The sequence below is a fragment of the Symphalangus syndactylus genome, chromosome 6, assembly GCF_028878055.3.
Source record: "Symphalangus syndactylus isolate Jambi chromosome 6, NHGRI_mSymSyn1-v2.1_pri, whole genome shotgun sequence".
Classification (NCBI taxonomy): domain Eukaryota; kingdom Metazoa; phylum Chordata; class Mammalia; order Primates; family Hylobatidae; genus Symphalangus; species Symphalangus syndactylus.
Genome location: NC_072428.2, coordinates 72,080,560 through 72,224,738, shown reverse-complemented (window position 1 = coordinate 72,224,738; position 144,179 = coordinate 72,080,560). Strand labels below are relative to the sequence as shown.

Below are 144,179 nucleotides of genomic sequence, written 5' to 3'. Positions count from 1 at the left end.
GAAGTGTTTGAATCTGTTTCCAAAGAACAACATTTGTTGAAAAGTAGGCATACATATATCTATGATTACCTTTTCTTAACTTTATTGGATATATTTTTTGAAGCATAATGCTGATGAAATGACACTTCAGAAAACATACTAATTTGCAATGCCATGGACTGATTAAAAAGACAGCCACTTCATCTTTTTCTAGGATATGCTGACTTTTATGAATTTTATAATTTCGTAAATGTCTCTTAATATGTAAATTGTGACTTTTACATAGATTTCTACTTTTTCAACTTCTAGCAAGGTTTGTTAATTTTAAGTTTGTAGAAATGACCTAAATCCCCAAACATTAGTTAATTTATGAATACAACTACGTATAAACATTGGTGATTTATTAAATCATGGTAAAGGACAACAAAATCTGTTAGTATGGCCACCGTGTTACAAATAACTTTCATGCACTATTAAAGATAATTATGGACATAATTATTGTGTAAATAACAGCCAGGTGCCATGGCTCATGCCTGCAATCCCAGCACTTTGGGAGACCAAGATGGGCGGATCACCTGAGGTCAGGAGTACCAGACCAGCCTGGCCAACTTGGTGACACCTTATCTCTACTAAAAATACCAAAATTAGCCGGTCACGGTGGCAGACACCTGTAATCCCAGCTACTTGGGAGGCTGAGGCAGGAGAATCACTTGTACCTGGGAGGCAGAGGTTGCAGTAAGCCGAGATCATGCCATTGCACTCCAGCCTGGTTGACAGAGGGAGACAGCATGTCAAAAACAAAGTAATAATAATTATTATTATTGTGTAAATTAATTATTATATAATTTAAAAAATATGAATACATAACATTGTTATAGATAGTTATGTACATATATATGTAAAGTTTCAGTTTTAAAATTATTCCAAAAGGTGGATAAATAAAAGAGATTTTATTTTACAAATCCATCATTGGGAAATAGTCATAAAATAGTAAAAATAAGAAAAACAGCTAATTATATCAACCATTATATATACGATTTTGTGAAAAACAATTAAGTTCCTTGTCATACATTTTTAAACAAGAGAGTTACACAGCACAGATGTGTTGGTAATCCCAGTTAATGTTTTATCTTTGAACATATTCAGATAAATAACGGCAAGGCACTTAAGCAATTATAATTTTAAAACAGAGTGAGAAACAAAATTTTAAAATTAGCATGTGGCCCGGTGCAGTGGCTCACACTTGTAAACCCAGCACTTTGGGAGGCCAAGGTGGGCAGATTATCTGAGATCAGGAGTTTGAGACCAGCATGAGCAACATGGTGAAACTCCGTCTCTACTGAAACTACAAAAATTAGTTGAGCGTAGTGGTGGGTGACTGTAATCCCAGCTACTTGGGAGGCTGAGGCAGGACAATCACTTGAACTCGAGAGGCAGAGGTTGCAGTAAGCTGAGACCCAGCCATTGCACTCTGGCCTTGGAGAGAGAGCGAGATACTATCTCAAACAAACAAAAACAAAAACAAAATAAAAGAAAAATTAGCATGTGATAATATTTAGTGAAATAATTGTTATACTTAAAATATTTCTTTGACTACCCTGTATTAAGTCAACTTTCTTGCATCTCATTCCAAACTTGTCTGTTGACCTTTGAGCCCCCAAGTGTGGTTTTCAATACTTTATAAACCTAATCAGTCAAGGTTGGTATCAACCTTTTCAGACACTGTAGATGAGACAACATTTCCCTAAGATTGGGTATGAGGAAGGTGAAAGCAATAGAATAGTATATAGAGTATATAGAGTAAAAATATGGTAGAAGTAAAAAAAAACTGCATAATGCGGTGTATGGCTAAATGTTTTTTAACATGTAGGTGAATCAGAGATGGAAAAATCCTAAAAGAGAGATTAATAGAGGAAATAATTGACTCAGTAACAAATGTGAAGAAGCGTCACAGTGACAGAAACCAGGAGTCTTTATAAAGGTTTGATTTAAAAAGGGAGAGAGAATAGGAACATTGAAAAAGATGGACAGAAAAAGATAGCAAATATTCAAGACTCCTTGAAAGAGTGAGGCAGGAAGTTTATAAATTGCTTGATTACTCCCAGCATATAATTATTTGAAGATTTCTATTGAGAGTGAGAACATGTAATTCTTTTAACCAAACATCTCTGCAGCACTATGTGTCATTAAGGAAGAGGATAATCAGTATTCAATATCAAAAGATGCATATATTTCTAGAAGAGGAGGAGCAACTGCATCTGCAGGCACTGGAAAGACAAGCAAAAGAGCTTTTCCAACAAATACAAGTGAAGTGAGAATGACCCAACATTTAGAAGGGACGAAAGACACATACAGAGAGCTGTGGGAGACATGCCGCATGCCTGACGGGGAGCTGCTCCAGGTGAGGAGGGAGGGTCCATCCTCAGAGACAGGAAGCCTTTGCTGGACAGTGCTGCCAGGACATGCAAATATCACCTGCATATGTCACTGCTCTAAGCTAAGTGACACATGCTCTCTGACTTCCACCATTTCCTTTCTCCATTCACTTATTACTGCATACTTTGGTAATCTTTGGGAAATTTTTGCCATTTTAGCTGATAGCATATAACAAAGTTCTCTTCAATATAATTTGGAGTACTATCCACACAGAGAGATCATCCAAAATCATTAGAACTCCAGGCCAGGGGAAGGTTAGTAATAATCCATTTACATGCCCTAGTTCCTCCTCACTCTGATATCCCAGACAGCAGTGATTTGCTGAAGACATTGAGGGGTTTCCCCTTGCCTGGGCAAGATTTCTCAAAGCTGCTCATCAATGTCCATGTACTGTTACTCATATGTTTCTCTGTTTTGTTTTAATAGTTGTCACGTGTGGTCAGAGCTTTCCTTGGAAATAAGATTAGGAAATTAATGACACTGGAAACCTAGATATCCTTGCTTTACTCCACCATCTCTTGCTGAGCTCCTTTCTTCTTAATGCCCACTGATGAAGCTTTTTATTGTTTAGTTGAGGTTCTGTTATTAATGTAGCCTTGAATGATTCCTTAGCAGGAAATAAAAAGATATACATTATTAAAACACTAAAACAGAAAGAAACAAGAGTATGAGAAAAGATGCAGAAGGAAAAATCTCTCATAATTCACATTATCTTTTATATTTTTGCAGGATATGGGAAATGTAGGTTTCTAAAGGTTCTCTTATCTATGGTTTTCCTCCTTCCTCCTTCTCTTCCCCTCTGAGGCCTTTCTTTTGCTTTGGTTGTACATGAAAAGTTGGTTTCATGATGATTTATTGTGACCTCCCATATATGAGGCAAATAGTGTCCTAAGACCCTACGTGTGAGCGCCTGTGAGCTCATTGTAACTTCATGGAATGTAATTACTTTATGGTTATAAATGGGATAACCACCTTGAATGTGTACATTTGTTAATTAAGTTATTTTATTTAATAAATTATTGTGGAATCTTTACTAGAACATCAAGAATTTTTTTTGTACTAGTTTTGTTGAGATTCATTCACTTGACGTGAAAGTCATGTTCTAATGTATTTAATTCAGAGATTGTTAGTATATCACACTTGTGTAGGCATCAGAGCTGTCTACTGCCTGTGCACTTTTATCACTTCCAGAACTATCTCAATACACATTAACACTTATTCTCCGTTCACCCTTCCCCATTCCTTGACAGCACTTAATCTACTTTTTATGTTTTTGCATTCAGGTAAATAAAATCATACAATGTAAGTTCTTTTTTTAATCTGATTCCTTTTTCAGAGAGTATGTTTTCAGTTTGTACACACTGTAAATCATTTGTCTTAGTGGTATATTTGAACCAGGCTGGGGTAGAATAATGAAGTGGTGGATATCTTACCTTACAAAGAATAAAAAGAGTGCTTATTTTCTTTTTAAGTCTGAGCAAGTTAAGTTGACCTCACAGACTTTATTGTTTCTCAACATCCTCGTTATTAATCACATTTCAGCTCATACAACAGCTTTTCAGTGCCGAGTTGCTCTGCTATTACATCTTCTCTGAATATATTATATCAGATTATAATATTCAGAAAACTCATACTTATTACTTGCACATTGAAAATTCCAAGGGGGCAATGGCAGTATTTGCCTTCTTTGCTAATATATTACAATTATTCAATGCAACTTTTAGAATAGATCATACAATAAATAAGATGAGTAAATGGATAAGTAGAGGAGTTAATATGTATAAATACTATTCTAACATTAAGAAAGTTTTCCAAAATATAAGTAACAAAATAGGATAGAACATACTAATGAATATCTATCAAAAGATAAGAAATAAATTGATTTTCAGATTCATATCAAAGATAACACTATTATGTTAGGGTTTAAAATAATTGTGGCATAACTTTTACAGGGTTGATTTCAATTGTCTTAGGTTTTTTAATATAAACAATCAAAAGAGGAAGCTTCCTATATAAGATGATGGGGAACAGGAACAAGACTTAGAATAATGGAGGCTGTCCTTATTTAAACTGACATATAAATTTAATTACTTACTAAGCATAAAGTGGTATAAACCTTCTTATGCAGTAGAAAGAACAAACTTTGTTTACATTTTAAATAAGAATCCAGATGATAGAGAATGGAAAATTCTACAAAAGAATGTAATAGCTACGTCTCCTAGCACACCGGCTTATGTGATCTAACAAAGACCACGAATTTGAAATGATTCAGAAGGTGCATTTCTCTCACATGTTTGTACCAATATAGGAGTTGGTCAAGAAGAAGACTGACATCTTCAACAAGTGAATTTTACCTCTTTGGGCAGGAAACTTCCATTTATTACCATGTCCCATGCAGCAGGAAAGCCAGAAGCAAAGTAGGAGGGACAAGAGTATTTGGCTGTAAGGAAATCACCTGGTGTTTCTCACAATGCTTTTATTCCTGTCCTATAGGTTCAAAATTAGGCAGAGGGGACACTAAGTGGTAATGTATCTGGGAATGCTGTTTACACTCTAAACCATATTTATTCTTATCATTTGATTCAGAAAACAAATTAAATGACTGGCACAACTGAAAATAACCCAAGAGATTTGTTCAATGAAACAAAGTTGAACCTCAAACAAATAGATAAGCTGCTGCCTAAGGTTAGCACCAGTTATTATTCAAGAGTGAGTAAACCCTGCTTTTTTACCACTGTCGAGGTGTCCAGTGTCGTCCTTTTTAGAGCCTGGCGAGCTGAGGGTTATGTGGCAAGAAACATCTTATTTATATTTTAGTCCCTTAAATGAATGATTTTGATAGGAATGATTCTCCAAATTTTGAAGATACTTTTCAGAAATATTCTCTTATTCCTTCACTCTATATCACATAGACTATAATAAACTGTCTCTCTTCTGCCTCCACATATTTCATGCAGAACATTAGGAGTTAGCAGAGAGAAAGCCTATCACCAGCTTCTTTTGGACTCGCTGCCTTTTTCCAAGTGATCTGAGATGATAAAATTATTCACCTCAGGGCTCCAACCCAGCACTCCTTTTTGATTTTTACCTATGTTTTCTGAGCTTTTCTGTTGATGCTAAAACTCTATGCAACAGTCAAAACCTCATAATTTAATTACATTATTTGTTGCTAGATTTCAAGGGAAATATTTTCCTGACATTCTGCTAATTTAGCTCACATTCACTTTGGCAGGAAGACAGAATTAGCTACTTTACGATCACTTAGTATTTGACTCTGATTTTGGAAGATGAAAAAGTTTTTGAGTCTATTTACCATATTTTCTTAGCCATTTAACCAAGATAATCTTATTCTGTTGATTCTCCTAGAGATACTTATTTATTCTCTTCACCTGTCAGAATTTATGTTAGAATATCACGAAGACTTACTAACAATTGAAATAAGTCTAAGAGAGACCACTAAGAACATTGTCAATCATTAATACAGAAATCTTGAACTTCCTGAGATTTTTATCCCTGAAAGAAGTTATTTATCAATAGCCTGGTTATAGTTTCTTTTAATACAAGAATTTTCACTCTTCTATAGTACAAAAAGTAAAAACTGATAAAGAGGATCACTTGGAAAAAATTAATCTAACAAAACCGAGACACATTCTTGACGCACTTTCTTTCTGTACTAAATTTAGGAGACATGTAAATGGCAGGTTTCCTAAGTGAAATAAGACAGATACACAGACAAAAATACTTCATGGTCCCACTCATATTTGAAATCGTTTTTTCAAAGTTCAATACATTAAAAACGGTGGTTACATTCGTGGGAAGAAAATAGGTAAATGAAGGGTAAAAGTGGTAAAGGTGCAGTAATGTAGAATAAATGAATCTGATGTACAACCTGTAGGTATATTAGATAATCTTGTATTGTTTATGGGAAATATTCTGAGAGACTAGATTTTTGGCATTCTCACATAAAAAAGAAACACAGCTAAGTGATATGATCGATTTGTTAATTTTCTTCATTATAGTAATCATTTCCTTAGGCACATGTATCTCAAAACGACATATTGTGCACCTTGAAAATATAAAATAAAACAAATTAAAACATAAAGATAATTTTGTTCTTGCATCTAAGCTGAAAATAAGTGAAGACTGGGTCAGTAATAACAATGCTTGGCTGAATTAAGAGAATTCTAATAAAATGTTTTTAGTTGGGAAGCTGTCTGTATTAAATAAAACTGATCTAAAGCTGGTTACAGGGGCCATACATATAATCCCAGTACTTTGGGAGGCCAAGGCAGAAAAATCACTGGAGGCCAGGAGATTGAGATCAGCCAACTCCTGGGCTCAAGTGCTCCACCTGCCTTGGACTCCCAAAGTGGTGGGATTACAGTCACGAGCTACCGTGACTGGCCTTTGCTTTATTTCACTCACTGTAACATCCTGTGGAATCATTCATGTTGCAAATGATATGATTTCTTTCCTTTTTGAAGCTTCATAGTATTCTATAGGGTTTATATAACAGTTTTAGTGTTGTTTTATTGCTTTGTTTTGAGACAGCGTTTCGCTCTTGTCGCCCAGGTTGGGGTGCAGTGACTTGACATCGGCTCACTAGATCCCCTGTCTCCCAGGTTCAAGTGAGTCTCCTGCCTCAGCTGAGATCAGAAAGGCAGAACCTGCCTCACAGGTTCAAGTGATTCTCCTACCTCAGCTGAGATGAAGAGGCAGAATTACCATGCCCAGCTAACTTTGTGTCTCTAGTACAGATGGGGTTCCACCACGTTTGCCAGGCTGGTCTTCAACTCCTGACCTCAAATGATCAGCCATGCTTGGCCTCCCAGTGTACTGGCTTTACAGGTGTGAGCCACTGCGTGCTGGGCCTCACTGAGGTTTTAATTTGCAACACTGGTCTGTAGTGAGAGACTGGACGAATTAGTTGGGTTGTAGGCCTTAAAAGGCAATTAGGTAAACATCAGGAAAACAGCAATGTATTCAGAAGAGAATACTTTTACAGCACCCAAGAGAAGTCAAACCTCTGTAGTAGGCGTAGAAATGTAATTAAAATGTAAATGAGGCAGTATTTTAATCACTAGTTTTTTCAGAAACATTCTACCCAATTCTGACAAAATGTGGTATTTTGAGGCAGCGTTGAATTGATAAACTACGTATTTGAAGTAGGTATTGATATATGTCAATTGTCACAGAAACCTTCGTGTCCTTTGATTGAGGCATCTCAAGGTTGTATAATGTGGCTAAGTAAACTGCCCAAAAGAACCTCAATCAAATATACAGAGAAGTTATTTCCCTACTAGTATTTTTTATTATACCTTAAGCTGTAGGGTGCATGTGCCCTAAGATCACACATGTTCCATAGGTATCCATGTGCCAGGCTGACCTGCTGCACCCATCGTCTCATTATTTACCTTAGGTATTTCTCCCAATGCTATCCCTGCCCCCGCCCTCCACCCCGTGACAGGCCCCAGTGTGTGACGTTCCGCACCCTGTGTCCGTGTGTTCTCATTGTTCAATTCCCACCTATGAGTGAGAACACGGGGTGTTTGGTTTTCTGTCCTTGTGACAGTTTGCTCGGCATGATGGTTTCCAGCTCCACCCATGTCCCTGCAAGTGACACGAACTTATCCTTTTTGATGGCTGCATAGTAATCCAGGGTGTTTATGTGCCACATTTTCTTAACGCAGTCTATCATCGTCGATGGACAATTGGGTTGGGTTCCAAGTCTTTGCATTCTGAATAGTGCTGCCATAAATATACGTGTGCATGTGTCTTTACACTAGCATGATTTATAAACCTTCAGGTGTATACCCGGTAATGGGGTCGCTGGGTCAAATGATATGTCTAGTTCTAGATCCTTGAGGAATGGCCACACTGTCTTCCACCATGGTTGAACTACAAATACATTTGCAAATTTACGAAACTTTAAGGCAAGCGTGTCAGCTTTGTGATAACTTCTTTTCAGTCGATGAGATAGATTCTTCTATTGGCCCATTTAACTAGTGAGAAAAGTGAGACACAGGGGTTAACTTACCCATCTTTACCCAGCTAGTCAGGCAATGGCTACAAGAGAAGGTGGAGGGTCACAGTGAGACTCTGACTTCACTGGAATTGTCCAGATATCCATTAATATTAGAAATCCCTTTTTTGGAGTCTTGAAAATTTGTTCTCAGCTTTCTTCTTTCATTTTCCCTCTCATTTTTCTTAACTATTTTCTTTCTTTTAAAAATTAATTTATTGACAAGCCTGACCAACAGGGAGAAACCCCTTCCTATTAAAAACACAAAATTAGCCTGGTGTGGTGGCACATGCCTGTAATCCCAGCTACTCCGGAGGCTGAGGCAGGAGAATCGCTTGAACCCAGGGGGTGGAGGCTGCGGTGAGCCGAGATCACATCATTGCCCTCCAGCCTGGGCAACAAAAGCAAAACTAAGTCTCAAAAAATATATATATATATATATATATTTAGTTCTCTGTTTATTTTCCTTCCTTTATAGCTAAGATCTTCTGGTATTTAATTTAAAACTTGATTTTATAATGTGTTTACCAAAATAGGCAGTCCCCATTCTTCTACTTGAGGAAATAACTTTCAACTCTCTTTTTTATTTATTTTGTTGTTTATCTCCATATGACTAAATAATTTCCTTATATTGCTACTTACTCTTTTCAGTTTTGGGATTTTCTATTGGCCTCCCACTAGGAAGATAAGGATATACTTTTCTTTTATGCCTTCACCCTGTTCCACCGCTTTTGTGATAAAATGTTTGTCTTAATTTAATTAGATCAATATTAGTATTTAAATTATTACAAGTATTTTGTTACAAACACGCAAATGCTACTCACAATTGAGCCATCTACCATCTAGAATAATTTTTCTTTCCTCCACAAGTTTTAATTTTCACTGGAATTGTGTAGTTTATTCATTGCTTGGCATTTTGTGTAATTATCACAAATTTAACCACAACTGTGCGAGGGTCTATATCACCTCTCAAAATGACGGGAGGTGTCTGTTATAGTATCAGAAATATGACAGTTCCTACTCTTCTACATTACTGTCAACACTTGATATCGCCATTTAAAATTTGTAATCGTTCTGGAAGGCATTTCTATGGATATATCCTACAGTTGTTTTAATCTGCATTTTTGGATGACTAATGAAATTGTGCACTTTTCTATTTCTTTATTAGACATGTAGCTATCTTCTTTTATAATATAATTGTTTCATCCTTTTCCCTATTTTTAATTGGATTGTACTTTTTCTTAATGATTTGTAAAAACTCTATTCTGGATACTAGTCTTGAGGTTAGATGTATTATAAATTTATTCTCCCACTTTCTGTGTCTTTTTACTCTCTTAATAAGGTTGTTTGATGAACGTAAGTTCCTAATTTTAATGTAGGACAATTATCTATTCTTTACAGGACCAGCTACGTAATTTACCGGGCTTAGAACAAAATCAAAATGAAGGATCCTATATTCAAAAATTAGTAAATATTTCAAGATGAGGACACAGAATATTAAACCAAGCATGAAGCCCTTTTACTCTCAGGGCCCTGTGCAGCCATATGAGTCACAGAGCAATGAAACTGGCCCTGATTTCATTTTATGTGTAGTGTTTTTTGAGGCCTCATTTAGAGAATTTTTGGCTACTCCAAGGTCATTGAGACATTCTCTTATATTATTTCACAGAAGCTTTTATGCCTTGCCTTTTACTTTTTTTTTTCTTTTTTGAGATCAAGTGTATTTCTATACATTTTAGAGCCCACATGTCAATTACTACTAAAAAGGACATGCTGAGATTTGTTAATAAGATTGCATTGAGTTTACAGATTTATTTGAGAGGAATCAAACCTTCATAATATTGAGTCTTCTAATCCATGAATGTGGTATGTTTCTTTATTTATTCTGACTTCTTTAACTTCTTAATCATGTTTTATATTTTTTTGTAGAAGCTTCACACATCTTTAATGCACAGGTATTTATGGGATTTTATTTTTGCATTTGTAATTTTTAAATTTTTAATGTCTAATTGCTGTTATGTAAAAATACAGTTGCTTTTATAGAAAGAGCTTATATCCAGCAAACTTGCTGTATTCACTTCATCACTTTGTCTGCAGAAGAACAGAAGATCGACCAGGCAGAAATTGTGCACGTCAGACTCCTGACGTGACATTATGTAGATTTGGAGGCAGGAAAGTGTCTGCCTCATGCAATTACTAAGAATTCCCCTTAAACGTGTAGAAAAGACAATGTAAAGCTTTTCATGACTTGTTATCTGGGTGAGCAAACAACTTCATCCCACTGAGTTTGTTGTTTTCCATCGTTTAAGAAGAAGTTAATACATAATTTCCCTATCTTCCTAATCTTGTTGTAAAGCCGAAACTTTGTGTGTGTATAATATAGCACACATAAATATAATATAGCACGTATATAATATATATTATATATAAATGTGTTTTGGAAAAGGAGGAAGTATTATAAAAGTTTTGTTAATTTTAGATACCAAAGCAGAGTTTTAAAGTTTATACTATTATATGAAGAGGGAGGCAAGAGTTGTAAATTGTTCCTCAAACTTTCAGTATGTGTTTATTTAGAAAAATTATTTTGTTTTTCTTTACATGAAAAAATAATAATGACAGCTCCCATTTAATAGAGCCCCGGCAGTGCAAAGTATTCCACATGCATTACCTCATTTAATTCCCTCAATAACTGTTACTGATAAGCAACTCCAAGCTGGGACTAGGGTGAGGCAAAGGAGGCATTTATTTCAGGTACAAAATTTAACAGGGCACCAAAAACTCAGTTATTAAATAAATGACATTTGAATATTGTATTTAAAAAATCAAAAGTAATCCAAATAAATCTACAATAAAAAAATCCACATTTTAATTAAAGGCAGGGCAGTTATCTTGGGTAACCTTGAGTAAATAACTTCTTTGTGCCTCTGCTTTATTTAAAATGGGATAATAATAATAATAATAATAATAATAATGTCTGCTCCTTAGGGTTGTAATGAGGACTTAATGATTTAATGTAAGTGATTAGAACAATGCCTGGCATATTTTAAATGCTGAAACATGCTGGTTAAAATCATCTAGTATTATCTTTACTGGTTTTACAAAACTTTAAATATAAGAAAACTGAGACTCAAAGGGTTTAAAAGGCTTGACCAATGTTACAAAGTGAATCGCAGTATTCACACTCAGAAAGTTTTCCTCCAGAGCCCTTTTGTTAATCACTCCATCATACTGTTTCTCATGGGGATGTTATGAACCTTGTATGTTCACAGAGCACGTGGGTGTGCATGTGTGTGCACCTTATTGGTAGAAAGTGATCATACAGTGAAAGCTTTTAAAAATCTCTTGAGATGCTATCAAGTGTTAGCGTATTGACTAAGATGAGTTTTATTAAATTGGCATTGCTGAGCAAAGGAGCACAAAAGAAACGGAAGAAATACGCTACAGGCGGAGTGTGAGATTAAGAGAGCAGGGCCTTCACTTCACTCAAGAGGTTAAGACAGATTATATAACCAGTCTTTTACATAAGAGGGCAATCCATCTTCTTTAGGAGATATATCAATGGTTAGGACTCAGTTAGGATATATTAATGGTTAAAATTTAGTTTTAACTTGTTCAACTTGTTCATTTGAATTTAGCTATAGATTTGTTTTCTTAATGAGAATAAATTGAACTATCTGTTAACAGGATAAGTGGGAAACAACACATGAGGTTTCATACAACTGTATCCACAGTAGGCAGTGCATGGCACAGAACAAAAAAGCACTCTTATTTACAGAGCTTCTGACTTCAATTAAACCTCTTAGTAAAGCGAGCAAAGGATTATTTATACAGGTTTCTAGGTTGGTCACAATCACGCTTTCTAGGAATGATGCTGAGTTGTTTAAACTTGTGACTCAGTGCTCTCTAACCTTCCTGGATCTGTGTTATTGCTTCTTAACTGTTGTCTGTCATCCAGGTTTTGGAAGACAATTTAGTTTCCTTTGTGAATGAACAGGGGCAAATTAAAGGATGCATTTCTATGTGTTCCTTTTGAATATTTTTCCTCACTGAATACTGGGATGATATAAACTGCAAAGCCTGTAGTCTGAAGTGTAATCCTGTCTAGTGAAATTCTATAAGAGCGAGCATTTCCTCAGAGTCAAGCAATTCAGCAAGAGCCACACACACACACAGATGCACAACAATGATGAAACATGCATGAATAGATTTATATAATCGCCAACAAGAGGACATCTTTTTACAAAATGCTGAAATTTGCATGATGTCTTTTTCACAACTTGTGTGTATTTCGCAACTTCACAACATATTTATAAGCAATTGGTTCAACTAATAGAAATCATGCCATTTACTTCCCTTATCTTTGGGGTCTGACACTAACTCTGCACCTTACTGTTTCTGTACCCCATTTTCTTACCTAAAAGGAGGTTAATAATACGACTCATTTCACAAACTTGTTGTGAAGACTGAATAAGATAAAGCGTGCAAAGTCTTAAGAAGAAGACATGGCATTTAGTAACTAATCAAAAATATCACCTCTCTGAATACCATTATTACCTTAGATAAAGTCTGGAAAATTGCCAAAGTAATCACATCACCTTTAATAATGAGTGTGGAAATGTACCTTCTTGGTTCCAGAGACCCTTATTTCATCCAGGTTTCTAAGGCATCCATTACATCATAGTAAAATAGCTAACGTTCCCTTTTCTTTCCTCTTTGTCAATAGCTGCTATGACCTTCATTATCTGTAGAAGGCCTCTAGAATGAGATTTTTGACAATATGCATTATAAGTAAAATTATTCTATAATTATATTCTGTTGCAGTGATTATTGACCAGCATGTTTCTTGCCTTGTTGTAAAAAGATAAAATACGGATATCATTATCTATGTCCACTGAGATAGTGAAGGCTCTATTTCCCGTTTCCTGTTCCATTAGTGCCCAAATGACTTCCCTCTTTAGAGCTGCTCTGTAAGCTCCCTGACATACAACAGCACAACTGGGCCTTGCCTTCCTACAACATATAGGATAACATTAAACAGGTCAGCATGTGTAGAGGATGCATGGTGTATATTGAATTTGAAGAGCAAACAAATCTGGTGTACAATCATGACAGTCACAGTAACTTTTATCTCAAAAAATAAATTTTAGCCCAAGGATTTTTCTAATCAAATATGAAACTCTTGTCACATGGCACAATGACATGATGATTTTCATGAACAATTACCTGAGGAAAGGTTAACACTTTTGCCTATCCTGTTCTAATTAAATAGAACAAAATGGATGACTTTCAATGTGGGGAAAAATCAGATCTAAGTAAACTTTAAAAAAATGCCATCAATATTTCTCTTTTTTTGACAGTATTATATATCACTTAAACGGAAACCTATAGAGTTCTGTTGCATGATTGATTTTTGAAGGCTTTAAAATTGAGTAACTTGTCATATGTTGGTACTCTCTATGCAAACACGTGTATACTTTTCTTTTTTTTGTGAGACAGAGTCTTGCTCTGTCACCCAGGCTGGAGTACAGTGGCACCATCTCTGCTCACTGCAAGCTCTGACTCCCAGGTTCACACCATTCTCCTGCCTCAGCCTCCTGAGTAGCTGGGACTACAGGTGCCTGCCACCACGCCCGGCTAATTTTTTATATTTTTTTAGTAGAGACGGGGTTTCACCGTGTTAGCCAGGATGGTCTCTATCTCCTGACCTTGTGATCTGCCCTCCTCGGCCTCCCAAAGTGCTGGGATTACAGGCGTGAGCCACCGCGCCTGGCCTTACATATTTTTTCTGAAGAATTTTTTTTGAGATAGGGGCTTACTCTGATGCCCAGGCTTGGGCATAGTGGTGCAATCATAGCTCACTGCAGCCTCGAACTCCTGGGCTCAAGCAATCCTCTAACCTCAGCCTCCTGAGTAGCTGGGACTATAGGCATGCACCACCACGCCTGGCCAATTTTTAACAATTTTGTGTTAAGAGTCAAGGTCTCACTATGTTCCCCAATCCGGTTTTTTTGAATTTTTACAGCAGATAGAAACATCAGAAAATCTATTTCACCAGGAGAGAGAGAGCGATCTAACAGACATCCAAGAATGAGGAAAATGGTGAATGCTGTTAATTTTTTTTAGTTGAGAGCATTCACTATTAAAAAAAAAAAAAAAGTACGCCAGGTGCGGTGGTTCAGGCCTGTAATCCCAGCAATTTGGGAGGTCGAGACGGGCGGATCACGAGGTCAGGAGATGGAGACCATCCTGGTCAACATGGTGAAAATATCTCTACTAAAATACAAAAAAATAGCGGGGCGTGCTGGCGCATGCCTGCAGTCCCAGCTCCTCGGGAGGCTGAGGCAGGAGAATCACTTGACCCGGGAGGCCGAGGTTGCAGTGAGCTGAGATCGTGCCACTGCACTCCAGCCTGGCAACAGAGCAAGACTCCGTCCCCCCAAAAAAAAGTAAAAGAAGTGTTTACCTTCCAACTATTTAAGATAGAAAACTAAGTAACAAACACAGCACAGAATTATATCTGCAATTAAATGTAAAATTCTCAACATTTTATTTTTCATTTCTCTATGTTAACTTTGTTTCAAAATACAAATATATTTTAATATTGCTGGCTCCGAACAACACTAAATTGATTTTAGAACGTGAAAGATAAGAGCCTTAATCAACCATCTCCGCTTAGGAGATCTGAAAGTTCAGAGAGATATAAAGCACCATGGTTCCGGTGAAGGGGTTGTTCTCCATTGGCACCTGAAAGGCAGGATTGGGGTGTGGCTTCCTCATGCCTGAGCCAGTGTGCTTTGCTCTGTTCCTGGGACGCAGACAACGCACTTAAGCCTGTCACTCAGATCCTTTCTTCTAGATCTAGATGGAAACACAACAAATGTTTTTTTGATCAGCACAAATTCCCTCTAACTGCAAGAAAAAATATCTGATTCCACATGCCCTAGCAAGGCCTGGCCAATGGCTTTTTTTTTATTCTGTGAGAAGCACGGTGTTTGTCTTCAGTAGAGATTAAATAAAATCCTGCCGATTTTGCATTCTGTAAGTTTCTCAGACTCATCCACTTCCTCCTTCTCCATTACTATTTCTCCATTCCAAAGCACTATATTCTCCCACCTACCTGGGAATAGCTTCCTAGAATGGATGCTCCTTTCTCCATACTGTATTCCTCCCCCACAATTGTTTTTTCTGTAGCTAGCATTGACCTTGTAGAATGCACACCTGCTCTCATCCATGTCCATCAATGCTGCTGCCCTCCTGTCCACCACTACCACCTCAATGGCCTCCCATCTCTCTGATGAAAGAAAAACTTCAGCCGAATTAAACTTAAAGGAGCTTAACTGAGCAACGAACAGTTCACAAATTGGGCAGCCCGCAGAATCACAGCAGATTCAGAGACTCCAGTGCAGCCACATGGTGGAAGAATATTTATAGACAAAAAAGGTAAATAACGTATAGAAATTGGGAAGTGAGGTACAGAGCAGCTGAATTGGTTACAGGCTGGCGTTTGCCTTATTGGAACATGGTTTGAACACTCAGAAGTGTATGACTGGTTGAAGTACAGCGCTGGGATTGGCCAAGACCCAGCTATTGTCACAGGCTCATACTCCTCAGTTAGATTTTCAATCTTGTCTACCTATTAAGCTAGGTTGCAGTTTGTCCACAAGGACTCAAATATAGAAGTACAGAGTCCTTCTCAGGTCGTATTTAGTTCACTTTTAACACCTCCCAAGGTAAAATAGAATACTGTTAGCATGTTTACATGTAGATCTGAGCCGTCCTACTTTTCTGGCCTTATCTTGAAGCAACTTCCTTCTCGTTTTCTTTGTTCTATGCTCAAAAGCCTCTTTCAGTCCCTTTCATTTGCAATGCTCCCTCCCCTGACAGGGCGTGTTCCCCTGCTGCTTTCTGCATTCAGAAGGCATCTTACCGTCCTTTCCTCCTTCTCCCTAGGGCTTCATACCTCACACTTCCACAGCCTCAGGGTAGGCTTCTCTTAGTTTGGAGGGTAAGCCACTCATCACAGCACTACACTTTTTGTGTGATAATTTAATAAACGAAGCACTCTGAGGGTGACTACAATCTCTCACAGATGGGCTGTCTCAAACTTAATAAAGCGGGCTTAGCTTAACAGAAATAAAGACCTGATTCTGGGCTAAAATTAAACAAGAACCACAGCCCTTGTCAAAAAAACAGCAAGTGTCAAATATCAGCTAAATTTTTAAGTTGTTTAAATCCTTTTAAATTCTATTTGGAAAGACAATTGTTGAATTTAAATAGTCAGAGAAGCGATTTTATTAACTTTGATTTCTTACTTTTCTATATTGAACACAGTTGACTTACCTTAAAAATTATCGTGAGATTTTAAAGCTCTAATCAATCAGTCTTTTTTCTGCATTTCGGTATGGATCAACTTTATTTTCTTATTTTTATATGTTTTAATTGTATGTTCTTCATTTTCTGACCATAGTTATTTTGCCAATGTGATATGCAAAGATGTGTTGTAAGATGCGAGTTTTACAGGAATGAAGAGTTGATGGACAAAGGCAGCTGATAAAAGGGCTGGAGTTCAGCCAGTGGTGTGCTGGTAAATGTTTAATAACTTGCTTTCAGAAAAAAATGTACATGTCTATCTATATGTACATTATAAATGTTACTGATATAAAGGATGTATCAAACAAAATTTACAAATAATAATAAACTACAAAGTACTTTTACTGTAAATTACATGTAGCCGGTTGGCCCTCACCGGATGCTTTCACTGATATTTGCCAAAATACATCCATACATAGTAAATCCACATTTGAAGTTTACAAATAAGTGTAGTTTTTGCTACTTCTTTGCTAAACCAGGTAACAGTCTTTAAATACTGGAAGATTATTTCTGTGTGTGTGTGTGTGTGCACAGTATTCACAATGTAATGAGTAAAGGAAAAATATACTTTTAAGTTTAATCTGTATTGCTAACATTTTTCTCCATCATCACTTTTTAAAGTCTAGGCCACTGTCCAATAGAAATATAATGTGAGCCATATATGTATAAGTTTCTAGTAAGTACTTAAAAATAAACAGATTAAAATTGATCTTGATAATATATCTTATTCGAGCAAATATATTCAAAATAATATAATTTCAAGCTGTAGTAGATATACAAATTATTAGAGATATTTTACTGTCTTTCTCCATAGTGTCTTCAAAATCTGATGTGTATTTTATACTTCTAACACATCTTAATTTGTATTAGTCATATTTCAGGTGCTTGATAGCCACATGTGCCTAGGTGCTACCATCTAGGAAGGTACAAGTTTAGACAATCAACAAAACAATAAATCAAGCTGTGATCTGTGAAGTTTGCATTTTTTTTTTTTTTGTGGCATAAATACTCCCACCATGGTCAATTTCAAGTTATCAATGTTATGGAAAGAGATGTGCTGAGCACATTTTTTTATAGCATTTCTACAAATTACATGACATTTCTACCAAACAGCCACAATGGACGTAAAAAACCCTCAAGCACGTAGGGAAGAGTAAAATAATTAGGAATTGGTGAGTTTGAAGCACTTATTGTTTGTTTTTAGTATAACATTTAATTGTAGGTTTATATAGCTTAATTTTGAGTTAAGGCTGTGTTTATCAACTGGCTCAGAAAATTCCCGGAAATTTTATAACTGGTTCTCAGGAGCCAGGATGAGATTGCTCCAAAACACCACTGAATTGAGTCATAAATATGGATAAATGTCACAAAAGTGTGCGGGTGAAAGGAAAATCTGGCAAAGGAGATCACAAAGCATTGCAAATCTTATCTTCTTTCAAATCCAAATAGTGCATGCCAAATTGATCAGTTTGTGGGAATTCAGAAAGCTAAATGGCAGAAAAATATAACTGGCTGAAAATAAGTTTTCTGTAAGATTAGAAATGTTGAAGTAAAAATAACAGAGGAATTAAGAACATGGGCCTTGGGGTCAGACAGCTCAACATTTGATTCCTAACTGTGTTATTTCACCACTTGAACAACTGAACAAGGATCTTAATCATTTTGAAATTATCCGTATATCTATAAATGAGGATGCTGAGATCTACCTTCCTGGTTTCCTATAATAAAAAATGGACACAAGGTTGCCATTGCCAAAGTGTATTCCACAAAAAAACTGGTTTTGTGAAATGTCAATACATATTAATTTGGGGGAAATTCTGGTTAAGTAGTTTAGGAAATTGGAATTTTTCAGCATACTTAAGTGGCTAAGAAATGAATGTAATAAGAAAAACCCTTGAAACGTATTTGTACATTGATCTCAATTTGTAACAGATATCTTCATGGCCTATTTATTGTATTCCAAGGAAAACACAGATAAATATTTACAAAGTACTCGGCATAGGTCTGGCATGTGATTATATGCTCAGGAAAGGGGAACAACAATATTATAATTATTAATAATATGATAAAATATGACTTGTATGTAACCGAGGTATGGTGTGTAGTCCGATGGGGAAAATAAAGGCTTTATGCACAAGCAGATAGTCAATTCATGCACAAAGACATGTATTTTCTTTACACGGGTTCTCACTCTGTTGCCCTGGCTGGAGTGTAGTGGTGCAATCATGGCTCATTGTATCTTTGATCTCCTAGACTCAAAGGATCACCCTGCCTTGGCTTCCCAAAGTACTGGGATTATAGGTGGTGCGAGCCACTTCACCCTGTCCACAAGGAAATTAAAGTAAAATTACATGACTCCTTCAACCAATTTTTATAGTTTCAGACAGAATGAAATCAAAATGAGTTGAAAGGCTAGGACAATTAGCCAGAAAAACACTGGAAGCAGAAGCCAAAGCTAAAAGAAACCCAGGATGGATCAAGGGAAGATTCCTTTTAAAATACATTAAAAAGGAAAAGAGCCTTGATTTAAAATGAGGAACAAATGAAAGATTCCTGTCTTCTTAGGATGTCCCAGCCAAATTATTAAGAAAGACGCATGAAAAAAATGAATAGTTACCTGAGACTAAAAAGCATGCATCAAGCTAGGAAAAGCCCCAGAGTCCTAGGAAGTTTCAGTAGCATGATAAATAGCATTAGGGGGCTGGGATAAACCTCAAAAGACAGAGACAGAAAGCAGAGCAAAAGCAGCATGGAAAGAAGAAAACTTGCTTGAAGGAAACCAGTTTGGCATAAACTGATTTGCTCCCAGTGAGTTAACAAACAAACACATGAATGAATGGGATTATAATTAGAAGGGGAGAGACCTTGTGCGAAAACTGATCAAAAGAAGGTGACAATTTGAAGAGAGGCTTCTTTATGACCTTTGTGTGGGAGAAGCACTTCAATGTTCCAGTACACAGAGATCACAACTGGAGTCTGCAGCTTGGGCTCTCAAATGGAGGCCTATCAAAAAAGACTTGGCTTTTCCAGAACCAGGGGCAAGAAATAAACAATTGCCTGGTGTTTATGCAGTTTGGACGTGCACAATTTAAACTTCAGACTTATGTGTTAAGACCTGCCAGGTGATCTGAGGCCTATCTTTGGAGGTACATGCAATATAACCTGTTCCAGGACAATACTTACTGTAAAAGAGCATTGAAAATAATAATTTTTTTAAAAAGCTGATTAGGCATATATATGATATGGTGATGACCAATTCTGGAGAAGTCAGTGTACAAACTAGGAGTATGGGCAATAATTGAGTCTAACTTCCACCATCTGGAATTGCCCTTGGAACTTTATCAGCAGACCCTGGCCAATACTAAATCTAGGAAGGCTCTGTTTGAGGATATCAGATTACATCTTTCACCTTTCACCTAAATTCAAGAAACTATATAATAATCATCCCAATTCCTTAGCAAAACCTTAAGGAACAAACAAACAAGAAAACAAAAAGCAATGCTTTTTTAGAAGAATGTGTGACCATTAATTCACAGTTCTGGAAATGTGAATTAATGAATTCTGGAAATGATTCTAACCCAAGAATCAAAATTATTCTCTCTTATCCTTCTGAGGCATTCCTTTAATCTGTAGTTCAGGATTTCCTTCTGACCTTGTCACTTAAATTGAAATTTAAGACATTTTGATGCTTAGATAATCTTTCCAAATAAAGATCTAGTGAACACTGACCTTTGTGGAGTATGCACCATCAACACTATGGTGCCCAGGCTAAAATGCTTTGAAAGAAGGGCCGAGGCGGCCGATTGTTCTTATTTCAGTTGATCAAGGGCATTTGCGGTATCTCCTCAATTCAAAGACTTTTGACATTTAAGAATTCACAACACAATTGCTTCCAAAGTAAGAATTACTTCATTACACATCCTCTTAGTCCTTTAGGCATGGATTCTTTTTTAAACCTCTCTACCACATCGCCTTCCTCCTGCCAAGGACGCCATCTTGCCCCTGGCATTCAGCGCTGACCCAGTCTGACAGAAGCAGGGCAAGCCGAAAATAGCAGCAACAAAGGCAGCCAGGCTTGCCTGCTGCTCTAGAGATGCTTTTGCATGTTTTTTTCTTTTTTTTTAATGGTGCAATGAAGCTTTATTACAAGTCTAAAGAGTGAACTTCTGATACAGCTAAGCAGTTATACTATATATGAAATACACGCACACACAATTGTATATATGATTGATACTTAACAATATAAATGCATTTATTTTTCTAGTTCCATATCCTGAATTCTCAGCACATATTTTGCACTTAGGCAGGGAATAACTAGTTGCCCTTTTGCTCTGCTGCAATTGTTCTTTCCTTGGACCACTTTGCACCTCAAGTGTCTGGCGTATGGCAATAATTCAATACATGTTTACTAAATACCATAATTAGTGTACATTTTCAGGATAGCCAACTATACTGCTATAACAAGAGACTCCAGTGTTTATTTCTTGCTTGTGCTTTATGCCCTTCAGGGTCAGCTTCAGCTGTGGTTCTTTTCATGTCACTTCTTTCATTGGCCAGAGCAAGTCACATGTATGAGCCTGACTTCAATAAGTTGGGAAAGTAAAATCTGCCTCCAGGGAAGGATAGCACATATTACAAATACTTCTCTTCAGTGCCCACATACGGAACACACTTACCTACCCCCCATAGGAGATAACCCTATTATTCATGGCACCAAGCTCAGTGGAGAGTGGGGTTTTGTGATAGTCTTTACATTGGTCTAGAGACCTGCGAATAAGTTTTAGTGCTACACTGTTCTTGCATTGCCATTAAAAAATACCTGAGACTGGGTAATTTGTAAGAAAAGGTGTTTAGTTTGTTCCAGGTTCTGCAGGCTGTACAGGAAGCATAGTGTCATCTGCTTCAGGGAGGCCTCAGGAAGCTTCCAGTCATGGTGGAAGGCAAAGGGGGAGCAGTCACATCACATGGCAAAAGTGGGAGCAAGAAAGACAGGGAAGGTGCCACACATTTTTAAAGAGCCAGATCTCACAAGAACTCGCTCCCTGTGGTGAGAACAGCACCAAGGAGATGGTGTTAAGCCGTTCATGATAAGTCCACCCCCATGATCCAATCACCTCCCACCAGGCCCCACCTCTAACACTGAGGATTACAATTCAACATGAGATTTCAGTGGGGGCACATATCCAAACTGTATCAGTTATTGACCCCATGCACGTCCAATATACCGTGACTGAGCAGGCTCAGGATAAACGCAATAAGTATTTGCATTTGGAAGAGGGAAGACCAGGACATACAATAGTCATGGCCTGTAAAAGTTTGAAATCCCACTGGGAAGTTGTAAGGGGCCCCTATTTCCCTGAGGGTGGGGAAATTTTCCTTGATAATTCTCTGAACCTACCCCCAGGAATGCCTCTACAATTCATTGTTCTCCATAGGGCTTAGCTTTGCCCTCTAAGAAGGCTTCCTTTTCCATTATCCTCTTTGGCTACATCCGAAAAGAATGTTGGAGATCATGGTCTCATTGGGAGCCAAGGTGCAGTCCCAGCCTGCTTTTCACTCAGGAAAGTTTAGGGGCCCAAGCCTCAAGAAGCCACAGTCTCTTTTAGTCCCTGTTGTGTTTTATCAATATAATCACTCACTCAGAAACATACTTGGCTTCTTATCTATTTGATTCCATCAATTCTTTTTGCCAATAGATATGTCGTTCTCTTTGCAACTAATGATGGTCCATTAATCCTTACAACTAATGTATTAACTCAGAAAGTGTTTGAATATAACTGCTCCTTAACAAACAGAAAAATTGAAATAAAGAAAACAAAAGAAGTGCACAAAATATTTCAGGAAATCAATTGTAGGACCTTGTCTTCACTTGCACCCTTTAGAGCTCAATTTTACATTTAACCCACTCTTTTTCCATCATGCTTTTGCATGGGTACATTTACTACATAATAAACCTAGGGAGAGATGTTTCTGTTGCAATTGGAGTTATATTACAGAAGCAGAGTATACAATATATAGCAAGACCCTTAGTTCACTATGCACATCTAGAACCTGAATTTAATGGGCCACAGTTGGTGAACAATTAGAATTAGAACTGAAGATAATAGTATCCATAAAACAGTCCTCAGTGTTTATTTGAAACATCAGTTTGTTTTTGTGATCAACCGGTATTTTAATTCATTGATTTGATTTTTATTTTTTTTCTACTGGCAATCAAAATTTAAGAAATTACATACATACTGTATCGGTCAGGGTTCTCTAGAAGGACAGAACTAACAGGATAACTATATATATATAAAGGGGAGTTTATTAAGAAGCATTAACTCATGTGATCATAAGGTCCCACAATAGGCCGTCTGCAAGCAGAGGAGCAAGGAACCCAGTCAGAGTCCCAAAGCTGAAGAATTTGGAGTTTGATGTTCAAGGGCAGGAAGAAGCCAGCATGGGGGAAAGATGTAGGCTGGGAGACTAAGCCAGTCTAGTCTTTTCATGTTCTTCTGCCTGCTTTTTATTCTGGCTTCACTGGCAGCTGATTAGATTGTACCCACCCAGGTTAAGGGTGGGTCTGCCTTTCCCAGCCCGCTGACTGGAATGTTAATCTCTTCATAGACACACCCAGGGTCAATACTTTTCATCCTTCAGTCCAATCAAATTGACACTCAGTATTAACCATCACAAATATATATACTGAACATGGAGTTTAGAGAGATCCTATGAGTTTTGAGCACAAAGTTTACAAGGAAGCCACAATATAGATGAAATTGGTTCAAAAAATAACAACAGATGTGGCTCACCCACTTTCAATTTTGTGCTATCAGTTGTTAGAAGCTACTGGGATCAAATAGGAAAGAAGCCGTTTCTCCAGATAATTTGTCTTATGTAGGTTGACCCTGCCAATAATAAAAACATACAGTATAACAATAATTGGAGAGGGAGTTTTTTTATGTATGATATTTCAAAAATCTCATATTTCGGTTATTTTCAGATTCTATTTGGAGTGAAGAGTACAAAATATCTAAAGAGTAGTGAGTGTATTAATAAATGGCCAGGCACAGTGGCTCACACCTGTAATCCTTGCACTTTGGGAGACTGAGGCATGAAGATCACCCGAGGTCAGGAGTTCGAGACCAGACTGGCCAACATGGTGAAGCCTCATCTCTACTAAAAATACAAAAAAAAAAATTAGCTGGTAGTGGTGTTGGGTGCCAATAATCCCAGCTGCTTGGGAGGCTGAGGCAGGAGAATCACTTGAACCAGGGAGGCAGAGGTTGCAGTGAGCCTAGATTGCACCACTGCACTCCCGCCTAGGCAACAAGAGCAAAACTCTTATCTCAAAAAAAATAAAAATAAAATATATAAATAAATGACCACTGAAATTTAGAGTGTGTTTGAATAATTTTTCACAACATGTTTTTTCTCTAGAATGAAACTAAACTTTGACCTTTGCATACTAATCTTTTTCTGTTATTATTCTAATTTAGCTAATTTTAATATTCAAATTATCCCTGATTTATTCAGTCATCAAAATTCAGGAGTCACCCACTATGTGAAAGTCTCAATTAGACATTCTGTAAATATTTTAACAATAAGAAGATAATAATTTCTTTTTTTTTTTTTTTTTTTGAGACGGAGTCTCGCTCTGTCGCCCAGGCTGGAGTGCAGTGGCGCAATCTCGGCTCACTGCAAGCTCCGCCTCCCGGGTTCACGCCATTCTCCTGCCTCAGCCTCTCCGAGTAGCTGGGACTACAGACGCCCGCCACCACGCCCGGCTAATTTTTTGTATTTTTAGTAGAGACGGGGTTTCACCGTGGTCTCGATCTCCTGACCTCATGATCCGCCCGCCTCGGCCTCCCAAAGTGCTGGGATTACAAGCGTGAGCCACCGCGCCCGGCCGAAGATAATAATTTCTAAATAAAGATTCTCCCAAAATAGTCTTTCACTAGTGAAGACTTAAGACTTAATTTTTTTTTTCTGAAAACATGTCACATTCATAAGAAGATTGATTTTTAAGTGTAAAATTAGTTGTTTATTTAACGAACCAGGGAAATATTGATAACTTCAATACATATAAATATTTTTAGACAGACTCTTGTTCTGTTGTCCAGGCTGGAGTGCAGTGGAGCGATCTCAGCTCACTGCAACCTCTGCCTCCCAGGTTCAAGTGATTCTTCTGCCTCAGCCTCCTGAGTAGCTGAGATTACAGGCGCCCACCACTATGCCTAGATAATTTTTTGTATTATGAGTAGAGACTAGGTTTCACCATGTTTCCCAGGTTGGTCTCGAACTCCTGACCTTCGGTGATCCACCTGTCTGAGCCTCCCAAAGTGCTGGGATTACAGGTGTGACCCACTGCACGAGGCAAATTTGGTTAATCTTAAACTGACAAGGTAATGTTTAAACCTAACTTCAGGTAAAGTAGGCTTAAAATCTTATTAGAAGTATTTTATAATGTGTTTCCATGTAAGCCACCATGAATGTCTCAAAAATGCCAAATACTGCAAAAATTATAATTCAGGTGGCTGCTCTGTTCATGTTTTTATAGTCAAATTTTCTTGTGTAATTTGGTATTGAGTGCTGGCATGATTCTTGCCTGCCACCCCTCATTACCAAGAATAACTCCACGTTCTCTCATATTTGGCCTTCTACATCAAGACGTTCTTTTCTCAAATTTGATACAAAATATTGAAAATATTTTATCTTTACAAAAGCAAGATTTTTTAATGGATCTTCTTTTTCTTTCTGGAGTAAAGAACAGATATGTTTTGGCTGGGTGCAGTGGCTCATGCCTGTAATCCCAGCACTTTGGGAGGCCGAGGCCCATGGATCACGAGGTCAGGGGTTTGAGACCAGCCTGACGAACATGGTGAAACCCCCGCTCTACTAAAAATACAAAAATTAGCTGGACGTGGTGGCGGGTGCCTATAATCCCAGCTACTCAGGAGGCTGAGATAGGAGAATTGCTTGAACCCGGGAGGCGGAAGTTGCAGTGAGCCAAGATGGTGCCACTGTACTCCAGCCTGGGCGACAGAGCGAGACTCTGCCTCAAAAAAAAAAAAAAAAAAAAGAACAGGTATGTTTTAAACAAGCTTAGTTTTCTGCATTTATTTTCACGGAACTGATGTGTTGCATAATAATTCCAGATTTCTGTAGATACTTTTATCATGACTTATTCCTACTGGGTTCTATTTCTCAGTCTCCTTCAACAGGGCCTGTCTAAAATGGGGCTAATAAACCACACTAAATTTAGGATCTGAAAAACAGGAAATCATCTTCGGTCTTAAACACATTTGTTAAATATGCATCCATACTCTTAATTTATATAGCACTTGGTTTTAAGTTGTTATAGAAAATGTATTTCCTCTAGCCAACATAGTAAAACCTCGTCTCTACTAAAAATACAAAAATTAGCCATGCATGGTCGCACGTAGCTGTAATCCCAGCCACTCTGAGGCTGAGGCAGGAGAATTGCTTGAATCTGGGAGGCGGAGGTTGCAGTGAGCCAAAATCGTGCCACTGCATTCCAGCTCGGGTGACACAGCGAGACTCCATCTCACAAGAAAAAGAAAGAAAAAAGGAAAAGGCATTTGTGTAATTTTATTGTGTTTTATTGCTAAAATTGTACCTTGCAATAAAAAACAAGACCAAATCTATATATTGTATAAAAAAGTGAACATTGACTCTGTTCAATTTGTAATTTGAAATTACCTGTGTGTCTCACATTTGTATTTCTACTAGGTTTGCATTGTATTTCTACTAGACAGCACAGCTTTGGAATGTGGTGTAAGTTTCTTACTCAATATGTCTCATGTTACCTCTTATTTATTTTGCTTTTACTCGTATTTTTTTTTTTTTTTTTTTTTTTGAGACAGTCTTGCTCTGTCGTCCAGGCTGGAGTACAGATGTGATCTCAGCTCACTGCCATCTCCACCTCCTGGGTTCAAGTGATTGTCTCACTCAGCCTCCTGAGTAGCTGGGACTACAAAGTCCATTGACTTTGTATTAAATTTCACTCCTTTGTTTGAAAGATATTTTCAAATTCTGCTCAATTCCATGAGAATTCTTGATTGTTTTCTTTATACAAAAATCCTTCCATAGTCCATGTCACGAGAAACCAGGATTACGAAGCCATGCTCCCTGCTCTGACATTAATTTTCACAAGACTTACATATTGCCTAACACTTCTAGATTTGTGTGAACCTCTCTTCCAAATATTGTCTAATAGATATATTCATCATTAGCAAGTAAGACAATGTAGTAGTGGAGAAAGCCTCATATTATCTTGAAATACAAAGAAAGAACACATAAACAGAATCTACTAGAAAAGCAAATGTGAAACAAAGTCCTGGTTGTTTATCTTTAAAATCATATTTCAGAAGTTTGGTCGATTTTAAAGATCCCCTTCTACATTTGAATGCAAATCATAAAATTTCTGCCTTCAAAGGAAATCACCTGGCTAGGCACGATAGCCCGTGCCTGTATTCCCAGCACTTTCACAGGCCAAGGCAGCCGATCATGAGGTCAGGAGATCGACACCATCCTAGTTAACACGGTGAAACCCTGTCTCTACTAAAAATACAAAAAATTAGCCCGCCATGGTGGCACCTGCCTGTAGTCCCAGCTACTTGAAAGATTGTGGCAAGAGAATTGTTTGAACCCAGGAGGTGGAGGTTGCAGTGAGCCAAGATTGTGCCACCGCACTCCAGCCTGGGCAACAGGGTGAGACTCTGTCAGAAAGAGAGGAAGAAAGGAAGGAAGGAAGGAAGGAAGGAAGGAAGGAAGGAAGGAAGGAAGGAAGGGAAGAAGGAAAGAAATCACCTGTGCTTCATATATCAGAACATGATTAAATATAGCTACAGTTATTGAGAGCCAACTATATAGCTAATGCTTTGTGAATGTTATTTTTAACCTGCATGAAATTCTACAAAGGAAATATTATTATTATTTTATGGATATGAAAACTGAGACTCGGAGGATAAGTAATTTGACAACGTGAAGCAACACAGTGAAGCCAGTTATCTGTTCTCACATCTGCTTAACAGAAACCCAATGCCTTGTCCATTATTCCAGGCCCTGTATTTTCACCATGACGTGACAGCACTGCAGTGTCCAGCGGGGTAGTGACTAGCCACACGTGCCTATTGACTAGAAATGTGGCTAGGTCAAATCGAGACTAATACACACAGTGGATTTGGAAGACTTAATACCAAAAATAAGAAATATAAAATATCACAGAAATAATTTTTATGTTGACTATATGTTGAAATAGTTGAAAATATCTTGAATAAATATTTCAAATAATATTTTGAATATATTGGATTAAGTATGTTATTAAATGAATTTTCCTTATTTCTTTTTCCCTTTTTAAAGTGTGGCTACTAGAAAATTTGAAATTATCTATGTGTCTCACATTTGTGGGTTACACTGTATTTCTACTGGGCAGCACAGCTTTGGAAAGTGATGTAAATTTCTTACTCAGTATATCTCATGTTACCTTTTATTTATTTTGCTTTTACTCTTTTTTCTTTTTTTTAAGACAGACTTTTGCTCTGTCACCCTGGCTGGAGTACAGGTGTGATCTCAGCTCACTGTAACCTCCATTTCCTGGATTCGAGTGATTCTCCTAACTCAGCCTCCCAAGTAGCTAGGACTAGAGGACACACCACCACACTCAGCTGATTTTTGTATTTTTAGTAGCGATGGGGTTTTGCCTTTTTGTCCAGGCTGGTCTGGAACTCCTGGCCTCAAGTGATCTGCCTGCCTCAGCCTTCCAAAGTGCTGGGATTACAGGCGTGACCCACTGTGCCCGGCCTCATTTTTTTTTTTTCTTAAAGACAGTAAAGCTACAGGAATGTGGTCATTACCTCGCTGCAGAAAACTTTTATTGGATTCATTAGCAATGTCTTTCTCCCTGAAGACTCGGATCAGAGGATCTGCAACTTGCTGAGTGCTTGAAAGGCTTTTGGCTACTGCAGAATTTCATTGCTGCCTGAATAGAATTTAAGTGCTTTCAAACAAGGGCCAATTCTTGCTTTCTGTTTTAGATTATTTCCACAGTTGTCAAATGTATTGGAAGATAGTTAATGAGCATATTATTGCCTTTTAAAATCAGTTGGTACAGATGGGTTGAGTAGGACGGGAGCTGAAGTCTCAAAGCAAAACACTATCCCCTCTCCTTTTCAATGCCAAAAGAGACAATGCAAATAATTGTCATTAAATCTCAGATTCACCAAAATTGTTTTTATTCCAGAAAAATGTTTACTGATACTTCCCTCCTGCTTATTTCCAACACTCTCTCTATGTCTCTTGACTTCTGAGGGTGTCATTATCTCCACCCTGAAGAGACACAGGTATCTGGCCAAACTCATTCAAATCTCCCTGCCTTCCCCCTTAGTCCCAACCACTTAGGGAAACAATCTTATCAGAGTAACATTTTAAAAAGGGAAAAGAAAGGAGAAGCAAAACATATTCAGTCTAATTTAGCTTCTCTGATTTCTAGATTAGAATATACAGATGCCCCTAGACTATGATGGGGTTATATCCCAAAAAACCCATCATAAATTGAAAATATTTTAAGTCAAAAATGTATTTAATACACCTAACCTACTGAACACCATAGCTTAGCCCAACCTACCTTAATTATGCTCAGAACATTTACATTAACCTGCAGGTGGACAAAATCATCTAACACAAACCTATTTAATAGTAAAGTGCTGGCCAGGCACTGTGACTCACACCTGTAATCCCAGCACTTTAAAAGACTGAGGGAGGAGGATCACTTGAAATCAGGAATTCGAGGCCAGCCTAGGCAACAGAGTGAGCTCCCATCTCTACAAAAAACTAAAAAATTAGCCATGTGTGCTGGTGTACACCTATACAGGAATCTGAGGACAATTTCTTAATCCCAAGTGTTCTAGGCTGCAGAGAGCTATGATGGCACCACTGCATTCTAGCCTGGGTGACAGAGTGACACCCTGTCTCAAAAAAAATTAAAAAAAACCAGTACTCAATATCTTATGGAATTTATTGAATAGTGTACTGAAAGTGAAAAACAGAATGGTTATGTGGATACTTGAAGTATGATTTCTACTAAATGCATGTTGCTTTTGTACCATCATAAATTTGAAAAAATCATGTGGAACCATTGTAAGTCCAGATTGTCTGTAATCAACACATATTTCTATCAATGAAGACGCTTTCAGTTGAAAATGATAGAATATAAATTGAGTACATAACAACATCACAATAAATCTTTTTACCTTTTAGGATAATACATTGACTCTTTCCTGAGAAAATCCATTCCAGGCTATTTAATTAGGGCCAATCCTGCATCCAATCCCAAGTTACAGGGTCTGGATTTAACCAGACATGACCAGTCAAATTATCTCTTATTTCTGGTCACAGAAATTGGTTCTGCAATGACATCTGAAACAAGCTGAGCCAATTAGATCCTCCCTAGGATGTTTTATAAAAACTACTGGGAAAGACCATTTCTTTCTGTGAATAGGATATGCATCTAGGGATTCTGGTGGCTGTCTTTCCCACCACAGGAAGAGGGCTTATCTGGAAATACAGAGTTAGCAACCTGAAAATATCATTTGATTCCATGGATTTAACCATGCCCAAAACCACATATGCCCTATTACATATGTCTGTGTTCTCTTTTCTTTTTAAATAGGTATGAAGTGGATTTTGTTACTTTATCCCAAAAGAGTCCTGGTTAACACAAAATTGATATTCAGAGTGGAATGTCATAGGTGACAAACACCAAAACATGAAATAAACTCAACTGTGTTGCAATTGCAATGAAGCACAAAGAAGATCTTTTACCATCATTTTGGAAGATGGCAAGTCTTATTAGGGTGTGTTTATGTCAGTTGACTGTGAGCCAAAGTAGCAAATGTAAGAAACCATGTTTGCTTGTTTCTGCTTGCCAACGTAGTTTCATAAAGCCCCTGACTCTGACAACCTGCAGCTCTTCAGAGGGATGCTTTGAAGACAAAACAGGATAGAGCATATGGCCCCCACATCTCTTGCCTGAGTCACTATACACTTTAAAAGATAAATGACCCTAGTTCTTGCCTTTTCCTATACATAAGATAACATCTGACAGGCATAGTGACTATGCCTCCGTAACCAGATGTACTCTTATACCCAAACTTTGCTATGATTTTGAACATACTGAACCCCTACTACCTGTGTATAAGCTGTGAGCTAAAGCACCATTTTGGAGGAGTCTGACAAAACCTCTCTGAAGAATTCCTCCTGGGCTCTAGTCTTCAGTCAACAGTCCTCAGCAAGACTTCTGAATGAAACTAATTTTTTGAGAGCTTGATTTTTTAAAAATTTAGTCAACAAACTAATTTAACAGTCACTTGTATCTTGTAACATAGGTCATATTATCACTGAGGTTAGAGCATTAGGAGACAGGAAAAATATCAGGATGTTGGAGGGTGTTAATCATTTTTTGCAGCCATTAGTAAAGTTCTAAAAAAGGTAAATATCTAAAAACAGACACATCTGGAAATAGAACCAGCATGCAGCCATGCTAAGGAAGTCCTCGTTGCTTACAGGCCAGACTTCAAAATCTCTGAGAGCCAGATAATCATGGACGCCGGGGGATTTAAGAAGCTGAATTTTCTGGCCCACGTTGTTTAAAGTTAATATTAGCAAAGACAGGGAAGCAGGAAGAACAGAGGAAAATAAGTTTTGGACACAGGAAGGACCAAAGAACTAGCTGAATTCTATTTACTGAGGGCCGCCAAACACACTGCTGAATATTCTCGGCTCCCACAAAATAATAATTATCTCCAATATAAGGCACCATCCCATGGAATGAATCCTGGATACAGGATGTAGCAGAGCCCAGCCTCATTAGCGTAACCCATGGGTTTGTATTTGCCGGCCAAGGTGAATGTTAGGTTAAAGGTATGTATAGCGGCCAATTGAGAATTGACAGACACAAGGTAGAGTCCAGATTCAAGTGTCACATCCTGGCCTTGGTTTCTAACCCACACAGTCTCAAGAATTCAATTTAGTCATCAGTAAGATGAGACATTAAGGAAGTTGGGAGATCCAAGGAAACTCAAGGCTGGTAACCAGGCTGTTCAAACTTGAGGCCATCTCCAAGTTCCTGAACCTACAATGATAGGAATTGTTAAAGCAGAATGTTCCCCAGAAGAGGAAGCTCTCAAATGCACCTCACATAAGAAGCTGTGACAGGTCATAGGAAAAGGAAATCCTCTCAGGGAGTGAAACTGGAAGCAACCAGATTAGCTGGCCAAGAAACTCATTCCTTTGCCACGGCAGGAAGTCTCTGCTTTCCCCATCCAATGGGATACGGTACATACCACAGACGGAGACCTCTACATGTTGTTTAGCCTTCTCCTCTTTTCTAAATGGGAACTTTTGTTAGAATTTTCCTGGATGGGCTTATCAGTAAGCTAAAGTTGTTAAATATTCATTTGGACTAACCAAAATAAAATGTATGTCTTTCAGATATCTTGGAATTGGATGCAGTAACCAGATGAACTTTGGGTTGCTTCAACTTGCAGAATGAATGAATGCCCTTTCAATTTCATACTGATCAAATGCAGAAATTTCTGAAATTGTGTGCATTGAGAAAAAGATATATATATATATATATAATGCCATACAGCTAAGAGTTAGAATGTGTCAACATCTGTTATTTCTACCTGCTCAGTACCCATTCTCACTTCTGCTGATAATATAATCTCTTCCTTGAGGAACTGTAATTGAATTAGTGGGCTTTTACCACAGAATATTTGTCTAGATCATGACCTCTATAAAAAGAGTTGTTTAACACTACAGATAAATAAATTTAACTTGTAAATATGAACTATTTCTGACACAACTGAAAAAGGCATAAGCTCAGATGTGGCAGGAGTTTCTTAGTCTTCTTCAGGTAGTCTGATTTTACTATACCTCTATAGTGATGACTACAAAGGTTGGTAAATGACTTATATTAACAATTTATGAAGCAGATCTTCTGCTTGAAACTAACACCTGAACAATTACACATCCTTTACAGGTACCTAATTCAGATGTTTCAGGTGGAGATGGCCCACAGTTTCCCAGCCTCAGAGAGTATGTGACTTGACCTAGCCACTTAAAGTGTCCCATAATCCAGAGACATTCAGAGATTGGGTTTAACCAAAACTATGCTAAGTTGACCCTTCCTAGCCACTTTTCTGCCAAAACAATAAGAAAAGACATTCATTGTCTTTCCAGAACGTTAAGCTGTGAGAAATGCATCTGGGGCTGCTGGCAGCAATCTTTTCTGCTGTATGGAGAAAGCTTTGTTTATTGAGCACCTATTAGGTGTTAAATATTGTGCTACATCTATTCTATGGAAATAGAGTTGTAAAAAAATGAATCTAGTCTGTGCAATCAAAGAGCCAATAGTATGGAATATTGGTAATAAGCTCTGTATCAGCCAGATATAAATATTGAATGAATGTGTCTATCAGTGTTCAGTTGCAGAGAACTGAATTCACACTAGCTGGTTAAAGCAGAACAGAATATTGACAATGGATTTTATAATTACCAAAAGAAGAAACTGACCACAAGAAAGAGTCTTGTCTGGGCTGATAACCTGGCTCCAATGCCAAGGCCCTGGATGTCAGAGAAAAGGACTGGAAGGGCAGTGTAGCTGTGCTGGACTCAGCTTGCCTTGAATTAAATGACCCTGTTTGGAATTCAGGAGCTGAGCACTAAAAGCAATCCCACTTGGGAATATCAACCCACTTTGGCATAGACTATCACACTTCAAGTATTCCACTGGGGATAGAAGATCTCTGTGTACTCTGAAAAAGTATTGCAACATAAGAAGCAGACCTTGGCTAATGGACTGATCATATTTCCTTGTTTCTTGTCCTTTGAAACTTTTGGGTCCTTTGACCTAAGTAAGCACTTTGGAAAGAGAAATGTATTCCTCAAAAGAGATGCCTGAGTCATACTCTAGACCACTTAAGTCCAATCTTCAAAAGGCGTAGATGAAAACTCATTATCTTTTCAAAATGCTTCCAAGGTTAAAAACAACTGGGTTAAATAATCACAAATTAAATCCATATCATATGCTTTCTTTCCTTATCTTTCTCTACAAGCCTCAAATCCTTCTCAGGTACTAAAATGTGGATTTTGTCAATGAATTTGTACTAAGAATTTAGCTTCTTTCAATTATGCTTATATTCATTTATTCTTTTGTTCAACATTCTATAAACAATATGAATCCTAATCCTACTTCCTAACTAGATGCTACAAATAGAGTGGCAACCAAAATATAGTCTGTAGCTCTCCAGGAACCCAAGAGGTTTCTTCCACCTACCTCCATGCTAGATGGAACTGCATGCCCATTCGTGTCTCTCAAACAGACCTCATCAGCTCTATAAAAAATAAAATCCATTAACATAAAGTTTTTTCCTAAGTGCTTATTTCTTCAAGAAATACAACTAATTTCTCATGAGATTTCCATCATTTCCTGTGTCAGCTGAGTTTGGAATAACTTCAACTCGGATGACCCTTGTATCCCAATATATTCTTTTTGTCTGTCTAGTTCAGAATAATCAGAAAGACAAAAAATCATGCCTATTCACACTCGTTCCAAATCTTTAATATTTCTAAGGAAATATTAAGGCTAAATTTCTCTATTCAAAAGCAGCTCACTTTTCTTTGTTAGGGAACCGAAATATGTTTAGGATTCTAAAAATGAGAAAAACTAAAAACTATTTCTAGAGCCTTTGATTTGGAGGCTATTGTTTGCAGGTGATTTTAAAATGTATTTTTCAAAGCCCCATTATGTTTCACGAAGGACAGTTTCCCTGGTTTCCATAGTGATATTCAAAATGAGTGTAGGTGCAATCAAAGAGAATGATTGTATTAATTGGTGGTTTAGCATTTCTGTTGAACATGAAGTTTGCTCAATATTTTAAAATAATTGAGCTATTTTATAAGTCCTCATTCCATAATGGATACATTTGCCAGAAGTGCTAAACCACCTAATAATGCAATCAGATGTCTACTTTATGAAATGAGTAACAAAGCCCACTTTGCTTGAAACTTAAAAGAGTTGCAATGATACTGAAAGTTATTCTGGTTATATCTTGCATTTTTTAAAGATTCTATGAATAATTACTTCAGGCAATTGCTCAGAAAGCACTTTTTAAGTAACTGTGTCCAATGGCGTAATAAGAGGGGTAGGGATGAGATGTGTGAACAGATACAAACTGGGTACAGGGTTTACATCATTTTCAATCTATCAATGAAACCCAGCCAGTGGTTCTATTTGGAAGCTAATTTCCACTATGGTAACAACCGAAGTCCACATACGTAATATAGCGAGTAAAGAAATCATTGAAGTAGCTCACAAAACCCTCAGGATGCTCTTTTCCTCCATCTACGTACTATGTGGGATTGACTCAATTAGGGGCCAGACGCCTGTTGGGTCTAATCAATTATTAATGAGTCATTTTAGGAACAAATAGAATCCACAAGATGTCTTATGACACTTACTCAGTAAACAATGGTTTTCCCCAGCTGCTGTCCAAAAATTCTCATGAATTAAATTAACAATAGTCCTTAGGAGAAAATTTAAAAAAACAAAACAAACCGAGGTTTAAAAACCCCAACTGCACTAGCCAATTGAGAGAAAAATAAACAGTAGCAGATTAGCAGAGGAATCTAATTCAACTTTAGAGGTAAGCACCTTCAAACACCAGAGGGATAATGAAAATAGCCCTTTACTGTAGTCGAATGTATTTCTTTGAATTAATTATTATTTTGTGCAGTTACCCCTTTCTTTCAATGATCATCTTTATCAGAACAACTGAAAAATTTTTTTTAACATTTAATTTTTATTTTCAAAACATTGCCATAAACATACATACAACACTGAATTTGATCCCCTCCATTGGCTGGCTGTGTGCCATGAAGCACTTGTGACAGAAAACATATGTAAGCTTAGGGTAAAAGTTTATCAGGAATCAAAATATCTTCCAAAAAGAGGGGGTAGAGGCAAGAAGAATCAATAAGTTTAAAAATCATAACTTTCATTTTATAAAAAATAGTTTGAATAATTTTCTTATAAATCTTTAATGCTTACAAAAGCAGGACATACATTTAAAATAGTCTTTTTAACACAGATTCATTTGTACAATGTGGTCATAACAAAAATAATTGAAATGACATTTCAGTAGTCTATATTCTCTTTTCAGCAAATTTCACATAAAATTTAACTAATTTACTATTCAAAATAAGATTTTAACTGCCAACAATGTCAGACTAGTTGTGGTCAGTACCTGAATACCAAGCTCTTCTCCATTTTATATATTGTACCAAAATTTTAAATACAGCTCAGCAGTGATAGGTACTAATAACAATACTTGACTACATGGTTACCACCCATGACTACTGCATTGCAGCTTAAAACATGCTTTGGTCAGTAAATTTAAAAGATATAAATCAAATAACAAGGCCAGAAAAGTTGTTTTAGAATTTCTTGACCTTAAGTAAACTTTAAATACATCGACAAGGCAAAAAAATATATGATCAAATATACAGAAAAGTTTCTATTTTTTCAACCATTTGGCGTTTTATATTATTAATTTCACTGTTTAAAATAATATTTTATACTTCTGTGCACAGATTATCATTGCTCTCAGAATTAAAACTAAACTACAATTACTTTTCTAGAATGTCCAGTACTGTATATATTAATTGCTCCTTTTGTATTTCCATGAAGATGATCTTTTATCCTGTAACTTTTTAAATTTTGGACCAAGAAAGAACCACCAGCCAAATCCAATGAAAACACAGATAATGGACCCCACATAATAACCATTCAGGGCTGTAACACATGAGCCACCCAGTTTTTTGCAAAGCTGTAAAAATAAAACTATAATAAATAATCCACAATTTCAAAATGAAAGTATTTAGCAATTAACATGCTTCTACTTTATAATGAATTAATCAAAATATATTTTTCTTAAAACATTTCAGTATTCCACTGAATTCCAATGACAAAATATGTTAATGTATCTTAATCTCTCTAATGCTACTAACAGGATTAAAAACAATTTTCAGTTCTTGCTGTAAACAATACTCATTTTCTTTTTTGAGGCAGGGTCTCACTTGTGGCCCCAGCTGGAATGCAGTGGTGTGATAATGGCTCACTGCAATCTCTGGCTCCCGGGCTCAAGCAATCCTCCCACCTCAGCCTTCTAAGTAGCTAAGATCACAGGCATGCACCACCATGCCCCATTAATTTCTATATTTTTTGTAGAGATGGTGTTTCACCATGTGGTCCAGGGTGGTCTTGAACTCCTGGGCTCAAGCAATCTGCCTGCTTCAGCCTCTCAAAATGCTGGAATTACAGGTGTGAGCAACCACACCCAGCCAAATATCTTTCTTGTTTTTTATTTAATTATACTTAAAGTTTTAGGGTACATGTGCACAACATGCAGGTTCGTTACATGTGTATACATGTGCCATGTTGGTGTGCTGCACCCATTAAATCGTCATTTACATTAGATATATCTCCTAGTGCTATCCCTCCCCCCTCCACCCACCCCACAACAGGCCCTGGGGTGTGATGTTCCCCTTGCTGTGTCCAAGTGTTCTCATTCAGAACACCTGATATTTTAAAATAAGGTAGTCCAGTCTTCTATCTGTTATTTATCACATTTTTGTATTTATCTGTGGTGATGGGTTTGAGATAAGTACATTTAACACTCTGACACTTTTACATCAGCATAGGTCTTGCACACTGGTTGTCAAATAAATACATGCTATGGGCTGAGTTTGGAGAGAAGAACATTCAAAGTGTGTTGATTGTATGTTGATAACTTTTTCTAGTTGTTTAGATATTGATGACACTCTTTCAGTATTCTGGGTTGAGCATTTAGTTATAAAGGGTGCCCAAGGTGGATTAAGACTGGAGCATAACCATTGTTCTCAAATGGTTAAGAGGTCTCTGCGTCCTTTTAAAGACCCAGGATCAATCAATCAATGTATCATCTATGTATCTACCCATCTGTCCATCCAGTGGGATATTTATTGAGTATATGCTGTGTGCTTTCACTGTGCTTGGCATTATGAAGGGGAAAATAGACCTGGTCTCTACTTTCATTTATATAGCAATAGACCTAAATCAAACAGCCCTGATCATTGAAAAAGTGTTTTACAAAGGAGAAATAGGTACTAATAGTGGTAATGGGTCTGTGTAAGGGAGGAATTTAACTCAACAAGATGTCAGAGAAGACTCTCAGAAGAAGGGAAGCATGAGGTGAGAGCTGAAGGAGGAGGAGTTAATAGAAAGATGGCCAGATAAAGGTGAAGACAGAAGTAGAGGTAAAACCATGTAAGTTCTCGTAGTCCATATTAAGACATTCTATCAGTATCTCAATAGCCATCAGTATTAATGGCCGTTGAAAAATCTGCCAAGATGTGGGTTGACATTGCCAGATTTTTGTGTTATTGTTAGTAAATGTTTCCTTTCATCTCTGGCAATACTCCTAATCTTGAAGTCCAGTTTGTTAGATATTACAGCCACTCAGCCTTCTTTTAATTGGTGTTTACATAATATATACATTTGCTATTATTTTGCTTTTAAGCTGTCAATATATATCTTTTGTAAAGAGCATGGGTTGAGTCTTGGTTTTTAATGTAGTGTGACAATTTCTACCTTTTGATTAGAGAGTTTAGTATTATCGGCACAATTAGGGTTAAGGCTATGGTCTTGCCATTTGTTTTCTATTTGTTCCATCTGTTTTCATTTACTGTTTCTTTCCTTTTTGGGATTATTTTTTACACTTCTATTTTTGTATTATGGTCTATTATATATTGGTACTATATGATTTAATATTAAATGTAAGAACTTTACAACCATATATTTCCACTTACTGTTTCTCATGTTTTGTGATATTTGCTTCTGTTCTGTAATAAATCTCACAATACATTGTTATTATCTTCACTATAAACAATCAATTATATTTTAAAGAAATTAAGACATAGGAAAAAATCTATATTGCCTGCATATTTACCATTTCTTGCATTATTCATTCTGTTGTGTAGATCTGGGTGTGTAAATGGTTTCATTTTCTTTCAGACTGAAGATTTTTCTTAAACATATTTCAAAATGTATGAAGCAAAAGCTTACAAAATGGAAGAGAGAGATAGACAAATTCACAATTACAGTGGAAAAATTTACTTTTCAACCTTACTTTTTCAATAATTAATAGAAAATAGTGACCAAAAATGGGTAAGGGTATGAAAGATTTGAGCAACATTCATCGTCACTGGCCATCAGAGAAATGCAAATCAAAACGACAATGAGATACCATCTCACACCAGTTAGAATGGGGATCATTAAAAAGTCAGGAAACAACAGGTGCTGGAGAGGATGTGGAGAAACAGCAACACTGTTACACTGTTGGTGGGACTGTAAACTAGTTCAAACAGATTATAAAGTGATTCTCACAGAGTTTTTGCAAGGATTAAGAGAGATAATTATTTTCACTGCTGAGCAACCTTTTCTGAAGGGACAATAAGATGTCTTCATTAGGATCTTGTGTGGCCTGAAGTCAGACTACCTGAGCTCAAAGGCTAAGTATCAAGTCTGCTAATGACGTGACATTGGGCAAGTTATTTACGCTTTGCAAGGCCTGGTCTCTTCACCAGTTAAATGGTACAGTAATTCATTAGTGGTGCAATCTTTTGAGGATTAAGTGAAATAACATTTGTAAAGCTCTTCCTACAGAGCTTGATATAAGGGAGTACTTTATAAGTATTAAATATTGTTTTTTTATTGTTCTCAGGATCAGTTACAAAAAATGTTTACTAGGCTATTTTCATAATGGATATAACTATATAACCCTTTATAATTATATATAAAACCTCCTACTATATATAACTATATATAAAACCTCCTTACAATTTAGACTAAATACATCATATAGAACAGCAGTTACAAAGTGGAGTCTGGAATTCCTTGGGTTTTCTGAGACTCTTTCCAAAGCTCTGGTAGGTCTAAGCATTTTTGTAATGATACTAAGAAGTTGCATTCTTTTTTCACTCTCATTCTTTCATGAATTTACAGTGGAGTTTTCCAAAGGCTACATATGTGATGTTGCAACAGATCTATTCAGCTGGACATTAAAGAATTTGTCAAAATTTCCTTAACATTTTCTTACTAGATTGTATTTTATTTATAACATATATTTATTTTTCATAAAGATACATTATATATGTGATGGTTTGTTATTGTTTTTAAGCAAACAGGTAAATGTGTATTTTAAGTTTTTCTCAGAGTAATTTCTAGTAAGATAAATCTTGACAACTATAACCCACATAAATAAAAATTTATGGGATTCTTAGTAATTTTTTTAGTAAACAAGTTTCTAAAACCAAAAAATTTGAGAATTGATATAGAAGATTGTCTAGGAAGAAAATGGCAATATTTTTAGCCACTAAAATTAGCCACACAGTCTATTCTTTCAGCCTGAAGGTAGAGCCCAGCTGGGAGGCTGTGGTTAAGCTGGATGCATGAGCCTTCTCCAGGAGACGACTCTGTGATGCTGATGTGAAACACTGAGCATCCTACCTGGCAAAAAGTGGGGACTGTTGGCTGGGACTGGTTGTTTACCTATAATCCCAGCACTTTGGGAGGTGGAGGCAGGCAGATCACTTGAGCTCAGGAGTTTGAGACTAGCCTGGGCAATATAGTGTGACCCTGTCTCTACTTAAAATACAAAAAAATAGCCAGGCATGGTAGTTTGCACCTGTGGTCCCAGCTACTCCAGAGGCTCAAGTGGGAGGATCACTTGAGCCTGGTGGGTGGAGGTTGCAGTGGGCCAAGATGGTTCCACTGCAACCTGGGGTGACAGAGGACCCCGTCTCAAAAAAAAAAAAAAGCGGGGTTTGTAGCACAGGGTCATGGTGGTTGAAAAGGGACCCAGAAGTGTTGAATGTCTTTCCTAAGGTCACAGTCGGTTAGTGACAAAGCGGGAATACCTAAAGGAGTATTTATTCCTTCTCCAAATTTTTATCTGAAGGTGAACTTTTAAATATAAAGATTCCAGAGATTCTCACAATTATCTTTCTGCCTTGCAATCCCTTGGAAATATAGTAGAATAAAATAACAAAACATTGTGATCATTATGAAACATTCATTCATTAAATTGTAATTCCATCTGAATCTTCTTGTGACTCTCATCTTACCATTGTCCCTTTTAGCTAGACCTTATAAGATGTACAAATAGATACATGTTACTATTTTCTAGTTGTAAATAAAGTATACAACTTAAGGATATTTGTCGTCTCTTTAGAGAATTGTTCAACCTAGAATCTGCATTTTCTTCACAAAATGTCCTATACAAATGTCCCATTGCTCTATTCCTTCATTATCTAGTGCTATTTAGGTATTTCCTGTTTTTTTCTCCCTCCCTGCCCTTCCTCCCTCCCTCCCTCTTTCCCTCCCTCCCTCCTTCCCTCCGTTCCTTCCTTCCTTCCTGCCTCCTGTCTGCCTTCCTTCCTTCCTTTCTTCTTTCTTTCCTTCCTTCCACTTTAAAATACGTCCTATAGGGATAATGGCATATTTCTTCTCTTCTTCATCTTTCATTCTCACATAATAAAGGCCAACTGTAACCCATCAACTAGCAAAAAATTGTCCTTCTGGACAGAAAAGAAATCTCCATTCTGGTTGTACTCTCTAGATGCTTAAAAATGAAAGCGGAGAGCTAGTCAGTCAATTCTGTTTGAAATCAGCTTTTCAAGGTGACATGTGGCCTTTTTGTGCTTCAACATGGTAATAGGATAGAGTAATTTGCTTCTTTTGGTAGAATTTTCTTTAATGGTAATAGAAACCAAGTTTGAGCTTTCACTGTTCCCCTATCAAACTCTTGTATAAAGATATTTAAATGGTAACAGCTGCGAGACTGCCATGGGAAATTTTGAGGCAGCTTAATCTTTTGCCACAAACCGGCAGTTCCAAAGCAGTAATAATTCAATAATGTTGTTTTGTTTTGCAGCAATGATCTGTGGGCTTAATTTTCTTGCAGCCGCAAAGTTTACTGAATGCGTTTGCTTGCCCACTGTAGTTTTCTTCCAAGTTATAATTACAGTAAGGATTTATATAAAATATTTTTTAAGATGTAGGTTCTGTCTGCCATGCTTTATGCAGAAAGTCTCAGAGACAAAAGTAACTGTGAAGTCTGCAGTTTAGCATCATGGTTAGGAGTTGCTGTCAGGCACATCTGAGTTATCATTGTTTCGCCAGCCCCTGTTCAATCTTGGGCGGGTCACTTGACTGCCCTCAAACTGTGAACTATAAATTAGGCTTGTAAATAGTTCCTAAATGCTGTTGCTATGCAGACTAAATAAGGCTAGGTTAGTTAATGCCAAGTACAATTTCAACAGCTAATTAGCAATAGAGACATATTCGCCGTTTTTATTATGTCATAGGATATGGGAGCTAAAGGCAGAGGGAGAGAATGGAAAAGACTGAATAAACAGAAAAACAGAAAGTTTAGGACCAGGTGTGGTGGCTCATGCCTGTAATCTCAGCACTTTGGGAGGCTGAGGCGGGTGGATCACCTGAGGTCGAGTGTCGGAGACCAGCCTGATTAACATGGAGAAACCCCATCTCTACTAAAAATACAAAATTAGCCGGGCGTCGTGGCACATGCCTGTAATCCCAGCTACTCAGAAGGCTGAGGCAGGGGAATCGCTTGGACCAGGGAGGCAGAGGTTGCGATGAGCCGAGATCGCCCCATTGCACTCCAGTCAGGGCAACGAAAGTGAAACTATGTCCAAAAAAACAAAACAAAACAAAACAAAAAAAACTCCCGTGGGCACCTCCATGTTAATTAGCAATGGAAGTTAGAAAAATTCACAAGAATTTATGGCCAGGTGCGGTGACTCACGCCTGTAATCCTAGCACTTTGGAAGGCTGCGGCGGGAGAATCACCTGAGGTCAGGAGTTTGAGACCAGCCTGTGCAATGTGGCAAAACCCTGTCTCTACTAAAAATACAGAAAAATTAGCTCGGCGTGATGGTGCGTGCCTGTAATCTCAGATAGTCGGAAGGTTGAGGCAAGAGAATCACTTAAACCTGGGAGGCGGAGATTGCAGGGACTGGAGATCAAGCCACTGCACTCCAGCCTGGGGCGACAGAGCGAGACTCCGTCGCAAAAAAAAAAAAAAAAAAAAGTTTTATAAACATAGGAATAGAAAAAAGGGACATTTGGTTATGGAGACCGAGAAAAAAAACGGAATAAAAAAGGAAGATAAATCAATTGCTGAAACATATACTAGGTTTAGAACTCACGCCAGAGATTTATTTTTCAAACAGTACTATTTGAGCAGGTACAGATGAGATTATTTAGATCTAATTTTTTATAAGGTCTAGCATCATCACTTGCTTCTTGGGTTTCTCTGGAGGCTGGGAAGCAGGAGCAGCTTCTGCAATCAAGAGGCTTGGCCTCTGGGAAATTTGTCTATCTTGCTTTGTGACAATGTCCCAAATGCAGACTCTTTCAGAGACAGCAAAAGTCTTTTACCAGTATAGTAATGAAGTTGTAACCGATCAGTGACCCTGCCTACTGCCCAGAAAACAATATAATTTTCAAGAGCTTCAGTGAACTGTCTTGGCCTAAAATCATCTCCTTTGTGTCACCACCTCCCAAACATTTATCTTATATTTAAGATGTTTTTCAGAATCCTCATAAAAGCCAAAGCGAAGTTCCTTTGAAGGAAAGAAAAAGACAATTGTTCACATCTATTATTTTGTTTTTCAGTCTTGAATGGTTTGGGAGAATCAATGCAATACAGAAGTCTGGATTATTTGGATTAAACTCTTTGGGCTTTATATATTCTGCCAGTAAAATCTAAAAGAAAAACAAAAAAGGCCGGACGCAGTGGCTGATGCCTGTAATCCCAGCACTTTGGGAGGCCGAGGCGGGCAGATCAGCTGAGGTCAGGAGTTTGAGAGCAGCCTGGCCAACATGGTGAAACCCTGTCTCTATTAAAATTCAAAAATTAGCTGGACATGGTGGCAGGCACCTGTAGTCCCAGCTATTTGGGAGGCTGAGGCAGGAGAATTGCATGATCCCAGGAGATGGAGCTTGCAGTGAGCTGAGATCACACCATTGCACTCCAGCCTGGTTGACAGGAGTGACACTCCGTCTGAAAAGAAAAAAGAAAAACAAAAAATACCCAAAACCCGAAACAGACCTGTCTGACTGTCTTACCTTGGAATATTGGAAAAGTGAAAGGACTTGCTCTTACATTTTGAGGTTAATGTTAAATTCTAATTTAGCACATAAAGTGAGTCTTTCTGAAATAATTCTTACATATCGCTCCCTATTGATATTCCAGGTCAATGAGCAGTGGACCTTTTCCATATTTAAATTATTTATTATAAAATGGCTTTAGCCTTATTTTCTTTTCCCTCTATTAAATGATACATTCAGTTGGGAGTTTTACTGGCTGGCTGCTTACAGCAATGAGGTAAATTACCATTGAGAATGAGAGCTGTGTAAAATCAGATAAGAGGACTTCTCACAGTCTTAACAGATTAAACAAGGAAGGCTGTATGTGAGCTTAGAAAACCCTGCAGGAAAACGTGCTTTACCTGGAAAAGAATAGTAAAGGGTACCAAAACGTCAGCTGTGGAAATCTGAGGTAAATGAGCAGACAGACATTTTCCATTGATGTCTAAACAATGATTCCTTCATGTCACCGCAGCCATTTTCTAACAGGGATAGGTCAAAAAACACTCACCTCCTGCTCTTTCATGAACCATTGACTTATACTCCTTGGCTCAAACTCAAAAAGGGTAATTTAAGTTAAAAAAGTATGGTAAACATGACAACTCTAGCTACGGAGTCACCAGTAGCATATTCATACTTATAGTGTAACGTGTCTCTCCTCCCAGAGTCAACTATGCTACCAGTGGGCATTTACACGGGCTGACTCCCTTCTGATGTAGATTTAATAGGGCTTTTAAAATCCCTTCACATCTGATTACATAGCATCCACTCACTCATTCATCAGGTATTTAGCAAGTGCCTACTCTGTGCCCAATGCTGTTCTAGATATGTTTAATGCTGGTTCCTGAAATATTACTGACACAACCCGTGAATGAGACCAAGCTGAGTTTCTTGAGTTTATTGGAAAGGGACAATGCCAGCTCTACCAACTAGCAGTTATGTCTCTGATCACATAGGCAAGGTCAGATTTGTTGAGAATTAAAAGTTTGGTTGAAAGAGGGTCTTTCAATGTCAGGGAGAGGAGAAGACTAGATTAGAATTAGACTAGTATCATGATATAACAGTTTAGAATTGATGGCAAGAGCAAGGTGGGTATTTTTTAGGCAAAAGAGTCAAAGAATCCTCCTTAGTTAATAATCTCTCTGTTTTCTATTGAAGAGTTGATAGATCTTTCTGGATCTAATATAACGAATGATCAAGTTATGTGCCTGGGCAAGATTCTCCTGGAGTGAGAAAGTTATGCTAATGAAGACAGTGGACTAGTCAAGTCATGTTAATACTTCCAGTAAGCTGTGTGTGGCAGTGCAGATGGCGATAGTAGTTCCCATTCTCAGACACTTAGGATCCATCAGCAGACAAATGGGAGGAAAACCTTTGCATTTGTGGGCTTTACATTCTGGCAATTTCAATCAACCTCAAATCGTGAACAAAAATGACTCGTTTAAATTATGTGTCCGTCAATGTTTTTTTCTTTCACAGTTTGAATTTAGAATTAGCCAGACATTATTATTTATTCATTAGGCTATTCGATCAGGCTTTCTGGACTACTCCAAATGCCTGGCCACTGAGTTAGCTGTGATGGTGAGACTCTGTCCTAGAAATTTTGCTGTTTAGCATATGACACCCCCTTGCAAAGAGATGCCTCTTTATACAAGGTAGTAAGTGACTTCTAAGCAACAGTTGTTTATCTGATAAAATTAATATTTGTTGTATCACAGTGTTCTATTTAGAAAAGTACTTACTTTATAATCACAATACATGAAAAGGGAAAGTGAGTTAAGTGGAAGGGTGAATTTACAGACTTATATAACCTGATCTAAGATTGTTACATCTGTTTCAAAGCGACTGTGTGTTTGAATAAGACCCAAGGTCATTGCATTTACTTGTTCTTATGACTAAGCATGAAAAAACTGGCAATGTATCTCCTCCCCAAGGTGGAGATCCTGCTTTGTTACTGTTACTCTACACGTGGTTTTAACACTTACTAAGGAGTTACAAAATGCACAGGACCTCTGAAACCTGACAGACACAGTAACCTGTGAAGTGTTTAGCTGTAGGTGGGAACTGAGCTCAACCTGAGGGTACAGAGGAACAGAGTATGTGCTCTGCCTAAGGGTATTCACATTGCCCCAGGGGAAAAGAAGGTACAGACAAAAGCAAGACCTGTAAACGCGATTCAGCTTGCCTCTGGCCTTCTTATTAGCCCTGATTAAAACAAGGAAATTCCATAAACTAGGGCTTCACCTTCAGTGGACTGGATCTCCTGGTAGATCTAGAAGCTCATAGGTAAATAGAAAGAAAGGTGCTGTTCACTTCCCTGCTTCATCAGGGACTTGACCATTAACCTCCTTCCTTTATAGAAATTCCACTATACAACCTTCACCCATACAGGGAGAATCAAAATATAAGGCAAGTGGAGGTGGTATGGGCTTTGACTTTACTTATGTAAAATAGTAATAAAAAGGTAGCACAGTAATAATTTCAGCAGCAACAATGGCAATGTTAATTTGGAGAAAAAAGATAAATATAAATAAATCTCTTTGGCTCAAATTGTGGTCACTATGTTATAATGAAGACAGGTTTAATGCTCATGCATTTTGTTTAATATACGTATTCCAAATGTCATTCTAAATTCAAAATTGTGTTTGTATAGATCATAAAACATAAAAAAGACCTGTGTTCATAAATTGGGCATGTGTACCTAATGTGGGCCACATATGGACCTAATGCCCATATATATCAAATCTTTCATGCTTCAGATGGATGAACAAAGACAGAGAGATGGATCTATTTATTCCAAGTGATAAAACATGTTAGAGTTGGAGCCGAAGCCAAACCTTACGATCTCTGCCTATTTATACCCTTCTCCCTTTTCTAAGGAGTTTCTCTTCTAAGGTGTGACAGTAGATAGAAATATATTCTTTGCAAAATTGCTTTTAAAAACTGACAAGGTAATACATACAACTTGAATACAAACAATGCAGATATCTGTGAAGTAAATTTAAATTAAAAGTAAAATTATTCCCTTTGCTCACTCTTGGTCACACACCCTAGACCGTACCACTTTAACAACTTTGTGTGGATTCCTGCAGAGTTCTCATCTGCATACAAAACATATACAGGCTGGGCATGGTGGCTCAGGCCTGTAATCCCGCTACTTTGGGAGGCCGAGGCAGGTGGATCATTTGAGGTCAGGAGTTTGAGACCAGCCTGGCCAACATGGTGAAACCCCATCTCTACTAAAATTACAAAAATTATCTGGGCATGGTGGCAGGCACCTATAGTCCCAGCTACTCAGGAGGCTGAGACAGGAGAATCGTTTGAACTCAGGAGGTGGAGGTTGCAACGAGCCGAGATCACGCCACTGCACTAGAGCCTGAGTGACAGAGTGAGACTCTCTCTGAAGAAAAAAAAAAAAAAAAAAAAAATATATATATATATATATATATATATATATATATATATATATATACAATACGTGTATACTTATTTAATTCTAGCTTGTTGAAACCAATATTGGATTCTATGTTTGCAATTTGATTTTTTCCTCCAATAACATGTCATGCTCATCCTTCCAGTTGTAGACAGCTTATTATTTATGTGCAGAGCACCCCATGGTAGGTGAGCCATAAGTTATTTTCACCGTTTCTCTATTGATAGTTTGGTTGCCACTGATTTTTGGTAGTACAAAAATATGTCAGTGTACATCTTTCTTGTATGTCCTTTATCACGTGTGTTAATATTTCTATAGCGGAGGTTCCTAAATGTGGAATGTCTAGGCCAAAGTGTTTCTGCCTGTGTAAATTTTGGTTGTAAAATTTGGTATATTCCACCAAATTGCCATCAAAAAAGCAAAGAAAAGAATGTGTCAGTCTACAGCCCAGCAAAAGTGAATGCAAGAGCTCTCTCTAACACCGAGTGCCATCGAGGATGGCATTTGTACTACTCCTTTGTATTTACAGGAAGCAAGTTCCCAGATCTTAACAGGAACTAAAATAAACAGAAAGGGGAAACTGATTGAGCCAGTTTGAGAGGGAAAGGTGCAGCAGTGGCCTTAGAGATCTCTACCACCAGGAACTTCAAGGTCACCAGAGTGCAATCATGCTCCTTCTCCACACCTTTCTGCATGTCAGCTGCATTAGCTCAGTGGGCTTCTCCATGGGCCCCTCTTCCCAGTTTCAAAGAAATGAGACACACTTCTGAGTTCATGTACTACTAAGTTCCATTAGCAAATAGTAGAAGAGGCTTCTTCCTCCTACCATTAGTTTGAAAAGCCCTAGGGAAAATTCTGATTGGCCAGTTTGCATCACAGGCTCACCACTTAGAACCATTACGGTGTGTGTGTTTATGTGTGTGATCACACACACGAGTGTGAAGTACTGTGCTTGCATCAGTTGAACGTGTGTGCCCTGCCAACTCCTGTGCTTGATACTTACAAAAGGCAGAAAATAAATGTTGGATTGGCTGCTTTGTTGGATATTTTATATCTATGTTGGATATTTTACATATATGTCTGTGTGTGCATAACTAAAATAAACCGGTCATTTGAATGATTACATTACCATGAAGCTGGAAATTTACATGATTAATTTACCTTTAAACTGGTCGTTTAGACTACTGAATTATTAATTTATCCTTTGGAATTGTAGTTCAGCTTTTTACATGTAAAATAATTTTTGTTTGTTTTTGTTTTTTTGAGATGAAGTCTCACACTGTCAGTCAGGCTGGAGTGCAGTGGTGGGATCTCGGATGATCCTCTTGTCTCTGCCTCCCAAAATGCTGAGATTACAGGCCTCAGCCACCGTGCCCAGCCGTAAAATAATTTTAAAGTTATTCAGATGTTTAAACAACTGCCATGGACAGCATCTCTTAGCCTAAAACGTGTTCTCTAAAGGTTTGTTACAAGTTTAGATTGAAGAAATCACTGCAGACTCATAGTAGAAAGACTTTTGTGACCGACCTTCTGAAGCCTAATTCTGTCAGCTCATCATTCTCTGACCAACTTTCTTCCATTGAAGGCGAGAAGAAGATGTGATCCTTTGAAGGAGAAGGGGCACTCTGGTTTTCACAATTTTCACCTTTTCTGCTCTGGTTTCTCCCTATCATTGTGGTTTTATCTGCCTTTGGTCTTTGATGTTGGTGACCTACAGAAGGGGTTTTGGAGTGTATGCCCTTTTGTTGATGTTGATGGTATTTTTCTGTTTGTTAGTTTACCTTCTAACCGTCAGGTCCCACAGCTGTAGATCTGTTGGGGTTTGCTGGAGGTCCACTCCACACCTTGTTTCCCGAGGTTGGTGGGAGGGTAAACAAGTTCAACCATACTGGAAGACAGTATGGCGATTGCTCAAGGATCTAGAGCTAAAATACCTTTTGACTCAGCAAATCCTTTACTAGGTACATACCCAAAGGATTATAAATCATGCTTCTATAAAGAAACATGTACACGTATGTTTAATGTGGCACGATTCACAAAGCAAAGACTTGGAACCAACCCAAATGTCCATCAACGATAGACTGGATTAAGAAAATGTGGCACATATACACCATGGAATACTATGCAGCCATCAAAAAGGATAAGTTCATGTCCTTTGCAGGGACATGGATGAAGCTAGAAACCATCATTCAGAGCAAACTATCACAAGGACAAAAAACTAAACACTCCATGTTCTCACTCATAGGTGGGAATTGAACAATGAAAACACTTGGGCACAGGGTGGGGAACATCACACAATGGGGCCAGTCATGGGGTGGAGGGTGGTGGAAGGGATAGCATTGGGAGAAATAGCTAATGTAAGTGAAGAGATGATGGGTACAGGTGGCCAGCCTGGCACATGTATACCTAAGGAATAAGCCTTTTTTATTGTATGTTATTCCATTTAAGTTTTATAATGTATTTAAGTTTTGATTTTAAATAGAACAGTGAAAATTATGTATATTTATGGTTTACAATGTGAGGCTTCATACATGTATACATTGTGGAATGACCAAATCCAGCTAATTAACACACTCGTTTCCTCGCATCCTGATTTTATTGTGATGAGAATACGTTTAAAATCTACTCCCACAGCTCTTCTCAAGTAGACAAAACAGAGTTATTCACTGTAGTCTTCGTGCTGCTCAGTAGATCTCTAGAAATATTCCTGTCTGAAATTTGGTATCATTTGACTAACATCTCCCTGACCCCTCCCTGGCACCTGTTTCGGGTAACTACCGTTCTGCTATCTACAGCTATGAGTTCAATGAGGTTACGTTCCTCGTATCAGTCATGTCTCGCATTATTCGACTTTCTGTTCTCTGTTTTTAAAACTTTATTATGTATTTATTTACTTTTTGAGACAGGGTCTCAATCCGTCAGCCAGGCAGGAGTACAGTGACACCAAAAGGGCTCACAACGGCCTCCACCTACCGTGTTCAAGAGATCCTCCCAATTCAGTCTCCTGAGTAGCTAGGACTACAGGCGTCCAACACCACAACTGTCTAATGTTTGTATTTTTTTTTGTAGAGATGGGGTTTCAACACGTCGCCCAGTCTGTTCTCCAACTCCTGGGCTCAAGTGCTCCACATGCCTTGGACGGCCAAAGTGGTGGGATTACAGTCACGAGCCACCGTACCTGGCCTTTGATTTATTTCACTCACTGTAACATACTGTAGACTCATTCATGTTGCAAATGGTATGATTTCTTTAATTTGTGAGGCTTCATAGTATTCCATAGGGTATATAGAACTGTTTTAGTGTTGTTGTTTTGCTCTGTTTTGAGACAGCGTTTCGCTCTTGTCGCCCAGGTTGGGGTGCAGTGGCTTGATATCGGCTCGCTAGATCCCCTGTCTCCCAGGATCAAGTGAGTCTCCTGCCTCAGCTGAGATCAGAAAGGCAGAATCTGCCTTCCGGGTTCAAGTGATTCTCCTCCCTCGGCTGAGATGAAGAGGCAGAATTACCATGCCCAGCTCACCTTGTGTCTCTGGTAAAGATGGGGTCCCAACATGTTGGCCAGGTGGGTCTTGAACTCCTGAACTCAAATGATCAGCCGTGTTTCGCCTACCAGTGTACTGGCTTTACAGGTGTGAGCCACTGCGCCCTGGGCCTCATTGTGGTTTCAATTTGCCACACTGGTCTGTAATGGGAGAATGGACGAATTAGTTGGGTTGCAGGCATGAACAGGCAATAAGGTAAACATCAGGAAATCAGCAATGTACTCAGAAGAGAATAGTTTTACAGCACCCAAGAGAAGTCAAATATCTGTAGTAGTCATAGAAATGTAATGAAAATGTAAGTGAGGCACTATTTTAATCACTACTTTTTTCAGAAACACTCTTCCCAATTCTGACAAAAGTGTGGTATTTTGAGGCAGCATTGAATTGATAAAATACGTATTTAAAATAGGTATTGATATATGTCAATTGTCACGGAAACCTTCGTGTCCTTGTATTGAGGCATCGCAAGGATGCATAGTGTGTCTAAGTAAACTGCTCAAAAGAACCTGAATCAAATATACAAAGAAGTTATTTCCCCACTAGTATATTTTATTATATCTTAAGCTGTAGGGTGCGTGTGCCCAAAGACCTCGCTTCTTCCTTAGGTATCCATGTGCCATGCAGACCTGCTGCACCCAACATCTCATCATTTACCTTAGGTATTTCTCCCAAAGCTATCCCTGACCCCACCCTCGACCCCATGACAGGCCCCAGTGTGTAACGTTCCCCACCCTGTGTCCGACTGTTCTCACTGTTCAATTCTCACCTGCGAGTGAGAACATCGAGTGTTTGGTTTTCGGTCCTTGTGACAGTTTGCTCAGAATGAAGGTTTCCGGCTCCACCCATGTCCCTGCAAAGGACATGAACTTATCCTTTTTGGTGGCTGCATAGAAATCCTTGGTGTTTATGTGCCACATTTCCTTAATGCAGTCTATCAACGTCGATGGACAATTGGGTTGGGTTCCAAGTCATTGCATTCTGAATAGTGCTGCCATAAACGTACGTGTGCATGTGTCTTTACCCTAGCATGATTTCTAAACCTTCGGGAGTATACCCGGTAATGGGGTCGCTGGGTCAAATGGTATGTTTAGTTCTAGATCCTTGAGGAATGGCCACACTGTCTTCCACCATGTTTGAACTAGTTTACACTCCCACCAACCTAGGCAAACAGGGTCTGGAATGCACCTCCAGCAAACTCCAACGGATCTGCAGCTGAGGGACCTGACTCTTAGAAGGAAAACTCATAAACAGAAAGGAATAGCATCAGCATCAGCAAAAAGGACATACACTCCATAACCCCATCGGCAGGTCACCAGCATCAATGAGCAAAGGTAGGGAAAACCGCAAAGATGGGGAGGAGCCAGAGCAGAAAAGCGGAACACTCTCCAAACCAGAAGGCCTCTTCTGCTCCAGAGTCTCGCTCTGCCCCCCAGGCTGGAGTGCAGTGGCGCCATCTCGGCTCACTGCAACCTCTGACTCCTGGGTTCCATTCCCCTACCTCAGCATCCCGAGTTGCGGGGATTATCGGCACCCGCCATCATGCCCGGCTGATGTTCGCATTTTTCGTTGGCATTTTAGACAGGATCGGGATCCCTCCTGTTTAAAAGTTCCACTGAATCTCTGCTCGTGAGTACAGCTGATCTGTGCACAATGGTTTCCACAGCATTTGCTTTTCGTAGCCACTGCAGGATTCACCTTCCGTATCTTCTCATCTCCTCTGAAAACCAGCTATACATTGGTAAACGGCTGATTCCTTTGGGGCAGTGTCCTTACAAGCTTTTCCTAAAACCTCAGTGACTTCTTTGTTATTCCGCCCGAGTTCACCATACATTTGATGTTTGTTCCTGCTGCAATTTTAGCGGAATTCATGCTGCTCTGATAGGAGTCCTTTTCAACCGATGTCTCATCCTTCTTAGTGCCTCAGTCTAGATCTAGATCAGGAAGGTTCTAACAAGTTAGTGCAAGTTAATTTTAGTGCAAACAAATTGAAATCCATGCATAGACTTTCAGCATGTACATTTTCTATGAAGTTTTTGAAGACCCCGTGTGTTGAACGTTGCCCACGTCCTGGGAGAGAAGTGGTTGCGGTCCGCTTCCTGTCCTCAAGCTGCCCACGGTGGAGGAGTGCACAGAGCAGGGAAAGGCAAGCCCAGACAGATCCTGCCCACTAGCAGGCAGCAGCAGACGGCTGGCCCAGTCCCGGCTCCGTGGGGGTGCTGTGTGGGCCCGAGCAAGTTGAGCAACCTCCCTGTAACTCAATGTGCGGCTATGTGGCTCAGTTCCACTAGCCATTATGGTACTGCTGAGCAGGGACACTTAATCACCTCAGGAAAAGCAAGCTAGCTCCAAGGTTAGCAACCAGGAGTTCGGGTTGCTTCCATTAGCAGACCCTGAGCCCCCCCGCAAGCTGGAGTCTGGTGGAAGATGAGGTTCAGTGTGATTGGATGGAAGTAGCAACGTAATGAAGGACAAGTCCCACCCTCTCTCACAGAAGAGCCCTGTGCGTATATAAAGGCGGTGCGCCTCCGCGGCGGCACTCCTTGAAGCCGCCAGTTGGGAGAGGAGCAGAGCCACGCAGGTGCTCCCGAAGGCAGCGAGATGTTGCGAGCCACAGCTCCCTGCTGGTTCCCACCTGGCTATCCAGAAGCGAAGAAGGCGGCCGAGGATGCGGCCCTCGAGGCTCCAGAATTCCCACTGCCCTCTCATCAGCCTGCCCAGAGCTTCGGGCTCTGGGTGCCCCAGATGTACAAGCGGGCCTCAGCATCTGTGGGGATCCAGACGGAGCCCGAGAATACGGGTCCGGCTGTGCCCCCTGCGTGGCCCGAGATGGTGACGGAGGCTTGGTGCTTCCCCGCGCAGCGGGGATCGGCCTGCTGCCTGCCAGCCGCCCCAAAGCTGGCAGAGAGACCCTCCGCAGTCCGCAACTCAGCCCCCAGGGAGAGGAAGAGGATCGCCCACTTTCACAGCCCTTGCTTGGCCACCGGTGCCACAGATGCCAAGAGAACCCGGGTGGCCAGCGGAAGCCAACGCTCCAATGGCTCCAAGGTCGGCAGACAGCCACGGAAGACGCGCAACAGGTCGGGGATGGCAGACAAGACCTCCACCACCATCAGCTCTAAGCGGATCGTCCGTCGTCCATCCTTAGCGCGTTTGAAGAAACCCATTATCCTCCGAAGCTCGGGGTGTCAAGTCCCCACCGTCATCCGCCGAGGCTATCTCCAACTGTTCACCAAAGAGTGTCTCAAGTTCTGCGCCTCCAAGCAGGAGGCCGAGGAGAAGGCGCTGAACGAGGAGAAGGCGGCCTACGACTGCAGCCCCAACAAGAACTTGTACCTGAACGTGGTCCTGAACACCCTCAAGAGACTGAAGGGCCTGACACCCAGCTCCATGCCCGGCCTCAGCAGGGCCGCCCTGTACAGCCGCCTCCAGGAGTTCCTGCTCACCCAGGACCAGCTCAAGGAGAACGGCTACCCCTTCCCGCACCCCGAGCAGCCCGGAGGCGCCGTCCTCTTCACTGGCCAGGGGAAGGGGCCCGGCGACTCCTCCTGCAGGGTCTGCTGCCGTTGTGGCACCGAGTACCTGGTGTCCTCCTCGGGCCGCTGTGTACGCGACCAGTTGTGTTATTATCACTGGGGGCGGGTCCGCTCGAGCCAAGTGGCTGGAGGCCGGGTTAGCCAGTACACCTGCTGTGCAGCGGCTCCTGGCTCCGTGGGCTGCCAGGTGGCAAAGCAGCACGTGCGGGACGGCCGCAAGGACAGCCTCGATGGCTTCGTGAAGACCTTGGAGAAAGAGTGTTCCACAGACGCTTATCCAGGGATCTATGCCTTGGACTGTGAGATGTGCTACACCACGCACGGCCTGGAGCTGACCCGCGTCACCGTGGTGGACGCCGACATGCGAGTGGTGTACGACAGCTTCGTCAAGCCCGACAACGAGATCGTGGACTACAACACCAGGTTTTCCGGAGTGACCGAGGCCGACGTCGCCAACACGAGCATCACGTTGCCCAAAGTCCAAGCCATCCTGCTGAGCTTTTTCAGCGCCCAAACCATCCTCATCGGGCACAGCCTGGAGAGCGATCTGCTGGCCCTGAAGCTCATCCACAGCACCGTGGTGGACACGGCCGTGCTCTTCCCGCACTACCTGGGTTTCCCCTACAAGCGCTCCCTCAGGAATCTCGCGGCCGACTACCTGGGACACATCATCCAGGACAGCCAGGACGGGCACAACTCCAGCGAGGACGCAAACGCCTGCCTGCAGCTGGTGATGTGGAAGGTCCGACAGCGCGCCCAGATCCAGCGATGCCACCGGTCCGCCTCTCCCGCCGCCCTGGCCTGTCCTTAGCCCCAGGCCGCTTCCAAAACCGCCCTCAATCCCGAGAGCTAACCCTGTCCACCTCGCCGCAAAGCCAAAGAAACGGGAGCAGCCGGCGGCAGGACAGGGCCAAAAGCCGAGACTAACCCCGACCCCCGACTCCCAGCCCCCCGGAGTGCCTGCCGCGGGCCGTCGCTCCTGTCCCCATCCCTCTGCCCCTCCCGGACCTCCGTCCTTCCACCAATGGGCTCCCCGAGGCCCGAGCCCCCACTCCCAGTCCCCCGAGTCCCTGCCGCGGCCCCTCGCGCCTGGCCCCATCCCTCGGTCCCTCCCAGACCTCTGGCCTTCTACCACTCGCCTCCCCCAGCCCACCTGAACCTCCGCGGCTTCTGAGAACAAGGCGAACCCCCTGACCCAACAGCCTCCTGACAGTCTTCTGTCCTGGGCATCTTCCCCTTCTGTGGGGCTTTCTGAACCTCCCCACCCCCACCCGATTTTTCCCCCACCCCCCCTGGCAGGCGCCCAATCAATCTTGGTATGAATTTCAACATTGAAAAGAAAAATCCTTGAAAAGCAAAGCTGAAAGTCCTCAGCTTCTCAATGCGCGCTTAGCTGTTTTTCGGTAGAGCCACCACAGGGAGGTGGGTGAAGCACTTAGGCTCTAGAATTACACATCTGGGTTCACATTCAAATTCCACCACCTAGTAGCTTTGTAACACTGGACAAATAGCTTCTGCGCGCTTCTGGTTTTGGATCTCCAGCGTGTGATCAGGAGGTCATGGTGAGGAATGAACGAAGCAACACACGGGCAGCCTTAAAACGATGGCACACAGTAGGTGTTCAATAAAGGGTCCAAGTGGTTTCTTCCACCCAGACCAACCAACGACAATGTCCCAATCAGTCAGTCAACTTCCAACTGGGCTCCAAGAGAGGATGAACCATCACGCCTCTCTAAATTCACGTTTCTCTTTTGAATCTGCAGTGAGAGATGACACACTAAGTAGCTAGTTTTGGTGGAGTGCCTGATTTGATAAATGTGCGTCTGGGGGGCGGGGTGGGTGTGTCTGTCTACATAACTAAATTAAACTGAGAATCAGAATGCTTTCATTACCATTAATTTACTTTGTGTGTATAAGCCCACACAACCATACATACACACACACTAACTGTTCCAGAACAAGGAGTTAGTGAACAGCAGGATGTCCACTCTGTCAGACACGTTTCGGGAAGCAATGAAATGGGACGTTTCTGATTGATTTTACCACTCCTCGAAGTTTATTTTCCTTTATGACTTAGACTCCTTCTGTGGAGATTTAACAAATACAAGTCTTTTTTATTGTATGTTATATCATTTAAGTTTTATAATGTATTTAAGTTTTCATTTTAAATAGACCAGTGAAATTTATATATATTTATGGTGTACAACGTGAGGCTTCATATATGTATGCATTGTGGAATGACCAAATCAAGCTAATTAACACACTCGTTTCCTCGCATTCTGATTTTATGGTGATGAGAATACATTGAAAATATACTCCCACAGCTATTTTCAAGTAAGCAATACATAGTTATTCACTGTAGTCGCCGTGACGCTCAGTAGATCTCTAGAAATATTCCTGCCTGAAATTTGGTATCATTTGACTCACATCTCCCCACACGCTCCCCGGCACCTGCCTCGGGGAAACACCCTTCTGCTCTCTGCAGCTACGATTTCAACGATGTTACGTTCCTCGTATCAGTCAGGTCACGCATTATTCGAATTTTTGTGCTCGCTTTTTAAAAATTTATTATGTATTTATTTACTTTTGGAGACAGGGTCTCACTCTGTCAAGCAGGCTGGAGTACAGTGACACCAACACGGCTCACCACGGCCTCCACCTCCCGGGTTCAAGAGATCTTCCCACTTGAGTCTCCTGAGTAGCGAGGACTAAGGCGTCCAACACCACACCTGTCTAATGTTTGTTTTTTTTTGTAGAGATGGGATTTCACCACGTCGCCCAGTTTGATCTCCAACTCCTGGGCTGAAGTGCTCCACCTGCCTTGGACTCCCAAAGTGGTGGGATTACAGTCACGAGCCTCCGTGCCTGGCCTTTGCTTTATTTCACTCACTGTAACCTCCTGTAGACTCATTCATGTTGCAGATGATACGATTTCTTTAATTTGTGAGGCTTCATAGTATTCTATAGGGTATATAGAACTGTTTTAGTGTTGTTGTTTTGCTCTCTTTTGAGACAGCGTTTCGCTCTTGTCGCCCAGGTTGGGGTGCATTGGCTTGATATTGGCTCGCTAGATCCCCTGTCTCCCAGGTTCAAGTGAGTCTCCTACCTCAGCTGAGATCAGAAAGGCAGAATCTGCCTCCCGGGTTCAAGTGATTCTCCTCCCTCGGCTGAGATAAAGAGGCAGAATTACCATGCCCAGCTCACTTTGTGTCTCTGGTACAGACGGGGTCCCACCACGTTGGCCAGGCGGGTCTTGAACTCCTGACCTCAAATGATCAGCCATGCTTGGCCTCCCAGTGTACTGGCTTTACAGGTGTGAGCCACTGCGCCCTGGGCCTCATTGTGGTTTCAGTTTGCCACACTGCTGTGTAATGGGAGACTGGACAGACGAATTAGTTGGGCTGCGGGCCTCAACAGGCAATAAGGTAAACATCAGGAAATCAGCAATGTACTCAGAAGAGAATAGTTTTACAGCACCCAAGAGAAGTCAAACATCTGTAGTGGTCATAGAAATGTAATGAAAACGTAAGTGAGGCACTATTTAAATCACTACTTTTGTCAGAAACACTCTTCCCAATTCTGACAAAAGTGTGGTATTTTGAGGCAGCATTGAATTGATAAAATACGTATTTCAAATAGGTATTGATATATGTCAATTGTCACGGAAACCTTCGTGTCCTTGTATTGAGGCATCTCAAGCTTGCATAGTGTGTCTAAGTAAACTGCCCAAAAGAACCTGAATCAAATGCACAAAGAGGTTATTTCCCCACTAGAATATTTTATTATATCTTAAGCTGTAGGGTGCGTGTGCCCAAAGAGCTCGCTTCTTCCATAGGTATCCATGTGCCATGCTGACCTGCTGCACCCAACATCCCATCATTTACGTTCGGTATTTCTCCCAATGCTATCCCTGACCCCGCCCTCCACCCCGTGACAGGCCCCAGTGTGTAACGTTCCCCACCCTGTGACCGAGTGTTCTCATTGTTCAATTCTCAACTGCGAGTCAGAACGCGGGGTGTTTGGTTTTCTGTCCTTGTGACAGTTTGCTCAGAATGATGGTTTCCGGCTCCGCCCATGTCCCTGCAAAGGACATGAACCTATCCTTTTTGGTGGCTGCATAGAAATCCTTGGTGTTTATGGGCCACATTGCCTTAATGCAGTCTATCATCGTCGATGGACAATTGGGTAGGGTTCCAAGTCATTGCATTGTGAATAGTGCTGCCATAAACGTACGTGTGCATGTGTCTTTACACTAGCATGATTTCTAAACCTTCGGGTGTATACCCGGTAATGGGGTCGCTGGGTCAAATGGTATGTCTACTTCTAGATCCTTGAGGAATGGCCACACTGTCTTCCACCATGTTTGAACTAGTTTACACTCCCACCAACCTAGGCAAACAGGGTCTGGAATGCACCTCCAGCAAACTCCAACGGATCTGCACCTGAGGGACCTGACTCTTAGAAGGAAAACCGATAAACAGAAAGGAATAGCATCAGCCTCAGCAAAAAGGACATACACTCCATAACCCCATCGGCAGGTCACCAGCATCAATGAGCAAAGGTAGGGAAAACCGCAAAGATGGGGAGGAGCCAGAGCAGAAAAGCGGAACACTCTCCAAACCAGAAGGCCTCTTCTACTCCAGAGTCTCCCTCTGCCCCCCAGGCTGGAGTGCAGTGGCGCCATCTCGGCTCACTGCAACCTCTGACTCCTGGGTTCCATTCCCCTACCTCAGCATCCCGAGTTGCGGGGATTATCGGCACCCGCCATCATGCCCGGCTGATGTTCGCATTTTTCGTTTGCATTTTAGACAGGATCGGGATCCCTCCTGTTTAAAAGTTCCACTGAATCTCCGCTCGTGAGTACAGCTGATCTGTGCACAATGGTTTCCACAGCATTTGCTTTTCGTAGCCACTGCAGGATTCACCTTCCGTATCTTCTCATCTCCTCTGAAAACCAGCTATACATTGGTAAACGGCTGATTCCTTTGGGGCAGTGTCCTTACAAGCTTTTCCTAAAACCTCAGTGACTTCTTTGTTATTCCGCCCGAGTTCACCATACATTTGATGTTTGTTCCTGCTGCAATTTTAGCGGAATTCATGTTGCTCTGATAGGAGTCCTTTTCAACCGATGTCTCATCCTTCTTAGTGCCTCAGTCTAGATCTAGTTCAGGAAGGTTCTAACAGGTTAGTGCAAGTTAATTTTAGTGCAAACAAATTGAAATCCATGCATAGACTTTCAGCATGTACATTTTCTATGAAGTTTTTGAAGACCCCGTGTGTTGAACGTTGCCCACGTCCTGGGAGAGAAGTGGTTGCGGTCCGCTTCCTGTCCTCAAGCTGCCCACGGTGGAGGAGTGCACAGAGCAGGGAAAGGCAAGCCCAGACAGATCCTGCCCACTAGCAGGCAGCAGCAGACGGCTGGCCCAGTCCCGGCTCCGTGGGGGTGCTGTGTGGGCCCGAGCAAGTTGAGCAACCTCCCTGAAACTCAATGTGCGGCTATGTGGCTCAGTTCCACTAGCCATTATGGTACTGCTGAGCAGGGACACTTAATCACCTCAGGAAAAGCAAGCTAGCTCCAAGGTTAGCAACCAGGAGTTCGGGTTGCTTCCATTAGCAGACCCTGAGCCCCCCCGCAAGCTGGAGTCTGGTGGAAGATGAGGTTCAGTGTGATTGGATGGAAGTAGCAACGTAATGAAGGACAAGTCCCACCCTCTCTCACAGAAGAGCCCTGTGCGTATATAAAGGCGGTGCGCCTCCGCGGCGGCACTCCTTGAAGCCGCCAGTTGGGAGAGGAGCAGAGCCACGCAGGTGCTCCCGAAGGCAGCGAGATGTTGCGAGCCACAGCTCCCTGCTGGTTCCCACCTGGCTATCCAGAAGCGAAGAAGGCGGCCGAGGAGGCGGCCCTCGAGGCTCCAGAATTCCCACTGCCCTCTCATCAGCCTGCCCAGAGCTTCGGGCTCTGGGTGCCCCAGATGCACAAGCGGGCCTCAGCATCTGTGGGGATCCAGACGGAGCCCGAGAATACGGGTCCGGCTGTGCCCCCTGCGTGGCCCGAGATGGTGACGGAGGCTTGGTGCTTCCCCGCGCAGCGGGGATCGGCCTGCTGCCTGCCAGCCGCCCCAAAGCTGGCAGAGAGACCCTCCGCAGTCCGCATCTCAGCCCCCAGGGAGAGGAAGAGGATCGCCCACTTTCACAGCCCTTGCTTGGCCACCGGTGCCACAGATGCCAAGAGAACCCGGGTGGCCAGCGGAAGCCAATGCTCCAATGGCTCCAAGGTCGGCAGACAGCCACGGAAGACGCGCAACAGGTCGGGGATGGCAGACAAGACCTCCACCACCATCAGCTCTAAGCGGATCGTCCGTCGTCCATCCTTAGCGCGTTTGAAGGAACCCATTATCCTCCGAAGGTCGGGGTGCCAAGTCCCCACCGTCATCCGCCGAGGCTATCTCCAACTGTTCACCAAAGAGTGTCTCAAGTTCTGCGCCTCCAAGCAGGAGGCCGAGGAGAAGGCGCTGAACGAGGAGAAGGCGGCCTACGACTGCAGCCCCAACAAGAACGTGTACCTGAACGTGGTCCTGAACACCCTCAAGAGGCTGAAGGGCCTGACCCCCAGCTCCATGCCCGGCCTCAGCAGGGCCGCCCTGTACAGCCGCCTCCAGGAGTTCCTGCTCACCCAGGACCAGCTCAAGGAGAACGGCTACCCCTTCCCGCACCCCGAGCAGCCCGGAGGCGCCGTCCTCTTCACTGGCCAGGGGAAGGGGCCCGGCGACTCCTCCTGCAGGGTCTGCTGCCGTTGTGGCACCGAGTACCTGGTGTCCTCCTCGGGCCGCTGTGTACGCGACCAGTTGTGTTATTATCACTGGGGGCGGGTCCGCTCGAGCCAAGTGGCTGGAGGCCGGGTTAGCCAGTACACCTGCTGTGCAGCGGCTCCTGGCTCCGTGGGCTGCCAGGTGGCAAAGCAGCACGTGCGGGACGGCCGCAAGGACAGCCTCGATGGCTTCGTGAAGACCTTGGAGAAAGAGTGTTCCACAGACGCTTATCCAGGGATCTACGCCTTGGACTGTGAGATGTGCTACACCACGCACGGCCTGGAGCTGACCCGCGTCACCGTGGTGGACGCCGACATGCGAGTGGTGTACGACACCTTCGTCAAGCCCGACAACGAGATCGTGGACTACAACACCAGGTTCTCCGGAGTGACCGAGGCCGACGTCGCCAACACGAGCATCACGTTGCCCAAAGTCCAAGCCATCCTGCTGAGCTTTTTCAGCGCCCAAACCATCCTCATCGGGCACAGCCTGGAGAGCGATCTGCTGGCCCTGAAGCTCATCCACAGCACCGTGGTGGACACGGCCGTGCTCTTCCCGCACTACCTGGGTTTCCCCTACAAGCGCTCCCTCAGGAATCTCGCGGCCGACTACCTGGGACACATCATCCAGGACAGCCAGGACGGGCACAACTCCAGCGAGGACGCAAACGCCTGCCTGCAGCTGGTGATGTGGAAGGTCCGACAGCGCGCCCAGATCCAGCGATGCCAGCGGTCCGCCTCTCCCGCCGCCCTGGCCTGTCCTTAGCCCCAGGCCGCTTCCAAAACCGCCCTCAATCCCGAGAGCTAACCCTGTCCACCTCGCCGCAAAGCCAAAGAAACGGGAGCAGACGGCGGCAGGACAGGGCCAAAAGCCGAGACTAACCCCGACCCCCGACTCCCAGCCCCCCGGAGTGCCTGCCGCGGGCCGTCGCTCCTGTCCCCATCCCTCTGCCCCTCCCGGACCTCCGTCCTTCCACCAATGGGCTCCCCGAGGCCCGAGCCCCCACTCCCAGTCCCCCGAGTCCCTGCCGCGGCCCCTCGCGCCTGGCCCCATCCCTCGGTCCCTCCCAGACCTCTGGCCTTCTACCACTCGCCTCCCCCAGCCCACCTGAACCTCCGCGGCTTCTGAGAACAAGGCGAACCCCCTGACCCAACAGCCTCCTGACAGTCTTCTGTCCTGGGCATCTTCCCCTTCTGTGGGGCTTTCTGAACCTCCCCACCCCCACCCGATTTTTCCCCCACCCCCCCTGGCAGGCGCCCAATCAATCTTGGTATGAATTTCAACATTGAAAAGAAAAATCCTTGAAAAGCAAAGCTGAAAGTCCTCAGCTTCTCAATGCGCGCTTAGCTGTTTTTCGGTAGAGCCACCACAGGGAGGTGGGTGAAGCACTTAGGCTCTAGAATTACACATCTGGGTTCACATTCAAATTCCACCACCTAGTAGCTTTGTAACACTGGACAAATAGCTTCTGCACGCTTCTGGTTTTGGATCTCCAGCGTGTGATCAGGAGGTCATGGTGAGGAATGAACGAAGCAACACACGGGCAGCCTTAAAACGATGGCACACAGTAGGTGTTCAATAAAGGGTCCAAGTGGTTTCTTCCACCCAGACCAACCAACGACAATGTCCCAATCAGTCAGTCAACTTCCAACTGGGCTCCAAGAGAGGACGAACCATCACGCCTCTCTAAATTCACGTTTCTCTTTTGAATCTGCAGTGAGAGATGACACACTAAGTAGCTAGTTTTGGTGGAGTGCCTGATTTGATAAATGTGCGTCTGGGGGGCGGGGTGGGTGTGTCTGTCTACATAACTAAATTAAACTGAGAATCAGAATGCTTTCATTACCATTAATTTACTTTGTGTGTATAAGCCCACACAACCATACATACACACACACTAACTGTTCCAGAACAAGGAGTTAGTGAACAGCAGGATGTCCACTCTGTCAGACACGTTTCGGGAAGCAATGAAATGGGACGTTTCTGATTGATTTTACCACTCCTCGAAGTTTATTTTCCTTTATGACTTAGACTCCTTCTGTGGAGATTTAACAAATACAAGTCTTTTTTATTGTATGTTATATCATTTAAGTTTTATAATGTATTTAAGTTTTCATTTTAAATAGACCAGTGAAATTTATATATATTTATGGTGTACAACGTGAGGCTTCATATATGTATGCATTGTGGAATGACCAAATCAAGCTAATTAACACACTCGTTTCCTCGCATTCTGATTTTATGGTGATGAGAATACATTGAAAATATACTCCCACAGCTATTTTCAAGTAAGCAATACATAGTTATTCACTGTAGTCGCCGTGACGCTCAGTAGATCTCTAGAAATATTCCTGCCTGAAATTTGGTATCATTTGACTCACATCTCCCCACACGCTCCCCGGCACCTGCCTCGGGGAAACACCCTTCTGCTCTCTGCAGCTACGATTTCAACGATGTTACGTTCCTCGTATCAGTCAGGTCACGCATTATTCGAATTTTTGTGCTCGCTTTTTAAAAATTTATTATGTATTTATTTACTTTTGGAGACAGGGTCTCACTCTGTCAAGCAGGCTGGAGTACAGTGACACCAACACGGCTCACCACGGCCTCCACCTCCCGGGTTCAAGAGATCTTCCCACTTGAGTCTCCTGAGTAGCGAGGACTAAGGCGTCCAACACCACACCTGTCTAATGTTTGTTTTTTTTTGTAGAGATGGGATTTCACCACGTCGCCCAGTTTGATCTCCAACTCCTGGGCTGAAGTGCTCCACCTGCCTTGGACTCCCAAAGTGGTGGGATTACAGTCACGAGCCTCCGTGCCTGGCCTTTGCTTTATTTCACTCACTGTAACCTCCTGTAGACTCATTCATGTTGCAGATGATACGATTTCTTTAATTTGTGAGGCTTCATAGTATTCTATAGGGTATATAGAACTGTTTTAGTGTTGTTGTTTTGCTCTCTTTTGAGACAGCGTTTCGCTCTTGTCGCCCAGGTTGGGGTGCATTGGCTTGATATTGGCTCGCTAGATCCCCTGTCTCCCAGGTTCAAGTGAGTCTCCTACCTCAGCTGAGATCAGAAAGGCAGAATCTGCCTCCCGGGTTCAAGTGATTCTCCTCCCTCGGCTGAGATAAAGAGGCAGAATTACCATGCCCAGCTCACTTTGTGTCTCTGGTACAGACGGGGTCCCACCACGTTGGCCAGGCGGGTCTTGAACTCCTGACCTCAAATGATCAGCCATGCTTGGCCTCCCAGTGTACTGGCTTTACAGGTGTGAGCCACTGCGCCCTGGGCCTCATTGTGGTTTCAGTTTGCCACACTGCTGTGTAATGGGAGACTGGACAGACGAATTAGTTGGGCTGCGGGCCTCAACAGGCAATAAGGTAAACATCAGGAAATCAGCAATGTACTCAGAAGAGAATAGTTTTACAGCACCCAAGAGAAGTCAAACATCTGTAGTGGTCATAGAAATGTAATGAAAACGTAAGTGAGGCACTATTTAAATCACTACTTTTGTCAGAAACACTCTTCCCAATTCTGACAAAAGTGTGGTATTTTGAGGCAGCATTGAATTGATAAAATACGTATTTCAAATAGGTATTGATATATGTCAATTGTCACGGAAACCTTCGTGTCCTTGTATTGAGGCATCTCAAGCTTGCATAGTGTGTCTAAGTAAACTGCCCAAAAGAACCTGAATCAAATGCACAAAGAGGTTATTTCCCCACTAGAATATTTTATTATATCTTAAGCTGTAGGGTGCGTGTGCCCAAAGAGCTCGCTTCTTCCATAGGTATCCATGTGCCATGCTGACCTGCTGCACCCAACATCCCATCATTTACGTTCGGTATTTCTCCCAATGCTATCCCTGACCCCGCCCTCCACCCCGTGACAGGCCCCAGTGTGTAACGTTCCCCACCCTGTGACCGAGTGTTCTCATTGTTCAATTCTCAACTGCGAGTCAGAACGCGGGGTGTTTGGTTTTCTGTCCTTGTGACAGTTTGCTCAGAATGATGGTTTCCGGCTCCGCCCATGTCCCTGCAAAGGACATGAACCTATCCTTTTTGGTGGCTGCATAGAAATCCTTGGTGTTTATGGGCCACATTGCCTTAATGCAGTCTATCATCGTCGATGGACAATTGGGTAGGGTTCCAAGTCATTGCATTGTGAATAGTGCTGCCATAAACGTACGTGTGCATGTGTCTTTACACTAGCATGATTTCTAAACCTTCGGGTGTATACCCGGTAATGGGGTCGCTGGGTCAAATGGTATGTCTACTTCTAGATCCTTGAGGAATGGCCACACTGTCTTCCACCATGTTTGAACTAGTTTACACTCCCACCAACCTAGGCAAACAGGGTCTGGAATGCACCTCCAGCAAACTCCAACGGATCTGCACCTGAGGGACCTGACTCTTAGAAGGAAAACCGATAAACAGAAAGGAATAGCATCAGCCTCAGCAAAAAGGACATACACTCCATAACCCCATCGGCAGGTCACCAGCATCAATGAGCAAAGGTAGGGAAAACCGCAAAGATGGGGAGGAGCCAGAGCAGAAAAGCGGAACACTCTCCAAACCAGAAGGCCTCTTCTACTCCAGAGTCTCCCTCTGCCCCCCAGGCTGGAGTGCAGTGGCGCCATCTCGGCTCACTGCAACCTCTGACTCCTGGGTTCCATTCCCCTACCTCAGCATCCCGAGTTGCGGGGATTATCGGCACCCGCCATCATGCCCGGCTGATGTTCGCATTTTTCGTTTGCATTTTAGACAGGATCGGGATCCCTCCTGTTTAAAAGTTCCACTGAATCTCCGCTCGTGAGTACAGCTGATCTGTGCACAATGGTTTCCACAGCATTTGCTTTTCGTAGCCACTGCAGGATTCACCTTCCGTATCTTCTCATCTCCTCTGAAAACCAGCTATACATTGGTAAACGGCTGATTCCTTTGGGGCAGTGTCCTTACAAGCTTTTCCTAAAACCTCAGTGACTTCTTTGTTATTCCGCCCGAGTTCACCATACATTTGATGTTTGTTCCTGCTGCAATTTTAGCGGAATTCATGTTGCTCTGATAGGAGTCCTTTTCAACCGATGTCTCATCCTTCTTAGTGCCTCAGTCTAGATCTAGTTCAGGAAGGTTCTAACAGGTTAGTGCAAGTTAATTTTAGTGCAAACAAATTGAAATCCATGCATAGACTTTCAGCATGTACATTTTCTATGAAGTTTTTGAAGACCCCGTGTGTTGAACGTTGCCCACGTCCTGGGAGAGAAGTGGTTGCGGTCCGCTTCCTGTCCTCAAGCTGCCCACGGTGGAGGAGTGCACAGAGCAGGGAAAGGCAAGCCCAGACAGATCCTGCCCACTAGCAGGCAGCAGCAGACGGCTGGCCCAGTCCCGGCTCCGTGGGGGTGCTGTGTGGGCCCGAGCAAGTTGAGCAACCTCCCTGAAACTCAATGTGCGGCTATGTGGCTCAGTTCCACTAGCCATTATGGTACTGCTGAGCAGGGACACTTAATCACCTCAGGAAAAGCAAGCTAGCTCCAAGGTTAGCAACCAGGAGTTCGGGTTGCTTCCATTAGCAGACCCTGAGCCCCCCCGCAAGCTGGAGTCTGGTGGAAGATGAGGTTCAGTGTGATTGGATGGAAGTAGCAACGTAATGAAGGACAAGTCCCACCCTCTCTCACAGAAGAGCCCTGTGCGTATATAAAGGCGGTGCGCCTCCGCGGCGGCACTCCTTGAAGCCGCCAGTTGGGAGAGGAGCAGAGCCACGCAGGTGCTCCCGAAGGCAGCGAGATGTTGCGAGCCACAGCTCCCTGCTGGTTCCCACCTGGCTATCCAGAAGCGAAGAAGGCGGCCGAGGAGGCGGCCCTCGAGGCTCCAGAATTCCCACTGCCCTCTCATCAGCCTGCCCAGAGCTTCGGGCTCTGGGTGCCCCAGATGCACAAGCGGGCCTCAGCATCTGTGGGGATCCAGACGGAGCCCGAGAATACGGGTCCGGCTGTGCCCCCTGCGTGGCCCGAGATGGTGACGGAGGCTTGGTGCTTCCCCGCGCAGCGGGGATCGGCCTGCTGCCTGCCAGCCGCCCCAAAGCTGGCAGAGAGACCCTCCGCAGTCCGCATCTCAGCCCCCAGGGAGAGGAAGAGGATCGCCCACTTTCACAGCCCTTGCTTGGCCACCGGTGCCACAGATGCCAAGAGAACCCGGGTGGCCAGCGGAAGCCAATGCTCCAATGGCTCCAAGGTCGGCAGACAGCCACGGAAGACGCGCAACAGGTCGGGGATGGCAGACAAGACCTCCACCACCATCAGCTCTAAGCGGATCGTCCGTCGTCCATCCTTAGCGCGTTTGAAGGAACCCATTATCCTCCGAAGGTCGGGGTGCCAAGTCCCCACCGTCATCCGCCGAGGCTATCTCCAACTGTTCACCAAAGAGTGTCTCAAGTTCTGCGCCTCCAAGCAGGAGGCCGAGGAGAAGGCGCTGAACGAGGAGAAGGCGGCCTACGACTGCAGCCCCAACAAGAACGTGTACCTGAACGTGGTCCTGAACACCCTCAAGAGGCTGAAGGGCCTGACCCCCAGCTCCATGCCCGGCCTCAGCAGGGCCGCCCTGTACAGCCGCCTCCAGGAGTTCCTGCTCACCCAGGACCAGCTCAAGGAGAACGGCTACCCCTTCCCGCACCCCGAGCAGCCCGGAGGCGCCGTCCTCTTCACTGGCCAGGGGAAGGGGCCCGGCGACTCCTCCTGCAGGGTCTGCTGCCGTTGTGGCACCGAGTACCTGGTGTCCTCCTCGGGCCGCTGTGTACGCGACCAGTTGTGTTATTATCACTGGGGGCGGGTCCGCTCGAGCCAAGTGGCTGGAGGCCGGGTTAGCCAGTACACCTGCTGTGCAGCGGCTCCTGGCTCCGTGGGCTGCCAGGTGGCAAAGCAGCACGTGCGGGACGGCCGCAAGGACAGCCTCGATGGCTTCGTGAAGACCTTGGAGAAAGAGTGTTCCACAGACGCTTATCCAGGGATCTACGCCTTGGACTGTGAGATGTGCTACACCACGCACGGCCTGGAGCTGACCCGCGTCACCGTGGTGGACGCCGACATGCGAGTGGTGTACGACACCTTCGTCAAGCCCGACAACGAGATCGTGGACTACAACACCAGGTTCTCCGGAGTGACCGAGGCCGACGTCGCCAACACGAGCATCACGTTGCCCAAAGTCCAAGCCATCCTGCTGAGCTTTTTCAGCGCCCAAACCATCCTCATCGGGCACAGCCTGGAGAGCGATCTGCTGGCCCTGAAGCTCATCCACAGCACCGTGGTGGACACGGCCGTGCTCTTCCCGCACTACCTGGGTTTCCCCTACAAGCGCTCCCTCAGGAATCTCGCGGCCGACTACCTGGGACACATCATCCAGGACAGCCAGGACGGGCACAACTCCAGCGAGGACGCAAACGCCTGCCTGCAGCTGGTGATGTGGAAGGTCCGACAGCGCGCCCAGATCCAGCGATGCCAGCGGTCCGCCTCTCCCGCCGCCCTGGCCTGTCCTTAGCCCCAGGCCGCTTCCAAAACCGCCCTCAATCCCGAGAGCTAACCCTGTCCACCTCGCCGCAAAGCCAAAGAAACGGGAGCAGACGGCGGCAGGACAGGGCCAAAAGCCGAGACTAACCCCGACCCCCGACTCCCAGCCCCCCGGAGTGCCTGCCGCGGGCCGTCGCTCCTGTCCCCATCCCTCTGCCCCTCCCGGACCTCCGTCCTTCCACCAATGGGCTCCCCGAGGCCCGAGCCCCCACTCCCAGTCCCCCGAGTCCCTGCCGCGGCCCCTCGCGCCTGGCCCCATCCCTCGGTCCCTCCCAGACCTCTGGCCTTCTACCACTCGCCTCCCCCAGCCCACCTGAACCTCCGCGGCTTCTGAGAACAAGGCGAACCCCCTGACCCAACAGCCTCCTGACAGTCTTCTGTCCTGGGCATCTTCCCCTTCTGTGGGGCTTTCTGAACCTCCCCACCCCCACCCGATTTTTCCCCCACCCCCCCTGGCAGGCGCCCAATCAATCTTGGTATGAATTTCAACATTGAAAAGAAAAATCCTTGAAAAGCAAAGCTGAAAGTCCTCAGCTTCTCAATGCGCGCTTAGCTGTTTTTCGGTAGAGCCACCACAGGGAGGTGGGTGAAGCACTTAGGCTCTAGAATTACACATCTGGGTTCACATTCAAATTCCACCACCTAGTAGCTTTGTAACACTGGACAAATAGCTTCTGCGCGCTTCTGGTTTTGGATCTCCAGCGTGTGATCAGGAGGTCATGGTGAGGAATGAACGAAGCAACACACGGGCAGCCTTAAAACGATGGCACACAGTAGGTGTTCAATAAAGGGTCCAAGTGGTTTCTTCCACCCAGACCAACCAACGACAATGTCCCAATCAGTCAGTCAACTTCCAACTGGGCTCCAGGAGAGAAGGAACCATCACGCCTCTCTAAATTCACGTTTCTCTTTTGAATCTGCAGTGAGAGATGACACACTAAGTAGCTAGTTTTGGTGGAGTGCCTGATTTGATAAATGTGCGTCTGGGGGGCGGGGTGGGTGTGTCTGTCTACATAACTAAATTAAACTGAGAATCAGAATGCTTTCATTACCATTAATTTACTTTGTGTGTATAAGCCCACACACCCATACATACACACACACTAACTGTTCCAGAACAAGGAGTTAGTGAACAGCAGGATGTCCACTCTGTCAGACACGTTTCGGGAAGCAATGAAATGGGACGTTTCTGATCGATTTTACCACTCCTCGAAGTTTATTTTCCTTTATGACTTAGACTCCTTCTGTGGAGATTTAACAAATACAAGTCTTTTTTATTGTATGTTATATCATTTAAGTTTTATAATGTATTTAAGTTTTCATTTTAAATAGACCAGTGAAATTTATATATATTTATGGTGTACAACGTGAGGCTTCATATATGTATACATTGTGGAATGACCAAATCAAGCTAATTAACACACTCGTTTCCTCGCATCCTGATTTTATTGTGATGAGAATACTTTGAAAATCTACTCCCACAGCTATTTTCAAGTAAGCAATACATAGTTATTCACTGTAGTCGCCGTGACGCTCAGTAGATCTCTAGAAATATTCCTGCCTGAAATTTGGTATCATTTGACTCACATCTCCCCACACCCTCCCCGGCACCTGCCTCGGGGAAACACCCTTCTGCTCTCTGCAGCTACGATTTCAACGATGTTACGTTCCTCGTATCAGTCAGGTCACGCATTATTCGAATTTTTGTGCTCGCTTTTTAAAAATTTATTATGTATTTATTTACTTTTGGAGACAGGGTCTCACTCTGTCAAGCAGGCTGGAGTACAGTGACACCAACACGGCTCACCACGGCCTCCACCTCCCGGGTTCAAGAGATCTTCCCACTTGAGTCTCCTGAGTAGCGAGGACTAAGGCGTCCAACACCACACCTGTCTAATGTTTGTTTTTTTTTGGTAGAGATGGGATTTCGCCACGTCGCCCAGTTTGATCTGCAACTCCTGGGCTGAAGTGCTCCACCTGCCTTGGACTCCCAAAGTGGTGGGATTACAGTCACGAGCCTCCGTGCCTGGCCTTTGCTTTATTTCACTCACTGTAACCTCCTGTAGACTCATTCATGTTGCAGATGATACGATTTCTTTAATTTGTGAGGCTTCATAGTATTCTATAGGGTATATAGGACTGTTTTAGTGTTGTTGTTTTGCTCTCTTTTGAGACAGCGTTTCGCTCTTGTCGCCCAGGTTGGGGTGCATTGGCTTGATATCGGCTCGCTAGATCCCCTGTCTCCCAGGTTCAAGTGAGTCTCCTACCTCAGCTGAGATCAGAAAGGCAGAATCTGCCTCCCGGGTTCAAGTGATTCTCCTCCCTCGGCTGAGATAAAGAGGCAGAATTACCATGCCCAGCTCACTTTGTGTCTCTGGTACAGACGGGGTCCCACCACGTTGGCCAGGCGGGTCTTGAACTCCTGACCTCAAATGATCAGCCATGCTTGGCCTCCCAGTGTACTGGCTTTACAGGTGTGAGCCACTGCGCCCTGGGCCTCATTGTGGTTTCAGTTTGCCACACTGGTCTGTAATGGGAGACTGGACGGACGAATTAGTTGGGCTGCAGGCCTCAACAGGCAATAAGGTAAACATCAGGAAATCAGCAATGTACTCAGAAGAGAATAGTTTTACAGCACCCAAGAGAAGTCAAACATCTGTAGTGGTCATAGAAATGTAATGAAAATGTAAGTGAGGCACTATTTAAATCACTACTTTTGTCAGAAACACTCTTCCCAATTCTGACAAAAGTGTGGTATTTTGAGGCAGCATTGAATTGATAAAATACGTATCTGAAATAGGTATTGATATATGTCAATTGTCACGGAAACCTTCGTGTCCTTGTATTGAGGCATCTCAAGCTTGCATAGTGTGTCTAAGTAAACTGCCCAAAAGAACCTGAATCAAATACACAAAGAGGTTATTTCCCCACTAGAATATTTTATTATATCTTAAGCTGTAGGGTGCGTGTGCCCAAAGAGCTCGCTTCTTCCATAGGTATCCATGTGCCATGCTGACCTGCTGCACCCAACATCCCATCATTTACGTTCGGTATTTCTCCCAATGCTATCCCTGACCCCGCCCTCCACCCCGTGACAGGCCCCAGTGTGTAACGTTCCCCACCCTGTGACCGAGTGTTCTCATTGTTCAATTCTCAACTGCGAGTGAGAACGCGGGGTGTTTGGTTTTCTGTCCTTGTGACAGTTTGCTCAGAATGATGGTTTCCGGCCCCGCCCATGTCCCTGCAAAGGACATGAACCTATCCTTTTTGGTGGCTGCATAGAAATCCTTGGTGTTTATGGGCCACATTGCCTTAATGCAGTCTATCATCGTCGATGGACAATTGGGTAGGGTTCCAAGTCATTGCATTCTGAATAGTGCTGCCGTAAACGTACGTGTGCATGTGTCTTTACCCTAGCATGATTTCTAAACCTTCGGGTGTATACCCGGTAATGGGGTCGCTGGGTCAAATGGTATGTCTACTTCTAGATCCTTGAGGAATGGCCACACTGTCTTCCACCGTGTTTGAACTAGTTTACACTCCCACCAACCTAGGCAAACAGGGTCTGGAATGCACCTCCAGCAAACTCCAACGGATCTGCAGCTGAGGGACCTGACTCTTAGAAGGAAAACCGATAAACAGAAAGGAATAGCATCAGCATCAGCAAAAAGGACATACACTCCATAACCCCATCGGCAGGTCACCAGCATCAATTAGCAAAGGTAGGGAAAACCGCAAAGATGGGGAGGAGCCAGAGCAGAAAAGCGGAACACTCTCCAAACCAGAAGGCCTCTTCTGCTCCAGAGTCTCGCTCTGCCCCCCAGGCTGGAGTGCAGTGGCGCCATCTCGGCTCACTGCAACCTCTGACTCCTGGGTTCCATTCCCCTACCTCAGCATCCCGAGTTGCGGGGATTATCGGCACCCGCCATCATGCCCGGCTGATGTTCGCATTTTTCGTTTGCATTTTAGACAGGATCGGGATCCCTCCTGTTTAAAAGTTCCACTGAATCTCCGCTCGTGAGTACAGCTGATCTGTGCACAATGGTTTCCACAGCATTTGCTTTTCGTAGCCACTGCAGGATTCACCTTCCGTATCTTCTCATCTCCTCTGAAAACCAGCTATACATTGGTAAACGGCTGATTCCTTTGGGGCAGTGTCCTTACAAGCTTTTCCTAAAACCTCAGTGACTTCTTTGTTATTCCGCCCGAGTTCACCATACATTTGATGTTTGTTCCTGCTGCAATTTTAGCGGAATTCATGTTGCTCTGATAGGAGTCCTTTTCAACCGATGTCTCATCCTTCTTAGTGCCTCAGTCTAGATCTAGTTCAGGAAGGTTCTAACAGGTTAGTGCAAGTTAATTTTAGTGCAAACAAATTGAAATCCATGCATAGACTTTCAGCATGTACATTTTCTATGAAGTTTTTGAAGACCCCGTGTGTTGAACGTTGCCCACGTCCTGGGAGAGAAGTGGTTGCGGTCCGCTTCCTGTCCTCAAGCTGCCCACGGTGGAGGAGTGCACAGAGCAGGGAAAGGCAAGCCCAGACAGATCCTGCCCACTAGCAGGCAGCAGCAGACGGCTGGCCCAGTCCCGGCTCCGTGGGGGTGCTGTGTGGGCCCGAGCAAGTTGAGCAACCTCCCTGAAACTCAATGTGCGGCTATGTGGCTCAGTTCCACTAGCCATTATGGTACTGCTGAGCAGGGACACTTAATCACCTCAGGAAAAGCAAGCTAGCTCCAAGGTTAGCAACCAGGAGTTCGGGTTGCTTCCATTAGCAGACCCTGAGCCCCCCCGCAAGCTGGAGTCTGGTGGAAGATGAGGTTCAGTGTGATTGGATGGAAGTAGCAACGTAATGAAGGACAAGTCCCACCCTCTCTCACAGAAGAGCCCTGTGCGTATATAAAGGCGGTGCGCCTCCGCGGCGGCACTCCTTGAAGCCGCCAGTTGGGAGAGGAGCAGAGCCACGCAGGTGCTCCCGAAGGCAGCGAGATGTTGCGAGCCACAGCTCCCTGCTGGTTCCCACCTGGCTATCCAGAAGCGAAGAAGGCGGCCGAGGAGGCGGCCCTCGAGGCTCCAGAATTCCCACTGCCCTCTCATCAGCCTGCCCAGAGCTTCGGGCTCTGGGTGCCCCAGATGCACAAGCGGGCCTCAGCATCTGTGGGGATCCAGACGGAGCCCGAGAATACGGGTCCGGCTGTGCCCCCTGCGTGGCCCGAGATGGTGACGGAGGCTTGGTGCTTCCCCGCGCAGCGGGGATCGGCCTGCTGCCTGCCAGCCGCCCCAAAGCTGGCAGAGAGACCCTCCGCAGTCCGCATCTCAGCCCCCAGGGAGAGGAAGAGGATCGCCCACCTTCACAGCCCTTGCTTGGCCACCGGTGCCACAGATGCCAAGAGAACCCGGGTGGCCAGCGGAAGCCAATGCTCCAATGGCTCCAAGGTCGGCAGACAGCCACGGAAGACGCGCAACAGGTCGGGGATGGCAGACAAGACCTCCACCACCATCAGCTCTAAGCGGATCGTCCGTCGTCCATCCTTAGCGCGTTTGAAGGAACCCATTATCCTCCGAAGGTCGGGGTGCCAAGTCCCCACCGTCATCCGCCGAGGCTATCTCCAACTGTTCACCAAAGAGTGTCTCAAGTTCTGCGCCTCCAAGCAGGAGGCCGAGGAGAAGGCGCTGAACGAGGAGAAGGCGGCCTACGACTGCAGCCCCAACAAGAACGTGTACCTGAACGTGGTCCTGAACACCCTCAAGAGGCTGAAGGGCCTGACCCCCAGCTCCATGCCCGGCCTCAGCAGGGCCGCCCTGTACAGCCGCCTCCAGGAGTTCCTGCTCACCCAGGACCAGCTCAAGGAGAACGGCTACCCCTTCCCGCACCCCGAGCAGCCCGGAGGCGCCGTCCTCTTCACTGGCCAGGGGAAGGGGCCCGGCGACTCCTCCTGCAGGGTCTGCTGCCGTTGTGGCACCGAGTACCTGGTGTCCTCCTCGGGCCGCTGTGTACGCGACCAGTTGTGTTATTATCACTGGGGGCGGGTCCGCTCGAGCCAAGTGGCTGGAGGCCGGGTTAGCCAGTACACCTGCTGTGCAGCGGCTCCTGGCTCCGTGGGCTGCCAGGTGGCAAAGCAGCACGTGCGGGACGGCCGCAAGGACAGCCTCGATGGCTTCGTGAAGACCTTGGAGAAAGAGTGTTCCACAGACGCTTATCCAGGGATCTACGCCTTGGACTGTGAGATGTGCTACACCACGCACGGCCTGGAGCTGACCCGCGTCACCGTGGTGGACGCCGACATGCGAGTGGTGTACGACACCTTCGTCAAGCCCGACAACGAGATCGTGGACTACAACACCAGGTTCTCCGGAGTGACCGAGGCCGACGTCGCCAACACGAGCATCACGTTGCCCAAAGTCCAAGCCATCCTGCTGAGCTTTTTCAGCGCCCAAACCATCCTCATCGGGCACAGCCTGGAGAGCGATCTGCTGGCCCTGAAGCTCATCCACAGCACCGTGGTGGACACGGCCGTGCTCTTCCCGCACTACCTGGGTTTCCCCTACAAGCGCTCCCTCAGGAATCTCGCGGCCGACTACCTGGGACACATCATCCAGGACAGCCAGGACGGGCACAACTCCAGCGAGGACGCAAACGCCTGCCTGCAGCTGGTGATGTGGAAGGTCCGACAGCGCGCCCAGATCCAGCGATGCCACCGGTCCGCCTCTCCCGCCGCCCTGGCCTGTCCTTAGCCCCAGGCCGCTTCCAAAACCGCCCTCAATCCCGAGAGCTAACCCTGTCCACCTCGCCGCAAAGCCAAAGAAACGGGAGCAGCCGGCGGCAGGACAGGGCCAAAAGCCGAGACTAACCCCGACCCCCGACTCCCAGCCCCCCGGAGTGCCTGCCGCGGGCCGTCGCTCCTGTCCCCATCCCTCTGCCCCTCCCGGACCTCCGTCCTTCCACCAATGGGCTCCCCGAGGCCCGAGCCCCCACTCCCAGTCCCCCGAGTCCCTGCCGCGGCCCCTCGCGCCTGGCCCCATCCCTCGGTCCCTCCCAGACCTCTGGCCTTCTACCACTCGCCTCCCCCAGCCCACCTGAACCTCCGCGGCTTCTGAGAACAAGGCGAACCCCCTGACCCAACAGCCTCCTGACAGTCTTCTGTCCTGGGCATCTTCCCCTTCTGTGGGGCTTTCTGAACCTCCCCACCCCCACCCGATTTTTCCCCCACCCCCCCTGGCAGGCGCCCAATCAATCTTGGTATGAATTTCAACATTGAAAAGAAAAATCCTTGAAAAGCAAAGCTGAAAGTCCTCAGCTTCTCAATGCGCGCTTAGCTGTTTTTCGGTAGAGCCACCACAGGGAGGTGGGTGAAGCACTTAGGCTCTAGAATTACACATCTGGGTTCACATTCAAATTCCACCACCTAGTAGCTTTGTAACACTGGACAAATAGCTTCTGCGCGCTTCTGGTTTTGGATCTCCAGCGTGTGATCAGGAGGTCATGGTGAGGAATGAACGAAGCAACACACGGGCAGCCTTAAAACGATGGCACACAGTAGGTGTTCAATAAAGGGTCCAAGTGGTTTCTTCCACCCAGACCAACCAACGACAATGTCCCAATCAGTCAGTCAACTTCCAACTGGGCTCCAGGAGAGAAGGAACCATCACGCCTCTCTAAATTCACGTTTCTCTTTTGAATCTGCAGTGAGAGATGACACACTAAGTAGCTAGTTTTGGTGGAGTGCCTGATTTGATAAATGTGCGTCTGGGGGGCGGGGTGGGTGTGTCTGTCTACATAACTAAATTAAACTGAGAATCAGAATGCTTTCATTACCATTAATTTACTTTGTGTGTATAAGCCCACACACCCATACATACACACACACTAACTGTTCCAGAACAAGGAGTTAGTGAACAGCAGGATGTCCACTCTGTCAGACACGTTTCGGGAAGCAATGAAATGGGACGTTTCTGATCGATTTTACCACTCCTCGAAGTTTATTTTCCTTTATGACTTAGACTCCTTCTGTGGAGATTTAACAAATACAAGTCTTTTTTATTGTATGTTATATCATTTAAGTTTTATAATGTATTTAAGTTTTCATTTTAAATAGACCAGTGAAATTTATATATATTTATGGTGTACAACGTGAGGCTTCATATATGTATACATTGTGGAATGACCAAATCAAGCTAATTAACACACTCGTTTCCTCGCATCCTGATTTTATTGTGATGAGAATACTTTGAAAATCTACTCCCACAGCTATTTTCAAGTAAGCAATACATAGTTATTCACTGTAGTCGCCGTGACGCTCAGTAGATCTCTAGAAATATTCCTGCCTGAAATTTGGTATCATTTGACTCACATCTCCCCACACCCTCCCCGGCACCTGCCTCGGGGAAACACCCTTCTGCTCTCTGCAGCTACGATTTCAACGATGTTACGTTCCTCGTATCAGTCAGGTCACGCATTATTCGAATTTTTGTGCTCGCTTTTTAAAAATTTATTATGTATTTATTTACTTTTGGAGACAGGGTCTCACTCTGTCAAGCAGGCTGGAGTACAGTGACACCAACACGGCTCACCACGGCCTCCACCTCCCGGGTTCAAGAGATCTTCCCACTTGAGTCTCCTGAGTAGCGAGGACTAAGGCGTCCAACACCACACCTGTCTAATGTTTGTTTTTTTTTGGTAGAGATGGGATTTCGCCACGTCGCCCAGTTTGATCTGCAACTCCTGGGCTGAAGTGCTCCACCTGCCTTGGACTCCCAAAGTGGTGGGATTACAGTCACGAGCCTCCGTGCCTGGCCTTTGCTTTATTTCACTCACTGTAACCTCCTGTAGACTCATTCATGTTGCAGATGATACGATTTCTTTAATTTGTGAGGCTTCATAGTATTCTATAGGGTATATAGGACTGTTTTAGTGTTGTTGTTTTGCTCTCTTTTGAGACAGCGTTTCGCTCTTGTCGCCCAGGTTGGGGTGCATTGGCTTGATATCGGCTCGCTAGATCCCCTGTCTCCCAGGTTCAAGTGAGTCTCCTACCTCAGCTGAGATCAGAAAGGCAGAATCTGCCTCCCGGGTTCAAGTGATTCTCCTCCCTCGGCTGAGATAAAGAGGCAGAATTACCATGCCCAGCTCACTTTGTGTCTCTGGTACAGACGGGGTCCCACCACGTTGGCCAGGCGGGTCTTGAACTCCTGACCTCAAATGATCAGCCATGCTTGGCCTCCCAGTGTACTGGCTTTACAGGTGTGAGCCACTGCGCCCTGGGCCTCATTGTGGTTTCAGTTTGCCACACTGGTCTGTAATGGGAGACTGGACGGACGAATTAGTTGGGCTGCAGGCCTCAACAGGCAATAAGGTAAACATCAGGAAATCAGCAATGTACTCAGAAGAGAATAGTTTTACAGCACCCAAGAGAAGTCAAACATCTGTAGTGGTCATAGAAATGTAATGAAAATGTAAGTGAGGCACTATTTAAATCACTACTTTTGTCAGAAACACTCTTCCCAATTCTGACAAAAGTGTGGTATTTTGAGGCAGCATTGAATTGATAAAATACGTATCTGAAATAGGTATTGATATATGTCAATTGTCACGGAAACCTTCGTGTCCTTGTATTGAGGCATCTCAAGCTTGCATAGTGTGTCTAAGTAAACTGCCCAAAAGAACCTGAATCAAATACACAAAGAGGTTATTTCCCCACTAGAATATTTTATTATATCTTAAGCTGTAGGGTGCGTGTGCCCAAAGAGCTCGCTTCTTCCATAGGTATCCATGTGCCATGCTGACCTGCTGCACCCAACATCCCATCATTTACGTTCGGTATTTCTCCCAATGCTATCCCTGACCCCGCCCTCCACCCCGTGACAGGCCCCAGTGTGTAACGTTCCCCACCCTGTGACCGAGTGTTCTCATTGTTCAATTCTCAACTGCGAGTGAGAACGCGGGGTGTTTGGTTTTCTGTCCTTGTGACAGTTTGCTCAGAATGATGGTTTCCGGCCCCGCCCATGTCCCTGCAAAGGACATGAACCTATCCTTTTTGGTGGCTGCATAGAAATCCTTGGTGTTTATGGGCCACATTGCCTTAATGCAGTCTATCATCGTCGATGGACAATTGGGTAGGGTTCCAAGTCATTGCATTCTGAATAGTGCTGCCGTAAACGTACGTGTGCATGTGTCTTTACCCTAGCATGATTTCTAAACCTTCGGGTGTATACCCGGTAATGGGGTCGCTGGGTCAAATGGTATGTCTACTTCTAGATCCTTGAGGAATGGCCACACTGTCTTCCACCGTGTTTGAACTAGTTTACACTCCCACCAACCTAGGCAAACAGGGTCTGGAATGCACCTCCAGCAAACTCCAACGGATCTGCAGCTGAGGGACCTGACTCTTAGAAGGAAAACCGATAAACAGAAAGGAATAGCATCAGCATCAGCAAAAAGGACATACACTCCATAACCCCATCGGCAGGTCACCAGCATCAATTAGCAAAGGTAGGGAAAACCGCAAAGATGGGGAGGAGCCAGAGCAGAAAAGCGGAACACTCTCCAAACCAGAAGGCCTCTTCTGCTCCAGAGTCTCGCTCTGCCCCCCAGGCTGGAGTGCAGTGGCGCCATCTCGGCTCACTGCAACCTCTGACTCCTGGGTTCCATTCCCCTACCTCAGCATCCCGAGTTGCGGGGATTATCGGCACCCGCCATCATGCCCGGCTGATGTTCGCATTTTTCGTTTGCATTTTAGACAGGATCGGGATCCCTCCTGTTTAAAAGTTCCACTGAATCTCCGCTCGTGAGTACAGCTGATCTGTGCACAATGGTTTCCACAGCATTTGCTTTTCGTAGCCACTGCAGGATTCACCTTCCGTATCTTCTCATCTCCTCTGAAAACCAGCTATACATTGGTAAACGGCTGATTCCTTTGGGGCAGTGTCCTTACAAGCTTTTCCTAAAACCTCAGTGACTTCTTTGTTATTCCGCCCGAGTTCACCATACATTTGATGTTTGTTCCTGCTGCAATTTTAGCGGAATTCATGTTGCTCTGATAGGAGTCCTTTTCAACCGATGTCTCATCCTTCTTAGTGCCTCAGTCTAGATCTAGTTCAGGAAGGTTCTAACAGGTTAGTGCAAGTTAATTTTAGTGCAAACAAATTGAAATCCATGCATAGACTTTCAGCATGTACATTTTCTATGAAGTTTTTGAAGACCCCGTGTGTTGAACGTTGCCCACGTCCTGGGAGAGAAGTGGTTGCGGTCCGCTTCCTGTCCTCAAGCTGCCCACGGTGGAGGAGTGCACAGAGCAGGGAAAGGCAAGCCCAGACAGATCCTGCCCACTAGCAGGCAGCAGCAGACGGCTGGCCCAGTCCCGGCTCCGTGGGGGTGCTGTGTGGGCCCGAGCAAGTTGAGCAACCTCCCTGAAACTCAATGTGCGGCTATGTGGCTCAGTTCCACTAGCCATTATGGTACTGCTGAGCAGGGACACTTAATCACCTCAGGAAAAGCAAGCTAGCTCCAAGGTTAGCAACCAGGAGTTCGGGTTGCTTCCATTAGCAGACCCTGAGCCCCCCCGCAAGCTGGAGTCTGGTGGAAGATGAGGTTCAGTGTGATTGGATGGAAGTAGCAACGTAATGAAGGACAAGTCCCACCCTCTCTCACAGAAGAGCCCTGTGCGTATATAAAGGCGGTGCGCCTCCGCGGCGGCACTCCTTGAAGCCGCCAGTTGGGAGAGGAGCAGAGCCACGCAGGTGCTCCCGAAGGCAGCGAGATGTTGCGAGCCACAGCTCCCTGCTGGTTCCCACCTGGCTATCCAGAAGCGAAGAAGGCGGCCGAGGAGGCGGCCCTCGAGGCTCCAGAATTCCCACTGCCCTCTCATCAGCCTGCCCAGAGCTTCGGGCTCTGGGTGCCCCAGATGCACAAGCGGGCCTCAGCATCTGTGGGGATCCAGACGGAGCCCGAGAATACGGGTCCGGCTGTGCCCCCTGCGTGGCCCGAGATGGTGACGGAGGCTTGGTGCTTCCCCGCGCAGCGGGGATCGGCCTGCTGCCTGCCAGCCGCCCCAAAGCTGGCAGAGAGACCCTCCGCAGTCCGCATCTCAGCCCCCAGGGAGAGGAAGAGGATCGCCCACCTTCACAGCCCTTGCTTGGCCACCGGTGCCACAGATGCCAAGAGAACCCGGGTGGCCAGCGGAAGCCAATGCTCCAATGGCTCCAAGGTCGGCAGACAGCCACGGAAGACGCGCAACAGGTCGGGGATGGCAGACAAGACCTCCACCACCATCAGCTCTAAGCGGATCGTCCGTCGTCCATCCTTAGCGCGTTTGAAGGAACCCATTATCCTCCGAAGCTCGGGGTGCCAAGTCCCCACCGTCATCCGCCGAGGCTATCTCCAACTGTTCACCAAAGAGTGTCTCAAGTTCTGCGCCTCCAAGCAGGAGGCCGAGGAGAAGGCGCTGAACGAGGAGAAGGCGGCCTACGACTGCAGCCCCAACAAGAACGTGTACCTGAACGTGGTCCTGAACACCCTCAAGAGGCTGAAGGGCCTGACCCCCAGCTCCATGCCCGGCCTCAGCAGGGCCGCCCTGTACAGCCGCCTCCAGGAGTTCCTGCTCACCCAGGACCAGCTCAAGGAGAACGGCTACCCCTTCCCGCACCCCGAGCAGCCCGGAGGCGCCGTCCTCTTCACTGGCCAGGGGAAGGGGCCCGGCGACTCCTCCTGCAGGGTCTGCTGCCGTTGTGGCACCGAGTACCTGGTGTCCTCCTCGGGCCGCTGTGTACGCGACCAGTTGTGTTATTGTCACTGGGGGCGGGTCCGCTCGAGCCAAGTGGCTGGAGGCCGGGTTAGCCAGTACACCTGCTGTGCAGCGGCTCCTGGCTCCGTGGGCTGCCAGGTGGCAAAGCAGCACGTGCGGGACGGCCGCAAGGACAGCCTCGATGGCTTCGTGAAGACCTTGGAGAAAGAGTGTTCCACAGACGCTTATCCAGGGATCTACGCCTTGGACTGTGAGATGTGCTACACCACGCACGGCCTGGAGCTGACCCGCGTCACCGTGGTGGACGCCGACATGCGAGTGGTGTACGACACCTTCGTCAAGCCCGACAACGAGATCGTGGACTACAACACCAGGTTCTCCGGAGTGACCGAGGCCGACGTCGCCAACACGAGCATCACGTTGCCCAAAGTCCAAGCCATCCTGCTGAGCTTTTTCAGCGCCCAAACCATCCTCATCGGGCACAGCCTGGAGAGCGATCTGCTGGCCCTGAAGCTCATCCACAGCACCGTGGTGGACACCGCCGTGCTCTTCCCGCACTACCTGGGTTTCCCCTACAAGCGCTCCCTCAGGAATCTCGCGGCCGACTACCTGGGACACATCATCCAGGACAGCCAGGACGGGCACAACTCCAGCGAGGACGCAAACGCCTGCCTGCAGCTGGTGATGTGGAAGGTCCGACAGCGCGCCCAGATCCAGCGATGCCAGCGGTCCGCCTCTCCCGCCGCCCTGGCCTGTCCTTAGCCCCAGGCCGCTTCCAAAACCGCCCTCAATCCCGAGAGCTAACCCTGTCCACCTCGCCGCAAAGCCAAAGAAACGGGAGCAGCCGGCGGCAGGACAGGGCCAAAAGCCGAGACTAACCCCGACCCCCGACTCCCAGTCCCCCGGAGTGCCTGCCGCGGGCCGTCGCTCCTGTCCCCATCCCTCTGCCCCTCCCGGACCTCCGTCCTTCCACCAATGGGCTCCCCGAGGCCCGAGCCCCCACTCCCAGTCCCCCGAGTCCCTGCCGCGGCCCCTCGCGCCTGGCCCCATCCCTCGGTCCCTCCCAGACCTCTGGCCTTCTACCACTCGCCTCCCCCAGCCCACCTAAACCTCCGCGGCTTCTGAGAACAAGGCGAACCCCCTGACCCAACAGCCTCCTGACAGTCTTCTGTGCTGGGCATCTTCCCCTTCTGTGGGGCTTTCTGAACCTCCCCACCCCTACCCGATTTTTCCCCCGCCCCCCCTTGCAGGCGACCAATCAATCTTGGTATGAATTTCAACATTGAAAAGAAAAATCATTGAAAAGCAAAGCTGAAAGTCCTCAGCTTCTCAATGCGCGCTTAGCTGTTTTTCGGTAGAGCCACCACGGGGAGGTGGGTGAAGCACTTAGGCTCTAGAATTACACATCTGGGTTCACATTCAAATTCCACCACTTAGTAGCTTTGTAACACTGGACAAATAGCTTCTGCGCGCTTCTGGTTTTTGATCTCCAGCGTGTGATCAGGAGGTCATGGTGAGGAATGAACGAAGCAACACACGGGCAGCCTTAAAACGATGGCACACAGTAGGTGTTCAATAAAGGGTCCAAGTGGTTTCTTCCACCCAGACCAACCAACGACAATGTCCCAATCAGTCAGTCAACTTCCAACTGGGCTCCAAGAGAGAACGAACCATCACGCCTCCCTAAATTCACGTTTCGCTTTTGAATCTGCAGTGAGAGATGACACACTAAGTAGCTAGTTTTGGTGGAGTGCCAGATTTGATAAACGTGCGTCTGGGGGGCGGGGTGGGTGTGTCTGTCTACATAACTAAATTAAACTGAGAATCAGAATGCTTTCATTACCATTAATTTACTTTGTGTGTATAAGCCCACACACCCATACATACACGCACACTAACTGTTCCAGAACAAGGAGTTAGTGAACAGCAGGATGTCCACTCTGTCAGACACGTTTCGGGAAGCAATGAAATGGGACGTTTCTGATTGATTTTACCACTCCTCGAAGTTTATTTTCCTTTATGACTTAGACTCCTTCTGTGGAGATTTAACAAATACAAGTCTTTTTTATTGTATGTTATATCATTTAAGTTTTATAATGTATTTAAGTTTTCATTTTAAATAGACCAGTGAAAATTATATATATTTATGGTGTACAACGTGAGGCTTCATATATGTATACATTGTGGAATGACCAAATCAAGCTAATTAACACACTCGTTTCCTCACATCCTGATTTTATGGTGATGAGAATACTTTGAAAATCTACTCCCACAGCTATTTTCAAGTAAGCAATACATAGTTATTCACTGTAGTCGCCGTGACGCTCAGTAGATCTCTAGAAATATTCCTGCCTGAAATTTGGTATCATTTGACTCACATCTCCCCACACCCTCCCCGGCACCTGCCTCGGGGAAACACCCTTCTGCTCTCTGCAGCTACGATTTCAACGATGTTACGTTCCTCGTATCAGTCAGGTCACGCATTATTCGAATTTTTGTGCTCGCTTTTTAAAAATTTATTATGTATTTATTTACTTTTGGAGACAGGGTCTCACTCTGTCAAGCAGGCTGGAGTACAGTGACACCAACACGGCTCACCACGGCCTCCACCTCCCGGGTTCAAGAGATCTTCCCACTTGAGTCTCCTGAGTAGCGAGGACTAAGGCGTCCAACACCACACCTGTCTAATGTTTGTTTTTTTTGGTAGAGATGGGATTTCACCACGTCGCCCAGTTTGATCTCCAACTCCTGGGCTGAAGTGCTCCACCTGCCTTGGACTCCCAAAGTGGTGGGATTACAGTCACGAGCCTCCGTGCCTGGCCTTTGCTGTATTTCACTCACTGTAACCTCCTGTAGACTCATTCATGTTGCAGATGATACGATTTCTTTAATTTGTGAGGCTTCATAGTATTCTATAGGGTATATAGAACTGTTTTAGTGTTGTTGTTTTGCTCTCTTTTGAGACAGCGTTTCGCTCTTGTCGCCCAGGTTGGGGTGCATTGGCTTGATATCGGCTCGCTAGATCCCCTGTCTCCCAGGTTCAAGTGAGTCTCCTACCTCAGCTGAGATCAGAAAGGCAGAATCTGCCTCCCGGGTTCAAGTGATTCTCCTCCCTCGGCTGAGATAAAGAGGCAGAATTACCATGCCCAGCTCACTTTGTGTCTCTGGTACAGACGGGGTCCCACCACGTTGGCCAGGCGGGTCTTGAACTCCTGACCTCAAATGATCAGCCATGCTTGGCCTCCCAGTGTACTGGCTTTACAGGTGTGAGCCACTGCGCCCTGGGCCTCATTGTGGTTTCAGTTTGCCACACTGGTCTGTAATGGGAGACTGGACGAATTAATTGGGCTGCGGGCCTCAACAGGCAATAAGGTAAACATCAGGAAATCAGCAATGTACTCAGAAGAGAATAGTTTTACAGCACCCAAGAGAAGTCAAACATCTGTAGTGGTCATAGAAATGTAATGAAAATGTAAGTGAGGCACTATTTAAATCACTACTTCTGTCAGAAACACTCTTCCCAATTCTGACAAAAGTGTGGTATTTTGAGGCAGCATTGAATTGATAAAATACGTATCTGAAATAGGTATTGATATATGTCAATTGTCACGGAAACCTTCGTGTCCTTGTATTGAGGCATCTCAAGCTTGCATAGTGTGTCTAAGTAAACTGCCCAAAAGAACCTGAATCAAATACACAAAGAGGTTATTTCCCCACTAGAATATTTTATTATATCTTAAGCTGTAGGGTGCGTGTGCCCAAAGAGCTCGCTTCTTCCATAGGTATCCATGTGCCATGCTGACCTGCTGCACCCAACATCCCATCATTTACGTTCGGTATTTCTCCCAATGCTATCCCTGACCCCGCCCTCCACCCCGTGACAGGCCCCAGTGTGTAACGTTCCCCACCCTGTGACCGAGTGTTCTCATTGTTCAATTCTCAACTGCGAGTGAGAACGCGGGGTGTTTGGTTTTCTGTCCTTGTGACAGTTTGCTCAGAATGATGGTTTCCGGCCCCGCCCATGTCCCTGCAAAGGACATGAACCTATCCTTTTTGGTGGCTGCATAGAAATCCTTGGTGTTTATGGGCCACATTGCCTTAATGCAGTCTATCATCGTCGATGGACAATTGGGTAGGGTTCCAAGTCATTGCATTCTGAATAGTGCTGCCATAAACGTACGTGTGCATGTGTCTTTACCCTAGCATGATTTCTAAACCTTCGGGTGTATACCCGGTAATGGGGTCGCTGGGTCAAATGGTATGTCTACTTCTAGATCCTTGAGGAATGGCCACACTGTCTTCCACCGTGTTTGAACTAGTTTACACTCCCACCAACCTAGGCAAACAGGGTCTGGAATGCACCTCCAGCAAACTCCAACGGATCTGCAGCTGAGGGACCTGACTCTTAGAAGGAAAACCGATAAACAGAAAGGAATAGCATCAGCATCAGCAAAAAGGACATACACTCCATAACCCCATCGGCAGGTCACCAGCATCAATTAGCAAAGGTAGGGAAAACCGCAAAGATGGGGAGGAGCCAGAGCAGAAAAGCGGAACACTCTCCAAACCAGAAGGCCTCTTCTGCTCCAGAGTCTCGCTCTGCCCCCCAGGCTGGAGTGCAGTGGCGCCATCTCGGCTCACTGCAACCTCTGACTCCTGGGTTCCATTCCCCTACCTCAGCATCCCGAGTTGCGGGGATTATCGGCACCCGCCATCATGCCCGGCTGATGTTCGCATTTTTCGTTTGCATTTTAGACAGGATCGGGATCCCTCCTGTTTAAAAGTTCCACTGAATCTCTGCTCGTGAGTACAGCTGATCTGTGCACAATGGTTTCCACAGCATTTGCTTTTCGTAGCCACTGCAGGATTCACCTTCCGTATCTTCTCATCTCCTCTGAAAACCAGCTATACATTGGTAAACGGCTGATTCCTTGGGGGCAGTGTCCTTACAAGCTTTTCCTAAAACCTCAGTGACTTCTTTGTTACTCCGCCCGAGTTCACCATACATTTGATGTTTGTTCCTGCTGCAATTTTAGCGGAATTCATGTTGCTCTGATAGGAGTCCTTTTCAACCGATGTCTCATCCTTCTTAGTGCCTCAGTCTAGATCTAGTTCAGGAAGGTTCTAACAGGTTAGTGCAAGTTAATTTTAGTGCAAACAAATTGAAATCCATGCATAGACTTTCAGCATGTACATTTTCTATGAAGTTTTTGAAGACCCCCTGTGTTGAACGTTGCCCACGTCCTGGGAGAGAAGTGGTTGCGGTCCGCTTCCTGTCCTCAAGCTGCCCACGGTGGAGGAGTGCACAGAGCAGGGAAAGGCAAGCCCAGACAGATCCTGCCCACTAGCAGGCAGCAGCAGACGGCTGGCCCAGTCCCGGCTCCGTGGGGGTGCTGTGTGGGCCCGAGCAAGTTGAGCAACCTCCCTGAAACTCAATGTGCGGCTATGTGGCTCAGTTCCACTAGCCATTATGGTACTGCTGAGCAGGGACACTTAATCACCTCAGGAAAAGCAAGCTAGCTCCAAGGTTAGCAACCAGGAGTTCGGGTTGCTTCCATTAGCAGACCCTGAGCCCCCCCGCAAGCTGGAGTCTGGTGGAAGATGAGGTTCAGTGTGATTGGATGGAAGTAGCAACGTAATGAAGGACAAGTCCCACCCTCTCTCACAGAAGAGCCCTGTGCGTATATAAAGGCGGTGCGCCTCCGCGGCGGCACTCCTTGAAGCCGCCAGTTGGGAGAGGAGCAGAGCCACGCAGGTGCTCCCGAAGGCAGCGAGATGTTGCGAGCCACAGCTCCCTGCTGGTTCCCACCTGGCTATCCAGAAGCGAAGAAGGCGGCCGAGGAGGCGGCCCTCGAGGCTCCAGAATTCCCACTGCCCTCTCATCAGCCTGCCCAGAGCTTCGGGCTCCGGGTGCCCCAGATGTACAAGCGGGCCTCAGCATCTGTGGGGATCCAGACGGAGCCCGAGAATACGGGTCCGGCTGTGCCCCCTGCGTGGCCCGAGATGGTGACGGAGGCTTGGTGCTTCCCCGCGCAGCGGGGATCGGCCTGCTGCCTGCCAGCCGCCCCAAAGCTGGCAGAGAGACCCTCCGCAGTCCGCATCTCAGCCCCCAGGGAGAGGAAGAGGATCGCCCACTTTCACAGCCCTTGCTTGGCCACCGGTGCCACAGCTGCCAAGAGAACCCGGGTGGCCAGCGGAAGCCAACGCTCCAATGGCTCCAAGGTCGGCAGACAGCCACGGAAGACGCGCAACAGGTCGGGGATGGCAGACAAGACCTCCACCACCATCAGCTCTAAGCGGATCGTCCGTCGTCCATCCTTAGCGCGTTTGAAGGAACCCATTATCCTCCGAAGCTCGGGGTGCCAAGTCCCCACCGTCATCCGCCGAGGCTATCTCCAACTGTTCACCAAAGAGTGTCTCAAGTTCTGCGCCTCCAAGCAGGAGGCCGAGGAGAAGGCGCTGAACGAGGAGAAGGCGGCCTACGACTGCAGCCCCAACAAGAACGTGTACCTGAACGTGGTCCTGAACACCCTCAAGAGGCTGAAGGGCCTGACCCCCAGCTCCATGCCCGGCCTCAGCAGGGCCGCCCTGTACAGCCGCCTCCAGGAGTTCCTGCTCACCCAGGACCAGCTCAAGGAGAACGGCTACCCCTTCCCGCACCCCGAGCAGCCCGGAGGCGCCGTCCTCTTCACTGGCCAGGGGAAGGGGCCCGGCGACTCCTCCTGCAGGGTCTGCTGCCGTTGTGGCACCGAGTACCTGGTGTCCTCCTCGGGCCGCTGTGTACGCGACCAGTTGTGTTATTATCACTGGGGGCGGGTCCGCTCGAGCCAAGTGGCTGGAGGCCGGGTTAGCCAGTACACCTGCTGTGCAGCGGCTCCTGGCTCCGTGGGCTGCCAGGTGGCAAAGCAGCACGTGCGGGACGGCCGCAAGGACAGCCTCGATGGCTTCGTGAAGACCTCGGAGAAAGAGTGTTCCACAGACGCTTATCCAGGGATCTACGCCTTGGACTGTGAGATGTGCTACACCACGCACGGCCTGGAGCTGACCCGCGTCACCGTGGTGGACGCCGACATGCGAGTGGTGTACGACACCTTCGTCAAGCCCGACAACGAGATCGTGGACTACAACACCAGGTTCTCCGGAGTGACCGAGGCCGACGTCGCCAACACGAGCATCACGTTGCCCAAAGTCCAAGCCATCCTGCTGAGCTTTTTCAGCGCCCAAACCATCCTCATCGGGCACAGCCTGGAGAGCGATCTGCTGGCCCTGAAGCTCATCCACAGCACCGTGGTGGACACGGCCGTGCTCTTCCCGCACTACCTGGGTTTCCCCTACAAGCGCTCCCTCAGGAATCTCGCGGCCGACTACCTGGGACACATCATCCAGGACAGCCAGGACGGGCACAACTCCAGCGAGGACGCAAACGCCTGCCTGCAGCTGGTGATGTGGAAGGTCCGACAGCGCGCCCAGATCCAGCGATGCCAGCGGTCCGCCTCTCCCGCCGCCCTGGCCTGTCCTTAGCCCCAGGCCGCTTCCAAAACCGCCCTCAATCCCGAGAGCTAACCCTGTCCACCTCGCCGCAAAGCCAAAGAAACGGGAGCAGCCGGCGGCAGGACAGGGCCAAAAGCCGAGACTAACCCCGACCCCCGACTCCCAGTCCCCCGGAGTGCCTGCCGCGGGCCGTCGCTCCTGTCCCCATCCCTCTGCCCCTCCCGGACCTCCGTCCTTCCACCAATGGGCTCCCCGAGGCCCGAGCCCCCACTCCCAGTCCCCCGAGTCCCTGCCGCGGCCCCTCGCGCCTGGCCCCATCCCTCGGTCCCTCCCAGACCTCTGGCCTTCTACCACTCGCCTCCCCCAGCCCACCTAAACCTCCGCGGCTTCTGAGAACAAGGCGAACCCCCTGACCCAACAGCCTCCTGACAGTCTTCTGTGCTGGGCATCTTCCCCTTCTGTGGGGCTTTCTGAACCTCCCCACCCCCACCCGATTTTTCCCCCGCCCCCCCTTGCAGGCGACCAATCAATCTTGGTATGAATTTCAACATTGAAAAGAAAAATCATTGAAAAGCAAAGCTGAAAGTCCTCAGCTTCTCAATGCGCGCTTAGCTGTTTTTCGGTAGAGCCACCACGGGGAGGTGGGTGAAGCACTTAGGCTCTAGAATTACACATCTGGGTTCACATTCAAATTCCACCACTTAGTAGCTTTGTAACACTGGACAAATAGCTTCTGCGCGCTTCTGGTTTTTGATCTCCAGCGTGTGATCAGGAGGTCATGGTGAGGAATGAACGAAGCAACACACGGGCAGCCTTAAAACGATGGCACACAGTAGGTGTTCAATAAAGGGTCCAAGTGGTTTCTTCCACCCAGACCAACCAACGACAATGTCCCAATCAGTCAGTCAACTTCCAACTGGGCTCCAAGAGAGAACGAACCATCACGCCTCCCTAAATTCACGTTTCGCTTTTGAATCTGCAGTGAGAGATGACACACTAAGTAGCTAGTTTTGGTGGAGTGCCAGATTTGATAAACGTGCGTCTGGGGGGCGGGGTGGGTGTGTCTGTCTACATAACTAAATTAAACTGAGAATCAGAATGCTTTCATTACCATTAATTTACTTTGTGTGTATAAGCCCACACACCCATACATACACGCACACTAACTGTTCCAGAACAAGGAGTTAGTGAACAGCAGGATGTCCACTCTGTCAGACACGTTTCGGGAAGCAATGAAATGGGACGTTTCTGATTGATTTTACCACTCCTCGAAGTTTATTTTCCTTTATGACTTAGACTCCTTCTGTGGAGATTTAACAAATACAAGTCTTTTTTATTGTATGTTATATCATTTAAGTTTTATAATGTATTTAAGTTTTCATTTTAAATAGACCAGTGAAAATTATATATATTTATGGTGTACAACGTGAGGCTTCATATATGTATACATTGTGGAATGACCAAATCAAGCTAATTAACACACTCGTTTCCTCACATCCTGATTTTATGGTGATGAGAATACTTTGAAAATCTACTCCCACAGCTATTTTCAAGTAAGCAATACATAGTTATTCACTGTAGTCGCCGTGACGCTCAGTAGATCTCTAGAAATATTCCTGCCTGAAATTTGGTATCATTTGACTCACATCTCCCCACACCCTCCCCGGCACCTGCCTCGGGGAAACACCCTTCTGCTCTCTGCAGCTACGATTTCAACGATGTTACGTTCCTCGTATCAGTCAGGTCACGCATTATTCGAATTTTTGTGCTCGCTTTTTAAAAATTTATTATGTATTTATTTACTTTTGGAGACAGGGTCTCACTCTGTCAAGCAGGCTGGAGTACAGTGACACCAACACGGCTCACCACGGCCTCCACCTCCCGGGTTCAAGAGATCTTCCCACTTGAGTCTCCTGAGTAGCGAGGACTAAGGCGTCCAACACCACACCTGTCTAATGTTTGTTTTTTTTGGTAGAGATGGGATTTCACCACGTCGCCCAGTTTGATCTCCAACTCCTGGGCTGAAGTGCTCCACCTGCCTTGGACTCCCAAAGTGGTGGGATTACAGTCACGAGCCTCCGTGCCTGGCCTTTGCTGTATTTCACTCACTGTAACCTCCTGTAGACTCATTCATGTTGCAGATGATACGATTTCTTTAATTTGTGAGGCTTCATAGTATTCTATAGGGTATATAGAACTGTTTTAGTGTTGTTGTTTTGCTCTCTTTTGAGACAGCGTTTCGCTCTTGTCGCCCAGGTTGGGGTGCATTGGCTTGATATCGGCTCGCTAGATCCCCTGTCTCCCAGGTTCAAGTGAGTCTCCTACCTCAGCTGAGATCAGAAAGGCAGAATCTGCCTCCCGGGTTCAAGTGATTCTCCTCCCTCGGCTGAGATAAAGAGGCAGAATTACCATGCCCAGCTCACTTTGTGTCTCTGGTACAGACGGGGTCCCACCACGTTGGCCAGGCGGGTCTTGAACTCCTGACCTCAAATGATCAGCCATGCTTGGCCTCCCAGTGTACTGGCTTTACAGGTGTGAGCCACTGCGCCCTGGGCCTCATTGTGGTTTCAGTTTGCCACACTGGTCTGTAATGGGAGACTGGACGAATTAATTGGGCTGCGGGCCTCAACAGGCAATAAGGTAAACATCAGGAAATCAGCAATGTACTCAGAAGAGAATAGTTTTACAGCACCCAAGAGAAGTCAAACATCTGTAGTGGTCATAGAAATGTAATGAAAATGTAAGTGAGGCACTATTTAAATCACTACTTCTGTCAGAAACACTCTTCCCAATTCTGACAAAAGTGTGGTATTTTGAGGCAGCATTGAATTGATAAAATACGTATCTGAAATAGGTATTGATATATGTCAATTGTCACGGAAACCTTCGTGTCCTTGTATTGAGGCATCTCAAGCTTGCATAGTGTGTCTAAGTAAACTGCCCAAAAGAACCTGAATCAAATACACAAAGAGGTTATTTCCCCACTAGAATATTTTATTATATCTTAAGCTGTAGGGTGCGTGTGCCCAAAGAGCTCGCTTCTTCCATAGGTATCCATGTGCCATGCTGACCTGCTGCACCCAACATCCCATCATTTACGTTCGGTATTTCTCCCAATGCTATCCCTGACCCCGCCCTCCACCCCGTGACAGGCCCCAGTGTGTAACGTTCCCCACCCTGTGACCGAGTGTTCTCATTGTTCAATTCTCAACTGCGAGTGAGAACGCGGGGTGTTTGGTTTTCTGTCCTTGTGACAGTTTGCTCAGAATGATGGTTTCCGGCCCCGCCCATGTCCCTGCAAAGGACATGAACCTATCCTTTTTGGTGGCTGCATAGAAATCCTTGGTGTTTATGGGCCACATTGCCTTAATGCAGTCTATCATCGTCGATGGACAATTGGGTAGGGTTCCAAGTCATTGCATTCTGAATAGTGCTGCCATAAACGTACGTGTGCATGTGTCTTTACCCTAGCATGATTTCTAAACCTTCGGGTGTATACCCGGTAATGGGGTCGCTGGGTCAAATGGTATGTCTACTTCTAGATCCTTGAGGAATGGCCACACTGTCTTCCACCGTGTTTGAACTAGTTTACACTCCCACCAACCTAGGCAAACAGGGTCTGGAATGCACCTCCAGCAAACTCCAACGGATCTGCAGCTGAGGGACCTGACTCTTAGAAGGAAAACCGATAAACAGAAAGGAATAGCATCAGCATCAGCAAAAAGGACATACACTCCATAACCCCATCGGCAGGTCACCAGCATCAATGAGCAAAGGTAGGGAAAACCGCAAAGATGGGGAGGAGCCAGAGCAGAAAAGCGGAACACTCTCCAAACCAGAAGGCCTCTTCTGCTCCAGAGTCTCGCTCTGCCCCCCAGGCTGGAGTGCAGTGGCGCCATCTCGGCTCACTGCAACCTCTGACTCCTGGGTTCCATTCCCCTACCTCAGCATCCCGAGTTGCGGGGATTATCGGCACCCGCCATCATGCCCGGCTGATGTTCGCATTTTTCGTTTGCATTTTAGACAGGATCGGGATCCCTCCTGTTTAAAAGTTCCACTGAATCTCTGCTCGTGAGTACAGCTGATCTGTGCACAATGGTTTCCACAGCATTTGCTTTTCGTAGCCACTGCAGGATTCACCTTCCGTATCTTCTCATCTCCTCTGAAAACCAGCTATACATTGGTAAACGGCTGATTCCTTGGGGGCAGTGTCCTTACAAGCTTTTCCTAAAACCTCAGTGACTTCTTTGTTACTCCGCCCGAGTTCACCATACATTTGATGTTTGTTCCTGCTGCAATTTTAGCGGAATTCATGTTGCTCTGATAGGAGTCCTTTTCAACCGATGTCTCATCCTTCTTAGTGCCTCAGTCTAGATCTAGTTCAGGAAGGTTCTAACAGGTTAGTGCAAGTTAATTTTAGTGCAAACAAATTGAAATCCATGCATAGACTTTCAGCATGTACATTTTCTATGAAGTTTTTGAAGACCCCCTGTGTTGAACGTTGCCCACGTCCTGGGAGAGAAGTGGTTGCGGTCCGCTTCCTGTCCTCAAGCTGCCCACGGTGGAGGAGTGCACAGAGCAGGGAAAGGCAAGCCCAGACAGATCCTGCCCACTAGCAGGCAGCAGCAGACGGCTGGCCCAGTCCCGGCTCCGTGGGGGTGCTGTGTGGGCCCGAGCAAGTTGAGCAACCTCCCTGAAACTCAATGTGCGGCTATGTGGCTCAGTTCCACTAGCCATTATGGTACTGCTGAGCAGGGACACTTAATCACCTCAGGAAAAGCAAGCTAGCTCCAAGGTTAGCAACCAGGAGTTCGGGTTGCTTCCATTAGCAGACCCTGAGCCCCCCCGCAAGCTGGAGTCTGGTGGAAGATGAGGTTCAGTGTGATTGGATGGAAGTAGCAACGTAATGAAGGACAAGTCCCACCCTCTCTCACAGAAGAGCCCTGTGCGTATATAAAGGCGGTGCGCCTCCGCGGCGGCACTCCTTGAAGCCGCCAGTTGGGAGAGGAGCAGAGCCACGCAGGTGCTCCCGAAGGCAGCGAGATGTTGCGAGCCACAGCTCCCTGCTGGTTCCCACCTGGCTATCCAGAAGCGAAGAAGGCGGCCGAGGAGGCGGCCCTCGAGGCTCCAGAATTCCCACTGCCCTCTCATCAGCCTGCCCAGAGCTTCGGGCTCCGGGTGCCCCAGATGTACAAGCGGGCCTCAGCATCTGTGGGGATCCAGACGGAGCCCGAGAATACGGGTCCGGCTGTGCCCCCTGCGTGGCCCGAGATGGTGACGGAGGCTTGGTGCTTCCCCGCGCAGCGGGGATCGGCCTGCTGCCTGCCAGCCGCCCCAAAGCTGGCAGAGAGACCCTCCGCAGTCCGCATCTCAGCCCCCAGGGAGAGGAAGAGGATCGCCCACTTTCACAGCCCTTGCTTGGCCACCGGTGCCACAGCTGCCAAGAGAACCCGGGTGGCCAGCGGAAGCCAACGCTCCAATGGCTCCAAGGTCGGCAGACAGCCACGGAAGACGCGCAACAGGTCGGGGATGGCAGACAAGACCTCCACCACCATCAGCTCTAAGCGGATCGTCCGTCGTCCATCCTTAGCGCCTTTGAAGAAACCCATTATCCTACGAAGCTCGGGGTGCCAAGTCCCCACCGTCATCCGCCGAGGCTATCTCCAACTGTTCACCAAAGAGTGTCTCAAGTTCTGCGCCTCCAAGCAGGAGGCCGAGGAGAAGGCGCTGAACGAGGAGAAGGCGGCCTACGACTGCAGCCCCAACAAGAACGTGTACCTGAACGTGGTCCTGAACACCCTCAAGAGGCTGAAGGGCCTGACCCCCAGCTCCATGCCCGGCCTCAGCAGGGCCGCCCTGTACAGCCGCCTCCAGGAGTTCCTGCTCACCCAGGACCAGCTCAAGGAGAACGGCTACCCCTTCCCGCACCCCGAGCAGCCCGGAGGCGCCGTCCTCTTCACTGGCCAGGGGAAGGGGCCCGGCGACTCCTCCTGCAGGGTCTGCTGCCGTTGTGGCACCGAGTACCTGGTGTCCTCCTCGGGCCGCTGTGTACGCGACCAGTTGTGTTATTATCACTGGGGGCGGGTCCGCTCGAGCCAAGTGGCTGGAGGCCGGGTTAGCCAGTACACCTGCTGTGCAGCGGCTCCTGGCTCCGTGGGCTGCCAGGTGGCAAAGCAGCACGTGCGGGACGGCCGCAAGGACAGCCTCGATGGCTTCGTGAAGACCTTGGAGAAAGAGTGTTCCACAGACGCTTATCCAGGGATCTACGCCTTGGACTGTGAGATGTGCTACACCACGCACGGCCTGGAGCTGACCCGCGTCACCGTGGTGGACGCCGACATGCGAGTGGTGTACGACACCTTCGTCAAGCCCGACAACGAGATCGTGGACTACAACACCAGGTTCTCCGGAGTGACCGAGGCCGACGTCGCCAACACGAGCATCACGTTGCCCAAAGTCCAAGCCATCCTGCTGAGCTTTTTCAGCGCCCAAACCATCCTCATCGGGCACAGCCTGGAGAGCGATCTGCTGGCCCTGAAGCTCATCCACAGCACCGTGGTGGACACGGCCGTGCTCTTCCCGCACTACCTGGGTTTCCCCTACAAGCGCTCCCTCAGGAATCTCGCGGCCGACTACCTGGGACACATCATCCAGGACAGCCAGGACGGGCACAACTCCAGCGAGGACGCAAACGCCTGCCTGCAGCTGGTGATGTGGAAGGTCCGACAGCGCGCCCAGATCCAGCGATGCCAGCGGTCCGCCTCTCCCGCCGCCCTGGCCTGTCCTTAGCCCCAGGCCGCTTCCAAAACCGCCCTCAATCCCGAGAGCTAACCCTGTCCACCTCGCCGCAAAGCCAAAGAAACGGGAGCAGCCGGCGGCAGGACAGGGCCAAAAGCCGAGACTAACCCCGACCCCCGACTCCCAGTCCCCCGGAGTGCCTGCCGCGGGCCGTCGCTCCTGTCCCCATCCCTCTGCCCCTCCCGGACCTCCGTCCTTCCACCAATGGGCTCCCCGAGGCCCGAGCCCCCACTCCCAGTCCCCCGAGTCCCTGCCGCGGCCCCTCGCGCCTGGCCCCATCCCTCGGTCCCTCCCAGACCTCTGGCCTTCTACCACTCGCCTCCCCCAGCCCACCTGAACCTCCGCGGCTTCTGAGAACAAGGCGAACCCCCTGACCCAACAGCCTCCTGACAGTCTTCTGTCCTGGGCATCTTCCCCTTCTGTGGGGCTTTCTGAACCTCCCCACCCCCACCCGATTTTTCCCCCACCCCCCCTGGCAGGCGCCCAATCAATCTTGGTATGAATTTCAACATTGAAAAGAAAAATCCTTGAAAAGCAAAGCTGAAAGTCCTCAGCTTCTCAATGCGCGCTTAGCTGTTTTTCGGTAGAGCCACCACAGGGAGGTGGGTGAAGCACTTAGGCTCTAGAATTACACATCTGGGTTCACATTCAAATTCCACCACCTAGTAGCTTTGTAACACTGGACAAATAGCTTCTGCGCGCTTCTGGTTTTGGATCTCCAGCGTGTGATCAGGAGGTCATGGTGAGGAATGAACGAAGCAACACACGGGCAGCCTTAAAACGATGGCACACAGTAGGTGTTCAATAAAGGGTCCAAGTGGTTTCTTCCACCCAGACCAACCAACGACAATGTCCCAATCAGTCAGTCAACTTCCAACTGGGCTCCAGGAGAGAAGGAACCATCACGCCTCTCTAAATTCACGTTTCTCTTTTGAATCTGCAGTGAGAGATGACACACTAAGTAGCTAGTTTTGGTGGAGTGCCTGATTTGATAAATGTGCGTCTGGGGGGCGGGGTGGGTGTGTCTGTCTACATAACTAAATTAAACTGAGAATCAGAATGCTTTCATTACCATTAATTTACTTTGTGTGTATAAGCCCACACACCCATACATACACACACACTAACTGTTCCAGAACAAGGAGTTAGTGAACAGCAGGATGTCCACTCTGTCAGACACGTTTCGGGAAGCAATGAAATGGGACGTTTCTGATCGATTTTACCACTCCTCGAAGTTTATTTTCCTTTATGACTTAGACTCCTTCTGTGGAGATTTAACAAATACAAGTCTTTTTTATTGTATGTTATATCATTTAAGTTTTATAATGTATTTAAGTTTTCATTTTAAATAGACCAGTGAAATTTATATATATTTATGGTGTACAACGTGAGGCTTCATATATGTATACATTGTGGAATGACCAAATCAAGCTAATTAACACACTCGTTTCCTCGCATCCTGATTTTATTGTGATGAGAATACTTTGAAAATCTACTCCCACAGCTATTTTCAAGTAAGCAATACATAGTTATTCACTGTAGTCGCCGTGACGCTCAGTAGATCTCTAGAAATATTCCTGCCTGAAATTTGGTATCATTTGACTCACATCTCCCCACACCCTCCCCGGCACCTGCCTCGGGGAAACACCCTTCTGCTCTCTGCAGCTACGATTTCAACGATGTTACGTTCCTCGTATCAGTCAGGTCACGCATTATTCGAATTTTTGTGCTCGCTTTTTAAAAATTTATTATGTATTTATTTACTTTTGGAGACAGGGTCTCACTCTGTCAAGCAGGCTGGAGTACAGTGACACCAACACGGCTCACCACGGCCTCCACCTCCCGGGTTCAAGAGATCTTCCCACTTGAGTCTCCTGAGTAGCGAGGACTAAGGCGTCCAACACCACACCTGTCTAATGTTTGTTTTTTTTTGGTAGAGATGGGATTTCGCCACGTCGCCCAGTTTGATCTGCAACTCCTGGGCTGAAGTGCTCCACCTGCCTTGGACTCCCAAAGTGGTGGGATTACAGTCACGAGCCTCCGTGCCTGGCCTTTGCTTTATTTCACTCACTGTAACCTCCTGTAGACTCATTCATGTTGCAGATGATACGATTTCTTTAATTTGTGAGGCTTCATAGTATTCTATAGGGTATATAGGACTGTTTTAGTGTTGTTGTTTTGCTCTCTTTTGAGACAGCGTTTCGCTCTTGTCGCCCAGGTTGGGGTGCATTGGCTTGATATCGGCTCGCTAGATCCCCTGTCTCCCAGGTTCAAGTGAGTCTCCTACCTCAGCTGAGATCAGAAAGGCAGAATCTGCCTCCCGGGTTCAAGTGATTCTCCTCCCTCGGCTGAGATAAAGAGGCAGAATTACCATGCCCAGCTCACTTTGTGTCTCTGGTACAGACGGGGTCCCACCACGTTGGCCAGGCGGGTCTTGAACTCCTGACCTCAAATGATCAGCCATGCTTGGCCTCCCAGTGTACTGGCTTTACAGGTGTGAGCCACTGCGCCCTGGGCCTCATTGTGGTTTCAGTTTGCCACACTGGTCTGTAATGGGAGACTGGACGGACGAAATAGTTGGGCTGCAGGCCTCAACAGGCAATAAGGTAAACATCAGGAAATCAGCAATGTACTCAGAAGAGAATAGTTTTACAGCACCCAAGAGAAGTCAAACATCTGTAGTGGTCATAGAAATGTAATGAAAATGTAAGTGAGGCACTATTTAAATCACTACTTTTGTCAGAAACACTCTTCCCAATTCTGACAAAAGTGTGGTATTTTGAGGCAGCATTGAATTGATAAAATACGTATTTGAAATAGGTATTGATATATGTCAATTGTCACGGAAACCTTCGTGTCCTTGTATTGAGGCATCTCAAGCTTGCATAGTGTGTCTAAGTAAACTGCCCAAAAGAACCTGAATCAAATGCACAAAGAGGTTATTTCCCCACTAGAATATTTTATTATATCTTAAGCTGTAGGGTGCGTGTGCCCAAAGAGCTCGCTTCTTCCATAGGTATCCATGTGCCATGCTGACCTGCTGCACCCAACATCCCATCATTTACGTTCGGTATTTCTCCCAATGCTATCCCTGACCCCGCCCTCCACCCCGTGACAGGCCCCAGTGTGTAACGTTCCCCACCCTGTTACCGAGTGTTCTCATTGTTCAATTCTCAACTGCGAGTGAGAACGCGGGGTGTTTGGTTTTCTGTCCTTGTGACAGTTTGCTCAGAATGATGGTTTCCGGCTCCGCCCATGTCCCTGCAAAGGACATGAACCTATCCTTTTTGGTGGCTGCATAGAAATCCTTGGTGTTTATGGGCCACATTGCCTTAATGCAGTCTATCATCGTCGATGGACAATTGGGTAGGGTTCCAAGTCATTGCATTCTGAATAGTGCTGCCATAAACGTACGTGTGCATGTGTCTTTACACTAGCATGATTTCTAAACCTTCGGGTGCATACCCGGTAATGGGGTCGCTGGGTCAAATGGTATGTCTACTTCTAGATCCTTGAGGAATGGCCACACTGTCTTCCACCATGTTTGAACTAGTTTACACTCCCACCAACCTAGGCAAACAGGGTCTGGAATGCACCTCCAGCAAACTCCAACGGATCTGCAGCTGAGGGACCTGACTCTTAGAAGGAAAACCGATAAACAGAAAGGAATAGCATCAGCATCAGCAAAAAGGACATACACTCCATAACCCCATCGGCAGGTCACCAGCATCAATGAGCAAAGGTAGGGAAAACCGCAAAGATGGGGAGGAGCCAGAGCAGAAAAGCGGAACACTCTCCAAACCAGAAGGCCTCTTCTGCTCCAGAGTCTCGCTCTGCCCCCCAGGCTGGAGTGCAGTGGCGCCATCTCGGCTCACTGCAACCTCTGACTCCTGGGTTCCATTCCCCTACCTCAGCATCCCGAGTTGCGGGGATTATCGGCACCCGCCATCATGCCCGGCTGATGTTCGCATTTTTCGTTGGCATTTTAGACAGGATCGGGATCCCTCCTGTTTAAAAGTTCCACTGAATCTCTGCTCGTGAGTACAGCTGATCTGTGCCCAATGGTTTCCACAGCATTTGCTTTTCGTAGCCACTGCAGGATTCACCTTCCGTATCTTCTCATCTCCTCTGAAAACCAGCTATACATTGGTAAACGGCTGATTCCTTTGGGGCAGTGTCCTTACAAGCTTTTCCTAAAACCTCAGTGACTTCTTTGTTATTCCGCCCGAGTTCACCATACATTTGATGTTTGTTCCTGCTGCAATTTTAGCGGAATTCATGTGGCTCTGATGGGAGTCCTTTTCAACCGATGTCTCATCCTTCTTAGTGCCTCAGTCTAGATCTAGTTCAGGAAGGTTCTAACAAGTTAGTGCAAGTTAATTTTAGTGCAAACAAATTGAAATCCATGCATAGACTTTCAGCATGTACATTTTCTATGAAGTTTTTGAAGACCCCCTGTGTTGAACGTTGCCCACGTCCTGGGAGAGAAGTGGTTGCGGTCCGCTTCCTGTCCTCAAGCTGCCCACGGTGGAGGAGTGCACAGAGCAGGGAAAGGCAAGCCCAGACAGATCCTGCCCACTAGCAGGCAGCAGCAGACGGCTGGCCCCGTCCCGGCTCCGTGGGGGTGCTGTGTGGGCCCGAGCAAGTTGAGCAACCTCCCTGAAACTCAATGTGCGGCTATGTGGCTCAGTTCCACTAGCCATTATGGTACTGCTGAGCAGGGACACTTAATCACCTCAGGAAAAGCAAGCTAGCTCCAAGGTTAGCAACCAGGAGTTCGGGTTGCTTCCATTAGCAGACCCTGAGCCCCCCCGCAAGCTGGAGTCTGGTGGAAGATGAGGTTCAGTGTGATTGGATGGAAGTAGCAACGTAATGAAGGACAAGTCCCACCCTCTCTCACAGAAGAGCCCTGTGCGTATATAAAGGCGGTGCGCCTCCGCGGCGGCACTCCTTGAAGCCGCCAGTTGGGAGAGGAGCAGAGCCACGCAGGTGCTCCCGAAGGCAGCGAGATGTTGCGAGCCACAGCTCCCTGCTGGTTCCCACCTGGCTATCCAGAAGCGAAGAAGGCGGCCGAGGAGGCGGCCCTCGAGGCTCCAGAATTCCCACTGCCCTCTCATCAGCCTGCCCAGAGCTTCGGGCTCTGGGTGCCCCAGATGTACAAGCGGGCCTCAGCATCTGTGGGGATCCAGACGGAGCCCGAGAATACGGGTCCGGCTGTGCCCCCTGCGTGGCCCGAGATGGTGACGGAGGCTTGGTGCTTCCCCGCGCAGCGGGGATCGGCCTGCTGCCTGCCAGCCGCCCCAAAGCTGGCAGAGAGACCCTCCGCAGTCCGCATCTCAGCCCCCAGGGAGAGGAAGAGGATCGCCCACTTTCACAGCCCTTGCTTGGCCACCGGTGCCACAGATGCCAAGAGAACCCGGGTGGCCAGCGGAAGCCAACGCTCCAATGGCTCCAAGGTCGGCAGACAGCCACGGAAGACGCGCAACAGGTCGGGGATGGCAGACAAGACCTCCACCACCATCAGCTCTAAGCGGATCGTCCGTCGTCCATCCTTAGCGCCTTTGAAGAAACCCATTATCCTCCGAAGCTCGGGGTGCCAAGTCCCCACCGTCATCCGCCGAGGCTATCTCCAACTGTTCACCAAAGAGTGTCTCAAGTTCTGCGCCTCCAAGCAGGAGGCCGAGGAGAAGGCGCTGAACGAGGAGAAGGCGGCCTACGACTGCAGCCCCAACAAGAACGTGTACCTGAACGTGGTCCTGAACACCCTCAAGAGGCTGAAGGGCCTGACCCCCAGCTCCATGCCCGGCCTCAGCAGGGCCGCCCTGTACAGCCGCCTCCAGGAGTTCCTGCTCACCCAGGACCAGCTCAAGGAGAACGGCTACCCCTTCCCGCACCCCGAGCAGCCCGGAGGCGCCGTCCTCTTCACTGGCCAGGGGAAGGGGCCCGGCGACTCCTCCTGCAGGGTCTGCTGCCGTTGTGGCACCGAGTACCTGGTGTCCTCCTCGGGCCGCTGTGTACGCGACCAGTTGTGTTATTATCACTGGGGGCGGGTCCGCTCGAGCCAAGTGGCTGGAGGCCGGGTTAGCCAGTACACCTGCTGTGCAGCGGCTCCTGGCTCCGTGGGCTGCCAGGTGGCAAAGCAGCACGTGCGGGACGGCCGCAAGGACAGCCTCGATGGCTTCGTGAAGACCTTGGAGAAAGAGTGTTCCACAGACGCTTATCCAGGGATCTACGCCTTGGACTGTGAGATGTGCTACACCACGCACGGCCTGGAGCTGACCCGCGTCACCGTGGTGGACGCCGACATGCGAGTGGTGTACGACACCTTCGTCAAGCCCGACAACGAGATCGTGGACTACAACACCAGGTTCTCCGGAGTGACCGAGGCCGACGTCGCCAACACGAGCATCACGTTGCCCAAAGTCCAAGCCATCCTGCTGAGCTTTTTCAGCGCCCAAACCATCCTCATCGGGCACAGCCTGGAGAGCGATCTGCTGGCCCTGAAGCTCATCCACAGCACCGTGGTGGACACGGCCGTGCTCTTCCCGCACTACCTGGGTTTCCCCTACAAGCGCTCCCTCAGGAATCTCGCGGCCGACTACCTGGGACACATCATCCAGGACAGCCAGGACGGGCACAACTCCAGCGAGGACGCAAACGCCTGCCTGCAGCTGGTGATGTGGAAGGTCCGACAGCGCGCCCAGATCCAGCGATGCCAGCGGTCCGCCTCTCCCGCCGCCCTGGCCTGTCCTTAGCCCCAGGCCGCTTCCAAAACCGCCCTCAATCCCGAGAGCTAACCCTGTCCACCTCGCCGCAAAGCCAAAGAAACGGGAGCAGCCGGCGGCAGGACAGGGCCAAAAGCCGAGACTAACCCCGACCCCCGACTCCCAGTCCCCCGGAGTGCCTGCCGCGGGCCGTCGCTCCTGTCCCCATCCCTCTGCCCCTCCCGGACCTCCGTCCTTCCACCAATGGGCTCCCCGAGGCCCGAGCCCCCACTCCCAGTCCCCCGAGTCCCTGCCGCGGCCCCTCGCGCCTGGCCCCATCCCTCGGTCCCTCCCAGACCTCTGGCCTTCTACCACTCGCCTCCCCCAGCCCACCTGAACCTCCGCGGCTTCTGAGAACAAGGCGAACCCCCTGACCCAACAGCCTCCTGACAGTCTTCTGTCCTGGGCATCTTCCCCTTCTGTGGGGCTTTCTGAACCTCCCCACCCCCACCCGATTTTTCCCCCACCCCCCCTGGCAGGCGCCCAATCAATCTTGGTATGAATTTCAACATTGAAAAGAAAAATCCTTGAAAAGCAAAGCTGAAAGTCCTCAGCTTCTCAATGCGCGCTTAGCTGTTTTTCGGTAGAGCCACCACAGGGAGGTGGGTGAAGCACTTAGGCTCTAGAATTACACATCTGGGTTCACATTCAAATTCCACCACCTAGTAGCTTTGTAACACTGGACAAATAGCTTCTGCGCGCTTCTGGTTTTGGATCTCCAGCGTGTGATCAGGAGGTCATGGTGAGGAATGAACGAAGCAACACACGGGCAGCCTTAAAACGATGGCACACAGTAGGTGTTCAATAAAGGGTCCAAGTGGTTTCTTCCACCCAGACCAACCAACGACAATGTCCCAATCAGTCAGTCAACTTCCAACTGGGCTCCAGGAGAGAAGGAACCATCACGCCTCTCTAAATTCACGTTTCTCTTTTGAATCTGCAGTGAGAGATGACACACTAAGTAGCTAGTTTTGGTGGAGTGCCTGATTTGATAAATGTGCGTCTGGGGGGCGGGGTGGGTGTGTCTGTCTACATAACTAAATTAAACTGAGAATCAGAATGCTTTCATTACCATTAATTTACTTTGTGTGTATAAGCCCACACACCCATACATACACACACACTAACTGTTCCAGAACAAGGAGTTAGTGAACAGCAGGATGTCCACTCTGTCAGACACGTTTCGGGAAGCAATGAAATGGGACGTTTCTGATTGATTTTACCACTCCTCGAAGTTTATTTTCCTTTATGACTTAGACTCCTTCTGTGGAGATTTAACAAATACAAGTCTTTTTTATTGTATGTTATATCATTTAAGTTTTATAATGTATTTAAGTTTTCATTTTAAATAGACCAGTGAAATTTATATATATTTATGGTGTACAACGTGAGGCTTCATATATGTATACATTGTGGAATGACCAAATCAAGCTAATTAACACACTCGTTTCCTCGCATCCTGATTTTATTGTGATGAGAATACTTTGAAAATCTACTCCCACAGCTATTTTCAAGTAAGCAATACATAGTTATTCACTGTAGTCGCCGTGACGCTCAGTAGATCTCTAGAAATATTCCTGCCTGAAATTTGGTATCATTTGACTCACATCTCCCCACACCCTCCCCGGCACCTGCCTCGGGGAAACACCCTTCTGCTCTCTGCAGCTACGATTTCAACGATGTTACGTTCCTCGTATCAGTCAGGTCACGCATTATTCGAATTTTTGTGCTCGCTTTTTAAAAATTTATTATGTATTTATTTACTTTTGGAGACAGGGTCTCACTCTGTCAAGCAGGCTGGAGTACAGTGACACCAACACGGCTCACCACGGCCTCCACCTCCCGGGTTCAAGAGATCTTCCCACTTGAGTCTCCTGAGTAGCGAGGACTAAGGCGTCCAACACCACACCTGTCTAATGTTTGTTTTTGTTTGTAGAGATGGGATTTCACCACGTCACCCAGTTTGATCTCCAACTCCTGGGCTGAAGTGCTCCACCTGCCTTGGACTCCCAAAGTGGTGGGATTACAGTCACGAGCCTCCGTGCCTGGCCTTTGCTTTATTTCACTCACTGTAACCTCCTGTAGACTCATTCATGTTGCAGATGATACGATTTCTTTAATTTGTGAGGCTTCATAGTATTCTATAGGGTATATAGAACTGTTTTAGTGTTGTTGTTTTGCTCTCTTTTGAGACAGCGTTTCGCTCTTGTCGCCCAGGTTGGGGTGCATTGGCTTGATATCGGCTCGCTAGATCCCCTGTCTCCCAGGTTCAAGTGAGTCTCCTACCTCAGCTGAGATCAGAAAGGCAGAATCTGCCTCCCGGGTTCAAGTGATTCTCCTCCCTCGGCTGAGATAAAGAGGCAGAATTACCATGCCCAGCTCACTTTGTGTCTCTGGTACAGACGGGGTCCCACCACGTTGGCCAGGCGGGTCTTGAACTCCTGACCTCAAATGATCAGCCATGCTTGGCCTCCCAGTGTACTGGCTTTACAGGTGTGAGCCACTGCGCCCTGGGCCTCATTGTGGTTTCAGTTTGCCACACTGGTCTGTAATGGGAGACTGGACGAATTAGTTGGGCTGTAGGCCTCAACAGGCAATAAGGTAAACATCAGGAAATCAGCAATATACTCAGAAGAGAATAGTTTTACAGCACCCAGGAGAAGTCAAACATCTGTAGTGGTCATAGAAATGTAATGAAAATGTAAGTGAGGCACTATTTAAATCACTACTTTTGTCAGAAACACTCTTCCCAATTCTGACAAAAGTGTGGTATTTTGAGGCAGCATTGAATTGATAAAATACGTATTTGAAATAGGTATTGATATATGTCAATTGTCACGGAAACCTTCGTGTCCTTGTATTGAGGCATCTCAAGCTTGCATAGTGTGTCTAAGTAAACTGCCCAAAAGAACCTGAATCAAATACACAAAGAGGTTATTTCCCCACTAGAATATTTTATTATATCTTAAGCTGTAGGGTGCGTGTGCCCAAAGAGCTCGCTTCTTCCATAGGTATCCATGTGCCATGCTGACCTGCTGCACCCAACATCCCATCATTTACGTTCGGTATTTCTCCCAATGCTATCCCTGACCCCGCCCTCCACCCCGTGACAGGCCCCAGTGTGTAACGTTCCCCACCCTGTGACCGAGTGTTCTCATTGTTCAATTCTCAACTGCGAGTGAGAACGCGGGGTGTTTGGTTTTCTGTCCTTGTGTCAGTTTGCTCAGAATGATGGTTTCCGGCTCCGCCCATGTCCCTGCAAAGGACATGAACCTATCCTTTTTGGTGGCTGCATAGAAATCCTTGGTGTTTATGGGCCACATTGCCTTAATGCAGTCTATCATCGTCGATGGACAATTGGGTAGGGTTCCAAGTCATTGCATTCTGAATAGTGCTGCCATAAACGTACGTGTGCATGTGTCTTTACCCTGGCATGATTTCTAAACCTTCGGGTGTATACCCGGTAATGGGGTCGCTGGGTCAAATGGTATGTCTACTTCTAGATCCTTGAGGAATGGCCACACTGTCTTCCACCATGTTTGAACTAGTTTACACTCCCACCAACCTAGGCAAACAGGGTCTGGAATGCACCTCCAGCAAACTCCAACGGATCTGCAGCTGAGGGACCTGACTCTTAGAAGGAAAACCGATAAACAGAAAGGAATAGCATCAGCATCAGCAAAAAGGACATACACTCCATAACCCCATCGGCAGGTCACCAGCATCAATGAGCAAAGGTAGGGAAAACCGCAAAGATGGGGAGGAGCCAGAGCAGAAAAGCGGAACACTCTCCAAACCAGAAGGCCTCTTCTGCTCCAGAGTCTCGCTCTGCCCCCCAGGCTGGAGTGCAGTGGCGCCATCTCGGCTCACTGCAACCTCTGACTCCTGGGTTCCATTCCCCTACCTCAGCATCCCGAGTTGCGGGGATTATCGGCACCCGCCATCATGCCCGGCTGATGTTCGCATTTTTCGTTGGCATTTTAGACAGGATTGGGATCCCTCCTGTTTAAAAGTTCCACTGAATCTCTGCTCGTGAGTACAGCTGATCTGTGCACAACGGTTTCCACAGCATTTGCTTTTCGTAGCCACTGCAGGATTCACCTTCCGTATCTTCTCATCTCCTCTGAAAACCAGCTATACATTGGTAAACTTCTGAGGCAGGAGAATCGCTTGAACCCAGGGGTTGGAGGCTGCGGTGAGCCGAGATCACGTCATTGCACTCCAGCCTGGGCAACAAAAGCAAAACTAAGTCTCAAAAAATATATTTATATATATTTAGTTCTCTGTTTATTTTCCTTCCTTTATACCTAAGATCTTCTGGTATTAAATTTCAACTTGATTTTATAATATGTTTACCAAAATAGCAGTCCCCATTCTTCTACTTGAGGAAATAACTTTCAACTCTCTTTTTTATTTATTTTGTTGTTCATCTCCGTATGACTAAATAATTTGCTTATATTGCTACTTACTCTTTTTTCAGTTTTGGAATTTTCTATTGGCCTCCCACTAGGAAGATAAGGATATACTTTTCTTTTATGCCTTCACCCTGTTCCACCTCTTTTGTGATAAAATGTTTGTCTTAATTTAATTAGATCAATATTAGTATTTAAATTATTACAAGTATTTTGTTACAAACACGCAAATGCTACTCACAATTGAGCCATCTACCATCTAGAATAATTTTTCTTTCCTCCACAAGTTTTAATTTTCACTGGAATTGTGTAGTTTACTCATTGCTTGTCATTTTGTGTAAATACCACAAATTTAACCACAACTGTGCGAGGGTCTAAATCACCTCTCAACATGACGGGAGGTGTCTGTTGTAGTATCAGAAATATGACAGTTCCTACTCTTCTACATTACTGTCAACACTTGATATCACCATTTAAAATTTGTAATCATTCTGGAAGGCATTTCTATGGATACATCCTACAGTTGTTTTAATCTGCATTTTTGGATGACTAATGAAATTGTGTACTTTTCTATTTCTTTATTAGACATGTAGCTATCTTCTTTTATAATATAATTGTTTCATCCTTTTCCCTATTCTTAATTGGATTGTACTTTTTCTTAGTGATTTGTAAAACTCTATTCTGGATACTAGTCTTGAGGTTAGATGTATTATAAATTTATTCTCCCACTTTCTGTGTCTTTTTACTCTCTTAATAAGGTTGTTTGATGAACGTAAGTTCCTAATTTTAATGTAGGACAATTATCTATTCTTTACAGGACCAGCTACGTAATTTACCGGGCTTAGAACAAAATCAAAATGAAGGATCCTATATTCAAAAATTAGTAAATATTTCAAGATGCGGACACAGAATATTAAACCAAGCATGAAGCCCTTTTACTCTCAGGGCCCTGTGCAGCCATATGAGTCTCAGAGCAATGAAACTGGCCCTGATTTCATTTTATGTGTAGTGTTTTTTGAGGCCTCATTTAGAGAATTTTTGGCTACTCCAAGGTCATTGAGACATTCTCTTATATTATTTCCCAGAAGCATTTATGCCTTGGCTTTTACTTTTTTTTTTCTTTTTTGAGATCAAGTGTATTTCTATACATTTTAGAGCCCACATGTCAATTACTACTAAAAAGGACATGCTGAGATTTGTTAATGAGATTGCATTGAGTTTACAGATTAATTTGAGAGGAATCAAACCTTCATAATATTGAGTCTTCTAATCCATGAATGTGGTATGTTTCTTTATTTATTCTGACTTCTTTAACTTCTTAATCATGTTTTATATTTTTTTTGTAGAAGCTTCACACATCTTTAATGCACAGGTATTTATGGGATTTTATTTTTGCATTTGTAAATTTTAAATTTTTAATGTCTAATTGCTGTTATGTAAAAATACAGTTGCTTTTATAGAAAGAGCTTATATCCAGCAAACTTGCTGTATTCACTTCATCACTTTGTCTGCAGAAGAACAGAAGATCGACCAGGCAGAAATTGTGCACGTCAGACTCCTGACGTGACATTATGTAGATTTTGAGGCAGGAAAGTGTCTGCCTCATGCAATTACTAAGAATTCCCCTTAAACGTGTAGAAAAGACAACGTAAAGCTTTTCATGACTTGTTATCTGGGTGAGCAAACAACTTCATCCCACTGAGTTTGTTGTTTTCCATCGTTTAAGAAGAAGTTAATACATAATTTCCCTATCTTCCTAATCTTGTTGTAAAGCCGAAACTTTGTGTGTGTATAATATAGCACACATAAATATAATATAGCACGTATATAATATATATTATATATAAATGTGTTTTGGAAAAGGAGGAAGTATTATAAAAGTTTTGTTAATTTTAGATACCAAAGCAGAGTTTTAAAGTTTATACTATTATATGAAGAGGGAGGCAAGAGTTGTAAATTGTTCCTCAAACTCTCATTATGTGTTTATTTAGAAAAATTATTTTGTTTTTCTTTACATGAAAAAATAATAATGACAGCTCCCATTTAATAGAGCCCCGGCAGTGCAAAGTATTCCACATGCATTACCTCATTTAATTCCCTCAATAACTGTTACTGATAAGCAACTCCAAGCTGGGACTAGGGTGAGGCAAAGGAGGCATTTATTTCAGGTACAAAATTTAACAGGGCACCAAAAACTCAGTTATTAAATAAATGACATTTGAATATTGTATTTAAAAAATCGAAAGTAATCCAAATAAATCTACAATAAAAACATCCACATTTTAATTAAAGGCAGGGCAGTTATCTTGGGTAACCTTGAGTAAATAACTTCTTTGTGCCTCTGCTTTATTTAAAATGGGATAATAATAATAATAATGATAATAATAATAATAATAATATCTGCTCCTTAGGGTTGTAGTGAGGACTTAATGATTTAATGTAAGTGATTAGAACAATGCCTGGCATATTTTAAATGCTAAAACATGCTGGTTAAAATCATCTAGTATTATCTTTACTGGTTTTGCAAAACTTTAAATATAAGAAAACTGAGACTCAAAGGGTTTAAAAGCCTTGACCAATGTTACAAAGTGAGTCGCAGTATTCACAGTCAGAAAGTTTTCCTCCGGAGCCCTTTTGTTAATCACTCTATCATACTGTTTCTCATGGGGATGTTATGAACCTTGTATGTTCACAGTGCACGTGGGTGTGCATGTGTGTGCACCTTATTGGTAGAAAGTGATCATACAATGAAAGCTTTTCAAAATCTCTTGAGATGCTATCAAGTGTTAGCGTATTGACTAAGATGAGTTTTATTAAATTGGCATTGCTGAGAAAAGGAGTACAAAAGAAACGGAAGAAATACGCTAGAGGCGGAGTGTGAGATTAAGAGAGCAGGGCCTTCACTTCACTCAAGAGGTTAAGACAGATTATATAACCAGTCTTTTACATAAGAGGGCAATCCATCTTCTTTAGGAGATATATCAATGATTAGGACTCAGTTAGGATATATTAATGGTTAAAATTTAGTTTTAACTTGTTCAACTTGTTCATTTGAATTTAGCTATAGATTTGTTTTCTTAATGAGAATAAATTGAACTATCTGTTAACAGGATAAGTGGGAAACAACACATGAGGTTTCATACAACTGTATCCACAGTAGGCAGTGCATGGCACAGAACAAAAAAGCACTCTTATTTACAGAGCTTCTGACTTCAATTAAACCTCTTAGTAAAGCGAGCAAAGGATTATTTATACAGGTTTCTAGGTTGGTCACAATCACGCTTTCTAGGAATGATGCTGAGTTGTTTAAACTTGTGACTCAGTGCTCTCTAACCTTCCTGGATCTGTGTTATTGCTTCTTAACTGTTGTCTGTCATCCAGGTTTTGGAAGACAATTTAGTTTTCTTTGTGAATGAACAGGGGCAAATTAAAGGATGCATTTCTATGTGTTCCTTTTGAATATTTTTCCTCACTGAATACTGGGATGATATAAACTGCAAAACCTGTAGTCTGAAGTGTAATCCTGTGTAGTGAAATTCTATAAGAGCGAGCATTTCCTCAGAGTCAAGCAATTCAGCAAGAGCCACACACACACACAGATGCACAACAATGATGAAACATGCATGAATAGATTTATATAATCGCCAACAAGAGGACATCATTTTACAAAATGATGAAATTTGCATGATGTCTTTTTCACAACTTGTGTGTATTTCGCAACTTCACAACATATTTATAAGCAATTGGTTCAACTAATAGAAATCATGCCATTTACTTCCCTTATCTTTGGGGTCTGACACTAACTCTGCACCTTACTCTTTCTGTACCCCATTTTCTTACCTAAAAGGAGGTTAATAATACGACTCATTTCACAAACTTGTTGTGAAGACTGAATAAGATAAAGCGTGCAAAGTCTTAAGAAGAAGACATGGCATTTAGTAACTAATCAAAAATGTCACCTCTCTGAATACCATTATTACCTTAGATAAAGTCTGGAAAATTGCCAAAGTAATCACATCACTTTTAATAATGAGTGTGGAAATGTACCTTCTTGGTTCCAGAGACCCTTATTTCATCCAGGTTTCTAAGGCATCCATTACATCATAGTAAAATAGCTAACGTTCCCTTTTCTTTCCTCTTTGTCAATAGCTGCTATGACCTTCATTATCTGTAGAAGGCCTCTAGAATGAGATTTTTGACAATATGCATTATAAGTAAAATTATTCTATAATTATATTCTGTTGCAGTGATTATTGACCAGCATGTTTCTTGCCTTGTTGTAAAAAGATAAAATACGGATATCATTATCTATGTCCACTGAGATAGTGAAGGCTCTATTTCCCGTTTCCTGTTCCATTAGTGCCCAAATGACTTCCCTCTTTAGAGCTGCTCTGTAAGCTCCCTGACATACAACAGCACAACTGGGCCTTGCCTTCCTACAACACATAGGATAACATTAAACAGGTCAGCATGTGTAGAGGATGCATGGTGTATATTGAATTTGAAGAGCAAACAAATCTGGTGTACAATCATGACAGTCACAGTAACTTTTATCTCAAAAAATAAATTTTAGCCCAAGGATTTTTCTAATCAAATATGAAACTCTTGTCACATGGCACAATGACATGATGATTTTCATGAACAATTACCTGAGGAAAGGTTAACACTTTTGCCTATCCTGTTCTAATTAAATAGAACAAAATGGATGACTTTCAATGTGGGGAAAAATCAGATCTAAGTAAACTTTAAAAAAATGCCATCAATATTTCTCTTTTTTTGACAGTATTATATATCACTTAAACGGAAACCTATAGAGTTCTGTTGCATGATTGATTTTTGAAGGCTTTAAAATTGAGTAACTTGTCATATCTTGGTACTCTGTATGCAAACAAGTGTATACTTTTTTTTTTTTTTGCGAGACAGAGTCTTGCTCTGTTGCCCAGGCTGGAGTACAGTGGCACGATCTCTGCTCACTGCAAGCTCCGACTCCCGGGTTCACACCATTCTCCTGCCTCAGCCTCCTGAGTAGCTGGGACTACAGGTGCCTGCCACCACGCCCGGCTAATTTTTTATATTTTTTTAGTAGAGACGGGGTTTCACCGTGTTAGCCAGGATGGTCTCTATCTCCTGACCTTGTGATCTGCCCTCCTCGGCCCCCCAAAGTGCTGGGATTACAGGCGTGAGCCACCGCGCCTGGCCTTACATATTTTTTCTGAAGAATTTTTTTTGAGATAGGGGCTTACTCTGATGCCCAGGCTTGGGCCTAGTGGTGCAATCATAGCTCACTGCAGCCTCGAACTCCTGGGCTCAAGCAATCCTCTAACCTCAGCCTCCTGAGTAGCTGGGACTATAGGCATGCACCACCACGCCTGGCCAATTTTTAACAATTTTGTGTTAAGAGTCAAGGTCTCACTATGTTCCCCAATCCGGTTTTTTTGAATTTTTACAGCAGATAGAAACATCAGAAAATCTATTTCACCAGGAGAGAGAGAGCGATCTAACAGACATCCAAGAATGAGGAAAATGGTGAATGCTGTTAATTTTTTTTAGTTGAGAATATTCCCTATTAAAAAAAAAAAAAAAGTACGCCAGGTGCGGTGGTTCAGGCCTGTAATCCCAGCAATTTGGGAGGTCGAGACGGGCGGATCACGAGGTCAGGAGATGGAGACCATCCTGGTCAACATGGTGAAAATATCTCTACTAAAATACAAAAAAATAGCGGGGCGTGCTGGCACATGCCTGCAGTCCCAGCTCCTCGGGAGACTGAGGCAGGAGAATCACTTGACCCGGGAGGCCGAAGTTGCAGTGAGCTGAGATCGTGCCACTGCACTCCAGCCTGGCAACAGAGCAAGACTCCGTCCCCCCCCCCAAAAAGTAAAAGAAGTGTTTACCTTCCAACTATTTAAGATAGAAAACTAAGTAACAAACACAGCACAGAATTATATCTGCAATTAAATGTAAAATTCTCAAAATTTTATTTTTCATTTCTCTATGTTAACTTTGTTTCAAAATACAAATATATTTTAATATTGCTGGCTCCGAACAACACTAAATTGATTTTAGAACGTGAAAGATAAGAGCCTTAATCAACCATCTCCGCTTAGGAGATCTGAAAGTTCAGAGAGATATAAAGCACCATGGTTCCGGTGAAGGGGTTGTTCTCCATTGGCACCTGAAAGGCAGGATTGTGGTGTGGCTTCCTCATGCCTGAGCCAGTGTGCTTTGCTCTGTTCCTGGGACGCAGACAACGCACCTAAGCCTGTCACTCAGATCCTTTCTTCTAGATCTAGATGGAAACACAACAAATGTTTTTTTGATCAGCACAAATTCCCTCTAACTGCAAGAAAAAATAGCTGACTCCACATGCCCTAGCAAGGCCTGGCCAATGGTTTTTTTTTATTCTGTGAGAAGCACGGTGTTTGTCTTCAGTAGAGATTAAATAAAATCCTGCCGATTTTGCATTCTGTAAGTTTCCCAGACTCATCCACTTCCTCCTTCTCCATTACTATTTCTCCATTCCAAAACACTATATTCTCCCACCTACCTGGGAATAGCTTCCTAGAATGGATGCTCCTTTCTCCATAATGTATTCCTCCCCCACAATTGTTTTTTCTGTAGCTAGCATTGACCTTGTAGAATGCACACCTGCTCTCATCCATGTCCATCAATGCTGCTGCCCTCCTGTCCACCACTACCACCTCAATGGCCTCCCATCTCTCTGATGAAAGAAAAACTTCAGCCGAATTAAACTTAAAGGAGCTTAACTGAGCAACGAACAGTTCACAAATTGGGCAGCCCGCAGAATCACAGCAGATTCAGAGACTCCAGTGCAGCCACATGGTGGAAGAATATTTATAGACAAAAAAGGTAAATAACGTATAGAAATTGGGAAGTGAGGTACAGAGCAGCTGAATTGGTTACAGGCTGGCGTTTGCCTTATTGGAACATGGTTTGAACACTCAGAAGTGTATGACTGGTTGAAGTACAGCGCTGGGATTGGCCAAGACCCAGCTATTGTCACAGGCTCATACTCCTCAGTTAGATTTTCAATCTTGTCTACCTATTAAGCTAGGTTGCAGTTTGTCCACAAGGACTCAAATATAGAAGTACAGAGTCCTTCTCAGGTCGTATTTAGTTCACTTTTAACACCTCCCAAGGTAAAATAGAATACTGTTAGCATGTTTACATGTAGATCTGAGCTGTCCTACCTTTCTGGCCTTATCTTGAAGCAACTTCCTTCTCGTTTTCTTTGTTCTATGCTCAAAAGCCTCTTTCAGTCCCTTTCATTTGCAATGCTCCCTCCCCTGACAGGGCGTGTTCCCCTGCTGCTTTCTGCATTCAGAAGGCATCTTACCATCCTTTCCTCCTTCTCCCTAGGGCTTCACACCTCACCCTTCCACAGCCTCAGGGTAGGCTTCTCTTACTTTGGAGGGTAGGCCACTCATCACAGCACTACACTTTTTGTGTGATAATTTAATTAACGAAGCACTCTGAGGGTGACTACAATCTCTCACAGATGGGCTGTCTCAAACTTAATGAAGCGGGCTTAGGTAAACAGAAAGAAAGACCTGATTCTGGGCTAAAAATAAACAAGAACCACAGCCCTTGTCAAAAAAACAGCAAGTGTCAAATATCAGCTAAATAAATTTAAGTTGTTTAAATTCTTTTAAATTCTATTTGGAAAGACATTTGTTGAATTTAAATAGTCAAAGAAGCGATTTTGTTAACTTTGATTTCTTACTTTTCTATATTGAACACAGTTGACTTACCTTAAAAATTATCGTGAGATTTTAAAGCTCTAATCAATCAGTCTTTTTTCTGCATTTCGGTATGGATCAACTTTATTTTCTTATTTTTATATGTTTTAATTGTATGTTCTTCAGTTTCTGACCATAGTTATTTGCCAATGTGATATGCAAAGATGTGTTGTAAGATGCTAGTTTTACAGGAATGAAGAGTTGATGGACAAAGGCAGCTGATAAAAGGGCTGCAGTTCAGCCAGTGGTGTGCTGGTAAATGTTTAATAACTTGCTTTCAGAAAAAAATGTACATGTCTATGTATATGTACGTTATAAATGTTACTGATATAAAGGATGTATCAAACAAAATTTACAAATAATAATAAACTACAAAGTACTTTTTACTGTAAATTACATGTAGCCGGTTGACCCTCACCTGATGCTTTCACTGATATTTGCCAAAATACATCCATACATAGTAAATCTACATTTGAAGTTTACAAATAAGTGTAGTTTTTGCTACTTCTTTGCTAAACCAGGTAACAGTCTTTAAATACTGGAAGATTATTTCTGTGTGTGTGTGTGTGTGTGTGCACAGTATTCACAATGTAATGAGTAAAGGAAAAATATACTTTTAAGTTTAATCTATATTGCTAACATTTTTCTCCATCATCACTTTTTAAAGTCTAGGCCACTGTCCAATAGAAATATAATGTGAGCCATATATGTATAAGTTTCTAGTAAGTACTTAAAAATAAACAGATTAAAATTGATCTTGATAGTATATCTTATTCGAGCAAATATATTCAAAATAATATAATTTCAAGCTGTAGTAGATATACAAATTATTAGAGATATTTTACTGTCTTTCTCCATAGTGTCTTCAAAATCTGATGTGTATTTTATACTTCTAACACATCTTAATTTGTATTAGTCATATTTCAAGTGCTTGATAGCCACATGTGCCTAGGTGCTACCATCTAGGAAGGTACAAGTTTTGACAATCAACAAAACAATAAATCAAGCTGTGATCTGTGAAGTTTGAATTTTTTTTTTTTGTGGCATAAATACTCCCACCATGGTCAATTTCAAGTTATCAATGTTATGGAAAGAGATGTCCTGAGCACAATTTTTTACAGCATTTCTACCAATTACATGGCATTTCTACCAAACAGCCCCAATGGACATAAAAAACCCTCAAGCACATAGGGAAGAGTAAAATAGTTAGGAATTGATGAGTTTGAAGCACTTATTGTTTGTTTTTAGTATAACATTTAATTGTAGGTTTATATAGCTTAATTTTGAGTTAAGGCTGTGTTTATCAACTGGCTCAGAAAATTCCTGGAAATTTTATAACTGGTTCTCAGGAGCCAGGATGAGATTGCTCCAAAACACCACTGAATTGAGTCATAAATATGGATAAATGTCACAAAAGTGTACGGGTGAAATGAAAATCTGGCTAAGGAGATCACAAAGCATTGCAAATCTTATCTTCTTTCAAATCCAAATAGTGCACGCCAAATTGATCAGTTTGTGGGAATTCAGAAAGCTAAATGGCAGAAAAATATCACTGGCTGAAAATAAGTTTTCTGTAAGATTAGAAATGTTGAAGTAAAAATAACAGAGGAATTAAGAACATGGGCCTTGGGGTCAGACAGCTCAACATTTGATTCCTAACTGTGTTATTTCACCACTTGAACAACTGAACAAGGATCTTAATCATTTTGAAGTTATCCATATATCTATAAATGAGGATGCTGAGATCTACCTTCCTGGTTTCCTATAATAAAAAATGGACACAAGGTTGCCATTGCCAAAATGTATTCCACAAAAAAACTGGTATTGTGAAATGTCAATACATATTAATTTGGGGGAAATTCTGGTTAAGTAGTTTAGGAAATTGGAATTTTTCAGCATACTTAAGTGGCTAAGAAATGAATGTAATAAGAAAAACCCTTGAAACGTATTTGTACATTGATCTCAATTTGTAACAGATATCTTCATGGCCTATTTATTGTATTCCAAGGAAAACACAGATAAATATTTACAAAGTACTCGGCATAGGTCTGGCATGTGATTATATGCTCAGGAAAGGGGAACAACAATATTATAATTATTAATAATATGATAAAATATGACTTGTATGTAACCGAGGTATGGTGTGTAGTCCAATGGGGAAAATAAAGGCTTTATGCACAAGCAGATAGTCAATTCATGCACAAAGACATGTATTTTCTTTACACGGGTTCTCACTCTGTTGCCCTGGCTGGAGTGTAGTGGTGCAATCATGGCTCATTGTATCTTTGATCTCCTAGACTCAAAGGATCACCCTGCCTTGGCTTCCCAAAGTACTGGGATTATAGGTGGTGCGAGCCACTTCACCCTGTCCACAAGGAAATTAAAGTAAAATTACATGACTCCTTCAACCAATTTTTATAGTTTCAGACAGAATGAAATCAAAATGAGTTGAAAGGCTAGGACAATTAGCCAGAAAAACACTGGAAGCAGAAGCCAAAGCTAAAAGAAACCCAGGATGGATCAAGGGAAGATTCCTTTTAAAATACATTAAAAAGGAAAAGAGCCTTGATTTAAAATGAGGAACAAATGAAAGATTCCTGTCTTCTTAGGATGTCCCAGCCAAATTATTAAGAAAGACGCATGAAAAAAATGAATAGTTACCTAAGACTAAAAAGCATGCATCAAGCTAGGAAAAGCCCCAGAGTCCTAGGAAGTTTCAGTAGCATGATAAATAGCATTAGGGGGCTGGGACAAACCTCAAAAGACAGAGACAGAAAGCAGAGCAAAAGCAGCATGGAAAGAAGAAAACTTGCTTGAAGGAAACCAGTTTGGTATAAACTGATTTGCTCCCAGTGAGTTAACAAACAAACACATGAATGAATGGGATTATAATTAGAAGGGGAGAGACCTTCTGCGAAAACTGATCAAAAGAAGGGGACATTTTGAAGAGAGGCTTCTTTATGACCTTTGTGTGGGAGAAGCACTTCAATGTTCCAGTACACAGAGATCACAACTGGAGTCTGCAGCTTGGGCTCTCAAATGGAGGCCTATCAAAAAAGACTTGGCTTTTCCAGAACCAGGGGCAAGAAATAAACAATTGCCTGGTGTTTATGCAGTTTGGACGTGCAAAATTTAAACTTCAGACTTATGTGTTAAGACCTGCCAGGTGATCTGAGGCCTATCTTTGGAGGTACATGCAATATAACCTGTTCCAGGACGGTACTTACTGTAAAAGAGCATTGAAAATAATAATTTTTTAAAAAAGCTGATTAGGCATATATATGATATGGTGATGACCAATTCTGGAGAAGTCAGTGTACAAACTAGGAGTATGGGCAATAATTGAGTCCAACTTCCACCATCTGGAATTGCCCTTGGAACTTTATCAGCAGACCCTGGCCAATACTAAATCTAGGAAGGCTCTGTTTGAGGATATCAGATTACGTCTTTCACCTTTCACCTAAATTCAAGAAACTATATAATAATCATCCCAATTCCTTAGCAAAACCTTAAGGAACAAACAAACAAGAAAACAAAAAGCAATGCTTTTTTAGAAGAATGTATGACCATTAATTCACAGTTCTGGAAATGTGAATTAATGAATTCTGGAAATGATTCTAACCCAAGAATCAAAATTATTCTCTCTTATCCTTCTGAGGCATTCCTTTAATCTGTAGTTCAGGATTTCCTTCTGACCTTGTCACTTAAATTGAAATTTAAGACATTTTGATGCTTAGATAATCTTTCCACATAAAGATCTAGTGAGCACTGACCTTTGTGGAGTATGCACCATCAACACTATGGTGCCCAGGCTAAAATGCTTTGAAAGAAGGGCTGAGGCGGCCGATTGTTCTTATTTCAGTTGATCAAGGGCATTTGCGGTATCTCCTCAATTCAAAGACTTTTGACATTTAAGAATTCACAACACAATTGCTTCCAAAGTAAGAATTACTTCATTACCCATCCTCTTAGTCCTTTAGGCATGGATTCTTTTTTAAACCTCTCTACCACATCGCCTTCCTCCTGCCAAGGACGCCATCTTGCCCCTGGCAGTCAGCGCTGACCCAGTCTGACAGAAGCAGGGCAAGCCGAAAATAGCAGCAACAAAGGCAGCCAGGCTTGCCTGCTGCTCTAGAGATGCTTTTGCATGTTTTTTTCTTTTTTTTAATGGTGCAATGAAACTTTATTACAAGTCTAAAGAGTGAACTTCTGATACAGCTAAGCAGATATACTATATATGAAATACACGCACACACAATTGTATATATGATTGATACTTAACAATATAAATGCATTTATTTTTCTAGTTCCATATCCTGAATTCTCAGCACATATTTTGCACTTAGGCAGGGAATAACTAGTTGCCCTTTTGCTCTGCTGCAATTGTTCCTTCCTTGGACCACTTTGCACCTCAAGTGTCTGGCGTATGGCACTAATTCAATACATGTTTACTAAATACCATAATTAGTACATATTTTCAGGATAGCCAACTATACTGCTATAACAAGAGACTCCAGTGTTTATTTCTTGCTTGTGCTTTATGCCCTTCAGGGTCAGCTTCAGCTGTGGTTCTTTTCATGTTAATTCTTTCATTGGCCAGAGCAAGTCACATGTACGAGCCTGACTTCAATAAGTTGGGAAAGTAAAATCTGCCTCCAGGGAAGGATAGCACATATTACAAATACTTCTCTTCAGTGCCCACATACGGAACACACTTACCTACCCCCCATAGGAGATAACCCTATTATTCATGTCACCAAGCTCAATGGAGAGTGGGGTTTTGTGATAGTCTTTACATTGGTCTAGAGACCTGTGAATAAGTTTTAGTGCTACACTGTTCTTGCATTGCCATTAAAAAATACCTGAGACTGGGTAATTTGTAAGAAAAGGTGTTTAGTTTGTTCCAGGTTCTGCAGGCTGTATAGGAAGCATAGTGGCATCTGCTTCAGGGAGGCCTCAGGAAGCTTCCAGTCTTGGTGGAAGGCAAAGGGGGAGCAGTCACATCACATGGCAAAAGTGGGAGCAAGAAAGACAGGGAAGGTGCCACACATATTTAAAGAGCCAGATCTCACAAGAACTCACTCCCTGTGGTGAGAACAGCACCAAGGAGATGGTGTTAAGCTGTTCATGATAAGTCCACCCCCATGATCCAATCACCTCCCACCAGGCCCCACCTCTAACACTGAGGATTACAATTCAACATGAGATTTCAGTGGGGGCACATATCCAAACTGTATCAGTTATTGACCCCATGCACGTCCAATATACCGTGACTGAGCAGGCTCAGGATAAACGCAATAAGTATTTGCATTTGGAAGAGGGAAGACCAGGACATACAATAGTCATGGCCTGTAAAAGTTTGAAATCCCACTGGGAAGTTGTAAGGGGCCCCTATTTCCCTGAGGGTGGGGAAATTTTCCTTGATAATTCTCTGAACTTACCCCCAGGAATGCCTCTACAATTCATTGTTCTCCATAGGGCTTAGCTTTGCCCTCTAAGAAGGCTTCCTTTTCCATTATCCTCTTTGGCTACATCCGAAAAGAATGTTGGAGATCATGGTCTCATTGGGAGCCAAGGTGCAGTCCCAGCCTGCTTTTCACTCAGGAAAGTTTAGGGGCCCAAGCCTCAAGAAGCCACAGTCTCTTTTAGTCCCTGTTGTGTTTTATCAATATAATCACTCGCTCAGAAACATACTTGGCTTCTTATCTATTTGATTCCATCAATTCTTTTTGCCAATAGATATGTCGTTCTCTTTGCAACTAATGATGGTCCATTAATCCTTACAACTAATGTATTAACTCAGAAAGAGTTTGAATATAACTGCTCCTTAACAAACAGAAAAATTGAAATAAAGAAAACAAAAGAAGTGCACAAAATATTTCAGGAAATCAATTGTAGGACCTTGTCTTCACTTGCACCCTTTAGAGCTCAATTTTACATTTAACCCACTCTTTTTCCATCATGCTTTTGCATGGGTACATTTATTACATAATAAACCTAGGGAGAGATGTTTCTGTTGCAATTGGAATTATATTACAGAAGCAGAGTACACAATATACAGCAAGACCCTTAGTTCACTATGCACATCTAGAACCTGAATTTAATGGGCCACAGTTGGTGAACAATTAGAATTAGAACTGAAGATAATAGTATCCATAAAATAGTCCTCAGTGTTTATTTGAAACATCAGTTTGTTTTTGTGATCAACCGGTATTTTAATTCATTGATTTGATTTTTATTTTTTTTCTACTGGCAATCAAAATTTAAGAAATTACATACGTACTGTATCGGTCAGGGTTCTCTAGAAGGACAGAACTAACAGGATAAATATATATATATATAAAGGGGAGTTTATTAAGAAACATTAACTCATGTGATCATAAGGTCCCACAATAGGCCGTCTGCAAGCAGAGGAGCAAGGAACCCAGTCAGAGTCCCAAAGCTGAAGAATTTGGAGTTTGTTGTTCAAGGGCAGGAAGAAGCCAGCATGAGGGAAAGATGTAGGCTGGGAGACTAAGCCGGTCTAGTCTTTTCACGTTCTTCTGCCTGCTTTTTTTCTGGCTTCACTGGCAGCTCATTAGATTGTACCCACCCAGGTTAAGGGTGGGTCTGCCTTTCCCAGCCCACTGACTGGAATGTTAATCTCTTCCTAGACACACCCAGGGTTAATACTTTTCATCCTTCAGTCCAATCAAATTGACACTTAGTATTAACCATCACAAATATATATACTGAACATGGAGTTTAGAGGGATCCTATGAATTTTGAGCACAAAGTTTACAAAGGAAGCCACAATATAGATGAAATTGGTTCAAAAAATAACAACAGATGTGGCTCACCCACTTTCAATTTTGTGCTATCAGTTGTTAGAAGGGACTGGGATCAAATAGGAAAGAAGCCGTTTCTCCAGATAATTTGTCTTATGTAGGTTGACCCAGCCAAAAATAAAAATATACAGTGTAACAATAATTGGAGAGGGAGTTTTTTTATGTATGATATTTCAAAAATCTCATATTTTGGTTATTTTCAGATTCTATTTGGAGTGAAGAGTACAGAATATCTAAAGAGTAGTGAGTGTATTAATAAATGGCCAGGCACAGTGGCTCACACCTGTAATCCTTGCACTTTGGGAGACTGAGGCAGGCAGATCACCCGAGGTCAGGAGTTTGAGACCAGACTGGCCAACATGGTGAAGCCTCATCTCTACTAAAAATACAAAAAAAAAAAAAATTAGCTGGTGGTGGTGGTGGGTGCCAATAATCCCAGCTACTTGGGAGGCTGAGGCAGGAGAATCACTTGAACCAGGGAGGCAGAGGTTGCAGTGAGCCTAGATTGCACCACTGCACTCCAGCCTAGGCAACAAGAGCAAAACTCTTATCTCAAAAAAAATAAAATAAAAATAAACATAAATAAATAAATGACCACTGAAATTTAGAGTGCATTTGAATAATTTTTCACAAAATGTTTTCTTTTCTCTAGAATGAAACTAAACTTTGACCTTTGCATACTAATCTTTTTCTGTTATTATTCTAATTTAACTGATTTTAATATTCAAATTATCCTTGATTTGTTCAGTCATCAAAATTCAGGAGGCACCCACTATGCGAAAGTCTCAATTAGACATTCTGTAAATATTTTAACAATAAGATAATAATTTCTAAATAAAGATTCTCCCAAAATAGTCTTTCACTAGTGAAGACTTAAGACTTAATTTTTTTTCTGAAAACATGTCACATTCATAAGAAGACTTGATTTTTAAGTGTAAAATTAGTTGTTTATTTAATGAACCAGGGAAAAATTGATAACTTCAATACATATAAATATTTTTAGACAGACTCTTGTTCTGTTGTCCAGGCTGGAGTGCAGTGGAGCGATCTCAGCTCACTGCAACCTCTGCCTCCCAGGTTCAAGTGATTCTTCTGCCTCAGCCTCCTGAGTAGCTGAGATTACAGGCGCCCACCACTTTGCCTAGCTAATTTTTTGTATTATGAGTAGAGACAAGGTTTCACCATGTTTCCCAGGTTGGTCTCGAACTCCTGACCTTCGGTGATCCACCTGTCTGAGCCTCCCAAAGTGCTGGGATTACAGGTGTGAGCCACCGCACGAGACAAATTTGGTTAATATTAAACTGACAAGGTAATGTTTAATCCTAACTTCAGGTAAAGTAGGCTTAAAATCTTATTAGAAGTATTTTATAATGTGTTTCCATGTAAGCCACCATGAATGTCTCAAAAATGCCAGATGCTGCAAAAATTATAATTCAGGTGGCTGCTCTGTTCATGTTTTTATAGTCAAATTTTCTTGTGTAATTTGGTATTGAGTGCTGGCATGATTCTTGCCTGCCACCCCTGATTACCAAGAATAACTCCACATTCTCTCATATTTGGCCTTCTACATCAAGATGTTGTTTTCTCAAATTTGATACAAAATATTGAAAATATTTTATCTTTACAAAAGCAAGATTTTTTAATGGGTCTTCTTTTTCTTTCTGGAGTAAAAAACAGATATGTTTTGGCTGGGTGCAGTGGCTCATGCCTGTAATCCCAGCACTTTGGGAGGCCGAGGCCAGTGGATCACGAGGTCAGGGGTTTGAGACCAGCCTGACGAACATGGTGAAATCCCCGCTCTACTAAATATACAAAAATTAGCTGGACGTGGTGGCGGGTGCCTATAATCCCAGCTACTCAGGAGGCTGAGATAGGAGAATTGCTTGAACCAGGGAGGCGGAGGTTGCAGTGAGCCAAGATCGTGCCACTGCACTCCAGCCTGGGTGACAGAGCGAGACTCTGCCTCAAAAAAAAAAAAAAAAAAAAGAACAGGTATGCTGTAAACAAGCTTAGCTTTCTGCATTTATTTTCACGGAACTGATGTGTTGCATAATAATTCTAGATTTCTGTAGATACTTTTATCATGACTTATTCCTACTGGGTTCTATTTCTCAGTCTCCTTCAACAGGGCCTGTCTAAAATGGGGCTAATAAACCACACTAAATTTAGGATCTGAAAAACAGGAAATCATCTTAGTTCTTAAACACATTTGTTAAATATGCATCCATACTCTTAATTTATATAGCACTTGGTTTTAAGTTGTTATAGAAAATGTATTTCCTCTAGCCAACATGGTAAAACCTCGTCTCTACTAAAAATACAAACATTAGCCATGCATGGTGGCACGTAGCTGTAATCCCAGCTACTCTGAGGCTGAGGCAGGAGAATTGCTTGAACCTGGGAGGCGGAGGTTGCAGTGAGCCAAAATCGTGCCATTGCATTCCAGCTCGGGTGACACAGCGAGACTCCATCTCAAAAGAAAAAGAAAGAAAAAAGGAAAAGGCATTTGTGTAATTTTATTGTTTTTTATTGCTAAAATTGTACCTTGCAATAAAAAACAAGACCAAATCTATATATTGTATAAAAAATTGAACATTGACTCTGTTCAATTTGTAATTTGAAATTACCTGTGTGTCTCACATTTGTGGTTTGCATTGTATTTCTACTAGACAGAACAGCTTTGGAATGTGGTGTAAGTTTCTTACTCAATATGTCTCATGTTACCTCTTATTTATTTTGCTTTTACTCGTAATTTTTTTTTTTTTTTTGAGACAGTCTTGCTCTGTCGTCCAGGCTGGAGTACAGATGTGATCTCAGCTCACTGCCATCTCCACCTCCTGGGTTCAAGTGATTGTCTCACTCAGCCTCCTGAGTAGCTGGGACTACAAAGTCCATTGACTTTGTATTAAATTTCACTCCTTTGTTTGAAAGATATTTTCAAATTCTGCTCAATTCCATGAGAATTCTTGATTGTTTTCTTTATACAAAATTCCTTCCATAGTCTCTGTCACGAGAAACCAGGATTACAAAGCCATGCTCCCTGCTCTCACATTAATTTTCACAAGACTTACATATTGCCTAACACTTCTAGATTTGTGTGAACCTCTCTTCCAAATATTGTCTAATAGATGTATTCATCATTAGTAAGTAAGACAATGTAGTAGTGGAGAAAGCCTCATATTATCTTGAATTACAAAGAAAGAACACATAAACAGAATCTACTAGAAAAGCAAATGTGAAACAAAGTCCTGGTTGTTTATCTTTAAAATCATATTTCAGAAGTTTGGTCGATTTTAAAGATCCCCTTCTACATTTGAATGCAAATCATAAAATTTCTGCCTTCAAAGGAAATCACCTGGCTAGGCACGATGGCCCGTGCCTGTATTCCCAGCACTTTCACAGGCCAAGGCAGGCCGATCATGAGGTCAGGAGATCGACACCATCCTAGTTAACACGGTGAAACCCTGTCTCTACTAAAAATACAAAAAATTAGCCTGCCATGGTGGCACCTGCCTGTAGTCCCAGCTACTTGAAAGATTGAGGCAAGAGAATTGCTTGAACCCAGGAGGTGGAGGTTGCAGTGAGCCAAGATTGTGCCACTGCACTACAGCCTGGGCAACAGAGTGAGACTCTATCAGAAAGAGAGGAAGAAAGGAAGGAAGGAAGGATGGAAGAAAAGAAGGAAGGAAGGACGGAAGGATGGAAGGAAGGAAGGGAAGAAGGAAAGAAATCACCTGTGCTTCATATATCAGAATATGATTAAATATAGCTACAGTTATTGAGAGCCAACTATATAGCTAATGCTTTGTGAATGTTATTTTTAACCTGCATGAAATTCTACAAAGGAAATATTATTATTATTTTATGGATATGAAAACTGAGACTCGGAGGATAAGTAATTTGACAACGTGAAGCAACACAGTCAAGCCAGTTATCTGTTCTCACATCTGCTTAACAGAAACCCAATGCCTTGTCCATTGTTCCAGGCCCTGTATTTTCACCATGACGTGACAGCACTGCAGTGTCCAGCGGGGTAGTGACTAGCCACACGTGCCTATTGACTAGAAATGTGGCTAGGTCAAATCGAGACTAATGCACACAGTGGATTTGGAAAACTTAATACCAAAAATAAGAAATATAAAATATCACATAAATAATTTTTATGTTGACTATATGTTGAAATAGTTGAAAATATCTTGAATAAATATTTCAAATAATATTTTGAATATATTGGATTAAGCATGTTATTAAATGAATTTTCCTTATTTCTTTTTCTCTTTTTAAAATGCGGCTACTAGAAAATTTGAAATTATCTATGTGTCTCACACTTGTGGGTTACACTGTATTTCTACTGGGCAGCACAGCTTTGGAAAGTGATGTAAATTTCTTACTCAGTATATCTCATGTTACCTTTTGTTTATTTTGCTTTTACTCTTTTTTTTTTTTTTTAAGACAGACTTTTGCTCTGTCACTCGGGCTGGAGTACAGGTGTGATCTCAGCTCACTGTAACCTCCATTTCCTGGAATCGAGTGATTCTCCTAACTCAGCCTCCCAAGTAGCTAGGACTAGAGGACACACCACCACACTCAGCTTATTTTTGTATTTTTAGTAGCGATGGGGTTTTGCCTTTTTGTCCAGGCTGGTCTGGAACTCCTGGCCTCAAGTGATCTGCCTGCCTCAGCCTTCCAAAGTGCTGGGATTACAGGCGTGACCCACTGTGCCCGGCCTCATTTTTTTTTTTTTCTTAAAGACAGTAAAGCTACAGGAATGTGGTCATTACCTAGCTGCAGAAAACTTTTATTGGATTCATTAGCAATGTCTTTCTCCCTGAAGACTCGGATCAGAGGATCTGCAACTTGCTGAGTGCTTGAAAGGCTTTTGGCTACTGCAGAATTTCATTGCTGCCTGAATAGAATTTAAGTGCTTTCAAACAAGGGCCAATTCTTGCTTTCTGTTTTAGATTATTTCCACAGTTGTCAAACGTATTGGGAGATAGTTAATGAGCATATTATTGCCTTTTAAATCAGTTGGTACAGATGGGTTGAGTAGGACGGGAGCTGAAGTCTCAAAGCAAAACACTATCCCCTCTCCTTTTCAATGCCAAAAGAGACATTGCAAATAATTGTCATTAAATCTCAGATTCACCAAAATTGTTTTTATTCCAGAAAAATCTTTACTGATACTGCCCTCCTGCTTATTTGCAACACTCTCTCTATGTCCCTTGACTTCTGAGGGTGTCATTATCTCCACCCTGAAGAGACACAGGTATCTGGCCAAACTCATTCAAATCTCCCTGCCTTCCCCCTTAGTCCCAACCACTTAGGGAAACAATCTTATCAGAGTAACATTTTAAAAAGGGAAAAGAAAGGAGAAGCAAAACATATTCAGTCTAATTTAGCTTCTCTGATTTCTAGATTAGAATATACAGATGCCCCTAGACTTATGATGGGGTTATATCCCAAAAAACCCATCATAAATTGAAAGTATTTTAAGTCAAAAATGTATTTAATACACCTAACCTACTGAACACCATAGCTTAGCCCAACCTACCTTAATTATGCTCAGAACATTTACATTAACCTGCAGGTGGACAAAATCATCTAACACAAACCTATTTAATAGTAAAGTGCTGGCCAGGCACTGTGACTCACACCTCTAATACCAGCACTTTAAAAGACTGAGGGAGGAGGATCACTTGAAATCAGGAATTCGAGGCCAGCCTAGGCAACATAGTGAGCTCCCATCTCTACAAAAAACTAAAAAATTAGCCATGTGTGCTGGTGTACACCTATACTGGAATCTGAGGATAATTTCTTAATCCCAAGTGTTCTAGGTTGCAGAGAGCTATGATGGCACCACTGCATTCTAGCCTGGGTGACAGAGTGACACCCTGTCTCAAAAAAATTTAAAAAATCAAGTACTCAATATCTTATGGAATTTATTGAATAGTGTACTGAAAGTGAAAAACAGAATGGTTATATGGATACCTGAAGTATGATTTCTACTAAATGCATGTTGCTTTTGTACCATCATAAAGTTGAAAAAATCATGTGGAACCATTGTAAGTCCAGATTGTCTGTAATCAACACATATTTCTATCAATGAAGACACTTTCAGTTGAAAATGATAGAAAATAAATTGAGTACATAACAACATCACAATAAATCTTTTTACCTTTTAGGGTAGTACATTGACTCTTTCCTGAGAAAATCCATTCCAGGCTATTTAATTAGGGCCAATCCTGCATCCAATCCCAAGTTACAGGGTCTGGATTTAACCAGACATGACCAGTCAAATTATCTCTTATTTCTGGTCACAGTAATTGGTTCTGCAATGACATCTGAAACAAGCTGAGCCAATTAGATCCTTCCTAGGATGTTTTATAAAAACTACTGGGAAAGACCATTTCTTTCTGTGAATAGGATATGCATCTAGGGATTCTGGTGGCTGTCTTTCCCACCACAGGAAGAGGGCTTATCTGGAAATACAGAGTTAGCAACCTGAAAATATCATTTGATTCCATGGATTTAACCGTGCCCAAAACCACATATGCCCTATTACATAGGTCTGTGTTCTCTTTTCTTTTTAAATAGGTATGAAGTGGATTTTGTTACTTTATCCCAAAAGAGTCCTGGTTGACACAAAATTGCTATTCAGAGTGGAATGTCATAGGTGACAAACACCAAAACGTGAAATAAACTTAACTGAGTTGCAATTGCAATGAAGCACAAAGAAAATCTTTTACCATCATTTTGGAAGATGGCAAGTCTTATTAGGGCGTGTTTATGTCAGCTGACTGTGAGCCAAAGTAGCAAATGTAAGAAACCATGTTTGCTTGTTTCTGCTTGCCAACGTAGTTTCATAAAGCCCCTGACTCTGACAACCTGCAGCTCTTCAGAGTGATGCTTTGAAGACAAAACAGGATAGAGCATATGGCCCCCACATCTCTTGCCTGAGTCACTATACACTTTAAAAGATAAATGACCCTAGTTCTTGCCTTTTCCTATACATAAGATAACATCTGACAGGCATAGTGACTATGCCTCCGTAACCAGATGTACTCTTATACCCAAACTTTGCTATGATTTTGAACATACTGAACCCCTACTACCTGTGTATAAGCTGTGAGCTAAAGCACCATTTTGGAGGAGTCTGACAAAACCTCTCTGAAGAATTCCTCCTGGGCTCTAGTCTTCAGTCAACAGTCCTCAGCAAGACTTCTGAATGAAACTAATTTTTTGAGAGCTTGATTTTTTAAAATTTAGTCAACAAACTAATTTAACAGTCACTTGTATCTTGTAACATAGGTCATATTATCACTGAGGTTAGAGCATTAGGAGACAGGAAAAATATCAGGATGTTGGAGGGTGTTAATCATTTTTGGCAGCCATTAGTAAAGTTCTAAAAAAGGTAAATATCTAAAAACAGATACATCTGGAAATAGAACCAGCATGCAGCCATGCTAAGGAAGTCCTCGTTGCTTACAGGCCAGACTTCAAAATCTCTGAGAGCCAGATAATCATGGACGCTGGGGGATTTAAGAAGCTGAATTTTCTGGCCCACGTTGTTTAAAGTTAATATTAGCAAAGACAGGGAAGCAGGAAGAACAGAGGAAAATAAGTTTTGGACACACGAAGGACCAAAGAACTAGCTGAATTCTGTTTACTGAGGGCCGCCAAACACTTTGCTGAATATTCTCGGCTCCCACAAAATAATAATTATCTCCAATATAAGGCACCGTCCCATGGAATGAATCCTGGATACAGGATGTAGCAGAGCCCAGCCTCATTAGTGTAAGCCATGGGTTTGTATTTGCCGGCCAATGTGAATGTTAGGCTAAAGGTATGTATAGCGGCCAATTGAGAATTGACAGACACAAGGTAGAGTCCAGATTCAAGTGTCACATCCTGGCCTTGGTTTCTAACCCATACAGTCTCAAGAATTCAATTTAGTCATCAGTAAGATGAGACATTAAGGAAGTTGGGAGATCCAAGGAAACTCAAGGCTGGTAACCAGGCTGTTCAAACCTGAGGCCATCTCCAAGTTCCTGAACCTACAATGATAGGAATTGTTAAAGCAGAATGTTCCCCAGAAGAGGAAGCTCTCAAATGCACCTCACATAAGAAGCTGTGACAGGTCATAGGAAAAGGAAATCCTCTCAGGGAGTGAAACCGGAAGCAACCAGATTAGCTGGCCAAGAAACTCATTCCTTTGCCTGGGCAGGAAGTCTCTGCTTTCCCCATCCAATGGGATACAGTACATGCCACAGACGGAGACCTCTACATGTTGTTTAGCCTTCTCCTCTTTTCTAAATGGGAACTTTTGTTAGAATTTTGCTGGATGGGCTTATCAGTAAGCTAAAGTTGTTAAATATTCATTTGGACTAACCAAAATAAAATGTATGTCTTTCAGATATCTTGGAATTGGATGCAGTAACCAGATGAACTTTGGGTTGCTTCAACTTGCAGAATGAATGAATGTCCTTTCAATTTCATACTGGTCAAATGCAGGAATTTCTGAAATTGTATGCATTGAGAAAAAGATATATATATATATATATATATATATATATATATATATATATATATATCATACAGCTAAGAGTTTGAATGTGTCAACATCTGTTATTTCTACCTGCCCAGTACCCATTCTCACTTCTGCTGATAATATAATCTCTTCCTTGAGGAACTGTAATTGAATTAGTGGGCTTTTACCACAGATTATTTGTCTAGATCATGACCTCTATAAAAAGAGTTGTTTAACACTACAGATAAATAGATTTAACTTGTAAATATGAACTATTTCTGACACAACTGAAAAAGGCATAAGCTCAGATGTGGCAGGAGTTTCTTAGTCTTCTTCAGGTAGTCTGATTTTACTATACCTCTATAGTGATGACTACAAAGGTTGGTAAATGACTCATATTAACAATTTATGCAGCAGATCTTCTGCTTGAAACTAACACCTGAACAATTACACATCCTTTACAGGTACCTATTTCAGATGTTTCAGGTGGAGATGGCCCACATTTTCCCAGCCTCAGAAATGAGTATGTGACTTGACCTAGCCACTTAAAGTGTCCCATAATCCAGAGACATTCAGAGATTGGGTTTAACCAAGACTATGCTAAGATGACCCCTCCTAGCCACTTTTCTGCCAAAACAATAAGAAAAGGCATTCATTGTCTTTCCAGAATGTTAAGCTGTGAGAAATGCATCTGGGGCTGCTGGCAGCAATCTTTTCTGCTGTATGGAGAAAGCTTTGTTTATTGAGCACCTATTAGGTGTTAAATATTGTGCTACATCTATTCTATGGAAATAGAGTTGTAAAAAAATGAATCTAGTCTGTGCAATCAAAGAGCCAATAGTATGGAATATTGGTAATAAGCTCTGTATCAGCCAGATATAAATATTGAATGAATGTGTCTATCAGTGTTCAGTTGCAGAGAACTGAATTCACACTAGCTGGTTGAAGCAGAACAGAATATTGACAATGGATTTTATAATTACCAAAAGAAGAAACTCACCACAAGAAAGAGTCTTGTCTGGGCTGATAACCTGGCTCCAATGCCAAGGCCCTGGATGTCAGAGAAAAGGACTGGAAGGGCAGTGTAGCTGTGCTGGACTCAGCTTGCCTTGAATAAAATGGCCCTGTTTGGAATTCAGGAGCTGAGCACTAAAAGCAATCCCACTTGGGAATATCAACCCACTTTGGCATAGACTATCACAGTTCAAGTGTTCCACTGGGGATAGAAGATCTCTGTGTACTCTGAAAAAGTATTGCAACATAAGAAGCAGACCTTGGCTAATGGACTGATCATATTTCCTTGTTTCTTGTCCTTTGAAACTTTTGGGTCCTTTGACCTAAGTAAGCACTTTGGAAAGAGAAATATATTCCTCAAAAGAGTTGCCTGAGTCATACTCTAGACCACTTAAGTCCAATCTTCAAAAGGCGTAGATGAAAACTCATTATCTTTTCAAAATGCTTCCAAGGTTAAAAACAACTGGGTTAAATAATCACAAATTAAAACCATATCATATGCTTTCTTTCCTTATCTTTCTCTACAAGCCTCAAATCCTTCTCAGGTGCTAAAATGTGGATTTTGTCAATGAATTTGTACTAAGAATTTAGCTTCTTTCAATTATGCTTATATTCATTTATTCTTTTGTTCAACATTCTATAAACAATATGAATCCTAATCCTACTTCCTAACTAGATGCTACAAATAGAGTGGCAACCAAAATATAGTCTGTAGCTCTCCGGGAACCCAAGAGGTTTCTTCCACCTACCTCCATGCTAGATGGAACTGCATGCCCATTCGTGTCTCTCAAACAGACCTCATCAGCTCTATAAAAAATAAAATCCATTAACATAAAGTTTTTTCCTAAGTGCTTATTTCTTCAAGAAATACAACTAATTTCTCATGAGATTTCCAGCATTTCCTGTGTCAGCTGAGTTTGGAATAACTTCAACTCGGATGACCCTTGTATCCCAATATGTTCTTTTTGTCTGTCTAGTTCAGAATAATCAGAAAGACAAAAAATCATGCCTATTCACATTCGTTCCAAATCTTTAATATTTCTAAGGAAATATTAAGGCTAAATTTCTTTATTCCAAAGCAGCTCACTTTTCTTTGTTAGGGAACTGAATTATGTTTAGGATTCTAAAAAAGAGAAAAACTAAAAACTATTTCTAGAGCCTTTGATTTGGAGGCTATTGTTTGCAGGTGATTTTAAAATGTATTTTTCAAAGCCCCATTATATTTCACGAAGGACAGTTTCCTTGGTTTCCATAGTGATATTCAAAATGAGTGTAGGTGCAATCAAAGAGAATGATTGTAATAATTGGTGGTTTAGCATTTCTGTTGAACATGAAGTTTGCTCAATATTTTAAAATATTTGAGCTATTTTATAAGTCCTCATTCCATAATGGATACATTTGCCGGAAGTGCTAAACCACCTATTAATGCAATCAGATGTCTACTTTATGAAATGAGTAACAAAGCCCACTTTGCTTGAAACTTAAAAGAGTTGCAATGATACTGAAAGTTATTCTGGTTATATCTTGCATTTTTTAAAGATCCTATGAATAATTACTTCAGGCAATTTCTCAGAAAGCACTTTTTAAGTAACTGTGTCCAATGGCGTAATAAGAGGGGTAGGGATGAGATGTGTGAGCAGATACAAACTGGGTACAGGGTTTACATCATTTTCAATCTATCAATGAAACCCAGCCAGTGGTTCTATTTGGAAGCTAATTTCCACTATGGTAAAAACCGAAGTCCACATACGTAATATAGCGAGTAAAGAAATCATTGAAGTAGCTCACAAAACCCTCAGGATGCTCTTTTCCTCCATCTACGTACTATGTGGGATTGACTCAATTAGGGGCCAGACGCCTGTTGGGTCTAATCAATTATTATTGAGTCATTTTAGGAACAAATAGAATCCACAAGATGTCTTATGACACTTACTCAGTAAACAATGGTTTTCCCCAGCTGCTGTCCAAAAATTCTCATGAATTAAATTAACAATAGTCCTTAGGAGAAAATTTAAAAAAACAAAACAAAACAAGATTTAAAATCCCCAACTGCACTAGCCAATTGAGAGAAAAATAAACAGTAGCAGATTAGCAGAAGAATCTAATTCAACTTTAGAGGTAAGTACCTTCAGACACAAGAGGGATAATGAAAATAGCCCTTTACTGTAGTCGAATGTATTTCTTTGAATTAATTATTATTTTATGCAGTTACCCCTTTCTTTCAATGATCATCTTTATCAGAACAACTGAAAATTTTTTTTAACATTTAATTTTTATTTTCAAAACATTGCCATAAACATACATACAACACTGAATTTGATCCCCTCCATTGGCTGGCTGTGTGCCATGAAGCACTTGTGACAGAAAACATATGTAAGCTTAGGGTAAAAGTTTATCAGGAATCAAAATATCTTCCAAAAAGAGGGGGTAGAGGCAAGAGGAATCAATAAGTTTAAAAATCATAACTTTCATTTTATAAAAAATAGTTTGAATAATTTTCTTATAAATCTTTAATGCTTACAAAAGCAGGACATACATTTAAAATAGTCTTTTTAACACAGATTCATTTGTACAATGTGGTCATAACAAAAATAACTGAAATGACATTTCAGTAGTCTATATTCTCTTTTCAGCAAATTTCACATAAAATTTAACTAATTTACTATTCAAAATAAGATTTTAACTGCCAACAATGTCAGACTAGTTGTGGTCAGTACCTGAATACCAAGCTCTTCTCCATTTTATATATTGTACCAAAATTTTAAATACAGCTCAGCAGTGATAGGTACTAATAACAATATTTGACTACATGGTTACCACCCATGACTACTGCATTGCAGCTTAAAACATGCTTTGGTCAGTAAATTTAAAAGATATAAATCAAATAACAAGGCCAGAAAAGTTGTTTTAGAATTTCTTGACCTTAAGTAAACTTTAAACACATCGACAAGGCAAAAAAAAAAATAAGATCAAATATACAGAAAGGTTTCTATTTTTTCAACCATTTGGCGTTTTATATTATTAATTTCACTGTTTAAAATAATATTTTATACTTCTGTGCACAGATTATCATTGCTCTCAGAATTAAGACTAAACTACAATTACTTTTCTAGAATGTCCAGTAGAGTATATATTAATTGCTCCTTTTGTATTTCCATGAAGATGATCTTTTATCCTGTAACTTTTTAAATTTTGGACCAAGAAAGAACCACCAGCCAAATCCAATGAAAACACAGATAATGGACTCCACATAATAACCATCCAGGGCTGTAACACATGAGCCACCCAGTTTTTTGCAAAGCTGTAAAAATAAAACTATAATAAATAATCCACAATTTCAAAATGAAAGTATTTAGCAATTAACATGCTTCTACTTTATAATGAATTAATCGAAATATGTTTTTCTTAAGACATTTCAGTATTTCACTGAATTCCAATGACAAAATATGTTAATGTATCTCAATCTCTCTAATGCTACTAACAGGATTAAAAACAATTTTCAGTTCTTGCTGTAAATAATACTCATTTTCTTTTTTGAGGCCGGGTCTCACTTGTGGCCCCAGCTGGAATGCAGTGGTGTGATAATGGCTCACTGCAATCTCTGGCTCCCAGGCTCAAGCAATCCTCCCACCACAGCCTTCTAAGTAGCTAAGATCACAGGCATGCACCACCATGCCCCATTAATTTCTATATGTTTTGTAGAGATGGTGTTTCACCATGTGGTCCAGGGTGGTCTTGAACTCCTGGGCTCAAGCAATCTGCCTGCTTCAGCCTGTCAAAATGCTGGAATTACAGGTGTGAGCCACCACACCCAGCCAAATATCTTTCTTTTTTTTTATTTTATTATACTTAAAGTTTTAGGGTACATGTGCACAACATGCAGGTTCGTTACATGTGTATACATGTGCCATGTTGGTGTGCTGCACCCATTAAATCGTCATTTACATTAGATATATCTCCTAATGCTATCCCTCACCCCTCCACCCACCCCACAACAGGCCCTGGGGTGTGATGTTCCCCTTGCTGTGTCCAAGTGTTCTCATTAAGAACACCTGATATTTTAAAATAAGGTAGTCCAGTCTTCTATCTGTTATTTATCACATTTTTGTATTTACCTGTGGTGATGAGTTTGAGATAAGTACATTTAACACTCTGACAGTTTTACATCAGCATAGGTCTTGCACACTGGTTGTCAAATAAATACATGCTATGGGCTGAGTTTGGAGAGAAGAACATTCAATGTGTGTTGATTGTATGTTGATAACTTTCTAGTTGTTTAGATATTGATGACACTCTTTCAGTATTCTGGGTGGAGCATTTAGTTATAAAGGGTGCCCAAGGTGGATTAAGACTGGATCATAACCATTGTTCTCAAATGGTTAAGAGGTCTCTGCGTCCTTTTAAAGATCCAGGATCAATCAATCAATGTATCATCTATCTATCTATCCATCTGTCCATCCAGTGGGATATTTATTGAGTATAGGCTGTGTGCTTTCACTGTGCTTGGCATTATGAAGGGGAAAATAGACCTGGTCTCTACTTTCATTTATATAGCAATAGACCTAAATCAAACAGCCCTGATCATTGAAAAAGTGTTTTACAAAGGAGAAATAGGTACTAATAGTGGTAATGGGTCTGTGTAAGGGAGGAATTTAACTCAACAAGATGTCAGGGAAGACTCTCAGAAGAAGGGAAGCATGAGGTGAGAGCTGAAGGAGGAGGAGTTAATAGAAAGATGGCCAGATAAAGGTGAAGACAGAAGTAGAGGTAAAACCATGTAAGTTCTCGTAGTCCATATTAAGACATTCTATCAGTATCTCAATAGCCATCAGTATTAATGGCCATTGAAAAATCTGCCAAGATGTGGGTGGACATTGCCAGATTTTTGTGTTATTGTTAGTAAATGTTTCCTTTCATCTCTGGCAATACTCCTAATCTTGAAGTCCAGTTTGTTAGATATTACAGCCACTCAGCCTTCTTTTAATTGGTGTTTACATAATATATACATTTGCTATTATTTTGCTTTTAAGCTGTCAATATATATCTTTTGTAAACAGCATGGGTTGAGTCTTGGTTTTTAATGTAGTGTGACAATTTCTACCTTTTGATTAGAGAGTTTAGTATTATCGGCACAATTAGGGTTAAGGCTATGGTCTTGCCATTTGTTTTCTATTTGTTCCGTCTGTTTTCATTTATTGTTTCTTTCTTTCCTTTTTGGGATTATTTTTTACACTTCCATTTTAGCTCATTTATTGGCTTTTCAGTTTTTCTTTTACGTGTTTACACTAGGAATTATGAAATGTATCCTTCATGTATTATGGTCTATTATATACTGGTACTATATGATTTAATATTAAATGTAAGAACTTTACAACCATATATTTCCACTTACTGTTTCTCATGTTTTGTGATATTTGCTTCCATTCTGTATTAAATCTCACAATACATTGTGATTATCTTCACTATAAACAATCAATTGTATTTTAAAGAAATTAAGACATAGGAAAAAATCTATATTACCTGCCTATTTACCATTTCTTGCATTATTCATTCTGTTGTATAGATCTTGGTGTGTAAATGGTTTCATTTTCTTTCAGACTGAAGATTTTTCTTAAACATATTTCAAAATGTATGAATCAAAAGCTTACAAAATGGAAGAGAGAGATAGACAAATTCACAATTACAGTGGAAAAATTTACTTTTCAACTTTACTTTATCAATAATTAATAGAAAATGGTCACCAAAAATGGGTAAGGGTATGAAAGATTTGAGCAACATTCATCGTCACTGGCCATCAGAGAAATGCAAATCAAAACGACAATGAGATACCATCTCACACCAGTTAGAATGGGGATCATTAAAAATTCAGGAAACAACAGGTGCTGGAGAGGATGTGGAGAAACAGCAACACTGTTACACTGTTGGTGGGACTGTAAACTAGTTCAAACAGATTATAAAGTGATTCTCACAGAGTTTTTGCAAGGATTAAGAGAGATAATTATTTTCACTGCTGAGCAACCTTTTCTGAAGGGACAATAAGATGTCTTCATTAGGATCTTGTGTGGCCTGAAGTCAGACTACCTGAGCTCAAAGGCTAAGTATCAAGTCTGCTAATGACGTGACATTGGGCAAGTTACTTACGCTTTGCAAGGCCTGCTCTCTTCACCTGTTAAATGGTACAGTAATTCATTAGTGGTGCAATCTTTTGAGGATTAAGTGAAATAACATTGGTAAAGCTCTTCCTACAGAGCTTGATATAAGGGAGTACTTTATAAGTATTAAATATTGTTTTATTATTGTTCTCAGGATCAGTTACAAAAAATGTTTACTAGGCTATTTTCATAATGGATATAACTATATAACCCTTTATAATTATATATAAAACCTCCTACTATATATAATTATATATAAAACCTCCTTACAATTTAGACTAAATACATCATATAGAACAGCAGTTATAAAGTGGAGTCTGGAATTCCTTGGGTTTTCTGAAACTCTTTCAAAAGCTCTGGTAGGTCTGAAGCATTTTTGTAATGATACTAAGAAGTTGCATTCTTTTTACACTCTCATTCTTTCATGAATTTACAGTGGAGTTTTCCAAAGGCTACATATGTGATGTTGCAACAGATCTATTCAGCTGGACATTAAAGAATTTGTCAAAATTTCCTTTATATTTTCTTACTAGATTGTTTTTTATTTATAACATATATTTATTTTTCATAAAGATACATTATATATGTAATGGTTTGTTATTGTTTTTAAGCAAACAGGTAAATATGTATTTTAAGTTTTTCTCAGAGTAATTTCCAGTAAGATAAATCTTGACAACTATAACCCAAATAAATAAAAATCTATGGGATTCTTAGTAATTTTTTTAGTAAACAAGTTTCTAAAACCAAAAAATTTGAGAATTGATATAGAAGATTGTCTAGGAAGAAAATGGCAATGTTTTTAGCCACTAAAATTAGCCACACAGTCCATTCTTTCAGCCTGAAGGTAGAGCCCAGCTGGGAGGCTGTGGTTAAGCTGGATGCATGAGCCTTCGCCAGGAGACGACTCTGTGATGCTGATGTGAAGCACTGAGAATCCTACCTGGCAAAAAGTGGGGACTGTAGGCTGGGCCTGGTTGTTTACCTATAATCCCAGCACTTTGGGAGGTGGAGGCAGGCAGATCACTTGAGCTCAGGAGTTTGAGACTAGCCTGGGCAATATAGTGTGACCCTGTCTCTACTAAAAATACAAAAAAATAGCCAGGCATGGTAGTGTGCACCTGTGGTCCCAGCTACTCCAGAGGCTCAAGTGGGAGGATCGCTTGAGCCTGGTGGGTGGAGGTTGCAGTGGGCCAAGATGGTGCCACTGCAACCTAGGGTGACAGAGGACCCCGTCTCAAAAAAAAAAAAAGCGGAGTTTGTAGCACAGGGTCATGGTGGTTGAAAAGGGACCCAGAAGTGTTGAATGTCTTTCCTAGGGTCACAGTCGGTTAGTGACAAAGCGGGAATACCTAATGGAGTATTTATTCCCTCTCCAAATTTTTATCTGAAGGTGAACTTTTAAATATAAAGATTCCAGAGATTCTCACAATTATCTTTCTGCCTTGCAATCCCTTGGAAATATAGTAGAATAAAATAACAAAACATTGTGATCATTATGAAACATTCATTCATTAAATTGTAATTCCATCTGAATCTTCTTGTGACTCTCATCTTACCATTGTCCCTTTTAGCTAGACCTTATAAGATCTACAAATAGAGACATGTTACTATTTTCTAGTTGTAAATAAAGTATACAACTTAAGGATATTTGTCGTCTCTTTAGAGAATTGTTTAACCTAGAATCTGCATTTTCTTCACAAAATGTCTTATACAAATGTCCCATTGCTCTATTCCTTCATTATCTAGTGCTATTTAGGTATTTCCTGTTTTTTTCTCCCTCCCTGCCCTTCCTCCCTCCCTCCCTCTTTCCTTCCCTCCCTCCTTCCCTCCGTTCCTTCCTTCCTTCCTGCCTCCAGTCTGCCTTCCTTCCTTCCTTCCTTCCTTTCTTCTTTCTTTCCTTCCTTCCACTTTAAAATACGTCCTATAGGGATAATGGCATATTTCTTCTCTTCTTCATCTCTCGTTCTCACATCTTAAAGGCCAACTGTAACCCATCAACTAGCAAAAAATTGTCCTTCTGGACAGAAAAGAAATCTCCATTCTGGTTGTACTCTCTAGATGCTTAAAAATGAAAGCGGAGAGCTATTCAGTCAATTCTGTTTGAAATCAGCTTTTCAAGGTGACATGTGGCCTTTTTGTGCTTCAACATGGTAATAGGATAGAGTAATTTGCTTCTTTTGGTAGAATTTTCTTTAATGGTAATAGAAACCAAGTTTGAGGTTTCACTGTTCCCCTATCAAACTCTTGTATAAGGATATTTAAATGGTAACAGCTGCGAGACTGCCATGGGAAATTTTGAGGCAGCTTAATCTTTTGCCACAAACCGGCAGTTCCAAAGCAGTAATAATTTAATAATGTTGTTTTGTTTTGCAGCAATGATCTGTGGGCTTAATTTTCTTGCAGCCGCAAAGTTTACTGAGTGCGTTTGCTTGACCACTGTAGTTTTCTTCCAAGTTATAATTACAGTAAGGATTTATATAAAATATTTTTTAAGATGTAGGTTCTGTCTGCCATGCTTTATGCAGAAAGTCTCAGAGACAAAAGTAACTGTGAAGTCCGCAGTTTAGCATCATGGTTAGGAGTTGCTGTCAGGCACATCTGAGTTATCATTGTTTCGCCAGCCCCTGTTCAATCTTGGGCGGGTCACTTGACTGCCCTCAAACTGTGAACTATAAATTAGACTTGTAAATAGTTCCTAAATGCTGTTGCTATGCAGATTAAATAAGGCTAGGTTAGTTAATGCCAAGTACAATTTCAACAGCTAATTAGCAATAGAGACATATTCGCCGTTTTTATTATGTCATAGGATATGGGAGCTAAAGGCAGAGGGAGAGAATGGAAAAGACTGAATAAACAGAAAAACAGAAAGTTTAGGACCAGGTGTGGTGGCTCATGCCTGTAATCTCAGCACTTTGGGAGGCTGAGGCGGGTGGATCACCTGAGGTCGAGGGTCGGAGACCAGCCTGATCAACATGGAGAAACCCCATCTCTACTAAAAATACAAAATTAGCCGGGCGTCGTGGCACATGCCTGTAATCCCAGCTACTCAGAAGGCTGAGGCAGGGGAATCGCTTGAAACAGGGAGGCAGAGGTTGCGGTGAGCCGAGATCGCCCCATTGCACTCCAGTCAGGGCAACGAAAGTGAAACTATGTCCAAAAAAACAAAACAAAACAAAAAAAACTCCCGTGGGCACCTCCATGTTAATTAGCAATGGAAGTTAGAAAAATTCACAAGAATTTATGGCCAGGTGCGGTGACTCACGCCTGTAATCCTAGCACTTTGGAAGGCTGCGGCGGGAGAATCACCTGAGGTCAGGAGTTTGGGACCAGCCTGGGCAATGTGGCAAAACCCTGTCTCTACTAAAAATACAGACAAATTAGCTGGGCGTGGTGGTGCATGCCTGTAATCTCAGATAGTCGGGAGGTTGAGGCAAGAGAATCACTTAAACCTGGGAGGCGGAGGTTGCGGGGAGTGGAGACCAAGCCACTGCACTCCAGCCTGGGGCGACAGAGCGAGACTCCGTCGCAAAAACAATAAGAAAGTTTTATAAACATAGGAATAGAAAAAAGGGACATTTGTTTATGGAGACCGAGAAAAAAAACGGAATGAAAAAGAAAGATACATCAATTGCTGAAACATATACTAGGTTTAGAACTCACGCCAGAGATTTATTTTTCAAACAGTACTATTTGAGCAAGTACAGATGAGATTATTTAGATCTAATTTTTTATAAGGTCTAGCATCATCACTTGCTTCTTGGTTTTCTCTGGAGGCTGCGAAGCAGGAGCAGCTTCTGCAATCAAGAGGCTTGGCCTCTTGGAAATTTGTCTATCTTGCTTTGTGACAATGTCCCAAATGCAGACTCTTTCAGAGACAACAAAAGTCTTTTACCAGTATAGTAATGAAGTTGTAACCGATCAGTGACCCTGCCTACTGCCCAGAAAACAATATAATTTTCAAGAGCTTCAGTGAACTGTCTTGGCCTAAAGTCATCTCCTTTGTGTCACCACCTCCCAAACATTTATCTTATATTTAAGATGTTTTTCAGAATCCTCATAAAAGCCAAAGCGAAGTTCCTTTGAAGGAAAGAAAAAGACAATTGTTCACATCTATTATTTTGTTTTTCAGACTTGAATGGTTTGGGAGAATCAATGCAATACAGAAGTCTGGATTATTTGGATTAAACTCTTTGGGCTTTATATATTCTGCCAGTAAAATCTAAAAGAAAAACAAAAAAGGCTGGACGCAGTGGCTGATGCCTGTAATCCCAGCACTTTGGGAGGCTGAGGGGGGCAGATCAGCTGAGGTCAGGAGTTTGAGAGCAGCCTGGCCAACATGGTGAAACTCTGTCTCTATTAAAATTCAAAAATTAGCTGGACACGGTGGCAGGCACCTGTAGTCCCAGCTATTTGGGAGGCTGAGGCAGGAGAATTGCTTGAACCCAGGAGATGGAGCTTGCAGTGAGCTGAGATCACACCATTGCACTCCAGCCTGGTTGACAGGAGTGACACTCCGTCTGAAAAGAAAAAAGAAAAACAAAAAATACCCAAAACCCGAAACAGACCTGTCTGACTGTCTTACCTTGGAATATTGGAAAAGTGAAAGGACTTGCTCTTACATTTTGAGATTAATGTTAAATTCTAATTTAGCACATAAACTGAGTCTTTCTGAAATAATTCTTACATATCGCTCCCTATGAGCAGTGGAACTTTTCCATATTTAAATTATTTATTATAAAATGGCTTTAGCCTTATTTTCTTTTCCCTCTATTAAATGATACATTCAGTTGGGAGTTTTGCTGGCTGGCTGCTTACAGCAATGAGGTAAATTACCATTGAGAATGAGAGCTGTGTAAAATCAGATAAGACGACTTCTCACTGTCTTAACAGATTAAACAAGGAAGGCTGTATGTGAGCTTAGAAAACCCTCCAGGAAAACGTGTTTTACCTGGAAAAGAATAGTAAAGAGTACCAAAACGTCATCTGTGGAAATCTGAGGTAAATGAGCAGACAGACATTTTCCATTGATGTCTAAGCAATGATTCCTTCATGTCACCTCAGCCATTTTCTAACAGGGATAGGTCAAAAAACACTCACCTCCTGCTCTTTCATGAACCATTGACTTATACTCCTTGGCTCAAACTCAAAAAGGGTAATTTAAGTTAAAAAAGTATGGTAAACATGACAACTCTAGCTACGGAGTCACCAGTAGCATATTCATACTTATAGTGTAGCGTGTCTCTCCTCCCAGAGTCAACTATGCTACCAGTGGGCATTTACACGGGCTGACTCCCTTCTGATGTAGATTTAATAGGGCTTTTAAAATCCCTTCACATCTGATTACATAGCATCCACTCACTCATTCATCAGGTATTTAGCAAGTGCCTACTCTGTGCCCAATGCTGTTCTAGATATGTTTAATGCTGGTTCCTGAAATATTACTGACACAACCCGTGAATGAGACCAAGCTGAGTTTCTTGAGTTTATTGGAAAGGGACAATGCCAGCTCTACCAACTAGCAGTTATGTCTCTGATCACATAGGCAAGGTCAGATTTGTTGAGAATTAAAAGTTTGGTTGAAAGAGGGTCTTTCAATGTCAGGGAGAGGAGAAGACTAGATTAGAATTAGACTAGTATCATGATATAACAGTTTAGAATTGATGGCAAGAGCAAGGTGGGTATTTTTTAGGCAAAAGAGTCAAAGAATCCTCCTTAGTTAATAATCTCTCTGTTTTCTATTGAAGAGTTGATAGATCTTTCTGGATCTAATATAACGAATGATCAAGTTATGTGCCTGGGCAAGATTCTCCTGGAGTGAGAAAGTTATGCTAATGAAGACAGTGGACTAGTCAAGTCATGTTAATACTTCCAGTAAGCTGTGTGTGGCAGTGCAGATGGCGATAGTAGTTCCCATTCTCAGACACTTAGGATCCATCAGCAGACAAATGGGAGGAAAACCTTTGCATTTGTGGGCTTTACATTCTGGCAATTTCAATCAACCTCAAATCGTGAACAAAAATGACTCGTTTAAATTATGTGTCCGTCAATGTTTTTTTCTTTCACAGTTTGAATTTAGAATTAGCCAGACATTATTATTTATTCATTAGGCTATTCGATCAGGCTTTCTGGACTACTCCAAATGCCTGGCCACTGAGTTAGCTGTGATGGTGAGACTCTGTCCTAGAAATTTTGCTGTTTAGCATATGACACCCCCTTGCAAAGAGATGCCTCTTTATACAAGGTAGTAAGTGACTTCTAAGCAACAGTTGTTTATCTGATAAAATTAATATTTGTTGTATCACAGTGTTCTATTTAGAAAAGTACTTACTTTATAATCACAATACATGAAAAGGGAAAGTGAGTTAAGTGGAAGGGTGAATTTACAGACTTATATAACCTGATCTAAGATTGTTACATCTGTTTCAAAGCGACTGTGTGTTTGAATAAGACCCAAGGTCATTGCATTTACTTGTTCTTATGACTAAGCATGAAAAAACTGGCAATGTATCTCCTCCCCAAGGTGGAGATCCTGCTTTGTTACTGTTACTCTACACGTGGTTTTAACACTTACTAAGGAGTTACAAAATGCACAGGACCTCTGAAACCTGACAGACACAGTAACCTGTGAAGTGTTTAGCTGTAGGTGGGAACTGAGCTCAACCTGAGGGTACAGAGGAACAGAGTATGTGCTCTGCCTAAGGGTATTCACATTGCCCCAGGGGAAAAGAAGGTACAGACAAAA

General features: G+C 43.5%; 5 protein-coding genes and 2 pseudogenes across 5 annotated transcripts; all 7 read left to right on the top strand.

Annotated features, from left to right (window-relative positions):
• The first annotated feature begins 53,642 nt into the window (after positions 1 to 53,642).
• On the top strand, positions 53,643 to 55,520 carry LOC129483968 (exonuclease GOR-like). The gene has a single exon (XM_055281377.2). The coding sequence runs from the start codon at positions 53,658 to 53,660 to the stop codon at positions 55,401 to 55,403; it is 1,746 nt and encodes a 581-aa protein (XP_055137352.1). The 5' UTR covers positions 53,643 to 53,657; the 3' UTR covers positions 55,404 to 55,520.
• Positions 55,521 to 61,209: 5,689 nt separating this feature from the next.
• LOC129484126 (exonuclease GOR) lies at positions 61,210 to 62,166 on the top strand. The gene has a single exon (XM_055281514.1). The coding sequence runs from the start codon at positions 61,210 to 61,212 to the stop codon at positions 62,164 to 62,166; it is 957 nt and encodes a 318-aa protein (XP_055137489.1).
• Positions 62,167 to 67,972: 5,806 nt separating this feature from the next.
• Positions 67,973 to 68,929, top strand: LOC129484127 (exonuclease GOR). The gene has a single exon (XM_055281515.1). It carries the CDS (start codon positions 67,973 to 67,975, stop codon positions 68,927 to 68,929), a length of 957 nt encoding a protein of 318 aa, XP_055137490.1.
• A 5,003-nt stretch (positions 68,930 to 73,932) lies between these two features.
• LOC129483966 (exonuclease GOR-like) lies at positions 73,933 to 75,810 on the top strand. The gene has a single exon (XM_055281376.2). It carries the CDS (start codon positions 73,948 to 73,950, stop codon positions 75,691 to 75,693), a length of 1,746 nt encoding a protein of 581 aa, XP_055137351.1. The 5' UTR covers positions 73,933 to 73,947; the 3' UTR covers positions 75,694 to 75,810.
• A 12,161-nt stretch (positions 75,811 to 87,971) lies between these two features.
• Positions 87,972 to 89,534, top strand: LOC129484085 (exonuclease GOR-like; annotated as a pseudogene).
• A 5,196-nt stretch (positions 89,535 to 94,730) lies between these two features.
• Positions 94,731 to 96,293, top strand: LOC129484069 (exonuclease GOR-like; annotated as a pseudogene).
• A 4,685-nt stretch (positions 96,294 to 100,978) lies between these two features.
• LOC129483965 (exonuclease GOR-like) lies at positions 100,979 to 102,739 on the top strand. Its single transcript, XM_055281375.1, has one exon. It carries the CDS (start codon positions 100,994 to 100,996, stop codon positions 102,737 to 102,739), a length of 1,746 nt encoding a protein of 581 aa, XP_055137350.1. The 5' UTR covers positions 100,979 to 100,993.
• Positions 102,740 to 144,179: the final 41,440 nt, after the last annotated feature.

Excerpts from the sequence above, each read along its gene's own strand:
- LOC129483968 (XM_055281377.2), top strand. The coding sequence starts at position 53,658 with ATGTTGCGAGCCACAGCTCCCTGCTGGTTCCCACCTGGCTATCCAGAA.
- LOC129484126 (XM_055281514.1), top strand. The coding sequence starts at position 61,210 with ATGCCCGGCCTCAGCAGGGCCGCCCTGTACAGCCGCCTCCAGGAGTTC.
- LOC129484127 (XM_055281515.1), top strand. The coding sequence starts at position 67,973 with ATGCCCGGCCTCAGCAGGGCCGCCCTGTACAGCCGCCTCCAGGAGTTC.
- LOC129483966 (XM_055281376.2), top strand. The coding sequence starts at position 73,948 with ATGTTGCGAGCCACAGCTCCCTGCTGGTTCCCACCTGGCTATCCAGAA.
- LOC129483965 (XM_055281375.1), top strand. The coding sequence starts at position 100,994 with ATGTTGCGAGCCACAGCTCCCTGCTGGTTCCCACCTGGCTATCCAGAA.